Source organism: Saccoglossus kowalevskii, chromosome 8 (assembly GCF_978046115.1).
Source record: "Saccoglossus kowalevskii chromosome 8, keSacKowa6.1, whole genome shotgun sequence".
In the NCBI taxonomy this organism is placed as follows: Eukaryota; Metazoa; Hemichordata; class Enteropneusta; family Harrimaniidae; genus Saccoglossus; species Saccoglossus kowalevskii.
The window spans coordinates 9,046,859-9,191,037 of NC_140648.1; the positions used below are offsets into that span (position 1 = coordinate 9,046,859).

The following is a 144,179-nucleotide window of genomic DNA, read 5'->3' on the forward strand; positions in this document are numbered from 1 at the left end:
AATCCTAATTGCTGACCATAATTCAATTTGTGATCAGATAAAAAACATTAGACTTGAAGCCATCTTGCTTTTTTTTGGCCACTTTGGCATGAATATCATTTCCCCTAATTGCAACTGGGACTGTGTCATTAATAATATAACAATACCCTCCAAGCACATCAGACTAAACCCAATGGTGTGGAGTATGTATTGATAAAATACACAACAGCCACTGGTATATTAAATTCATATTTCTATTTATTTCCCTTTATGTACACATACATAAAATCCCCCTCAACAATAACATTACCACAAAAACTACACCATACCCAGCTATATGTATGACAGTACATAGCGACCACACCATGTTACCGGTAATATGTAGCCCACATATACATTATTTCTTTGTATTAAATTATTTATAATTTAGTTGACTTTCCTTTGTTTAAGTCTTTGTTTTATTGCAACCATATATCTTGATAAGATCAAAGATTTGTGAAATTTGAAGATAGTCACCATGACAAGTAGTTAAGAGATACCACTCTTGATCTAACACAAATATTCTTGAAAAAGTCAGATAAATAGTCTTGCAATGCACAAAAATATATAAACACAAGGCCCCGGAGATTGCTATTTTACTTATTTCATAACAGCACCATGAAATTAATCAAAATTAAGTAGTGGATACTAAAATATGTACAGGTGGCAGAGGAATGCTTAAAGTGAAAATGGCTAAAGATGACATGTGCATCAATTGTGACGAGTTAGACTAGATAAAACATTAAATGTTATCCAACTTGATTCACAGCAGATATGCAATAAATGGTGCTCAACATATTAAACAAATAATATTCAATTCTCTGCATTCCCCATATCATTGCTGTGATTGACTATTTGACATGTACATCCCACTGCTCAACTGATTGATAAAGGATTGTATCCAGAATGCCTTGCTATTTTTCACTATTACTGGTGTTTTTTTACATCCCAGCTGGTAAGTTTTATATATTTAACACCTCCATATAACTGTACTAAAACATCTTGTTATAACTTGTGATACATTATCACTAAAACTCAGTAGACAGAGTGTTATTATTGCAAACTTGAACAGAATGCTTTTGTTCAGTGGAAGTGTGGATAGTTTATAAATGTTCACTTGACCAAATACCCATGAGAATAATCTATCAAAATGGTAAATCCCTCAATATGTTGTAGTTCTTCAATAAAAAAAACAAAAAACTGTATAGTTGTCCAATGAATTATTGAATAAAGCAAGCTACTGTACACTGATCTACCATCAATATCTTTGATTAGAAAACTGTTACAAAACATTGACAAGATGATGAACAACTTGTAACTGTGGTTTCACCATTTCTAAAGTGAAAATGAGCACATCCACAATGTTCTTGTATCAAGTTCTTGTACTGCAACCACCAAAATACGCCATCTTTTACTGTGCCTTCAGTAGTTCTTGTATCTATCAATAGAAACATAAAACATCCTCAACACAAGAGAACTGAGAAACATCGGAACAATCATAATTGAACACATGGGCTGCTGAAGGCCTCAATGCACAGCCAAAAAGAATGGTGAAATAAATAGTACCAGCAGGCAATGTGTTTGGAAAATCTGTTTTGACTACTGGAGTTATCTGAAGATGTAGTAGACTTTCATTGGGCGAAACGAAAAAAGCTTGTTAAAAAAAGGTACTGATTAAAGCATGACAATGTTATTGTAGCCCTTGTAACATTCTATCCATTAACAAACTGATGTCAAGGTGAATTACATCACATGACTGCTAAATAAACAAAGTCTTTAGTCTTGGCATATTTCATCTATACTAGAAAAATGTGTAGACAAATTTGATACCAAATCAGGGTACTCAGTTCGCACAGCCCCAATAAATCCCAATGATATCTAAACAAATATTTAATTAATAACTGCACCAAAAGCAACAACTTTTTTTTTTTTTGGGGGGGGGGGGCTAGATATACTAGTGTTGTTATGTTTTTACCTGTTGTCTGTACATCTCTTTGACATCTTGTAAATCAAGCCTCAATTCTTGCGACTCCTCCAGTTTCTCACCATACATCTGTAACACAGCATTGTGTTTACGATCCAAGACCTAACAACAAAAATTGAAATTAAATATAGTATTTTTTACAAGACATACATTGTATAAAACAAGTCAGTCCCCCTGCTTATATCGGTAAGAGTGATTATACAGTGTGTATCAACAAAAAGGGTATTCTGCGAAGAAACAATATTAGATAAATTCCTGCATTGATAAAACAAAAAAATTCCAGGCAAACAAACCTCTATCTGCTCTTTTAGATAAGGTATTTGCCCAACATCATCTTCTAGTATTTCATTTCTATTTGATAAGTTCACTAATTCTTCTGCCATTGATGCTCTTGTTCTTTCAAGCTGTGAAATCTCAACCTAAATATATATATAAAACAAAAAAAGACTGTTTAGAAACATGTACCTTTTTATACGAGTTGCCTATTTTATCCCTTCATCATGAACAATTCTAAATTTTGTTTTCATCTTCAGGAAACAAGACAATCTCAGGTAAGAAATATGAATATTAATGGAAGCAGATCTCCAATAGAAGCACACACAAAACAAAAATTACATTAATTGTTTGCAAAATCATTGAAATATAATTTATTTTCAAAAAAATGTTCAAATGTTTTTTTTCTTTCTTAAAAATGCATAAATTAACCAAAAAACATGGGTAATTATAATATAATTAAAAATATAACTAATTTCATAGTCATACAGGAGGTATTGAATTCCTTTGAATTTTTGTGTATAAGCATAAAAACAAAGTAATTCTGAAGTCTCACCTGCAGCTGTGATATTACACCATCTTTTCTATTCAACTGTGACTGTAGACTTTCTATAATTGTAGTGGCTGATCCTGAAGCCACACTTTCATACATACTGCCAGTCATACTACTTGACATCATGCTGTATTCCAATAATTCACCCTACAACAACAACAACAACCACATATATGTGATTTAGTGTAATTTTGACCATGTTTAAATTGCAATTGTTTCACTTTTGGGAAAGCCATTGAGGATTACTATCCGATGAGAGGATTCTGATGAGATTAACGTTAAGTGGTACAAAATTTTGTGAAAGTACCGGTAAATCAATTTACAAGAAATCTGCACTGTACTGCACTATACAATGGATGCCTCAATAATACCAAGAAGTGAAGCCAAACTGGGTGACTTGACAACACTTTGCTAACACAAATTATAGAATCTAGTAACAAGTGAAATAATTCTGTGTAATTATTACAAGTTTTACACAGCGTACAGTTGAATGACATTACCTGTGTGGTTGGCGTAGAAGGAACTATTGGAGTAGATGCTGCTGACAATGTTAATGTCTCATTTGTAAAACTATTATTGCGAGATATTTCAGGAGTTGTAGATCGACTTTTTAGATTATGAAGAGTAATTTCTTCCAGCTTTTTCTCCTGCAATATAGAACATACAAGAGATAGGGTTGATCAATTATACCAAGATTCTGCTTAGGATTCAATCTGTTGTATACCTCACATGAAATATAAAGAAATACCATGACAAATCTAATTGACAGGATGTTGAACACAATATCGATAGCTGACGTGAGCAATGATGGTTAGTGTGTTCACCTTGCATCAGGGATGTTGTGGGTTTGTATCCTAGAGATGACTGTTTATTCAGCAGTTTAAATCAGAGTACAGTCAGCGTTGCCTTCCAAACACACAGTATTCATTTGTGACACTGATGCACTTGGAATGCGTAAAAACAAATATTAAAATCACAAAACAACATCTATACCTCATACAATATATCACAGTGATGATCTCACCCTTGGTAAAATACACATGTTGTGATATTCCACAGATAAAAACATAAACTTTACCTTTTCTTTCAAAGCATCGTGTGCTAAAATTAATTTCTTCTTTTCTGTTTCAACTCTTAGTCTTTCCATATCTAACTGTTTTTCTAAAAGTTCTTTATCTCGCTGTAAATCTTCGATAGCTTTCGAATAAGTATGCCTCACGCTGTCCAACTGTGCCGTTTCTCTGTTTAACATCAATAAAATAGCAATATTTTAACAATAATCTCACAAACCCTGTTTAATGTGCCCCAGTTTTGTGAAGAAAACAATGCTTTTCCGTTGAGGGCACTATATAACCATGAAATAACTCACTTGTTTTTATGATCTTCTAACCCTTCCACTTTGGCTCTTTCCATTTCTAACAGTGCTGTAAATCGTGATTTTTCCTGTCTTAGCATAGTGGTTTGCGATTCCAAAGACGCCAGTCGGGAATTCATTTCCATAGAATTCTCCATTACCATACGTTCTTTTTCTTGTGCTAACACTAGTTGAGTCTGTGCTTCATTCAGTCTCTCAGTTAAACTTCGTTCAACTCGTTCCCAAGAGTTGGATTGAGTTGAAAATGTTGACTGTAAGTTTTCTATCTGTCTTAGTAATGGTTTAGTAGCTGAGAATGAAACAAATGAATAAAGCATGACTGAGTTCTATTTCAAGTTTGAGGCACTGAGATCTAACTCACCTGTACTGACACTGAGATCTAACTCACCTGTACTGACACTGAGATCTAACTCACCTGTACTGACACTGAGATCTAACTTACCTGTACTGACACTGAGATTTAACTCACCTGTACTGACACTGAGATCTAACTCGCCTGTACTGACACTGAGATCTAACTCACCTGTACTGACACTGAGATCTAACTCACCTGTACTGACACTGAGATCTAACTCACCTGTACTGACACTGAGATCTAACTCACCTGTACTGACACTGAGATCTAACTCACCTGTACTGACACTGAGATCTAACTCACCTGTACTGACACTGAGATCTAACTCACCTGCACTGACACTGAGATCTAACTCACCTGTACTGACACTGATCTAACTCACCTGTACTGACACTGTGATCTAACTCACCTGTACTGACACTGAGATCTAACTCACCAGTACTGACACTGAGATCTAACTCACCTGTACTGACACTGTGGTCTAACTCACCTATACTGACACTGTGGTCTAACTCACCTATACTGACACTGAGACCTAACTCACCTGTACTGACACTGAGACCTAACTCACCTGTACTGACACTGAGATCTAACTCACCTGTACTGACACTGAGACCTAACTCACCTGTACTGACACCGAGACCTAACTCACCTGTACTGACACTGATATCTACTTGCTTGTCCTGACAGAGATCTAACTCATCTGTACTGACACTGTGGTCTAACTCACCTGTACTGACATTGAGACCTAACTCACCTGTACTGACACTGAGGTCTAACTCACCTGCACCCACAAAGATCTAACTCACCTGCACCCACAAAGATCTAACACACCTGCACCCACAAAGATCTAACACACCTGCACCCACAAAGATCTAACACACCTGTACCCACAAAGATCTAACTCACCTGCACCCACAAAGATTAACTCATCTGCACCCACAAAGATCTAACACACCTGCACCCACAAAGATCTAACACACCTGTACCCACAAAGATCTAACACACCTGTACCCACAAAGATCTAACACACCTGTACCCACAAAGATCTAACTTACCTGCACCCACAAAGATCTAACCTGCACCCACAAAGATCTAACACACCTGTACCCACAAAGATCTAACTCACCTGCACCAACAAAGATCTAACTCACCTGCACCCACAAAGATCTAATACACCTGCACCCACAAAGATCTAACACACCTGTACCCACAAAGATCTAACACACCTGTACCCACAAAGATCTACCTCACCTGCACCCACAAAGATCTAACTCACCTGCACCCACAAAGATCTAACTCACCTGCACCCACAAAGATCTAACACACCTGTACCCACAAAGATCTAACTCACCTGCACCCACAAAAATCTAACTCACCTGCACTCACAAAGATCTAACTCACCTGCAACCAAAATTATCTAACTCACCTGCACCCACAAAGATCTAACACACCTGCACCCACAAAGATCTAACTCACCTGCAACCAAAATTATCTAACTCACCTGCACCCACAAAGATCTAACTCACCGACACTGACAGATCTAACTCACCTGCACCCACAAATATCAAACTAACCTGCACCCACAAATATCAAACTCACCTGCACCCACAAAGATGTAACTCACCTGCACTGACACTTTGACTGAGTTCTTGATTTCTATACTCAGCTTCTTGTAATCTTTCTTGTAAATCTAATATTTCTTGCCGTAGATTATCTTCCTTCCTTGCATATTGTTGTTCAGCTCTTGTTAAACTCATTCTTAGGTCATTTACCTGTAAGAAGATGGATATAGTCAGAACACAGTCACTGGCATAACTATGCACTGTGGTTTCTGGTTGATCTAACACAGAAAAAAAATCCACATTTCAGCCCATATAAGTGAACATTCAATATCTGAAATACAACCTACTTCCCTACAAGAGCCATAGTCAGTGAATTAGTCATTCTAGTCATTCAAAGTTACAAGGCGATGACAGCTTACCAGCACTGATAATGTTCCTTGTCATATCAAGTTGAGAGGTTGAGAACACTTTTTGGGGTTAAGAAGACCTAGCTTACATGTATTAAGTGGCACGTTTAATACTTTTAAGTTAAGACTATTTAGCTCACCTGCTTTGCCAATGCTTTTTGTTCATATCAAGAGGCTAAGTGGTTTCTAATTGCTAAACTCAAGATCACTTAGCTTACCTGCATTGCTAGTGATTCTTGCTCATATCTTGATTCTTGTTGAGCTCGCTCTAAAGCAAGTCTTATCTCTTCTTTGGCACCCATCTGAGCACTAAGCTGAGCTTCTTGTAAATTACTCTCTTTTGCTGCTATTGTCTTATGTAACTCAGCAATCTCTCTGCATGGTAGAAGACACAATTATTACAACACCCTCAAACCTACTTTCCATTCGATTAATTTTCAAGTATGTTTTTATCTGAATCCTAGGAGCTCAACTCCTAGCAGCTAAGCTGAGCTGAAATTGATAGAAAATTTTATACATTTGGTAATTGATCATATATACACAGACTAATTATAATGAACCAATAAGAGAGTTAAAAATAATCAAATGATCAGATTATCAGATTATAAAGATTTATCTTCAAAAACTACTGTTTCCAATTTTTTTCCACTTTACATATCCATGGAAAATATTTTCCTGCAATGTATGGTGAAGTTAATCCCCCCAAGTCTGAGCCTTGGAGATGAGTTTCATATACACTGGCTTGTCAGGATGAAAAAATACTGCTTTTATTTTCAGTGATTAAGAGAGAATAAGAAGTAAGACTGACTTGTAAGAAGCATCCAACGCAGATTGTGTACTTCTGATTTTTTCTCTTGTATCTTCCATTTCACTATTGAAAGAATTGATTTGCTTTTCTTGTTTTTCAACTGCTGCATTTAACTTTGCAATTGAATCTATTATAAGTATCGAAAACAATTTGTCATTCATTTATTTAATTGCAACTGAATAAAACCTGTGAAGTTCAAACTAGCAGGTAATGTAACAGACTGACACTGTCACTAGCCAGATAAACATCTACCGCTACATACTAATGTTCCTATTGTAACACAGCATGTCAATAATCAACAAACAAACAGGCTCTTGGCTGAGATAGCTCCATTGTTAGCAATGCACATTTCAATTTGACAATTGAAGATATCATTACAAAATGAACAAGTCTGAGAGCGGCCGACCTGAGGTACCTAAATATATATAATATCAAAGCAATCAAACTTGAGGTTTTTAACAAGAACTCGAAAATATAATTTTTTTACCAAAAATGACAAAAATATTCACCAAAATTAGAGAATCAAAGATATCATGAAATGAACAAATCTAATTGAGGTCTACCCAAGGTACATATATACCAACTATCAAAGTAATCAGTTTTCAAGAAGAAGTCAAAGACAATCACTCCTATGATAAGAGGTGCTCGACAAAGTCGACAGTGGAGCTAAAAACTGTGAATAAACTGCTAAGCTTTATGAATGTTGTACCTCATACTCTAGATGGGAGTGCAACTACATTGTCAAATATACATTTATTAACATATGAGACATTGGGGAGACTTGGCTGAGGTCTAGAGTTGTGTACGAACAAGTACTAGTTGACACCAGGATACAGCATTCAAATGTTAATATGATAGAATTGTCACGGAGTTCCAAAAATCGAATACTATATATATAAATAGCTCTATTAATAACCCATGTCCTGCCAGTTCCATATACTTTTACATTGACTTGATCTGATTAGGGTTAAATGTGACAGGCAGGTCTGTGGCTAAAGTGACAGATATATTTCCATGATGTAACATACGGTATATGCAATTTTTGGTTTATGTGCACTTCTAGTGGAGATGGGCAAATACAGTATGGTTTTTGTTACAAAATGTACTGCTTTTACTGTCAGCACTAGCAAAATGAAAATACATAGAAGATTACCTTTTTGTTGTTTGTCAATATCTTCTTTACCATCAAGAACTTCTCTCAAATGATCTAATTCTGTTTCTGCTGTATCAAGCTGTTTTCTAAAACACACAATTCAGTTTGTTGAGTTTCTAATAAAAAATACTGTTCAACCCTTTCACCACCAGTCAACTTTCAGCAAAAAATAAACATGAAAACATTTTTTCCAGATTTACTCAAACATTTCAATCAAGACCAATAGCCATTTGTCCATTTAGTTCAAAATTACCAATAACAAAAATATTTATTGAACATACATGTTACAAGTGTTTCAACTTACTTGAGTGATTTTATGAGGTTGTCACTTTCTTTTTCCTTAACTCTAAGTTTTTTGATAATATTAGAATTTTGTAACTGTAATTTTGATAGTTTTTCTCCTTCTTCCATCAAACCCTGTATCTGCTCGTCTTTTTCTGCCAACAGTAAAGTTAACTCATCATCTTGTGATCTGAAATAAAAAATAAAGATTTAGACAATATGTAGGATGTTGTGTCATCCCCTACCTGAAGGTTTCCAGACATGATCATAGCACCAATGTTGTGTCATCACCAACCTGAAGGTTTCCAGAAATGAACACAGCACCAATGTTGTGTCATCACCAACCTGAAGGTTTCCAGAAATGAACACAGCACCAATGTTGTGTCATCACCAACCTGAAGGTTTCCAGACATGATCATAGCACCAATGTTGTGTCATCACCAACCTGAAGGTTTCCAGACATGATCACAGCACCAATGTTGTGTCATCACCAACCTGAAGGTTTCAAGGCATGAACACAGCAGCAATGTTGTGCCATCACCAATCTGAAGGTTTCCAGTCATGTAGACACCAGCAAGGTTGTGTCATAACCTACCTGAAGGTTTCCAGACATAAACACAGCAGCAATGTTGTGCCATCACCAATCTGAAGGTTTCCAGTCATGTACACACCAGCAAGGTTATGTCATAACCTACCTGAAAGCTTCCAGAAATGAACGCAACACCAATGATGTGTCATCACCGACCTGAAGGTTTCCAGACATGAACACAGCAGCAATGATGTGTCTTCACCAACCTGAAAGCTTCCAGAAATGAACGCAGCGCCAATGATGTGTCATCAACAACCTGAAGGCTTCCAGAAATGAACACAGCAGCAATGTTGTGTCATCACCAACCTGAAGGCTTCAAGAAATGAACACAGCACCAATGTTGTGTCATCACCGACCTGAAGGCTTCAAGAAATGAACACAGCACCAATGTTGTGTCATCACCGACCTGAAGGCTTCAAGAAATGAACACAGCACCAATGATGTGTCATCACCAGCCTGAAGGTTTCCAGACATAAACACAGCAGCAATGTTGTGTCATCACCGACCTGAAGGTTTCCAGACATGAACACAGCAGCAATGATATGTTAACACCAACCTGAAGGCTTCCAGAAATGAACACAGCAGCAATGATGTGTCATCACCAACCTGAAAGCTTCCAGAAATGAACACAGCACCAATGATGTGTCATCACCAGCCTGAAGGTTTCCAGACATAAAGACAGCAGCAATGTTGTGTCATCACCGACCTGAAGGTTTCCAGACATGAACACAGCAGCAATGATATGTCCTCACCAACCTGAAGGCTTCCAGACATAAACACAGCAGCAATGTTGTGTCAACACCAGCCTGAAGGCTTCCAGACATAAACACAGCACCAATGTTGTGTCATCACCAGCCTGAAGGCTTCCAGACATAAACACAGCACCAATGTTGTGTCATCACCAGCCTGAAGGCTTCCAGAAATGAACACAGCAGCAATGTTGTGTCATCACCGACCTGAAGGCTTCAAGAAATGAACACAGCACCAATGTTGTGTCATCACCGACCTGAAGGCTTCAAGAAATGAACACAGCAGCAATGATATGTCCTCACCAACCTGAAGGCTTCCAGACATAAACACAGCAGCAATGTTGTGTCATCACCAACCTGAAAGCTTCCAGAAATGAACATAGCGCCAATGATGTGTCATCACCAGCCTGAAGGTTTCCAGACATAAACACAGCAGCAATGTTGTGTCATCACAGACCTGAAGGTTTCCAGACATGAACACAGCAGCAATGATATGTCCTCACCAACCTGAAGGCTTCCAGACATAAACACAGCAGCAATGTTGTGTCATCACCAACCTGAAGGTTTCCAGTCATGAACACAGCAGCAATGTTGTGTCATCACCAGCCTGAAGGCTTCCAGTCATGAATACAGCAGCAATGATGTGTTAACACCAACCTGAAGGCTTCCAGAAATGAACACAGCAGCAATGATGTGTCATCACCAACCTGAAAGCTTCCAGAAATGAACATAGCGCCAATGATGTGTCATCACCAGCCTGAAGGTTTCCAGACATAAACACAGCAGCAATGTTGTGTCATCACTGACCTGAAGGTTTCCAGACATGAACACAGCAGCAATGATATGTCCTCACCAACCTGAAGGCTTCCAGACATAAACACAGCAGCAATGTTGTGTCAACACCAGCCTGAAGGCTTCCAGACATAAACACAGCACCAATGTTGTGTCATCACCAGCCTGAAGGCTTCCAGACATAAACACAGCACCAATGTTGTGTCATCACTAGCCTGAAGGCTTCCAGAAATGAACACAGCAGCAATGTTGTGTCATCACCGACCTGAAGGCTTCAAGAAATGAACACAGCACCAATGTTGTGTCATCACCAACCTGAAGGCTTCCAGACATAAACACAGCACCAATGTTGTGTCATCACCAGCCTGAAGGCTTCCAGACATAAACACAGCACCAATGTTGTGTCATCACCAGCCTGAAGGCTTCCAGAAATGAACACAGCACCAATGTTGTGTCAACACCAGCCTGAAGGCTTCCAGACATAAACACAGCACCAATGTTGTGTCATCACCAGCCTGAAGGCTTCCAGACATAAACACAGCACCAATGTTGTGTCATCACCAGCCTGAAGGCTTCCAGAAATGAACACAGCAGCAATGTTGTGTCATCACCGACCTGAAGGCTTCCAGAAATGAACACAGCAGCAATGTTGTGTCATCACCGACCTGAAGGCTTCAAGAAATGAACACAGCACCAATGTTGTGTCATCACCAACCTGAAGGTTTCCAGTCATGAACACAGCACCAATGTTGTGTCATCACCAACCTGAAGGTTTCCAGTCATGAACACAGCAGCAATGTTGTGTCATCACCAGCCTGAAGGCTTCCAGTCATTAATACAGCAGCAATGATGTGTTAACACCAACCTGAAGGCTTCCAGAAATGAACACAGCAGCAATGATGTGTCATCACCAACCTGAAAGCTTCCAGAAATGAACATAGCGCCAATGATGTGTCATCACCAGCCTGAAGGTTTCCAGACATAAACACAGCAGCAATGTTGTGTCATCACCGACCTGAAGGTTTCCAGACATGAACACAGCAGCAATGATATGTCCTCACCAACCTGAAGGCTTCCAGACATAAACACAGCAGCAATGTTGTGTTATCACCGACCTGAAGGCTTCCAGACATGAACACAGCAGCAATGATATGTCCTCACCAACCTGAAGGCTTCCAGACATGAACACAGCAGCAATGATGTGTCCTCACCAACCTGAAGGCTTCCAGACATGAACACAGCAGCAATGATATGTCATCACCAACCTAAAGGCTTCCAGACATGAACACAGCAGCAATGTTGTGTCATGAACACAGTTATCAATAATGAGGATTTTTAGATTATGAAATGGAATAACATTCACCTTCATTGTATTGTACATGTATACACAGTACATTTATTTATGGCATGGGAGAGTGTTTCCTTCAAGATGAGAAGTGACAGCACCAAAATGAATAAAACTGAATTTTGGCACAATAACCCAAGATATAGGGTCCTTGCATATTAGAAGTTGTGTTACAAAGTGATTGTCAGTATAATTATTATGCTTTAATGAGAAGATTTTTGATTAATTGACATATCTAAGAATTCCATATACTGTGTCGTTTCACGTTATAGGTAACAACTGCACATAACTTACTTGGCTACAAGTTGCTGTTGTGCAATCTGAATTTCTCGTTTTAAGGTGTCCCTTTCCTATAAATAAACAAAAATACACTATTTGTTCAATATGCAATAAATGAATTATATAATACTGTAAAATACTTTATTTTAGCTGGAATAAAAAAGAAAAGACTTTTTGGGTGTTTTGTATGGAATTTATTTTCACTGATTTTTGACAAGTTAAATGTAAAATATAGGACAAAAATGCATATTCCCTGGATTCTATTTTCACTGAATCTTTCCTTCAGCGAAAATAGCGAAAATTAATTCTAAGCGAAAATAAAGTATTTTACAGTAAAAGAACGAGCAAAGTGGCTACCTAAAACTATAGAAGTCATACTTGTATTTCAATACGTACTGAATTAATCAACTAACTTGTATTTATCTACTATAGTCTATAAAGGCAAGTGAAGTAATATTCAGTTGTCCTAGTGCCAAGACCAGATGAGTTATGGTTTTCTACATTAGGCCCAAAATAATGAATAACTAATACTGATACTAAATCAGTATGTTTAAAAAAATCAGCTTTAATTTTAAACTGGGATATTAAACTGAAATGATGCACATTATGATAAAACGGAAAGTCACTTTACTGAAAGAGAGCAGATGACAGGATAATACACTGCTGTCTGCACTGGTTCACTCAAATGTTTTACTCATTGATAACACATGTACCTTTTGTGTCAACTGTAACTTTCTTTCCATGTTTGACAATCTATCTGTAAATTCTTCTGACACAGTGTTTAAGTCTTCCAGTTCAGCTTCTCTAGCTGCTTCAGACTGCTGTAGTTGGCTGCAAAATACAACAAGGTAGAAATACATGAATGCATATTGGGGTGATAGTCCTAGTGACTGACTGCTCACTAAGCATAATGAGAACATTATACTCTTTGAGATAACATTCAACGATTAATGAGATTCATGATTTAATGACAATTACTATTTGATGACAATCATGATTTGATGATATTAATGTTTTGATAATCATGCTTTTATAATCATGACTTGATGAGATTCATGATTTGATGAAAGTCATTTGATGACAATCATGATTTGATGACATTAATGATTTGATAATCATGATTTTACAATCAAAATTTGATCAGATTAATGATTTGATAAAACTGATTTCACAACATTGATGATTTGATGACATACATGGTTTGAAAACAATCATGATTTGATGAGATTCATGATTTGATGATATACATGGATTGATAACAATCATGATTTGGAGTACGAGATTCATGATTTGATGAATTTCAAATCATAGAATATTATAACACGAATTGTTTAAAACTACCCAAATAATAGTGCAGTATTATATATCATCAAAATAAAATACTAAATTTGAAAAGTGCACATGTTACTCTTTTTTATTTATCCTCAAAACAACATATTTGTTTATCTAATTGACAGACCTTGGTGAGCATACAGTACTACTAACATCACGCTTTTATTATCAGCAGTATAAATGTCTTCATTCTGTTCACTTATTTCTATACCTAATAAATGTTTTATTTCACCAAACTTTACCCCCAATATTGAAAATTTCATTCGCTAGTTTGAAGATGATCAGTAAAAAAAATTATTATTATTGTTGACCACAAGAAGAAAAGGATTTAAGGGAAATTTTACCAGTATCTTGCATAGAACACACATTCAACTTGGCCATGAACCCAGACTGGTTAATATAATATCCAAATTGTTTAATTTATTGCAAACACAAGAAATTTGCTACGTCAAAGTCACAAGATCAGACAATTTTTCTATTATACACCTTGACAAGGTAAAAAGCTAAGAGATATTCAAACAATGTAAACAATAACTTTGTGATTTCCCCCATAGCATTAAACCCAACTCTGGGGGCCATTTTTAAGGAAAATTGGTCAAAATACATAAAAACTGAGGTCCATAATTCAATCAAAGAAAGCTTAGAAAGAACTCCCATGTGCTGAGAGTATTGGAGACACATTAAATATAATTCGAAATTACTTAGCTGAAAACTAATTATGCAAATCAGAAAATTAATATGACCAGATTTGAGTGTAAAACAAATGAGGTCTGCGCAATGTAACAGAAAATCTATGTCTCCAAGTTTAATTGAAATGTGATTAGAACCAAAAAATTATGAATTATTATGCTTATTAGGGAATTAATATGAACAGATTTTTACCCCAAACTAATTAGGTTTGTACATTGTCCTAGAGCATCTTTGTACTAAGTTTCATTGAAATGGAATAATTAGTACCGTGAAAACTCCAAAATTTCGACCCCTCTAAAAATTCGATTGGCTATTTATTTGCCGGGTTTCGGTGTTTTATTTACCTCCAAATTTTCGACTCCACTAAAAAATTGCCGACTCATTCTTATTCGAAAATTGCGACCAGTTTTAGTTTTCCCCCAAACGAAAAAAAAAAACCGATGTGAGCGTTCAAACGGGACCTTCCTCAAAGGCATGAATCCGGGTTTCTGATTGACTGAGAGATTTTTATTTTATTGGTAACGAAAATATATTCTAAATAAACGAAGTTTCAAATAAAAACGAACACAAAAATCTCGGCATGCTGCGTTTCTGAATTGTTGATTATTACTGTACTCAGTAGTGATTATAATAATGTACACAAAATAAATTTGTTGAATGGTTATGAAATACAAATAAAAGTCAACTAAGTTTCATCGTAAGCGAATGATTCCGGTCTCGTATAAACGTTTGATGCTGTAGGATATCCGCCATGTTCTCTTAGGTCAAATAGGTCAAATCGCTAATTAACCAATCAAAAAGCTGGATGATGCCAACGTGTTCAAATTACCATAGCTTATTTAAATATGTTAATGTTATTGAACGCAATGCGAAGAGATTGATGTTGTAGTACGATATTTTGGCTTGGATTTTGATGCGAAAACGGCATGATTTTTTTTTAAATAAAAAAATTAGTTGTTTTTAAAAAATAAACTGGTCATCTGAAGAATAATTTAACATTGTTCACAGTGATAACAGCTCATTCTCGAAAGGAAGCTTACCCGCTCACGCTAGTCACGATAAAAATCATACACGTGTACTCTTGAATAGACAGACGTCAATGACTACGGTAAAACTTAGACTCTATTTTAGCCGGCAGGATTGATTGAAATGTCCGAAAAATGACGCCAAAATACACCTTAAAAGTCCCATTTTATTTTCTTAAATCCCATTTTATTTTTTAATCCAAGGGCGAATTTACGGCAGAATTTGGTCGCTCAAATAAGGGACACGTGAGCTTTGATTCTAACCGGATACATTGCACTGGGTCGGGGAGATAGTTTGCTAAACTTCCATGTATCTTTTGTCCAATGGGTACCTGTACTTCGAACATTCGCAAGTTTTCCTAGGTAGTGCGAGACAGCTTTGTCTTTTGACCTATTAGTTTTGTGCTGACCTCTTCTGCGCGTCTTGATGTTTTGTTTTGCTTGTCATAATACTCACTGATTGATGACTTTGTTTAGATTTTGAGTTACAACTCGGCCACGACTCTAAAAACATGTCACATTTCTAACGCAAATTATTTAAAACCGGTCGAAATTTTGGAGTTTTTACGGTACTTTAGATATCAGTGTGAAAGCTTAAAATTGGTTAATTATGCAAATTAGGTAATTAATATGTACAGATTGTAACCCACAATTATTCAGGTCTGTCTATTGTCCTACAGCATCCATGTACATTCATTGATATGTGATGTATAGTACCTGAGATATCAGTGTGAAAGTTGGTTAATTATGCAAATTAGGTGATTAATATGCACAAATATTTACCGGAAACTAATTGGGTCTGCATAATTCTAGATTCATTGAAATGTAAATGATTAGTACTTTAGATATCAGTAGAAAAGCTGAAATTAATTATGCAAATTAGGTAATTAATATGCACAATTATTTACCCTAAAACTAATCAGGTCTCTGCATAGTACTAAAGGATCTATGTACCAAGTTTCATTGAAATGCGATGATTAGTACTTGAGATACCCATGGAAAAGCTGAAAATTAACTAATTATGCAAATTAGGTGATTAATATGCACAAATATTTATCGAAAACAATCAATCTCTGCATAGTCCTTGAGTATGTAAGTACCAAGTTTCATTGAAATGTAATGCTAACTACTTATATCAAATGCTGAAAATTAATTAATTATGCAAATTAGGTAATTAATATGTACTGATATTACCATAAAAACTATCAGGTCTGTGCAGTGTCGTATGACATCTATGTACCAAGTTTCATTTGAAATGTGATGATTAGTACTTGAGATATCAGTGGAAAAACCGAAAATTGACTAATCATTATGCAAATTAGGTAATTAGTATCCACAGATTATTACCAAAAACTAATCAAAACCTAGCATTAGTTCAGAGCATCTATGTACCAAGTTTCATCAAAATCCAATGAGTGGTTGTTTAGATATCAGTGGAACAGTCATGGAACCACTAAAAAATAGCTAATTATCATGTAAATTAGGTAATTAATATGCACGGATTTTTACCAAAAATTAATCAAATCTGCGCATATGTTCAGAGCATCTATGTACCAAGTTTCATCAAAATCCAATGAGTGGTTCTTTAGATATCAGTGGAACAGTCATAGAACAGCTAAAAATTAGCTAATTATCATGCAAATTAGGTAATTAACGAGCATGGATTTTTACCAAAACCTAATCAAATCTGCGCATTGGCCCAGAGCATCTATGCACCAAGTTTCATCAAAAACCGATGTATGGTTCTTGAGATAGCAGTGGAACAGTCGGACACACATACACACATACACACATACACACATACACACATACAGACACACTAACTGCAAAGACTCCCATTTTGTGCTTCGCACATGGGAGTCAAAAACTAATTTTGGGTATTCTCAAAATAAATGTCTAAAATTAATGTTATTCAAATATATGAAAAGTGAAGTTTAAATATACTGTATTTGCGCCATTAGATTTGCATCTCTAATAGACAGCGTCATATTTCAAAATTACATTTATTGCACGCTAGATCATAAATATGACTCATTTTGACCTTAGAAACACACACCTCTGTTATCTACATAAGCACATGTCCTACTAATAAATCAAATACAGTAGTTGTAAACTACAAGGTGATGAATATTTTAGACAACTTACTTTCTCACAATAGTATTGTCTTCTTCTAAAGCCATCTTTTGTTTGCTCAGATTCAAAATCTGATTTTCTCTCGCTAATAGAACTTCAGCCATTTCTGCCAGTTTCTGAGAAGAAAGAAAAATCAGTGTTAGACCAAAGCACGACTGGGAAGTTGACGTAATGCCTGCAATTAATCAAAGAACTCATAGTGCAAAATACTGCCATACCCTGTTGTCAATGAGTAGAATATGTTAATCCAATCTGTTAGATAAAGTGAAACTTGCACAGGCATCACAAAATGTTACCACATTTAGCTCTATAAACATGAATTAAATATGTAAATTATACCATTCAATAGCCACTGAGAGCGTCACACACCCTTCTTTTCTTGTACAGTCAGCATTTATATGCTCCTTTTTGAACAAATAAACTGTGAACTAAATGTCTTGGACTGAAAGACAAGCTATCATGTACTAGACTGTAGTGTAGAATGTCTTAAAAATATAAAACAAAATGGCTGCCAGTCAGCCATCTTGAATAGAATTCAACAGAGATCAACTATCACAACTGTCTGTATACTATATTTGGATCTAATTGGACAGTTTGAAATTAAGACATAAGCAGAATCGTTACCCAATATGTGTTACCCATATTCCAATATTGAACTGAATCAGTCGTCAAATGAAATTACACATATAAAATGTTGGTTGACCATTTTAAATTGGGAAATATACGTCCATGAACCTCAGACAAAATGCAACAAATGAACAGATGATCAGACAAACAAGCAGAACCCACTCCATAAAGTCACCGACCCAGACTAAAAACTCAATACTATTGTCCACCCCTTACAAAAAATGTGTTTTATGTTCTGAGCTATCATACACATCCTATGTTCTTAGTCAACATACAAACATTCTAGTACATGGCTTTCTACAACATTCACACATGGTTTACAAAAACAACCTCTGCAATCATGTGAAGCATGTACAGGCTATTACTACACATGCATGGCAAACAGTGGATTATCAAAGTTGGGCTGGATTTTATTAAACATTGATGTCTTGATGCAAGTAAAGCATCTGACTGTTTTAATGTCGGCAAAATGATGACACAAAAGCAAACATGTAATATAATCATAAATATATTGATTAGGATATGTCAAAATAAAAATTCTACGATAATGATTCATTGATAATCTAAGGTAACAGATGTGAACAACATACTAAAACTGACCTCATGTGTCTACAACATTGCCATCATGAAAAGTGCAATTTTATACATTGGCATTCAACACAAACAAAATTTTATAAATTATCAAAAAAATACAATTACCCAATTGGGTATTACTGTACATTATTTGTGTAAACAAGATGCAGATTATAACTAAATGTTTAGGTAGGATTCAGTATGTTAAAAATATAATGTTATTTCAAATGTCACTATATTCAGGTTATGTCCAGTCAAAGTGGCATTTCCTAAAAATAAAGTCATTCAAATATTGCATATTTCACACATAAATGAGTTGGACATTTAGAATCAAATAATGAAACAAAAAACCAAGTTTGAATAAACTGCTTCAAGCATGTCTGAAAACTGTTGATAACATGGGATTTTATTTTTTTAAACATTTGTCTATTTAATTTCATTAAATTCTAAAAATAACTGAAGAGAACGAGCAACCCAATATGCATTTTTGTACCTATAAAAGTAGCTAAGAAACCTGTGATGACATGTTATAATGTTTTATTAAACAAAAATGGTCATATGTATCCCATAGGACTTTGAATAAAATCAGCGCAGGCATGTCTAAAAAATGAAAACAGAACCCAAAACACAAGTCCCTGTTTTATCCAGTGGGGGCTAAAAACATGTGGTATTAACAGACTAGTACAGGGTATTTGTTTTAAAATTGATTAAAAAAATGTTATTGTTTTCTTTATTATTGATCATGTCAACTGTATAAGCTGTTTTGTAATCAGTTTTCAAAATATATCAAATTTGTTCAAAATCTACTACATGTAGTTTATATCTGTTGTTCATAATGTGGTGCATAGGCAAGTGTTAGTTTTGAAATTTATGTATAACTAATTAAATTATCGCCATTACAAAACTCAATCATTTTGTTTCTCATATTGAAGCAATTATAGATTTGCTCATTATGTGTAGTATCTCCAATAAAAAATAAATGAATTTGTTTTATATTGAATTATTAAAATAAAAATACTAATTTTGACTACAGATACCCTCCTGTACCTACATGTATGTGTTACTATGGTAATAGAGAAAATATGGTGATGCTATTCTCTCAACTCTGATTTAACCAAAACAAAATAATTTCAGATATAGACTAGATTAAAATGAAGACGAATTGATATATAACAGCTATTGAAATTTGGTGAAACAAATTTTAGAAAGATCTCATTTATTGATGAGTACCAAGTAGTTTGCCAGAATAGATGTGGTCACTTGTCAGCATGCTACACTGGGACGGTAACAGCTGTGTCATGAATCATAGAAATGGGATTTAAATATATATATATATATCATAATACATTAATATTACTATTACTGCGCCATAGCATAGCATGTATTGAACTGAAATGGTTGCATTCCCTAAATAAAATAAGGAGAGAGTATTAATTGTTTTTACGCATTATATATACAATAACAAAATAAATTATTAATGCAGAATTATGTACTGTGTGGTATTAAATCTACAGAAGCCATTATTTTCATCAAACACTATTGCACAATAGGTGAGATATATTAAATCTACAGAAGCCATTATTTTCATCAGACATTATTGTACAATAGGTAAGATATATTAAATGTACAGAAGCCATTATTTTCATCAAACACTATTGCACAATAGGTGAGATATATTAAATCTACAGAGGACATTATTTTCATCAAACATTATTGCACAATAGGTGAGATATATTAAATCTACAGAAGCCATTATTTTCATCAAACACTATTGCACAATAGGTGAGATATATTAAATCTACAGAAGCCATTATTTTCATCAAACATTATTGCACAATAGGTGAGATATATTAAATCTACAGAAGCCATTATTTTCATCAAACACTATTGCACAATAGGTGAGATATATTAAATCTACAGAAGCCATTATTTTCATCAAACATTATTGCACAATAGGTGAGATATATTAAATCTACAGAAGCCATTATTTTCATCAAACTCTATTGCACAATAGGTGAGATATATTAAATCTACAGAAGCCATTATTTTCATCAAACATTATTGCACAATAGGTGAGATATATTAAATCTACAGAAGCCATTATTTTCATCAAACACTATTGCACAATAGGTGAGATATATTAAATCTACAGAAGCCATTATTTTAATCAAACATTATTGCACAATAGGTGAGATATATTAAATCTACAGAAGCCATTATTTTCATCAAACATTATTGCACAATAGGTGAGATATATTAAATCTACAGAAGCCATTATTTTCATCAGACGATATTGGACACGTTAATTAGGTAAGATATATTAAATCTACAGAAGCCATTATTTTCATCAGACGATATTGGACACGATAATTAGACAAGGTACATTAAATCTACACATCATGTGATCTTAGCTGTTAGTGTATATAATGGTAATTCGGTGAGATATAAAATTTTCAGTCAAATCAAAATGAAACTGGCTGACAATTCATAACAGTAACTAATATAGACACCAAGGAACCCAAAAAATAAATATCATACCTCATGTAGTCTATTACATTCTTGTGATTTGTCAGATAGTAGTTTGTCATCATCATCATTGGTAGTTTTATTTGCCTCCTTCAACCAAAAATAAATATAATTTGGCCCTCAGTACTAATTAACCAACACACTTAATTATCATTAATGTACCAATGACAGAATGCAAATGTCATGCTATAGCACCATTATAACACCATTAGCCCACCTATGCACAACCTTTCCACAAGTCCCAAACTCATATAATTGGGTGTGTTTCAAAGAAGTAGGGGCTTCACTGTGATTTGAGAACATGAGAATTTGGAATACCACATCTACATGTATGTAGCAACCCAAATTAGGATAAAGTGGGATACAATGAATCCACAAAGAAATAAAAATCAATTTTACAATGAACATAAAAGTTGAGCTAATAAATCAAAATGCAATCCAGGAGAAAATATTTATATATTCACCCAGCATTTGATACCACAACTAAACGCACATGTATCCGTAATTATCCCACTGTGCCCACCACGGGATACCGTATCTATATATTCACCCAGCATTTGATACCACAACTAAACGCACATGTATCCGTAATTATCCCACTGTGCCCACCACGGGATACCGTTTCTACATATTCACCCAGCATTTGATACCACAACTAAACGCACATGTATCCGTAATTATCCTACTGTGCCCACCACGGGATACCGTATTTATATATTCACCCAGCATTTGATACCACAACTAAACGCACATGTATCCGTAATTATCCTACTGTGCCCACCACGGGATACCGTATCTATATATTCACCCAGCATTTGATACCACAACTAAATGCACATGTATCCGTAATTATCCCACTGTGCCCACCACGGGATACCGTATCTATATATTCACCCAGCATTTGATACCACAACTAAACGCACATGTATCCGTAATTATCCCACTGTGCCCACCGCGGGATCCCGTTTCTACATATTCACCCAGCATTTGATACCACAACTAAACGCACATGTATCCGTAATTATCCTACTGTGCCCACCACGGGATACCGTATTTATATATTCACCCAGCATTTGATACCACAACTAACCGCACATGTATCCGTAATTATCCTACTGTGCCCACCACGGGATACCGTATCTATACATTCACTCAACATTGGAGTGAGTTTTAAGATTGGAAGGTTGTAATTCCAAAATGACAGGGCTACTATACAATACACAACATCAGAAGACACATACAGGATTGTGCCAGTGAGAGAAAGTGTTGTTGTAATTCCAAGATGACAGAGCTACTATACAGTACACAGCATCAGCAGACATATACAGGATTGTGTCAGTGAGAGAAAGTGTTGTTGTAATTCCAAGATGACAGAGCTACTATACAGTACACAACATCAGGAGACATATACAGGATTGTGCCAGTGAGAGAAAGTGTTGTTGTAATTCCAAGATGACAGAGCCACTATACAGTACACAACATCAGGAGACATATACAGGATTGTGTCAGTGAGAGAAAGTGTTGTTGTAATTCCAAGATGACAGAGCTACTATACAGTACACAGCATCAGGAGACATATACAGGATTGTGTCAGTGAGAGAAAATGTTGTTGTAATTCCAAGATGACAGGGCTACTATACAATACACAGCATCAGGAGACATATACAGGATTGTGTCAGTGAGAGAAAGTGTTGTTGCAATTCCAAGATGACAAAGCTACTATACAGTACACAGCATCAGGAGACATATACAGGATTGTGTCAGTGAGAGAAAATGTTGTTGTAATTCCAAGATGACAGGGCTACTATACAATACACAGCATCAGGAGACATATACAGGATTGTGTCAGTGAGAGAAAGTGTTGTTGTAATTCCAAGATGACAGAGCTACTATACAGTACACAGCATCAGGAGACATATACAGGATTGTGTCAGTGAGAGAAAATGTTGTTGTAATTCCAAGATGACAGGGCTACTATACAATACACAGCATCAGGAGACATATACAGGATTGTGTCAGTGAGAGAAAGTGTTGTTGTAATTCCAAGATGACAAGGCTACTATACAGTACACAGCATCAGGAGACATATACAGGATTGTGTCAGTGAGAGAAAGTGTTGTTGTAATTCCAAGATGACAGAGCTACTATACAATACACAATATCAGGAGACATATACAGGATTGTGCCAGTGAGAGAAAGTGTTGTTGTAATTCCAAGATGACAAGGCTACTATACAATACACAGCATCAGGAGACATATACAGGATTGTGTCAGTGAGAGAAAGTGTTGTTGTAATTCCAAGATGACAGAGCTACTATACAGTACACAGCATCAGGACACATATACAGGATTGTGTCAGTGAGAGAAAGTGTTGTTGTAATTCCAAGATGACAGAGCTACTATACAGTACACCGCATCAGGAGACATATACAGGATTGTGTCAGTGAGAGAAAGTGTTGTTGTAATTCCAAGATGACAGAGCTACTATACAATACACAGCATCAGGAGACATATACAGGATTGTGTCAGTGAGAGAAAGTGTTGTTGTAATTCCAAGATGACAGGGCTACTATACAGTACACCGCATCAGGAGACATATACAGGATTGTGTCAGTGAGAGAAAGTGTTGTTGTAATTCCAAGATGACAGAGCTACTATACAATACACAGCATCAGGAGACATATACAGGATTGTGTCAGTGAGAGAAAGTGTTGTTGTAATTCCAAGATGACAAGGCTACTATACAGTACACAGCATCAGGAGACATATACAGGATTGTGTCAGTGAGAGAAAATGTTGTTGTAATTCCAAGATGACAGGGCTACTATACAATACACAGCATCAGGAGACATATACAGGATTGTGTCAGTGAGAGAAAGTGTTGTTGTAATTCCAAGATGACAGAGCTACTATACAGTACACAGCATCAGGAGACATATACAGGATAGTGTCAGTGAGAGAAAATGTTGTTGTAATTCCAAGATGACAGGGCTACTATACAATACACAGCATCAGGAGACATATACAGGATTGTGTCAGTGAGAGAAAGTGTTGTTGTAATTCCAAGATGACAAGGCTACTATACAATACACAGCATCAGGAGACATATACAGGATTGTGTCAGTGAGAGAAAATGTTGTTGTAATTCCAAGATGACAGGGCTACTATACAATACACAGCATCAGGAGACATATACAGGATTGTGTCAGTGAGAGAAAGTGTTGTTGTAATTCCAAGATGACAAGGCTACTATACAGTACACAGCATCAGGAGACATATACAGGATTGTGTCAGTGAGAGAAAGTGTTGTTGTAATTCCAAGATGACAGAGCTACTATACAATACACAATATCAGGAGACATATACAGGATTGTGCCAGTGAGAGAAAGTGTTGTTGTAATTCCAAGATGACAAGGCTACTATACAATACACAGCATCAGGAGACATATACAGGATTGTGTCAGTGAGAGAAAGTGTTGTTGTAATTCCAAGATGACAGAGCTACTATACAGTACACAGCATCAGGACACATATACAGGATTGTGTCAGTGAGAGAAAGTGTTGTTGTAATTCCAAGATGACAGAGCTACTATACAGTACACCGCATCAGGAGACATATACAGGATTGTGTCAGTGAGAGAAAGTGTTGTTGTAATTCCAAGATGACAGAGCTACTATACAATACACAGCATCAGGAGACATATACAGGATTGTGTCAGTGAGAGAAAGTGTTGTTGTAATTCCAAGATGACAGGGCTACTATACAGTACACCGCATCAGGAGACATATACAGGATTGTGTCAGTGAGAGAAAGTGTTGTTGTAATTCCAAGATGACAGAGCTACTATACAATACACAGCATCAGGAGACATATACAGGATTGTGTCAGTGAGAGAAAGTGTTGTTGTAATTCCAAGATGACAAGGCTACTATACAGTACACAGCATCAGGAGACATATACAGGATTGTGTCAGTGAGAGAAAATGTTGTTGTAATTCCAAGATGACAGGGCTACTATACAATACACAGCATCAGGAGACATATACAGGATTGTGTCAGTGAGAGAAAGTGTTGTTGTAATTCCAAGATGACAGAGCTACTATACAGTACACAGCATCAGGAGACATATACAGGATAGTGTCAGTGAGAGAAAATGTTGTTGTAATTCCAAGATGACAGGGCTACTATACAATACACAGCATCAGGAGACATATACAGGATTGTGTCAGTGAGAGAAAGTGTTGTTGTAATTCCAAGATGACAAGGCTACTATACAATACACAGCATCAGGAGACATATACAGGATTGTGTCAGTGAGAGAAAGTGTTGTTGTAATTCCAAGATGACAGAGCTACTATACAATACACAATATCAGGAGACATATACAGGATTGTGCCAGTGAGAGAAAGTGTTGTTGTAATTCCAAGATGACAAGGCTACTATACAATACACAGCATCAGGAGACATATACAGGATTGTGTCAGTGAGAGAAAGTGTTGTTGTAATTCCAAAATGACAGAGCTACTATACAGTACACAGCATCAGGAGACATATACAGGATTGTGCCAGTGAGAGAAAGTGTTGTTGTAATTCCAAGATGACAAGGCTACTATACAATACACAGCATCAGGAGACATATACAGGATTGTGTCAGTGAGAGAAAGTGTTGTTGTAATTCCAAGATGACAGAGCTACTATACAGTACACAGCATCAGGAGACATATACAGGATTGTGCCAGTGAGAGAAAGTGTTGTTGTAATTCCAAGATGACAGAGCTACTATACAGTACACAGCATCAGGAGACATATACAGGATTGTGTCAGTGAGAGAAAGTGTTGTTGTAATTCCAAGATGACAGAACTACTATACAGTACACAACATCAGGAGATATATACAGGATTGTGCCAGTGAGAGAAAGTGTTGTTGTAATTCCAAGATGACAGAGCTACTATACAGTACACAACATCAGGAGATATATACAGGATTGTGTCAGTGAGAGAAAGTGTTGTTGTAATTCCAAGATGACAGAGCTACTATACAGTACACAGCATCAGGACACATATACAGGATTGTGTCAGTGAGAGAAAGTGTTGTTGTAATTCCAAGATGACAGAGCTACTATACAGTACACAACATCAGGAGATATATACAGGATTGTGTCAGTGAGAGAAAGTGTTGTTGTAATTCCAAGATGACAGGGCTACTATACAGTACACAGCATCAGGACACATATACAGGATTGTGTCAGTGAGAGAAAGTGTTGTTGTAATTCCAAGATGACAGAGCTACTATACAGTACACCGCATCAGGAGACATATACAGGATTGTGTCAGTGAGAGAAAGTGTTGTTGTAATTCCAAGATGACAGAGCTACTATACAATACACAGCATCAGGAGACATATACAGGATTGTGTCAGTGAGAGAAAGTGTTGTTGTAATTCCAAGATGACAAGGCTACTATACAATACACAGCATCAGGAGACATATACAGGATTGTGTCAGTGAGAGAAAGTGTTGTTGTAATTCCAAGATGACAGAGCTACTATACAGTACACCGCATCAGGAGACATATACAGGATTGTGTCAGTGAGAGAAAATGTTGTTGTAATTCCAAGATGACAGGGCTACTATACAGTACACAGCATCAGCAGACATATACAGGATTGTGTCAGTGAGAGAAAGTGTTGTTGTAATTCCAAGATGACAAGGCTACTATACAATACACAGCATCAGGAGACATATACAGGATTGTGTCAGTGAGAGAAAGTGTTGTTGTAATTCCAAGATGACAGAGCTACTATACAATACACAACATCAGGAGATATATACAGGATTGTGTCAGTGAGAGAAAGTGTTGTTGTAATTCCAAGATGACAGAGCTACTATACAGTACACAGCATCAGCAGACATATACAGGATTGTGTCAGTGAGAGAAAGTGTTGTTGTAATTCCAAGATGACAGAGCTACTATACAGTACACAGCATCAGGAGACATATACAGGATTGTGCCAGTGAGAGAAAGTGTTGTTGTAATTCCAAGATGACAGAGCCACTATACAGTACACAACATCAGGAGACATATACAGGATTGTGCCAGTGAGAGAAAGTGTTGTTGTAATTCCAAGATGACAGACAGGGCTACTATACAATACACAGCATCAGGAGACATATACAGGATTGTGCCAGTGAGAGAAAGTGTTGTTGTAATTCCAAGATGACAAGGCTACTATACAATACACAGCATCAGGAGACATATACAGGATTGTGCCAGTGAGAGAAAGTGTTGTTGTAATTCCAAGATGACAGGGCTACTATACAGTACACAGCATCAGGAGACATATACAAGATTGTGTCAGTGAGAGAAAGTGTTGTTGTAATTCCAAGATGACAGGGCTACTATACAATACACAGCATCAGGAGACATATACAGGATTGTGTCAGTGAGAGAAAGTGTTGTAATTCTAAGATGACAGAGCTACTATACAATACACAGCATCAGGAGACATATACAGGATTGTGTCAGTGAGAGAAAGTGTTGTAATTCTAAGATGACAGGGCTACTATACAGTACACAGCATCAGGAGACATATACAGGATTGTGTCAGTGAGAGAAAGTGTTGTAATTCTAAGATGACAAGGCTACTATACAATACACAGCATCAGGAGACATATACAGGATTGTGTCAGTGAGCGAAAGTGTTGTAATTCTAAGATGACAGGGCTACTATACAGTACACAGCATCAGGAGACATATACAGGATTGTGTCAGTGAGAGAAAGTGTTGTAATTCTAAGATGACAGGGCTACTATACAGTACACAGCATCAGGAGACATATACAGGATTGTGTCAGTGAGAGAAAGTGTTGTAATTCTAAGATGACAGAGCTACTATACAATACACAGCATCAGGAGACATATACAGGATTGTGTCAGTGAGAGAAAGTGTTGTAATTCTAAGATGACAGGGCTACTATACAGTACACAGCATCAGGAGACATATACAGGATTGTGTCAGTGAGAGAAAGTGTTGTAATTCTAAGATGACAAGGCTACTATACAATACACAGCATCAGGAGACATATACAGGATTGTGTCAGTGAGCGAAAGTGTTGTAATTCTAAGATGACAGGGCTACTATACAGTACACAGCATCAGGAGACATATACAGGATTGTGTCAGTGAGAGAAAGTGTTGTAATTCTAAGATGACAGGGCTACTATACAGTACACAGCATCAGGAGACATATACAGGATTGTGTCAGTGAGAGAAAGTGTTGTAATTCTAAGATGACAGGGCTACTATACAGTACACAGCATCAGGAGACATATACAGGATTGTGTCAGTGAGAGAAAGTGTTGTAATTCTAAGATGACAGGGCTACTATACAGTACACAGCATCAGGAGACATATACAGGATTGTGTCAGTGAGAGAAAGTGTTGTAATTCTAAGATGACAGAGCTACTATACAATACACAGCATCAGGAGACATATACAGGATTGTGTCAGTGAGAGAAACTGTTGTAATTCTAAGATGACAGGGCTACTATACAGTACACAGCATCAGGAGACATATACAGGATTGTGTCAGTGAGAGAAAGTGTTGTTGTAATTCCAAGATGACAGAGCCACTATACAGTACACAACATCAGGAGACATATACAGGATTGTGTCAGTGAGAGAAAGTGTTGTAATTCTAAGATGACAAGGCTACTATACAATACACAGCATCAGGAGACATATACAGGATTGTGTCAGTGAGAGAAAGTGTTGTAATTCTAAGATGACAGGGCTACTATACAGTACACAGCATCAGGAGACATATACAGGATTGTGTCAGTGAGAGAAAGTGTTGTAATTCTAAGATGACAGAGCTACTATACAGTACACAGCATCAGGAGACATATACAGGATTGTGTCAGTGAGAGAAAGTGTTGTAATTCTAAGATGACAGGGCTACTATACAGTACACAGCATCAGGAGACATATACAGGATTGTGTCAGTGAGAGAAAGTGTTGTTGTAATTCTAAGATGACAGAGCCACTATACAGTACACAACATCAGGAGACATACAGGATTGTGTCAGTGAGAGAAAGTGTTGTAATTCTAAGATGACAAGGCTACTATACAATACACAGCATCAGGAGACATATACAGGATTGTGTCAGTGAGAGAAAGTGTTGTAATTCTAAGATGACAGAGCTACTATACAGTACACAGCATCAGGAGACATATACAGGATTGTGTCAGTGAGAGAAAGTGTTGTAATTCTAAGATGACAGAGCTACTATACAGTACACAGCATCAGGAGACATATACAGGATTGTGTCAGTGAGAGAAAGTGTTGTAATTCCAAGTTGACAGAGCTACTATACAATACACAGCATCAGAAGACATATACAGGATTGTGTCAGTGAGAGAAAGTGTTGTAATTCTAAGATGACAGGGCTACTATACAGTACACAGCATCAGGAGACATATACAGGATTGTGTCAGTGAGAGAAAGTGTTGTAATTCTAAGATGACAGGGCTACTATACAGTACACAGCATCAGGAGACATATTCAGGATTGTGTCAGTGAGAGAAAGTGTTGTAATTCTAAGATGACAGAGCTACTATACAGTACACAGCATCAGGAGACATATACAGGATTGTGTCAGTGAGAGAAAGTGTTGTAATTCTAAGATGACAGAGCTACTATACAATACACAGCATCAGGAGACATATACAGGATTGTGTCAGTGAGAGAAAGTGTTGTAATTCCAAGATGACAGAGCTACTATACAATACACAGCATCAGGAGACATATACAGGATTGTGTCAGTGAGAGAAAGTGTTGTAATTCTAAGATGACAGAGCTACTATACAATACACAGCATCAGGAGACATATACAGGATTGTGTCAGTGAGAGAAAGTGTTGTAATTCCAAGATGACAAGGCTACTATACAGTACACAGCATCAGGAGACATATACAGGATTGTGTCAGTGAGAGAAAGTGTTGTTGTAATTCCAAGATGACAAGGCTACTATACAATACACAGCATCAGAAGACATATACAGGATTGTGTCAGTGAGAGAAAGTGTTGTTGTAATTCCAAGATGACAAGGCTACTATACAATACACAGCATCAGAAGACATATACAGGATTGTGTCAGTGAGAGAAAGTGTTGTAATTCCAAGATGACAAGGCTACTATACAATACACAGCATCAGAAGACATATACAGGATTGTGTCAGTGAGAGAAAGTGTTGTAATTCCAAGATGACAGGGCTACTATACAATACACAGCATCAGGAGACATATACAGGATTGTGTCAGTGAGAGAAAGTGTTGTTGTAATTCTAAGATGACAGGGCTACTATACAGTATTAGGCTCTAGTAAGAGATTCATACCTTTAAAAGTTTTTCCGCTTGGACAGCATCTTCAGGATTAAATGTCCTTTCCTCTGTGTTTTTTGTATTATTGTCCACTTTTGCATCAGTGACTTGTTCAACTGCAACAGCAAGTATTGAATTGCATATTTATCATAAAAAGGCAATTTTTTTTGAATTACTTAAAAAATCACAAATACAGTGTGAGCTGTAAGAGTGGAAATGAGTCATCATATTTTACATCCGTACAAATAAGTTAATTTAATCATAACACAGAAAAGCTATATGGACATCTGGTGAACAATATAGTGTAGAGAACAATGAAATATACACCTAAAGAACAATAAAAAAATACATAATAATAGGAGAACAATGATATACACCTTATGAACAGTAATATACACCCGATGAATAAAAACAATAGGAGAACAATGATATACACAATAAAAACAATAGAACAATGATATACACCTGATGAACAATAAAAAACAATAGAAGAACAATGTACCTTTAATGTCAGTGACAGATTCTGGAAGATTGTCATCTTCCACATGCACATTTTCATTTGTCGCTGATTCAACTTCTTTAACTGATTCTACACTGGCACTGCTGTCTTCCAGCGATGCAGTCATTGTGTCTTCATGACACATCTCGCTTTTCATGGCAGTCTCTGTTAAAGTTTTATCTAGTTCATCCACTTGGACTTCAACGTCCCCATCTCCATCCTCATACTCATCATCTGCAGACTCTTTCAGACTACCTTCCTCACCACTGCTACTGTATTTATGCACCTCACTACCCGTGGTGTCAGTAGGGGAGGTTCTCTGTGATAAATTCAAGGAAGCATCAGCTAACATTGCAGGGATATCCGTATTGCTGCTAGCATCAAACTGAACATTCTCCTGTGCTTTTTCTTCTGATATAATACTAAAATCACTATCAGAAGGACTTTGTTTCCCATTACCCTGGCACAAAGGATAGTGCCTTGGAGAAGAACTTTCTGGTGAGCTTCTACTTACATTTGTTGAGGATGGTGCACTGCCATTCAGGTCACTGATCACAACAAAGTCGCTATCACTTCTGAAAGATGATTGATCATCCGTTACATGGCCTTCTGAGGAATACTCAGACTTGGAATCTCCTTCATGCACTTGCTCTTTGATATCCACCTTGTCATGCTTTTCCATCTCAACTTCCTTTTTAGTCCTTTCCTCTCCTCTCATGCCCCCTTCTGTCTTACTGGGTTTCATTGAATCATCAGTCCCAACAACATTCCGCGCCACCACAACTACCTCATCATCAGACAAATCTGTTTTTTGTACAGATTCTTCCGTACTTATTTCATCAGCACGAGTCTTAATTGCAGCTTCATCAAAACTTTCTTTATCATCAACTTTCACAAAACCATCTGTTGAGTCTTTTGAACTGTCTGTTGATTCTTTAGACTGGCACATATCTTCAGCGATCTTCTCATCATCCTCCAGTTCAGTAGATTTCCGCAAGATTTCATCCTCTTTCGGAGAACCTTCATATTCATTTTCCGACTTTATTACACTTTTTTTGTTCAAGGATTGTTCAATGTTTTTATCAACATTTGTGTCAACATTTTGCACATTACTATCCCGCCCCTTCACTGGGACATCAGAAACATGTTCAGAACTGTTATCAATTTGAAGTTCTGTTTTTTTAGTTTTGTTCATGGAAGTAACCCCACTCAACCGCTTTGTAGACAGTTCAACTTTACGGGGAACACTTGATGCAGAAAGTTGAGGCTTTCCATATTTCTTTTCTAATCTTTTATCTTCCTCAGATCCAGTGAGAAAAGCTCCCCAGAAACTTTCCCCATCACCAGATAAAGCTTGGGATTTGGATGTCCTGGTACTTCTACTAAGGGAAGATGACTCTATAGTTTCTGGTACATTGGATCTTCTACCAGATTTGTTATCTGTAACATTAAAAAAACAAACATGATGGTAAAAAAATGTGTATTTTCAGACAACAGATAAGACGTACATGAAAAAACTCTAGAAATGTTTTTTGCATTATTGGCATATAGGTTAATTCTACCCAATTTTTTTCTTATGGCAGTCATCTTTAAAACTCAGTATTTTGGCCGGTTTGGAAATGATAGAATAGTTCTTTTTCACTCATATTCTTTTCCATTGTACTAGAGGTCTAACATTGATTGAACCATGTTTTACCCGTGCATTGCATCACTATATGTGTATCAGTCCTTTTATAGTGTATTATCGATTGAACCTTTTTTTACCCACACATTGTATGTTTATGCAAGTCCTTCTATGGTATAACATTGATTGAACCTTGTTTTACCCACACATTGTACATCTGTTTCAGTCATTCTATGATATAACATTGATTGAACCTTGTTTTACCCATACATTGTATGTCTGTGTCAGCCCTTCTAGGGTATAACATTGATTGAACCTTGTTTTACCCACACAATGTATGCCTGTGTCAGTCATTCTATGGTATAACATTGATTGAACCTTGTTTTACTCATACATTGTACGTCTGTATCAGCCCTTCTATGGTATAACATTAATTGAACCTTGTTTTACCCAAAGATTGTATGTCTGTATCAGCCCTTCTAGGGTATAACATTGATTGAACCTTGTTTTACCCACACAATGTATGCCTGTGTCAGTCATTCTATGGTATAACATTGATTGAACCTTGTTTTACCCAAACATTGTACGTCTGTATCAGCCCTTCTATGGTATAACATTAATTGAACCTTGTTTTACCCAAAGATTGTATGTCTGTATCAGCCCTTCTAGGGTATAACATTGATTGAACCTTGTTTTACCCGCACAATGTATGCCTGTGTCAGTCATTCTATGGTATAACATTGATTGAACCTTGTTTTACCCAAACATTGTACGTCTGTAACAGCCCTTCTGTGGTATAACATTAATTGAACCTTGTTTTACCCAAAGATTGTATGTCTGTATCAGTCTTTCTATGGTATAACATTGATTGAGCCTTGTTTTACCCCCACACATAGCACATTATATTTGTTTTTTAATGGTAAATGAATGTTTACTCAGAAATTGAAAGTTGAAACATGCTCTGGTCAACCCAAGGGGAGATATCATGGGTTATAAATTTACCACATGCATATTTCTACAGTGTGAAAAAGTGAAATGACAGAGTGTTGAAAGCAGGATTGTTGCTTAAAGAACGCCAAACACCAATATATCATTACATGTACCTTGTATGCTAATTTTCTTGATGCCATGAGGTTCTATTTTACGCAAACACCTTGTGTATACTTGTGTGCAGTATACACACACGAGCTTGCCAAAATGAACCATTTTCACCACAATTCGTAGTTATCGAATAGAACCTGGGAGCTTTAGGCGCGTAAAATAAAAAATTGGCAGTATATGACATCAAACTACGCAATAAGCATTTTTGATCCGTCCGGTATTTTGTCACACTGTGGAGATACACATATTATGCTAATACGGCACATAATGACACATTACAGGAGGCTGGAAAACACAGATACCAAGACACTGTTTCAAAGTCATATTTTCAATAGCTTGGAATTGTTATGGGTTTTATGAATTGTAATACAAAAGTATCATGAAATAATAGACACAACATGGAAAAATATTATGCAGTGTATGAAAAAGAAAGATTTGGATTGAATAGGATCTTGGTATTAGTACAAAGTGCAAAACGTTTCATGTACTGTATCATTGTACATGTACATGTAAGAAAAAAAGATTTACTTCTGGTCAAGGGAAGTTAAAAAAAAAATGGTGCAGTGCACATGCGTTTTATTTATTATTTTATTCACAATATTTTGTGGAAAAAACCCACACTGATATTTACATAGTGCAGCAGCATAACTGTACCTTTGCTGGCACTCCAGCACACATAAAAGTACACCAGTTAACCAGCACCATTAATTCTGAGTTTCTCAAGTCAACAACCTACCTTGCTCATCTTCATCACAACCATCAATATTTTTATGATCATCTTCGTTTTTATTATCATTTTTAGGATCATCTAACTTTTCAACCGGAGCAGCAACTACCTGATCTGAATTTTGTACAAGTTGGATATCAAATACAATACTATGTTCAGAGACAATATTATTACTACATTGTCAATGAGACAATTTGTCAACCCATGTCAATGAGTCAGCCTGTGTCAATGAGCCAGCTTGTCAGCTCATGCCATTGAGTCAATTTGTCAGCCCATGTCAATGAGTCAATTTGTCAGCCCATGTCAATGAGTCAATTTGTCAGCCCATGTCAATGAGATAATTTGTCAGCCTGTGTCAATGAGTCAGTTTGTCAGCCTATGTCAATGAGTTGATTTGTCAGCCCATGTCAATGAGTCAATTTGTCAGCCTGTGCCAATGAATCAGCCTGTGTCAATGAGTAAGTTTGTCAGCCTGTGTCAATGAGTCAATTTGTCAGCCCATGTCAATGAGTCAATTTGTCAGCCAATGTCAATGAGTCAATTTGTCAATGAGTCAGTCTGTGTCAATGAGTCAGTCTGTGTCAATGAGTCAGTCTGTGTCAATGAGTAAGTTTGTCAGCCTGTGTCAATGAGTTAATTTGTCAGCCTGTGACATTGAGTCAATTTGTCAGTCCATGTCAATGAGTCAATTTGTCAGCCTGTGTTAATTAGTCAATTTGTCAGCCTGTTTCAATGAGTCAATTCGCCAGCCTGTGTCAATGAGTCAGTTTGTCAGCCTGTGTCAATAAGTAAATTTGTTAGCCTGTGTCAATGAGACAATTTGTCAGCCTGTGTCAATGAAACAATTTGTCAGCCCATTTCAATGAGTCAATTTGTCAGCCAATGTCAATGAGTCAATTTGTCAATGAGTCAGTCTGTGTCAATGAGTAAGTTTGTCAGCCTGTGTCAATGAGTTAATTTGTCGGCCTGTGTCAATGAGTTAATTTGTCAGCCTGTGACATTGAGTCAATTTGTCAGTCCATGTCAATGAGTCAATTTGTCAGCCTGTGTTAATTAGTCAATTTGTCAGCCTGTTTCAATGAGTCAATTCGCCAGCCTGTGTCAATGAGTCAGTTTGTCAGCCTGTGTCAATAAGTAAATTTGTTAGCCTGTGTCAATGAGACAATTTGTCAGCCTGTGTCAATGAAACAATTTGTCAGCCCATTTCAATGAGTCAATTTGTCAGCCAATGTCAATGAGTCAATTTGTCAATGAGTCAGTCTGTGTCAATGAGTAAGTTTGTCAGCCTGTGTCAATGAGTTAATTTGTCAGCCTGTGTCAATGAGTTAATTTGTCAGCCTGTGACATTGAGTCAATTTGTCAGTCCATGTCAATGAGTCAATTTGTCAGCCTGTGACATTGAGTCAATTTGTCAGTCCATGTCAATGAGTCAATTTGTCAGCCTGTGTTAATTAGTCAATTTGTCAGCCTGTGTCAATGAGTCAGCCTGTTTCAATGAGTCAATTCGCCAGCCTGTGTCAATGAGTCAGTTTGTCAGCCTGTGTCAATAAGTAAATTTGTTAGCCTGTGTCAATGAGACAATTTGTTAGCCTGTGTCAATGAAACAATTTGTCAGCCCATTTCAATGAGACAATTTGTCAGCCAGTGTCAATAAGTAAATTTGTTAGCCTGTGTCAATGAGACAATTTGTCAGCCTGTGTCAACGAGTCAATTTATCAGCCAATGTTAACGAGTCAATTTGTCAGCCTGTGTCAATGAGACAATTTGCCAGCCTGTGTCAATGAGTCGGTTTGTACGCCTGTGTCAATGAGTACACTTGTCTGTGTCAATGACTCAATTTGACAACCCATGCCAATGAGTCAATTCTTCAGCCCACGTCTTTGATTAAATTTTCTATACATGATGAAATACATTTACCATCATAACCAACCAAAACCATTTTTTTTTTGGTTGTTTTTTGGCATTTTGTTGACAGTCTCCCCAAGTTTAACAGGGTGTTTTCCTGCACGTTTCCTGCAATTCATGCCATTGAATAATTGTCCACCAAGAAATCCAAATCTCAGATACATGTACATTTCTGACTACGAGTAAGTTATAAACTTTCAAACCATTCAGTACATGTATTCTTCACAACCCATTTACAATGTAGGTCTTAAAATCATTAATTAAATATACTTAAGGAGTGATGGTTAAACTTGGAAAACACTTGACTGTTGAATAAAAGACACTGATGATCATAGATGACAAAAATACAAACCTTTATCGGGTGATTCAACAGTGGAATTAATACTGACAGTAACAGCTGGTTCGGTGGCGTGAACTCCTATGCATATAACATTTTTAAATCAATAGAAAAATATTATATGTAAAATGGCAACAGGTGCTAAGAAAAATAAACATTTTCCCCTAAAAAAAAAACTTAATGAAGATCACCAAATTGTAACTGTAAAAATACTGATTATTATTCTCTGTATTTGAGATAAGTGTATTTCTGGTGTTTGGAATGAGAGTTGATTGAAAGCGGATTATAATGTTAAAATCAGTGATTTTTAAAAGTGTAGCTTTTCGGTATTATATTTTACTTTATGCACAGAAAAATAGAAAACCAAAAATGAAGTTTTCAAATTTTAATAGGGAATACATAAATTACAAAAGTTTTCGACCAAATCCATTTCCTGTTTTTTCTATCTGTTTATTGAAATGTGATTACTATCCATCCTGATATCAACATTAGTTTTATAGTTACAAAATTATACTCAAAATAGGACAGACACATGCATGTAACTGTGTAACATTGATTTTAGATAGATCAGATTCAAACAATATGTCAACTCCAAAGAAATCACCTCCTAAACAGAGCCACAAATACATCTTTTGTTATTCTAGTTTAATTTGTTTACTTGTTTATGTGCCCAAATCAAATGCTTTCTTAGCTCCATACTTAGCTACATGGTTATGAGATCAATACATTTTTAACTACTGGTATGTTAACATTTTAATAAATGAAAAATAAATTGGAAAGTGAAATTGTAATGCAATACTGTATACTACTTTATTATTTAGAGAGACAATCGTACAAGTTTATGAAAATCATGAAACATTGTACCGATAGTAGTGGACATTTTACTGGGGTCCTATCGACACGAAGTCTGAGTAATTCTTCACATTGTGACATTCCTAACAGTTGATTGGTTTACAGTATGTATGCATAAAACAATAAAGAGTTTGGTTTAAATCATGCAAAGTTAGCATCAAAATGAAAGCATGCAACACAAAATATTACAAGTTGACTTGTCTTGTGAAGAATCCATACATCATAACATGTATATACAAATGTACAAACAATAAAACCCTTATAAGCAAGTGTCATGCCTCACAAAATAAATCTAATGATTTACAATGACACAATGCTTGCATGCTTACAAATTGTTTTTATACTTCCCACAACCACCAACTCCTACGGCTATCACAACATAATAAAATCCAGAACCACCAACTACATTGTACCATCGTTATTACAGTAATATTCTTCCCACAACCACCAAATATCACCATCACAAAATACTTAGACCCAGAACTACCACCACAATCATGATGCTTTGTTTTTAATTTACTAGTACTTAGATTTCTTTTTTTTATAAACTAAGAACATAGTCAATAATTCTACATTGCCTGATTCCCAAAAATTGTTAGTTTTTGTTTTCATTTTCAACAAGCTGAAACTTGTCAGAGTAACACAATAATAACCATATCCCCAACATTCCTACATATACATGTTTTAGGCATTATGACCAATATTGTTTTAAATTCACATTCAAAATAAATCTCTCCACACCAGGATAAACTATTGTGAACACCTGGGAAAGGTTCAATCATGTTTTACTCATCACCATTAAGACTACTGGGACACCAGGTGTTTTATATCAGCAGATAATGATACAAACCTGTTTTATTTTGAGATGCCAAAGCTGCAAGAAGCTTTTGTTGTTTAGCTATATAAATCAAGGAATATGAACAAAAATACAATATATTCATTATATACAACAAATCTGACATTCATAGATATATACACACCTATAGCATGAATGCACTGTACAGAAAAACAATTATTCGTATTGTGCATGGAAGCCCACAATACCTAGACAAGAAAAATCCAGGCAGACCTGGTAGTGTGAATAATTTTAAATAACTGCCATTTGTTTTCTTTCAATCAAAAATAACTTTTTTCAAGTGCATAAATTAAAAGGACACATTTTTATTTATTCAATAAATTCATTATTCCAGTTAAAAAATGTCTATGGCCACATATTAATATAGTTTTTATGGGAGTTTGTCTGTCAATCTACACTAGCCCACACATTTGAAAATCTGCTTGTACACTGTAACAGCATGAAACTGTACAGACTGGAATAAGGTCAAGTCAGTTCATCAACAAACCACTATTGCAACCACGTTTTACATTGTATAAAACTGGGATGGTTGTTACTAGCACCTGCCACATTGACTGATCAAGGTTTGAATGGAAGCGTCATCAAATAGTGGTTGGATGTGAATTTTGTAACTACCGGTGGTATATTGGTGAATAATCTTTATGTACAACTAATTAGCGGAATAATTCGCAAATTGTATATAAATGGTACAAAATTATCATGTGCATCAGAGTTCCTTTGTTGTACATGTATCACTTGAGTATTAATGTGTTCAATTTGCATTTAATTTCATTGATTAGGCTAGATATAAATATCTCACAGGTAATTGTCAGAATTTAATGTTTACAATTACTTAAATGTATAAGAAGATGGCACTTTGTTTTATTAGCTGATGAATGTGAATCAGACCATGGACCTTAGAATGATCTAAGGTCTATGATCAGACACAACTAGATTCAGTGTTAATATCTGAGACTGAATCCAAATAGCCAAATGTTCTATTATTTGGTTTCAAGCATTATTCATCATGCTTTTGAAGTACTTCCACCACGGGTCTGTACTCTCTTTTTAAAAAATGGTGACCCACAAATTTAGAATGTATAATTTTATTGGTACCTCCAAAATACCAAAATCAACCTTCACAACATAGAATGTGTTCATAAACTCATGCATGTATCACAATGTCATTTTTGTCTGAAATATCACTATTTTACAACATTTTAAATAAATTTGCTCAGTGATATACATTTTCTCAACTTGATAAGTTTCTAAATTTAACTGCTTTACTTCTGGCAGGCGTCCGGAATTCAAACTGTAAATTGACAGCCAAAATAAAGATTTCAATATTTTTGTACACATGACTGGATGGAAATCAACATTTTCATAATCGGACAGGAAGGCAAAATATAACAAAAGAGGCACTGCATTTTTGCAGAATTCAGAATTTACAAGTATATGTAAACAAGCAGCCTATCGGCTGAGATAGCTCCGCTGTTAGCAATGCACATTTCAATTAAAGAACAGAAGATATCATTAGAAAATGAACAATATGTATAGTATCAAGCAATGGGACTTGCTGTTTTCAACAAGAATTCAAAAATATCACTTTTTACCAAAAATTACAAAAATATTCATCAAAATTAGAGAATTAAAGATATCATTACAAAATGAACAAATCTGAGAGAGGTCCACATGTAGTACCTATAAATGTAATATAAAAGCAATCGGACTTGTGGTTTTTAACAAGAAGTCGAAAATATCACTTTTTACCAAAAATGACAAAAATATTCACCAAAATTAGAGAATTAAAGATATCATTACAAAATGAACAAATCTGAGAGAGGTCCACATGTAGTACCTATATATGTAATATCAAAGCAATTGGACTTGCGGTTTTTAACAAGAAGTCGAAAATATCACTTTTTACCAAAAATGACAAAAATATTCACCAAAATTAGAGAATTGAAGATATCAACATGAAATGAACAAACCTAAGAGAGGTCTACCCAAGGTACATATACACCAAGTATCAAAGCATTCAGGCTTGTAGTTTTCAAGAAGAAGTCGAAAAAGTAAAACATTGACACGGACGACAGACGACGACGATGGACAATCACTCATATGATAAGCTCCGCTCGACAAAGTCGACAGCGGAGCTAAAAAAGTAAAAAACAAAATATTAATGATATTTATTCCTGCTTTTCAAAAGCTTTTTAACCAATAATATTGGTATGGCAATATAAATTGACTGTCTAGAAAACATGTTCACATGATGTCACATATCATACTAAAATAATCTATGTTGACAAGTAAGTCTGAGCATGGAGCTCCATGGTCTGAGTATAAACAGTGTGTCTGAATCCTAGTTCCACTTCCAAGAATTCTTCTAGCTACTGTATACATGGCATCAGTGAACACACTCGATCAATGGAGGTATTCGCATATCTATGCCTCCATGCTCACCCAACATGGTGATAAGTCAATTGGAAGCAGAATAATTAACAAATTATTGTTTATCTACGTTTCTGTGATCATGAAGAATTACACTTGTCCTCAAGTGGTTCACAAAAATAAAAAATAAATATTTATTTATTTATTAATTTTTTCAGCCAGCAAGTGTTTGTGATTACATATACTCGTATAATAAATCGCTTGCTGCTCAGACACATGAACCAATTTACATATCAATGCAAATGATTGAACAACATGGCAGAACCGAATAAAGTGATATCTTACTCGTCTGCAGTGCCAGTTGTTTTCATCAAATCACTGAAAAACATACCGATGAAGCAGGCGTGTACCCATCTATAATGCACTTACAAATATATCACTAACGCGCAAAAGGGGCAAATATGAGTCACTTTACATGTACTTTAGGTGACGCAGTCAGAAAAGATGACAAGTGTAACATGTCTGATAGAAACCCATGGCCCGGGAAAAAAAAACTTTTGAATGACCTACCTCTTTCCTCTTCCTGGATGTCAAGAACCCGATCGATGGATTTCTGGGCATTGCTGAGCGCAGACTTTGCAAAACTGGTCACTTTAGAGCTGTCAAACCAGCTCATTTTGTTATTTTTGTATGTCCAATTTCGCTGACACGTAGGAGCTTTTGGAAGAATTATGCGCAACGGTTAATTCTACTATAATATTGGCCCAGCTGATGTTGCTTTCGTGTACACCTGCGCCATCTTGAATGTAATTAACTTCTATGCCCTCGTCCAAGCACAGAGTTCAAAGAAAGATACACGCTGAGCGTGGATACATAGCTCATATACTACATTTATATCGCGTATAATATATATGACTTTCTTTTATAATTAATTTTGAAATAAATGTTTTGAATCAAATATGTCACTTGCTGCAAAGATGCACGGGAAAGAGGTAACAGCAAATGCCCCACCTATGAATTCGAAACCCCGAGTAACAAGACCATTCGCATCGCATAACACCGCATATTACAGTCGAATCTGTTCGTGTGTCAGTAAATATAAATCTTGTGTCAAACCCGGAGAAGAATAACAAAATAATATTGCACGTATAATTTTGTCTGCTTCACAGGATATATACTAAATTTCACGGCAACGTTGTGAGCTCCCCAGTGGCACAATCGGTTAGCGCGCCGTACTTATATGACAGTACCTGGCTGTGCATTGAGCACTGTTGTTGAGTAATGCGGAGGTTGTGAGTTCGAGCCTCACCTGGGGAACCAATTTTTTTTTTCCTCAATTTTGAAAAAAGTATTTTCAATTACAAATCTCGATTTTTATTTTTACCCTATTCAACAAATAAATGTGTTTTTTTTTATTCAGGAGAATTGCAGATTAAAAGTTCAACTACAACTTATTGGGAACAAATTATCTTTATTAAGAGTGAGCACCACTTTGATTTCAAAATATAATGGATGGAAGTGTATGTTTTTTTTTTACAGATTCAGATGCAATAATAACAAATACCACCTTTTAACAATTTCTCTACCAACCTATCTAGATACTACTGATAAACATTGTCTGACACGCAATTTTTGAAGATCTCAGGACTAGAATAATTTTTGTTGTGCAGCCAAACAAATTGCCAAAAGTCTTGTCTTGCACTCATTAATTTGCATAACCAATTGCTGAACGGTTTGTCTGGTAACATTTTAGGTGATGGTGAAAGGGGGGCCAGACCCTGCTCCTGACTGTGGTGATCATGGCCTGACTCCTGAGATTGAATGAGGGCATGACAATGATCTACATACATGCCACAATTTGCTCATAGTCATACCAATTCCCTTCTCCAAGGCTTTACCACAGGTAATACACAAATCATTGAGATTGCATTCATACATGTACACTGCAGCTGCATAGTTCCAATTGGGAATAGTTGGTCTGGTCGTTCTCTCTCCAATGTCGTTCTCTCTCGAATTGCCTCCTCCATTTCATTGTTTCCATAAAACAAAGCTGATCAAAACTTTCAAGAAACCCATATTTCACATTCGGACACTCTTATTATTAACAGCAAATTAACCACGATAAATTTTGTTATTAAGCAGAGTACTTCTAGTCAAGCCATTTATAAGTGGCTACTTTTATTAGATCTATGCATTTCTGGCAGAATGTCCATTGTCTAAATTAAGATCACCAGTACCTCAAACGGATTGCATGACTTGAGTTTAGATATGCTTCTTTAGGAAGAAAAACACAATAACCACTTATTTGTATAAATATTCAGAAAAAGTGAATGATTCAATGGAAAACATTTCTGGTTTAATGACATGATTAACCACTTAAACTAATGGCATATTTGGATTTTATTTCAACTTCTTTTGAAACAAAAATTTGTATGAGGGAAATAATATGATAATAATCTTACAAAGTTTAAGCTTCTAAAAGATATATAACATTGCATTAACGAAATGTCATCTTGATGGCCTGACAGCCCATTAAAATGTGAGCTAATAACAAACAGTCCAAATACCTAGTTTTGTCCAACAATCACAAAATAATCCCCTAGGTAATGGGAAATCCATTACGTACAAAATTATCAACAGAAAAATTATAGAATTTCACATACCGGTAAAAGTAAAATGTTACACTGAATGTTGGCGATTTATGGTGCTCAAAAGTTAAAAGAAACAATTAATCTCAAAGTGCTTTTTAAATGTAATAATAAAACCATCAAGTTTAGACATTTTTTAATAGTGCAAAATAAAACAAATAAATCTATCAGTAAATATTATGAGTAATCATTCAATAGTAGCACCAATAAAAACTAATTTAAGAAAAATATATTTTCTGGCACAACAATTTGTTGACAATCAGCAAATTTAGAATTAATATTTGGGTGTGCTCAGTCTCTCTGTAATGGATTGATAATTGATAATCTTATCTACTGCATAATATTGTGAGTATATTACAATATATTATTACAACTACCGGGTTATAACAATTGTACATCAGAAAGTGTCTGGTTTTCTACTACTAGTATAAATGTTTTCCTATTACAATAATATATATTGTACATCAGCAAGTGAGTTCAAATTGGCAGTGTTTATTTGTATCTGGTTTTCTACTACTGGTATAAATGTTTTCTTACTACTAGTATAACAATATATATTGTACATCAACAAGTGAGTTCAAATTGGCAGTGTTTATTTGTCGTTATTCTTTACTTCTGTCACCTCTGTGGACATGTTCTTCTGGTATGACCTAAAAATAAAAATGATAATAATCTATCAAATGTCGCTAAGAGTAATGTTATTATCTTCAACTGAAGATACTAGTCTCCCAAACACTCAGTTCAGTAGAGTGGACAGAATGCATCTATTATTATCTGCTGACTCAAGTCATACATAAGTTTGGACAGGAAGTATTGTACATGCTGAGTTAGACCATTAGAGCAAGTTCACATTAATGTACCTTCATAACCCAGATTATCTGTAGATTATACTGAATTAAGCTGAAACTGTGCCATATGAATCAACTTGATTAAATATGTTCTCTATATTTCACTCACCTTCTTCATGACACAAACCACATGTTATTTTCTTTCTCTTCTTTGGATTCGCACCTTCACCATTTCCTCCTCTTGTCCCTCCACCAAAACTAGAATTAAAACTATTGTTGAAAGTTCTGGAGCCACCACCTGCTGTTTAAATTATAGTATACAAGTTAATTGCAATAATTCTATTACATTTGCAGACAAAAAAAATTATTAATCAACACACAAGTACAAAATAAACAGACCTTTATTTTTTTCCAAAGCTTCAATGCTTTTGTGGGAATTACACTAGGAGAATTTAATTTTAGAATTTACATGCAAGAAATTGAAATTTATCATCTTAGATAATTTAATCTCCTGCATACAGTGATATTCACTGCATGATAGTAGGCCAACATGCCCAAAGCCTTAAATACTAGTCAGATAATTTTTTAACAAATTCAATTAGTTTCAAAAAAGTAGAAAGTGGACCAACACCACCCCCTCCCATCTACTATTGCTTGAGAGATTGATCAACAATGTTGAAGACATAGTAGTCAAGCCATCAGAAAATATAAAACTTAGCTAATAATATGAAAGTATGGTGAATTAATTATCAACCACCGAACCACTTTTTCATTGTTTGACAGACTGACAATGTTAAGGACATGATAGTCGAATAACTCATCTTTGTAGAATAGGAACAAAATGAAAAACTTACCTGCAAATCCATCCCCTCCACCCCAACCACTACCCCCTCCTCCTCCACCACTATTTGTAGCACCTTGTTCACTATCAACCCATTCAAAGAAACCACACTGACTTTCACGAGGTTTGGGACATGTCCAGAATTCACGCCCTTTGTTAGCACCCTCTTTTTGAACTGTTCTCCTACAAGGTAAAATAATTGCATATGTTATCACAAGATGATTGAAATAATAAGTTTTATTTCATACCATACATTATATAGTAAATCACTTTAAATACATAAGAACAATTTCCAACATTTTACTGATATCCTTGAGATAGGAAGTCATAGTGGCCACTTAACTGTGTTCGCAAGATAGAGAGTCATAGTGGTAATTTTACTGCTATCCTCGAGTTAGGGAATCATAGTGGTCATTTCACTGAGTTCTTCAAGATAGGGAGTCATAGTTGCCATTTCACTGAGTTCTTCAAGATAGGGAGTCATAGTGGTCATTTCACTGAGTTCTTCAAGATAGGGAGTCATATTGGCCATTTCACTGCATTCCTTGAGATAAGGACTCCTTGAGATAGTCATAGTGGCCACTTAACTGCGCTAACTGCGTTAACTGTGTTCGCAAGATAGAGAGTCATAGTGGTAATTTTACTGCTATCCTCGAGTTAGGGAATCATAGTGATCATTTCACTGAGTTCTTCAAGATAGGGAGTCATAGTGGTCATTTCACTGAGTTCCTCAAGATAGGGAGTCATAGTGGCCATTTCACTGCTATCTTCAAAATAGATAGTCATGGTGGTCATTTTATTGCTATCCTTGAGATAAGAAGTCATAGTGGCCCTTTCACTGTGTTCCTTGAGATAGATAGTCATAGTGGTCATTTTATTGCTATCCTTGAGATAGATAGTCATAGTGGTCATTTTATTGCTATCCTTGAGATAGATAGTCATAGTGGCCATTTCACTGTGTTCCTTGAGATAAGAAGTCATAGTGGCCATTTCACTTCGTTCCTTGAGATAAGAAGTCATAGTGGCCCTTTCACTGCTATCCTTGAGATAGATAGTCATAGTGGTCATTTTATTGCTATCCTTGAGATAGATAGTCATAGTGGCCATTTCACTTCGTTCCTTGAGATAAGAAGTCATAGTGGCCATTTCACTGCTATCCTTGAGATAGATAGTCATAGTGTCCATTTCACTGCGTTCCTTGAGATAGGGAGTCATAGTGGCCATTTCACTGCTATCCTTGAGATAGGGAGTCATAGTGGCCATTTCACTGCTATCCTTGAGATAGGGAGTCATAGTAGCCATTTCACTGCTATCCTTGAGATAGATAGTCATAGTGGCCATTTCACTGCTATCCTTGAGATAGGGAGTCATAGTGGCCATTTCACTGCAGTCCTTGAGGTAGGGACTCTTTGAGTTAGTCATAGTGGCCACTTAACTGCGTTCCTCAAGATAGGAAGTCATAGAGGCCATTTCACTGCTATCTTCAAAATAAATAGTCATGATGCTCATTTTATTGCTATCCTTGAGATAAGAAGTCATAGAGGCCATTTTACTGCTATCTTCAAAATAGATAGTCATGGTGGTCATTTTATTGCTATCCTTGAGATAAGAAGTCATAGTGGCCATTTCACTGCGTTCCTCAAGATAGGAAGTCATAGAGGCCATTTTACTGCTATCTTCAAAATAGATAGTCATAGTGGCCATTTCACTGTTATCCTTGAGGATAGGGAGTCATAGTGGCCATTTCACTGTGTTCCTGAAGATAGAGAGTCATAGTGGCCATTTAACTACGTTCATGGGATAGGGAGTCATAGTGGCCATTTCACTGCGTTCCTTGAGATATGGAGTCATAGAGACCATTTCACTGCTATCTTCAAGATAGAGAGACATAGTGGCCATTTCACTGCGTTCTTCGAAATAGGGAGTCATGGAGGCCATTTTACTGTTATCCTCAAGATAGGGAGTCATTGAGGCCATTTTACTGTTATCCTCAAGATAGGGAGTCATAGTGGCCATTTCATTTTCATTTAAAAATAGGGAGTCATATCGACTATTTCACTGTGTTGCTGTGTTTAATGTCTAGATGTCTTAGCAGAATTATGTGAAGCATAACAAAAATAAGCAGATAGATGAGGCAGATGTTCTAGGAATGCAAGATGTTCCAGGTTTACATGACTTACTTGATAGCAGATTCATTACATCTACACACAACATCCCCCCATACATTGGGACCACCTCGTGCACTGGTACTAGCTCTATTACTGTTGTTATTACTAATACCATGGCTTGGTTGATTGCCATCAGCTGTCGGTTCTGCCCACAGAAAAAAATTACAACCACCACCATCACATTTATAGAATTGGCGACCTAAAAGTCAAATAAAAAAAATTTAATTTGATCATTTGTATTCCAGTATCAGGTTGCCAAGTTACCTGCTTATGCAAATAACAATTTTGTGTATTAATCTTAACCCAATACCATGCAATAACGACAAGGGCCATACTTCAATTTTCAGTACCATGCATAATTACTGATCAGAGATTTTAAAAACATATCAGTTTCATTGCTTGCCTTTTGATATTTGGGTCACATTTTTTCTGAGAGCCAAAAAGTACTTTATAGGGCCTAATTTCTGATGCTAAATAAATGTAAGCTGAAATAAAACTCAGCTAATACAATACAATACAATACAATACAAGACAGGTCACCCTTGGGCAAGGTGTAGTATCTGTTAGCCTTGGGTGCCAACTTCCCACATAATAAGTTTGGTTGACGTCAGTAAGGGCATACGGTCATAAAAGCCTTGCACCAACTCAGCCTCACGTGTGAGGTATTACCTATTAAAGGCAACGTTTAGGTTTATTTAAATATGTATATATGTGTCCTGGGCAAGATTTTAAACTACATCCGGTTGTGGAGTCTATGGACTTGGGAGAATGAGGTTACCCTTTGCCACAACTACCTCCAGGTCACCCTTGGGCAAGGTGCAGCACCTGTGAGCCTTGGGTGCCAACTTCCCATATAACAAGTTTGGTTGACATCAGTAAAGGCACACGGTCGTAAAACTCCTGCACAACCAGATCCGCATAGGTGGAAAATTTTCATGTAAATATGTATATATTAGTTTCAGTTGTTCTTAGCATTTGGCAGGGGGGATCGTAACCTCTTGTGGTGAGAACCAGTGTGACTGGCCTGCCAACGGGGTGCTAAGGATTTCATTAAAAAAGTTATCAGTTACATCCGTTAATGTAATTTCGTCTTACATACCCGTAAATCAAAAATCACAATACAATACAATACAATACAATACAATACAATACAATACAATACAATACAATACAATACAATACAATACAATACAATACATGTACTTTTTCCTTCACAAATTTCAAACTTCATGTATGTAGAAAGTTTGAATGTGATTGGTCAAAGCATGTCTAAGATATGGCTTCAAAACAGCATTGATTAAAAAAAACAGCTACTAGATGGTCAACCTGAATTGGACTATAAAACAAATGAACATGCAAACAACTTTGAACAAGTTCAGAGTATAACTTGATGTACTATTACAAAATATGTTGTTCTATCTCTGTTATGTCAAACACTATGTAAAATATCTGATTTAGTTATCATTAACAACTGAAACATGTACTTAGATTTTGATACTAGACAGGTATATAACTATAAAAAACTCACCACAGTTAGGACCTTCTTTCCTTACAGTTAATATAATTGCATCATTACCACAATTACATACTATGGCATTACCATCAGAGGAGTTAGCATTCCCTGTAAATCTATAGAAACATGGCTTGTATAAGTAGTATACATTGTATTATAACAAGGTTTGTTATTTTGATGAATATTTAGCACTAAAATGGCTACAATCTTCAACAGGATCAAAAAATGTATATACATTCAGATGTATCTCAAGATGTATATGTGAAATTTGAAAGTTCAAGAATATTTGAGCTATGGCGCCATCATTTATATGAATATATGATTTATATGATTTCTAAAACAAAGGCCACAATTAAGGTACATAATATCCAATATATGTTTAATGCATGAGCAAGATTTGATGAATTGTTAGCAGTAATATTACTGCTATTCGTGGGATAATAAACACAGGCATAATAAAACATTAACTCACTGCACAAGTAAGCCTGAAAAATAATGGCAGGGCTTTATAATCCAACATCTACATGCCTTCAAAAATCAAAATACCAAATTATTACTATCATCTAAGGCATTTTTATCTTCGATGCCTATAATTTGGGACATTGTGTGTCTGGGAATGACAAGTCATTTTAGTTGAACCAACGAGGGCAGAGAAAGCAAAATCACAAGTTTCATCTTTAATGGGCAGTGAGCTGCAATTATTGCTGTATTTTTAGTATAAGATCAGATTTATCTGGATAATGATAATTTATTAATTGGCAATATTTTTAATACAGTGTGTCATTCATTCTATGTTTTAAGGAGTGGTAGTTGTTGTTTTTGCTACGTTAATGTACGTTCATCAGCAGATAGTTTGCAAATTTTTCCATTTTTGGGAGCCTGCTGAGAATCATGTTTTAAGCAACCCCCTAGTATCAATGAATAGTCTCAGCAGCAGTTACTCAGTTTTGACAAATAAAGTACCATTATCAAATGTTTATGTTGAGTTACAAACAACATGAAATGCACTTTGTTTCACTGGAAGGGTATTGTGAAATTGCAAGAAATATAAAAATAGGTGCAAGTAGAGATATGTTTGCCATTCTGCCAATGAAATATGTTTTCAAAGGTTGTTGTTTGCTTGGTCCATCAATTCAAATATGCTTTCTCTGATTCACTGCTTCAAGCAGAGAGAAAACATTCCAAAGTTGCATGTGTTTATATACAAGAAACATAGAATTAATAATTAATCTTTTCACCTGGAATTGACAGAAACCAGTGGTTGTCTATTTAGATCACCACCACTGCCACCATCTCTAGGTCCTTTATTTCCTCTTCCTCTTCCTCCTCTTGAGGCACCTTCTCTTCCTCCTCTTTCTCGCCTTAAAGCATCCATCAATCCCGATGTTCTCAATGAGGTATTACTGGATGTAGAGCCACTGTTATAACCAGAATCATGAGGAGCAGGATTTGGTCTTGTAGATGGTCGGTTTCTGCTAGATGAATTGGATCGTGAAGATTGTCCTAATGATGGGTAAATGTTTTTATGTGTTACATTGCTGAAACATTTGGCAATAATTTCCGGAATAACGAGTCATTGTAAATGACATAGTCCAGCCAATAATTTAAGTGCCCTGACATTTTGCCAATTTTAATTTCTTACTATGTCTATATCTTTTTTTTCTCTGCATGCAATGCCCAATTAGGTTCAAACTTGGTACACTGACCTTTTTTCATAAGATACATAAAGGCATCTACCCGGTAATTCTGTTTTGTAATCTGATCAAATAAAGCTTACTGGAGCCACTTAAATTCCCTAACCCATTATACAATGGTTAAATATTAAAATATGACCAGTAAGCAACCAAATCCCAAAAGATGACTGGACAAATTTCAGTCAAACTTATATCATGACAAAACTTAAAGTGATTGCAGGTGCACATTTGTTCTGAGATCAGATTTGTGTTGGTCGCCATTTTGTTTTTTTATTAACTGTTTCACTGGATCAACGTTACTGAGACAAAAGATTACCTTAAGTTCAATTTCTCGAATCAGTAACATCAGGCAAATTTTTGGTTATGCAACAGATTTGAACCAAATTCATCAAAGATTCAAGATGTTCAATGTTTGAACCACATTTGAAAATGCATGACTGAGATCTGATTTTGAAATACCAGAAATGCTTGTCTTTGATGTTTTTTCTTAATATATGTTGAACTAAAATGGCCATCTTGAATCAGATCATCAAATGAGTACATGTGCATATGTATAACATGATGTATGTTGTATGTGTGTATGATGTTTTAACATAATTTGTCCAAGCATGTCAAACATATGGCTCCAGAACTGCATTTATTAACAAAATGGCCACCAGTCAGCCATTTTGAATATAATCTGTAAATCAATTGATTAAATCAAGATTGTTCAATGTAAAATACAATGCAATAAGAATGAATAAAATCTAAACATGCATGACCAAAATCTAGTTTCGGAATGACAGAAATGTTTGATTTGGATGCATTTTTAGCACTAAAATGGCCACCATTCAGCTTACTTAAAATTAGGTTGTAAAACAAATGCATGTGCATAAGTGTGACATGATATACGATACAAGTATGAAAACTAAACATGATTGGTCTGGGCATGTATGAGATCAATCTATAATTTACCGTTTTCGACTTCTTATGAATAGAGACTAAAAAAAGCAATATTAAATTTCCCAAAATATCTTGAAACATACCAGTTTGGTGATCTATTCTGAGATATGAAAGATTAAAATCCAGTTCTTCTGTTAAAGTACGGTCACAACCACCAATACAACCGACGTATCTAATAATAAATTAAGTCATACATGGAATGTGTGAAAACATATTGTCCCCATATTGTATATTGGCTAACCCATTGTATGAAAACATATTGTCCCCATATTGTACAATGGGTTAGGGAATGTATGAAAACATATTGTCCCCATATTGTATAATGGGTTAGGGAATGTATGAAAACATATTGTCCCCATATTGTATAATGGGTTAGGGAATGTATGAAAACATTGTCCCCATATTGTATAATGGGTCAGGGAATGTGTGAAAACATATTGTCCCCATATTGTATAATGGGTTAGGGAATGTATGAAAACATATTGTCCCCATATTGTATAATGAGTTAGGGAATGTATGAAAACATATTGTCCCCATATTGTATAATGGGTTAGGGAATGTATGAAAACATATTGTCCCCATATTGTATAATGGATCAGGGAATGTGTGAAAACATATTGTCCCCATATTGTATAATGGGTCAGGGAATGTGTGAAAACATATTGCCCCCATATTGTATAATGAGTTAGGGAATGTGTGAAAACATATTGTCCCCATATTGTATAATGGGTTAGGGAATGTGTGAAAACATATTGTCCCCATATTGTATAATGGGTTAGGGAATGTATGAAAACATATTGTCCCCGTATTGTATAATGAGTCAGGGAATGTGTGAAAACATATTGTCCCCATATTGTATAATGGGTCAGGGAATGTGTGAAAACACATTGCCCCCATATTGTATAATGAGTTAGGGAATGTGTGAAAACATATTGCCCCCATATTGTATAATGAGTCAGGGAATGTGTGAAAACATATTGTCCCCATATTGTATAATGGGTCAGGGAATGTGTGAAAACATATTGCCCCCATATTGTATAATGAGTTAGGGAATGTGTGAAAACATATTGTCCCCATATTGTATAATGGGTTAGGGAATGTGTGAAAACATATTGTCCCCATATTGTATAATGTGTTAGGGAATGTGTGAAAATATATTGTCCCCATATTGTATAATGTGTTAGGGAATGTGTGAAAACATATCTCCCCCCCCCCCTTATTGTATAATGCACTGAGGAAAGTGTGAAAACATATTGCCCCCATATTGTATAATGCATTGGGGAATGTGTGAAAACATATTGCCCCCATATTGTATAATGAGTCAGGGAATGTGTGAAAACATATTGTCCCCATATTGTATAATGGGTCAGGGAATGTGTGAAAACATATTGCCCCCATATTGTATAATGAGTCAGGGAATGTGTGAAAACATATTGTCCCCATATTGTATAATGGGTCAGGGAATGTGTGAAAACATATTGCCCCCATATTGTATAATGAGTTACGGAATGTGTGAAAACATATTGCCCCCATATTGTATAATGAGTCAGGGAATGTGTGAAAACATATTGTCCCCATATTGTATAATGGGTCAGGGAATGTGTGAAAACATATTGCCCCCATATTGTATAATGAGTTAGGGAATGTGTGAAAACATATTGTCCCCATATTGTATAATGGGTTAGGGAATGTGTGAAAACATATTGCCCCCATATTGTATAATGAGTCAGGGAATGTGTGAAAACATATTGTCCCCATATTGTATAATGGGTCAGGGAATGTGTGAAAACATATTGCCCCCATATTGTATAATGAGTTAGGGAATGTGTGAAAACATATTGTCCCCACATTGTATAATGGGTTAGGGAATGTGTGAAAACATATTGTCCCCATATTGTATAATGTGTTAGGGAATGTGTGAAAACATATTGTCCCCATATTGTATAATGTGTTAGGGAATGTGTGAAAACATATCCCCCCCCCCTTATTGTATAATGCACTGAGGAAAGTGTGAAAACATATTGCCCCCTTATTGTATAATGCACTGAGGAAAGTGTGAAAACATATTGCCCCCATATTGTATAATGCATTGGGGAATGTGTGAAAACATATTGCCCCCATATTGTATAATGCATTGGGGAATGTGTGAAAACATATTGCCCCATAATTGTATAATGGGTTAGGGAATGTATAAAAACATATTGCAATGACATAGTACTCGTCATGTTTTTAGTGACTTTGTCAAACAATAAGAAGCATAGTCAAGTTATGTTTAAATATTGGAATAGTATTTAGCATATCAACTACAAATGTTTGAATGAAATTGGTCAAGTCAATGCTAAGTTTGAATGACATTGGGGAAGGCATGTCCGAAAAACAGTTGATGACATTTCCAAATGTTAGGCGGGGGCAAAAATGCCACAAGTCGGTCAAAGGTAACCAAATAAAAAATAAATCAATGAGCACATGTCTCCCATTATTACTTGTCTTTGTACCAGATTTGAAGAAAACCTGTTAGGCATCTCTGAGAAATAATAACAGATTCATGGACAGACAGATGGACGGAAACCTAAATGAGCGTGAACTTCCCCGATCATAAGCCCCTCCTGGAGTATAAGCCCACCCCTCTACTTTAGACATTCAACGAGTTGAGAGTAACCTCCGAGCGTTGACGACATTTATTAAAATCTGTGTGTGAAAAATGTGTTTTATTGCATAAAATTTGTGATTGGTACGGGAGTTGGGTTTGTGCTTTTATGAGAAAACTTGCATGGCGACTGTACACAACATGGTTCACAACCTTTCTCATCTGTTATTTCTACAGGATGAACCCTGATGTTGCAATACTGGAGTAATACATATCGCTCTAAGTAGTAGCTTTCAAACCACCAAAAATGTCATGAAACCTGGTCGTTGGACATCATTTTACTGTTCCTAATAATTGTGTCCATGGAGACTATTATGAATGGGGTGTGAACAAGTAAACTATTTGTGAAAGGTGTTTCAAATATTTTCTCCACACAGCAGATTGCATTTTAACATCACAGTAATTCACTGTAGCATTGAGTTAAAAAAAATTACATCATCAATATTTAGAAAATTTTGTCAGTACAACACAGCGTTTTGTTTGGTTTATAATGAAAGACTTGACCTGTTAGGTCGAAGGATGTTGTTTCAGGTCTAATCATGCTGAAACTTCATAGTGGAAATTGCTTTGCATCGAAAGTTTGCATATGAATGAAAAATATCCCACAATGAAGAAAATTTGACTGTTTTCCCACAGACCTCACCCATTTTTACACCTAAATTCAGATGGTATGTAAATCAGATTGTAATAAAATGTGTATATTTTTATGAACATGTTTGTTTCTACATTGTAAAAGTGTAGAGGAAATCAACAATGACTTGTTTTGCATTATTTGTGAGTGGTAAACTGGTTACAATGTTAAACCAAAAAAATATCTACTTTAGTACATTGGTTCATAGTCAGTTTATGTACAACTGGTACTTTGGTGCAAAATGAGCATACATGTATGCGCAACTGGAACATTGGTGACATGGGAAGTATGTGTTAAGATAATTAAAAGCAAGACACTTACTCCAAAGGAAAGCCTGGTGGAACACTTCCTCGCTTGAATTTAAATTTAATTTTCTGTATAGGACCCGGACAACACTGTAACAGGTTAAAAGCAAAGAAATTGTATTTTTATATATATAATAATTTAGAAGTTTTATTGCATCTTTAGAAATAACATTTCTATCAGTGAACAAGTCATTGTCAATGACACGTCCCCGTTCCGTTCATATTTGAGTGACATATACATTCAAAGCAGATCATGACCGAAATCTCAGACCACTTTCAGTGGTCTGATCCGAAATGCACCTGCATATGTACAACACATTGTACTAAATCTGAACAAAATGCATCCATGCATGACTGAGATCCGGTTCCAGAATTGTGAAAATACGTGATTTTGATGCATTTTCGGCATTAAAATGACCATCATTCAGCTATTGTTAAGCGGATCATGAAACAAATGCACATATCTATTTGTGACATGATGTACCATGTGTGTGTGAAGTTTGAACTCAAACAATCCAGACATGTCTCAGATACGGAACAAGAACTGATTTTTTTAAAACAAAATGGCCACCAGTCGGCCATTTCGAACTTGATCCGGGAAAAAAAAAATTACGTGCATCAAGGTCCTATTATGTTTAATGTATGTACCAAATTTGAACAAAATCCGTCCATGCATAACTGAGATCCGGGTCCGGAATGATGAAAATGTGCAATTTCAATGCATTTTCGGCCTTAAAGCGGCTGCCATTTGGCTATCGTTAATGAGATCATGAAATAAATGCACATACATATTTGTGACATGATGTACCTTGTGTGTGTGTGAAGTTTGAACTCGATCAATCCAGACATGTCTCAGATACGGATCCAGAACTGAATTCTTTAAAACAAAATGGCCGCCAGTCGACCATTTCAAACCCGATCCACACAAAAAATGACGTGCATCAAGGTCCTTTTATGTTTAATGTATGTACCAAATTTAAACAAAATCCGTCCATGCATAACTGAGATCCGGGTCCGGAATGGTGAAAATGTGCGATTTCAATGCATTTTCAGCCTTAAAGCGGCCGGCCTTAAATGCATGTGCATATGTCCCATATAATGTGTGATGTATTAGTGAAGTTTGAACTTAATCGGTCCATGCATTGTCGAGATACAGGTGATCACGGACACACAGTCGCACGGACACACAGACGCACGGACGCACACAGGGCAAAACATAAGTCCCCGTTTTCGGACTACGTCCGAATGGGGACTAACAACAATAAAGTGGAATATAAGAAAAATATATAAAATATTTTAAAATGATAAGCATTCAGCACACTCTCCTAATGGAAAACAATTTATATAAATATTCTTCAATCTGTCTTACTACGTTGTCTTCAGTTGTACTCATTAGGTAAATAAAAGTTTTGCTTCTCTGTTTGTTTACATTTTGGAAGTTCAACACTTGAAAGAAATTTTTGTTTGTTTTCTATATTTTGTAAATTCCAATCAATCTTTCTTAATTTCCAGAATTCAATATATTTCTTTTTAATATTGTGAGTGATAAATTTTAAATCTGTATCTAAAGAATTCATTGAAAAATATTTTTCAGCTAGATTTGGTGAAAATTTGCTTCCCTAATAATTTTTACAGAATTTAATATGCAATTGTTTGACTGGCGATTTATCCCCTTCCACGTTGTCCAGATTATCAACACCTCATATTGATGATCCAGATAGTAATATGGGTTTTGCACAAGCCTTGAATAGAACCAGTTCTAGCTTCATTGAATTTCCCATTTGTAAAGCTACACCAAGAAAACAATACGTTTCGAGACATATTAAATGTTGATAAATACAACAAGTGACTTGCTTGATTTACGTTACAGATAAGATAGTACAACTCATCATAAAAACGGACTAACCTGGGTACAAGTAGAATTGTCCAACGTAGCTTTCTCAACACATGCTGGGAACCACACAGCAGCTTTACAGTTAGGATAGCCAGTACAACTCATCATATAACCACCATCTTTTTTAGTTTTAATCACCATTGGATTATTACAGCGTGGACATTTACGTACAGGGTTTGACATGAAGTTATGGGTTATCTCTACAACAATAAGATATATTCAAATCATTTTCTCAACAACTTTATTGATAAATAAAACAACAATACTGTAACTATTCAATATTTATGGTTAAAAATGTTGAAAATTTAATAAGATAGTGTTCAGAGATTAAATATAAGGAATGTCACCAATTACCAGTGGCATAGTGATTGTTACCAAAAATGTATTGATCCAAACACTTTGTGTTGATGAAGTCTGCTTGTGTTTGGCAGGGCCTGGTAGACGCTGAGATAGCAAATTAAGTTTTTACATGAATATAGTCCTGTCATGTAGTCTCAGACATGAAATGTGAGAAAAACCTACCAGTTGTTGTGTAATGTTGGGCTTCTCCAAAATATTCTGAGAGAGCTTCATCAAGTTTACTGGCCTAATAAGAAAATAAAAACCAATTTACCACTCCCATGGTTGTGCAAGCAGATTTGGGAAGGAGGGTTGCATGAGCAGAGTTTGTTCAATATGAAGGTGATAAAACATGTTTCACGACAATAAACATACAGTTACGGCTTCCATTAATGCAGATAGAGAATCATACATGTATGATATTATGGCATAGACCCTTCAAGTGGTAACAAAGGTTGGAATAGCCATGATAGGATGATATATTCTCAAAATTGGCTCAATATACCAGTAGCTAGCCCTTGATCCAAGATATTGCAAAAGTATACAATACTAACAAATGGCTTACCATCAGTATTACAAGCAAAAAACAAAATATAATTCATAAAATGTACAGTGTGTCAAACAAGATTTGCCATTTTCATGATCAGAAATAAATTCCTTCCAAGCCTTAGTTTATTATGAAAAAAAAACGATGCATCAATGGTCACTTTTGCTTGCCAGAGAAAACAGTGACTGAGTTGAACACAATATTTACCTTCTCTACAGCTTCTATAAACACTTGCTTGTATTTCTCTACCTGTATTCTCAACACATCATCTCTATCTTTCCTACCTTCACATATTCTACAAATTAAAATAGAATATTAATACTTGATTTTCAGGTGACAATCAATGTACCGTAAGTATTTTAATTTCCAGACCATTACCAGCATCGATTAACGCTTATTGATCTGCAGCAGCTGATGAAGAATTACATCGTAGGAGGTCAAAACATCTACATCCACCCATAAATTTACTTTCAACTTGGTAGCAGTATTCTTGATGGCCATAACCAGAGGTACATTACTTGGGGTTTGTAACTACGGTGACATGATAGCAAGAGGTAACTAGGATACTGGGAATCAAAATAGCTGCTCACAATATGACGGATTACGATAACTATATTTTCTGTACATTATCGGTGTATTACATTTTTTCACTATGAATGTGGTAATACATGTTTTATTGTTTTATTACAAACCGCCTATGTCATGTCAGAAGGTCTTAGCACCAGTCTCGCTATCTACAAGATGAGACTTGAACGGGATCTTGACATGATGTCACCATACAGTACTTTGCGCGTTGCAAACCCCAAGTAATGTACCTCTGCCATAACACAGAATATACACATAATGGTACCCGGTAGTAGCTGCATACTAGTACACAGACATACAGTGTGTGTAGCACTAGAATAATATTACTGAGAAAACCACCAAGATTTTATCATTGAGATTAATTACCTACTTTGTTTCAAAATATTATCGATAGATTTTGTCTACAGTGTAGACATATTTACATTATTTCTATGTGTAAATTTGTTGGGAATGTAGATAAAGGTTGCTGGTAATGGACAATAACAAAATATGGCACATTTCATTGAAAACAATTTTACTTGCATTTCATAAACCAACGTATTGATATTTTGTACATTATTAAAATTAAGAAGTAAATTATTCACCTGTGAAACGGTGTGACCAGGCTGTACAACTGTTGATTGTTTGCTACTAAACAATGTGTTCAATTTTGATTTCATTTGAAACCTTTTCACCACCAGTTCCCTCTTTTCATTACAAATTAATAAAATAGTCTTGTTTATAGTCTGCACTTTCCTTCAAGTTTGACTATCAAGTTTTTTTCTACTATAAAAGTCAACTGTTTAGGATGCCTATTTCAGAACAAATGAAGGGGTTTCACTCTCACCTATCACCCATATTTAGATGGATGCATGAATTCAAATAAATACCGGATATTATTTTGATCATATTCTTCCACTGAAAGAATGCTCAAACAAAGTTAGCAATCAATATTTACTAATCTATTTGATCTACTTACGCTACAAGATCAGCTTCTAATTCAGCCCTCAGATTAGGTTTAGATAATTCATATCCCATGTTGTTATATCCATCAACTAATCCAATCCCTAATTCACCAGGTACAAATCTGCCCTCGTCTGTTAACCCAACATAATTTCTAGATTTGACAGTATCTATATGGTCTGCATGGGTGGCATCAGTACCTGCAAATAAAACACAGGTAACATGTGCCTATGAGAAGCCCAACATTACACAGACAATTTCCAAGTTGTCCAAGCACTTCATCAATTCTGCCATTTTAGTTCATAGTCCTTCAAAAATCAGTTACACCATGATTATGCCATCAACTAACTTCAAACAAACCTACAAGTTGCTGACATAATCAACCCCACCAGAAACCCATTAAACTTACCTATTCCATGTTTTTCCATTAATGATATCAAATCAGCTTCAGTTAACAGAGGAGGTGCAGTAGTCTCACCATCAACCATCTGTGTGTAATACCGGTAATATAATATATAATAATTTATTTATTTCCATTACAATAGGCCACTGGCTTTTAGGTGAAGCAGTCAATACAAAAAAAAAATTATATTCAACTAATGTCACATGCAAAGACTATTATATTAAAGGGAAACCGCTCAATCCCATGGATTGCACCAAAGAATCATGGGACACTATTGTTTATGTTGCTTACAAAGTTAATCTATCTTTTGTTATCCACTGTAATTTTAATCCAGAAAGTAAATTTGTTGTGAGATTAGGCTTAACTAGAAGTGCCCCTTTAAGTGTAAGTATAATCTACAATAGTAGTGCGCATAAGCCATTGCTTTTATTGTACGCTAGGTCATTGAAGTAAGACTTAATATGACCATAGACACACCTTGTACGTTAGAGGTATATAGTTGTCTGAGTTTGAATCCCCACAAAAAACGGAAAATTATAAATAAATAGAAGTCAAAACATCCCTGAAGTGATAATTTATGCTAATTTATTTATTAAAACAAATTGCACAGTGAACTAAAATTTATTCATAAACTAATCATAGCCTGAAAACAGTGGCCAACAACATATATCAAGATCCCAATATGGCCTCTAGTATCAACATCGCAAACAAATCTGTGCTGACCACAGTCAAAATTATTAAAATGCCTCATACTTTGTACAAAGAAATTGTGTTGCTGGAATGAGACAATTTAAGCAATTTTGCATGTTTTGGAATAAGAAAATAACATTAACAGTGCCTCTGCAGGTCAAATATGACACCAGATTGACCCCTGGAAGTTACCTTATTGCAATACGGGTCATGAAATTTTTAAAGCCACCCTATGAAAATACATTCTGCTTGAATATGGGGAAGTACGGGGTATCATTCATTTCAATTGTGTATGTTAGATAAATGGATTTTTGTAGAATGTAAATTTAGAGGAGGGGCTATACTTGAGCAGGGTTTATACAATATTTAAATATGTCCATAATAAACCAATATTTCCACTATATTGTTATCATGTAGCTGAACATCATTCCTATACCTCTATAGCTGTTGGTTGGAATTCCTCTCCTTGTTGAAACCTGGGTATGATTTTAGCATTCCATTTATCATATGGATACACATCTAGATAATTCCTGGCAATTATCATCAGACCTTGGGCGGTGAATATCTCAGCTGCTATATCAATCTCTACTGTAGTTTCATGCCCTTGTGCATCCTAAAGGTAATAATACAACATGGAACATCACTTTAATACAACATCCCTCCCCAATAAAAAGTTTACTTATCCAAAAAAGTTTACTTATCCATGGTACCGGTATTAGCATACTGTAATGGAGATATAATTGATAATTTACCTGAGATAAGCAGGCTAAGAAGTGCCTGACAATTAGTTCATAAACACGCTTTTCATTTCCATCAAAATTATTTCCATATTTAGTAGGATGTATTGGAGGATGAGCATTGTCTGTTTTTTTGCCTTGACGTGGATTTGGACCATGTTGTAAAACACCCGCTGCAAAGGCTGAAAGAAATCAAAACCAAATACTAAATTGAAATATCCATTCAATTCAGGGATATCGTCTTTTGTTTAACAGCCTCTCAGCTGAGATAGCTCCGCTGTTAGCAATGTACAATTCAATTAAAGAACTGAAGATATCGTTAGAAAATGAACAAATCTGAAAGAGGTCTACCTGTAGTACCCATATGTATATTATCAAAGCAATCAAACTTTTTACCAAAAATGTTCATCAAAATTAGAGAATAGAAGATATCATCATGAAATGAACAAATCTGAGTGAGATCCACCTGAGGTACCTATATGTGTAATATCAAAGCAATCAGATTCGTGTTTGAAGTAGAAAATATAACGTTATACCAAAAATGACAAAAATATTCTTCAAAATTAGGGAATTGAAGATATCAGCCTGAAATGAACAAATCTGTGAGAGGTCCACCTGTGGTCCCTATATGTATATTATCGAAGCAATCAGACAAGTAGTCGAAAAAGTAAAAAGCTGACGTGGACAATGGACAATGTTATACAGATACTTACCACCCCAGTTAGGATCTTGAACTTGGTTTTCAACAAGCGGCCTTAAATCAAGCTCTTTGGGAAATATATTTGTCTCTGTACGAGGGTAACTAATAAATCTATAAAATACAAGCCATGCATGGCACAGTCCCCGTTAGTTATCAAATTTAAGATATATAGTTTTGTTTATAGTAATATAGCTGGAATATAACCATTTCAGGAATATGATTTTTTAACATTAAAATGATTGACATTTGTATCTGATCGTCAAACAAGTACTTGTCCATATTGAGAGATATTGCTCTGGAACAGCATTCAAAATCAGCCATTTTGAATACATGTATATATATATATAACATGATGTATAACAAATATATAAAATTTAAATTCTTATAAGTTCTTATTTAGGGGCCAAACTTTGGAACAGCATATCAATTTCTTTAAGGTCTAAACAAAAACTTACATTCAAAAATACTATATGGGAAAATTTAATGTCAGAGTATTTAGAATAGAACTAATATTTATTATAAATGTATGTATATACATGATATATATATATTATTATATTATCATATTTGTTTATTTGAAATATACTGAGATGTAACCTACTGTCAGTCATAACTTAAGTCATTAAATTCAAGTTGTGTCAGGGATCTGACTCGACTAGCTTTTAAGCTATTTCAGATTTCATTTTACCGAGACTGCATGTACAATTTTGAGTATTGTATGAAATATTTTCTAGGTAAATAAATTATTATTATTATTATAATAAAATACATTCAACATGATGCTCAAATATAATAAGTCAAAGCATTTATTATAAGAGATATGGCTCTAGAAGCCCAATAATTAAAACAAAATGGTCGCCAGTCAGCCTTTTTGAATCCAATCTGAAAAATAAAATGACGAGCATCAGGAACCCGTAATGTCTAATGTATGTACCAAGTTTGAACGAAATCCACCCATAAATGCTTGATATTTGATGATTGTTCAGCACAAAAAAGGCCACCATTTGCAATTTTGAATAGGATCGTCAAACCAATATATCTGTCTATCTATGACATGATGTATAATGAATATTTAAAATTTGAACATAATCAGTGAAAGCAAGTCAGAGATATGGCACGAGAACCATATTCATTAATACAAAATGGCCGCCATTCGGCCATCTTGAATCACATCGTAAAACAAAATGATGTGCATCAAGGTCCTATAATGTCTAATGTATATACCAAGTTTGAACAAAATCCATCTGTAAACAGCCGAGAAATGCTTGATTTTGATGATTTTTAGCACAAAAAAGGCCGCCATTCGGCCATCTTGAATCAGATCGTGAAACAAATTGACGTGCATATGTATAATATCATGTATGATGTATGTGTGAAGTTTGATTGTGATTGGTCCAGGCATTTTTAAGATACAGGTCTGGACAGACGTACAGATGCACGCACACACGCACGCACACACGCATTCACGCACGCACGCACACACAGAGGTCAAATCATAAGTCCCCGTTTTCAGACTCCGTCCGAACGGAGACTAAAATTATTGATATCATTTAACAATGGTGAAACTGTTGGTGTTGATGACAGCTCTGGAAATTGACTGTCTCTCTTGTTACCGTTAAAATCCTATTATAAACCGCATACTTAATAGTAACCGCACCCCCGATTTTGGCTTCAGTGTTAAAGAGTTCTCAACAAAAATTGAAAACATGAAAAGCACCTATTACTAACCGCACCCCCAATTCAACAAGACCGTGACTGACTTTGTTTCAACCAGCTGGTATATTGTTCCTAATCCTATTCATTTGTTTCGACAACGTGCCTAAAAATATTCACACCTCTTTATTGTTCAGTAGTGTTAGGATGTCAAACACGCAGTGAAACTGCTTTTGTCTTGTGACAACTTTTGTCAATACTCCGTGTGTCGCAAGTTTTCGACAATGAGCTGTTCTCACCAAAAAACTGTTAAATTCTTTTTCAATGCTCAGTTTATCTTTCGAAAACAACTAATTTCTTGATTTAAAAAAAAAGTCATGTCGTTTTCCCATGGAAATCAAAGGCAAAAAATCGCAATACATTATCGGTAACTTGCTTCCGGGTTTCGTTCACCATGAAGTCGGTGACCTGTCATTAACATATTTAAATAAACTAAGGTAATTTGAACACGTGGGCACCATCCAGCATTTTGATTGGTTAATTAGCGACTTCACCTAATTGAAGTTAGCTTATATTCAAAAGATTGTACGGTGTATTGTTTGTTTTGTGCAAGTGATGTGGGGAAAAAATGACCACACCCATTTAGTGATTGCAATATGTACCTAATATAAACCGCACCCCAAACTTGAGCGGTTGATCCCAATTTTTTATTTGATACATTGTAATATAAACCGCGGTTTATAATAGGATTTTAACGGTATTTGTGCTAAGTAAAAGGTCAAACCATGCATTTTGTCATGACAATGAGGTCGACCCATTCAGTCTCCTATTTACAGTGGGGCCACATTCTCAACCAGGATATGGCGTTGATCTTTTTATGTTTTCAAGTTCTTGCATCGGAACAAACAAACATGAGCCTGGAGCAACAATTCTAATGATCAGTACTCCTTACCCCTTAGTGTATAATTTCTCTGCAATTTTCATAGTTTCTTTGGCTGTAATCTTGAGTTTCCTTGATGCAAGTTTCTCCATTTCCTAAAAAATTAAAAATACGAGTTAACTTTTGTGTTCGCTAGTTGCTAGGAAACCATGAATGCGGAATAAAGGGGCAGGGCTATACATTAAAGCATTGTCAGGGATTTTTTGAAACAAAGAAACAGGGGCGCAGCGCCCTCATGCCATGGCCATGCGCCCCCTTACACTGGAGAGCAAATCCTCTGGCAACCATAAAATTCTGATTAGCCAGGGATCACATGTGGCCACAGTGTTCAACTTTGACCTGTCAGATAGTAATTTTGGCCCCAAAGAAGCCATAGAATGCTCCATTTTAACTTTGAATTATCAAAAACTCCACACCTAGGTAGGGAGAACCCTATCTCCCCCACTTGGTGGCACCCATGGATTGCAGTGCTCCCTCTTGCAGTTTTTTTCTAGAAAAAACCCTGATTGTTGTTATGCAGTTTCACATTACATTGTCAATTTTGTAACACAATATTAGTTTGATTTTAGTGCAGGCATTAAGGTGGAATTAAAAAGATACAAAATATTGTGAAATATGAGAAACAAATTATTTATTTAAGAAGAGGAAGCCTACTCATAAATAATGTATATATCAATTATGAATCTGATCAGCCCAGGCACGTCAGAGATAAAGATAGGGATGCACAGATGTATGGAAGTCAATCTATAAGTCCCTGTTTTCTAAATAACATAACAAAGCTTGAATTAAGTAGCCTGTACATAAAGTGAAGATTTAACTTACCACAGTATCCATAGGTGTAGGTCTCCATTTACTTTTATTACGACTCTGTACATTAATAACTTTAGCTAATGGATTCTAAATATTATAAAAAACAGTAGATATCAATTGTAATCAATAGTTAATACAAAAAATATTGAATAATGTGACAAGTGCGATCCTTAACTATTTGAAATATTTACTACTAAGGTACTTAAGAGACAATAGATAACTTTGATACATGTGGTAGTAAAAATAATAGAATTCAGCAATCCATTAATACATCCCATAGTGACACCTATGAAGTTATCGAGGTTCCAGTGATCCTGATGCTAATGGGACATCAGCAATTTGTTATGGAGCAAACTGGCAAATGACTCCACCCTCTCGCATACACCCGTTTTCCTGGCCTTTGTATTACCCCTCGCATAGTCCTTTTTTGCTACTCACAAATGATACATTTTACCACTAGCAAATGATATATTTTACCACTCGCATATGGCATATTTTGCTACTTGCGACTCGCAACTTGGTACTCACATATGACACTTTTTCTAGGTTGTACATATATACTATATATATAGTGTACCTCCATTTGGACAAAATGTTTAGTTTAGTTTAGTATTAACTTAATTCAGATGTGATGTAAATCACAGTTTTGACAGCTGTACTTTAAATCTAGGTGCTGCAAGACAACTATTACTAAGCATATACTGAAAGACGTAAAAATAACATACCTCCATACAAAGTTGGTAGAAGACAAGACATGCTGTGTGGTCAAATAATCTATGTCTTTTCCAATGAAAATCAACATTGCCATCATCTGTAGCATGTGTTACTGTAGGTGAATTAATTAGCATTAATTAGCATAAATATCCCATAATGCAGTATAGACTGGATCATAGAATTTAAATTTTGATAAAGAATAGTGATATATATATACTTTATACCTTTTATTCTGTAGAATGTTTCAGGAATGAAACTTTTCACTTGTTTGTATCTTTCAACAACAAATCCTAATGTAGGGAACTGGCATGAACCAAAGCTAATAAGACTATCTGCTAATACTTGTGGGAATACTTTCTTCAGTCGTAGTGTTTGAAATCTTGTGAATGCAGCACCTGAGTTGATGAGAAGAGATAACCACGTAGAAGAGAATGTTTTAAAATCAGACAACTTACATTTTATAAGGTATAAAATAGAATAAATTTGTATCCGATTAGATAACACTTTGTAATGTGTACACCCGTTTTGGTCTTTGCCATAACATTTTGAAAATAAAAGAAAAAAGAAATCATAAGGGAGAAAAACAATGTGTATGACTATACAAAAAGTTTTATTAATTTCAGCAACAACAAAATTTTCTTATCATCACATGCATTTCAGAAGGAATTTGCAAATTGCAACTGAACAGTGCCTTTTAACGAGTGTTCTCATTGGATAAATGCAACCAAACAGTGCCTTTTAACGAGTGTTCTCATTGGATAAATGCAACTGAACAGTGCCTTTTAACCAGTGTTCTCATTGGATAAATGCAACTGGACAGTGCCTTTTAACCAGTGTTCTCATTGGATAAATGCAACTGAACAGTGCCTTTTAACCAGTGTTCTCATTGGATAAATGCAACTGAACAGTGCCTTTTAACCAGTGTTCTCATTGGATAAATGCAACTGAACAGTGCCTTTTAACCAGTGTTCTCATTGGATAAATGCAACTAAACAGTGCCTTTTAACCAGTGTTCTCATTGGATAAATGCAACTGAACGGTGCCTTTTAATGAGTGTTCTCATTGGATAAATGCAACCAAACAGTGCCTTTTAACGAGTGTTCTCATTGGATAAATGCAACTGAACAGTGCCTTTTAACGAGTGTTCTCATTGGATAAATGCAACTGAACAGTGCCTTTTAACGAGTGTTCTCATTGGATAAATGCAACCAAACAGTGCCTTTTAACGAGTGTTCTCACTGAGTAAATGCAACCAAACAGTGCCTTTTTACCAGTGTTCTCATTGGATAAATGCAACTAAACAGTGCCTTTTCACCAGTGTTGTCATTGGATAAATGCAACAGAACAGTGCCTTTTAACCAGTGTTGTCATTGGATAAATGCAACAGAACAGTGCCTTTTAACCAATGTTGTCATTGGATAAATGCAACAGAACAGTGCCTTTTAACCAGTGTTCTCACCGAGTAAATGCAACCAACAGTGCCTTTTTACCAGTGTTCTCATTGGATAAATTCAACCAAACAGTGCCTTTTAACCAGTGTTCTCATTGGATAAATGCAACTAAACAGTGCCTTTTAACCAGTGTTCTCACTGAGTAAATGCAACCAAACAGTGCCTTTTGAACAGTGTTCTCATTGGATAAATGCAAGTAAACAGTGCCTTTTCACCAGTGTTGTCATTGGATAAATGCAACAGAACGGTGCCTTTTAACCAGTGTTGTCATTGGATAAATGCAACAGAACAGTGTCTTTTAACCAGTGTTGTCATTGGATAAATGCAACTGAACAGTGCCTTTTAACCAGTGTTCTCATTTGATAAATGCACCTGAACAGTGCCTTTTAATCAGTGTTCTCATTGGATAAATGCAACTGAACAGTGCCTTTCAACCAGTGTTCTCATTGGATAAATGCAACTGAACAGTGCCTTTTAACCAGTGTTCTCACTGAGTAAATGCAACTGAACAGTGCCTTTTAACCAGTGTTCTCATTGGATGAATGCAACTGAACAGTGCCTTTTAATCAGTGTTCTCATTGGATAAATGCAACTGAACAGTGCCTTTTAACGAGTGTTCTCATTGGATAAATGCAACTGAACAGTGCCTTTTACCCAGTGTTCTCATTGGATAAATGCAACAAAACAGTGCCTTTTTACCAGTGTTCTCATTGGATAAATGCAACTAAACAGTGCCTTTTCACCAGTGTTGTCATTGGATAAATGCAACAGAATGGTGTATTTTAACCAGTGTTGTCATTGGATAAATGCAACAGAACAGTGCCTTTTAATCAATGTTGTCATTGGATAAATGCAACAGAACAGTGCCTTTTAACCAGTGTTCTCACCGAGTAAATGCAACCAAACAGTGCCTTTTCACCAGTGTTCTCATTGGATAAATGCAACTAAACAGTGCCTTTTAACCAGTGTTCTCACTGAGTAAATGCAACCAAACAGTGCCTTTTTACCAGTGTTCTCATTGGATAAATGCAACAGAACGGTGCTTTTTAACCAGTGTTGTCATTGGATAAATGCAACAGAACAGTGTCTTTTAACCAGTGTTGTCATTGGATAAATGCAACTGAACAGTGCCTTTTAACCAGTGTTCTCATTTGATAAATGCAACTAAACAGTGCCTTTTAACCAGTGTTCTCACTGAGTAAATGCAACCAAACAGTGCCTTTTCACCAGTGTTCTCATTGGATAAATGCAACTGAACAGTGCCTATTAACCAGTGTTCTCATTGGATGAATGCAACTGAACAGTGCCTTTTAATCAGTGTTCTCATTGGATAAATGCAACTGAACAGTGCCTTTTAATGAGTGTTCTCATTGGATGAATGCAACTGAACAGTGCCTTTTAACCAGTGTTCTCATTGGATAAATGCAACTGAACAGTGCCTTTTAACCAGTGTTCTCATTGGATAAATGCAACTGAACAGTGCCTTTTAACCAGTGTTCTCATTGGATAAATGCAACTGAACAGTGCCTTTTAACCAGTGTTCTCATTGGATAAATGCAACAAAACAGTGCCTTTTAACCAGTGTTCTCATTGGATAAATGCAACTGAACAGTGCCTTTTAACCAGTGTTCTCATTGGATAAATGCAACAAAACAGTGCCTTTTAACCAGTGTTCTCATTGGATAAATGCAACTAAACATACCTTTTAACCAGTGTTCTCACCGAGTAAATGCAACCAAACAGTGCCTTTTTACCAGTGTTCTCATTGGATAAATGCAACCAAACAGTGCCTTTTAACCAGTGTTCTCATTGGATAAATGCAACTAAACAGTGCCTTTTAACCAGTGTTCTCACTGAGTAAATGCAACCAAACAGTGCCTTTTTACCAGTGTTCTCATTGGATAAATGCAACTAAACAGTGCCTTTTCACCAGTGTTGTCATTGGATAAATGCAACAGAACGGTGCCTTTTAACTAGTGTTGTCATTGGATAAATGCAACAGAACAGTGCCTTTTAACCAGTGTTGTCATTGGATAAATGCAACAGAACGGTGCCTTTTAACCAGTGTTTTTACTGAGTAAATGCAACCAAACAGTGCCTTTTACCAGTGTTCTCATTGGATAAATGCAACTGAACAGTGCCTTTTAACCAGTGTTCTCATTGGATAAATGCAACTGAACAGTGCCTTTTAACCAGTGTTCTCATTGGATAAATGCAACTAAACAGTGCCTTTTAACCAGTGTTCTCATTGGATAAATGCAACTGAACGGTGCCTTTTAATGAGTGTTCTCATTGGATAAATGCAACCAAACAGTGCCTTTTAACGAGTGTTCTCATTGGATAAATGCAACTGAACAGTGCCTTTTAACGAGTGTTCTCATTGGATAAATGCAACTGAACAGTGCCTTTTAACGAGTGTTCTCATTGGATAAATGCAACCAAACAGTGCCTTTTAACGAGTGTTCTCACTGAGTAAATGCAACCAAACAGTGCCTTTTTACCAGTGTTCTCATTGGATAAATGCAACTAAACAGTGCCTTTTCACCAGTGTTGTCATTGGATAAATGCAACAGAACAGTGCCTTTTAACCAGTGTTGTCATTGGATAAATGCAACAGAACAGTGCCTTTTAACCAATGTTGTCATTGGATAAATGCAACAGAACAGTGCCTTTTAACCAGTGTTCTCACCGAGTAAATGCAACCAACAGTGCCTTTTTACCAGTGTTCTCATTGGATAAATTCAACCAAACAGTGCCTTTTAACCAGTGTTCTCATTGGATAAATGCAACTAAACAGTGCCTTTTAACCAGTGTTCTCACTGAGTAAATGCAACCAAACAGTGCCTTTTGAACAGTGTTCTCATTGGATAAATGCAAGTAAACAGTGCCTTTTCACCAGTGTTGTCATTGGATAAATGCAACAGAACGGTGCCTTTTAACCAGTGTTGTCATTGGATAAATGCAACAGAACAGTGTCTTTTAACCAGTGTTGTCATTGGATAAATGCAACTGAACAGTGCCTTTTAACCAGTGTTCTCATTTGATAAATGCACCTGGACAGTGCCTTTTAATCAGTGTTCTCATTGGATAAATGCAACTGAACAGTGCCTTTCAACCAGTGTTCTCATTGGATAAATGCAACTGAACAGTGCCTTTTAACCAGTGTTCTCACTGAGTAAATGCAACTGAACAGTGCCTTTTAACCAGTGTTCTCATTGGATGAATGCAACTGAACAGTGCCTTTTAATCAGTGTTCTCATTGGATAAATGCAACTGAACAGTGCCTTTTAACGAGTGTTCTCATTGGATAAATGCAACTGAACAGTGCCTTTTACCCAGTGTTCTCATTGGATAAATGCAACAAAACAGTGCCTTTTTACCAGTGTTCTCATTGGATAAATGCAACTAAACAGTGCCTTTTCACCAGTGTTGTCATTGGATAAATGCAACAGAATGGTGTATTTTAACCAGTGTTGTCATTGGATAAATGCAACAGAACAGTGCCTTTTAATCAATGTTGTCATTGGATAAATGCAACAGAACAGTGCCTTTTAACCAGTGTTCTCACCGAGTAAATGCAACCAAACAGTGCCTTTTCACCAGTGTTCTCATTGGATAAATGCAACTAAACAGTGCCTTTTAACCAGTGTTCTCACTGAGTAAATGCAACCAAACAGTGCCTTTTTACCAGTGTTCTCATTGGATAAATGCAACAGAACGGTGCTTTTTAACCAGTGTTGTCATTGGATAAATGCAACAGAACAGTGTCTTTTAACCAGTGTTGTCATTGGATAAATGCAACTGAACAGTGCCTTTTAACCAGTGTTCTCATTTGATAAATGCAACTGAACAGTGCCTTTTAATCAGTGTTCTCATTGGATAAATGCAACTGAACAGTGCCTTTTAACCAGTGTTCTCATTGGATAAATGCAACTGAACAGTGCCTATTAACCAGTGTTCTCATTGGATGAATGCAACTGAACAGTGCCTTTTAATCAGTGTTCTCATTGGATAAATGCAACTGAACAGTGCCTTTTAACGAGTGTTCTCATTGGATGAATGCAACTGAACAGTGCCTTTTAACCAGTGTTCTCATTGGATAAATGCAACTGAACAGTGCCTTTTAACCAGTGTTCTCATTGGATAAATGCAACTGAACAGTGCCTTTTAACCAGTGTTCTCATTGGATAAATGCAACTGAACAGTGCCTTTTAACCAGTGTTCTCATTGGATAAATGCAACAAAACAGTGCCTTTTAACCAGTGTTCTCATTGGATAAATGCAACTGAACAGTGCCTTTTAACCAGTGTTCTCATTGGATAAATGCAACAAAACAGTGCCTTTTAACCAGTGTTCTCATTGGATAAATGCAACTAAACATACCTTTTAACCAGTGTTCTCACCGAGTAAATGCAACCAAACAGTGCCTTTTTACCAGTGTTCTCATTGGATAAATGCAACCAAACAGTGCCTTTTAACCAGTGTTCTCACTGAGTAAATGCAACCAAACAGTGCCTTTTTACCAGTGTTCTCATTGGATAAATGCAACCAAACAGTGCCTTTTACCAGTGTTCTCATTTGATAAATGCAACTGAACAGTGCCTTTTAACCAGTGTTCTCATTTGATAAATGCACCTGAACAGTGCCTTTTAACCAGTGTTCTCATTGGATAAATGCAACTAAACAGTGCCTTTTAACCAGTGTTCTCACTGAGTAAATGCAACCAAACAGTGCCTTTTTACCAGTGTTCTCATTGGATAAATGCAACTAAACAGTGCCTTTTCACCAGTGTTGTCATTGGATAAATGCAACAGAACGGTGCCTTTTAACTAGTGTTGTCATTGGATAAATGCAACAGAACAGTGCCTTTTAACCAGTGTTGTCATTGGATAAATGCAACAGAACGGTGCCTTTTAACCAGTGTTTTCACTGAGTAAATGCAACCAAACAGTGCCTTTTACCAGTGTTCTCATTGGATAAATGCAACCAAACAGTGCCTTTTCACCAGTGTTCTCATTGGATAAATGCAACAGAATGGTGCCTTTTAACCAGTGTTTTCACCGGGTAAATGCAACCAAACAGTGCCTTTTCACCAGTGTTCTCACCGGGTAAATGCAACCAAACAGTGCCTTTTCACCAGTGTTCTCATCGGGTAAATGCAACCAAACAGTGCTATTTCACCAGTGTAAATTGACTTGATTTGATTTTTATTGAAAATCTTGATCCAGAAAGATACAATTTTTGCTAACCTGTGTTATGAATGGGAGTAATAGGGAAATTACCATAGTTCCATGTAATCACAGCCATAATCACATGATAGACTTGTTCTCACTGTTGAAGGTAGGTAAAATACTGGTACCTGAACATAAGCTTTGCACCCATGATTCTAATTTATGCAAACTTGTCAAATCAGTGATGGACTTTCAAAGGTAGTCACTATATGTTGAATTAATCATTATGACTGTCAATGACTCAAAATAGACATATAGTCTACACCATATGGAATTGTTACAGTAAAACTTAAAACAAACTGCCTGACCAATTACTTATCAACATCTGGCACTACTTCAGTGTCAAATCAAAGCCTTAAATCTTTGTAAAGGGCTGGCTTTCAACAATGTAGTTTACACAAACTTACCAATTCGAAGATCCAATTCTTGCCTTACATCAACAGCATCTGATGTTCTTTTATCAGGTCTTATAAGATTATCACATGTTCTAGTGATAGACCTGTATAGAAAACAATAAATGTTTTTGAAACATGGAAGAACTTTCTAATTAAATACACAAACCCAAAAATTTATACAAAGTGTTATTTTACACACCACATGGCACCAGTAAGGGACGACGTCAAAAGATCGATGTCTGATAAAAAAATTATTTTCTTTAGTTTGGGGGTGGGGGGTTTTGACCTCAAAAAGTTTCCATCCTACAAAAACGATTTTATTCTTTAATGAAGTCAAAAAAATCTTGGAGTATTTGTAGTTCGTTTTTTTTCTACCCAATCATGGACAGAAATAACCGAAAAGGAAAAAAAACAAACATCCAAGACAAAAAAATTTGAGTGTAAATTTGTGCGTCAAATGAGGTGCATTTGTAAAATCTTTTTACACCCACCCGACAACCAACTGCTATGCAATACTACTGTCCGATTATCAATTTGTATTTAATGGTGAATGTAGTCTGACGCCATGACCAATATTTATCAACTAAGTTTCAATGGGGGGTAGGGGGTTTGGAAAAAAACTGAAGGAATTAAGTTTTTTATCAGACATCGATCTTTTGACGTCGTCCCTAACATCACTCTATAATCATGTTGTATGAATGAACACAGTCCTGTCTCCACTCAGCAGAGTTGGACAGGTGTTTCTATAGGTTGTTATAATGACATAACCAAGCTAGTAGATTTTTCCGTTCAATTTCAGTTATCATGCTAAAAACACATGATGGAAACCAATCTTTTGTTTTATGAATCAACTGCTTCAATGAGCAAATTCTTCATTTTCAAAAGTCAATTCCAAAAATACAGTTATTTGAGGCATGGTGCAAAACTTTGATTGACTACATATTTTCCTTTTTTAACGTGACCAAACTGCCACTCCAGGTGGTGCAGACTGTAGACATTTCATTATACCAAGCTCTTTTTCAGCTCGATGATCAATCATTTGATGTTCTATAAAAGTCAAACATCCTCCCATACATCTACCCTCACGGTATGATCATTATTCCTAATACAGGAATTGAATGAGTAACAAATATTTTCATTACAAGTGTATTTATAGAGGATAATCAGTTAGGCCATATAGAACTATATTCCATAGATCCTTTCCTTAAAGTTGCAGTTATTATAAGTGAAACCAAGACATGATGTCACAAGGATACTGTAAGCACACAGCCCAACAGTTTTACATCTTCTCCCACTGGACACCATTTTCCAAGCCTGAATGTTGTTGATCTGACAAGTGTACTCTCTGCTTGACTGCTGAGCGCACAGCCAACCATGGAAGGCAAACCCATAATGTGTAATGTACATCAAGTAATTACACCAAAGGTTTAGTAATAATAAATCATCCAAAAACCTGCTTTTTTCAATGCAATACAACTCACTTTCGTTCAGCATACATGAATTATCTGGCTGCGGAAAACACAAAACACATACAAACTGTGAATATCTCCTTTTCATCATACGGAGCAGCAGAATTTGTATATCAATATATTATATAATGTATGTATTAATTACTTCTAATTTACTGTACCTTGGTGTTATTTCTGAAAATCTGGCTCTATATACATCCAATCTTGCATTAACTATGTGAACAAAACATTGACACCATTAGATATATTATAGAAATGGTATATGAACCACATGTATTAGGAGAAGAAGTTTATATGTGTATAACCATCAATTTTGCACCATGGTAGACTATTGGTGAGATATTTTTGCATATACCCACATGTGGGTGATGTTTTAGAGTTCGGGTCATATTTTTTGTCAAATGCAAAAACATCACCCAGTGCGAGCATAATCGATTAATCGCTATTTCAATTCAACATAGACTAAATGAAGTAGTCGTGACAGGGTTGCAAGATATTAAGAATATTGCAGTCGTTTTTTTTAATTTCAGCGTTAGGCGAGAATGAAAAGGTACTAAAACATGATGAACAAAAAGTTTTTACAGGAAAAAATAGTTGTCATTTTCCTGTGATAACAAAAACATTAATAGTATGCATTGGTTTTAATTTTGTTGAGTATAGAACAAGTTTCAATAAAAACAAAACACAAACGTTTTGACTTGGTTGTGATGTAACAAGGTACAAAATAGCAGTTTGCCGGTTTGCAAGTAAAATTCAACTTATTTTCATCTTAAGCATTGGTCACATGCAAATGATACAAAATTATATTCAGCATGTTTGTTTTATGTACGAGCTGACCTGAAACTGTTTCATTTGACCTCATAAGTTCTGCTAGTTGTTAACCAATCAGAATGCTGGTTGGTACTAGCCAAATGTATTCAGGAATTTCCGAATAGCATTGAATGGTGAACACAACACAAGCAGAAGTGATTTATATAAGTGTAGCAGTACAATCTTTTGGCATTGACTTTGGTGAAAATCTGCACTTTTTTTAAAGAAACAGAAAACTGTGATTTTTGGGAGACAAACTGATAATTGAAGTACTGGTTGTATTTAACTCTTTTTACAAGGATAACAGCTCACTGTCAAAATAGAGTACACCCATTCACGATTGACACAATCTTGAATTAGAAAACTCACTTCTGAAATTCAGATCTGTACCAGACAATGAAACAATGTGGCAGTAACTATATTTTTAAAGGAATGAAAAAGAAGGTATAAACTTATTTGTAAGAATACATCAGTTTCAGTATTTTGTCCTATACTAACAAGTGATAGAACTTGTTCTCAAAAAAAAATCTCTTGCCTTTTCTAACACTTCCATTTTTGTGAAACTGTATTGATCAACATCAAACATACTCTAGAATAATTACATTACCATTGGTACATATATCGATTATTTCATATCCAATATTTTCACCTTCTCTGTCACCATCTGTCCATATAATCAATATCTTGCATTGTCTGGCCTCACGTTCTAATGTTCTCTAAACAAAGACAATACAGCAATCAAGATAAATGATCATTTTTATCACCCAAACACGTAATTTTTTGGTGATAATATTACATTAAAGTGAGAGGGTCGTCACCTGCGCACATGCGGGAATTGAGTCCCAAGTGATGATAACACACGCTAAAAACGCAAAAGCTCATGCTTGTTTGTAAACAATGACACGCTATGGCCATCTGACGCATGCGCAGGTGACGACACCCTCGGTTTAAGTGAGAACATGTGATAAGAACTGAACATTCTGAATACATGAACCATAGGATGTTATTTGTACTAACTTTTATGTCTTGAAAATCTTTGCATAGTTTTTCTACTGGAGCATCAAATAACATTGCAGGATCACAACCAAGCCTACCGAGAATGAAAATGTTAAGATGATAAATGACTAGTGAGATCCTGATTTGCATTTTGTTGTTACATGTACAGTCAAACTTGTGTTATGGTAGTAATTATCTCTATATAATGACCACTTGCCAATAGTGACCACTTTTTGGCAATACCAAAGCATAAGCTATGACAACCAAAATAATAATTATCATTCAGTTAATAAAAAAATTTCCTCAAGTTAAACTTGTTTGATTTTCAAATAAACGTGTTTTTGTTGCAGGAGTAGCATCTTATTGTTTTCTGGACAAAAATTATATCAAATGTATGAGTTTGTGATCCATAAAAAATAATACAACCTCCATATAAAGACCATTTTAATGAAGTCTCTTGGGTAGTCGTTCTACACAGGTTCAACTTTACCTTGGTATTTTATAGACGCAATTTTTATTGAAAACGTAATGGTTCAATCTAAGCTTGATTAGTATATCTATCAAAGGATAGCCTGGCCTTCATCAGTGTTTTCGTGTATATGATTTTTTTTTCTTGCTCTGATGTAAAATTGCCCAAGGTGGTTCCTTCTGGGGCATATTCATTGCTATTAATTAGGCAGTGAAGTTATCAAATGAAATCTTGGAACACTTCCAATTAAAGAAAAATCAGGTCAGATTACAAGCTGCCTTAGAAGTATTGGTTGGCATCTTAGAATTCACACTACATTTAGCATAAAAGCTGCACGAAAACATGGTGATACAAAATATCACAATCAGTGCACTCAGTTTTTCAAACATAACCCTTTTTTTTTGCCACTTACAAATAACACTGGTTTCTATGAAATGACATACATTTATTTCACTTAGTAAAACCGCTAGACCTATTTCATACAGCAGAAAATACAGACTTACCACTTTTGATAAACTCCTATGAACTCATAATTTGATAAATGTCCAGATACTGAAGTCATTGTCATTTTACAATTTCTATTCAGGATATTAAAATCCCATTCATATATCTTATTATATACGGAGAACCCTTCTCTCTGAACATGAGGAAAACAAAAAAATTAGGTCACAATATTGAAGAACACTTTCTACATGTAAATTAACATCATAAATTGTAATCATGCATCATAGAAAGTGAGTACAGTAGGTAATCATACACAGTACGATAGTTCTTATTTATAATACAACATGCTGACCATGTGGGCTCTTATTGGTGCAGCCCAGTTATCAGGTAATAACTACCATAGGCAGTGCTTAGTGTCAATGTATGAAACGACGAACCAAATTGTGTGTGAGTGAACAATATTCACTGTTTTTACACATTTGTATGAATCATTATCAATTCTTTCTAATTGAGGAATCCTGGTCATTTTCATCTGGAAAATAGACCTATGAGTCTGTGTTTTCACATGTAGTTTGCTTGTTGTACGAGTACACAGAAATATGATGTGCAAAAAACAAACTTCTCTTTTTCAACCACAACACAGCGTACATGTACATGTTCAAGTCTTTTGATATTTAGTTGCATTACAATTGAAATAAAATATTCTTCACTTCTCATTATAGTTTGATAGAAGGGATCGAGCAAGATGTTTGCTTAAATAATAGAACTTGACTGCATCCCACCTATATTTTACACATCCCATCTTTGTCCAATTATTTATACAATAATGAATCCCCAACAGTGCCATATTGGATGAGGAGACAGGTCTATGGCAAAAACTTTATCATGTCTAGACACTTCTCAAAATCAAATATGATATGTAGAAATTCATTATTGTTGTTGTAATACAGCATCATCAGTATTAAACAAATCTAGTTATAATGCGATAATGTGAAGCCATGACGTCATACAAAGCTCTAATTCTGATAATGGTGATTCATAACGATATGGGCAGTGCGCTAAGTAATAATTCAAAATGTTATTCTGGGAAATGTTTCTTTTCTCATTACTATGATTACCAACTACTTCTTATATCAGTTTGAGTCGCTAGCTGTTTTCAATTTTACTGTGAACAAAAAATCTACCCAACCAGCAGCATTGCAATATAACTCACTGTTTTTCTAACAAAAAAGTAATATTGATAGTTAAAATGTAACAGTTTGTAATAGTAATCTGCTACCAATATTGTTACTTTGTTAGCAGTGAGCAATTTTGGAGTATTGCTGGTTGGGTTGACTTTTCCTCACAGTAAGGGGGGGGGGGGGGGGCAGACAATTTTATTATTTGAGAAAAACATAGAGTACCAAAACTCTATTGGATGCATTTGTTCTTGTTTTCACCTAATTTTTCCAATATTTTGGGAGATATAAAAAAAAATGTCCTTTTTGAACCGACACATTCACTCACTGACCTTAGCAGTCAGTGTCTATCAATAAATTGTTAATACTCCATTGATTATGCAGATACAGAGAAGGCATTCACATGAATCAATACAATATCCAACATATGAACATTTCAAAATGTTCAACATTTTGGCAATGTGATAATTATTGTTATTAATTTCTTCAAACTATGCATTTTGGTTAACGTCATCACTGGCAGTAAATCTTGTGTATTAATTTGCGGACTGTATTTTTTCATACAACGATATGTTGTGTGTAACTTAGAGCGGTCAAATGGTCATTAATAATAAGATGGTTTATCTTGTCAGAAATTTAAATATGTGATTAACATTGAAAACATCAAATGTGTTGTGTAATTACCCTGTTATAATGTCCCCTGGACATGACATCTGCTAGAGACTTTGCAGCGTCATTTTTTTCCGCAACATTTAACACTCTGGTGACTCTTCCTGCCATTTTCGCGGTCAGCACAATATTCCATGTAAACTTACTTAACTCAAGGTACCGTGTTTTAGCTAAAATCCAAATCATTTGAAGTCGAAAAAGTTTGTTTATGGTTGGCAGTGTTCATTCTACAATTCAGAAGTATTCAGATTTGAAATTCCGATGTGACATGCGAACTACTGTAAAGACGCATTTCGTAAACATTTCCGATTTCGAGAAGGGCGCCATACGTTGTTTTTCTTTTGCGACTTATCGCAAAATGCACAAGCAATCACATGACATTGCTACATATCTTACACAGTACTTGACCTGACATCTTTCTCATGGAATTATACACTATATACTATACTGTTTATTTCCAAATTATGTCAAATTGCATTATCCCTACTCATTTAATGAAAATGACGATATTTGAATTTGCGACATGCTGCAAACTGTAGATCACCGAAACCAATATGGCGTCGTCCATGTCTACAACAGTTTTGTCACGTTTTGTCAGAAAAATCCTTCCCGGCGAATGTTTAATTCAAAACAGGTAAATGCACCGACTTGTGTTTGGTCATAGATCCATTATGTGACGGTACATATTCATTGACATTGCATTTTAGTGATCTATGTCGAAATTTGTATAGAAGAAGTGCTTGTGATATATCGCCCTCAGCGAAGCGCATCTTCAATGTTACGAGGGTGTATGTGTTATTCGTGTTGTTTGACGCCTCAACAATGATTACTTTTTCCACAGTCCCTCTATCTCGTGATAGAAAGACTGTGCTTTTCGGACCGAACAAAAGTTGGGTCTGCTTTTTTAAGTTGTTTCTTCAGTCAAGGTCCATGATTAAGGATTACCCATTTAAAAATGGTTAGCTGATAATTTGGGAGAAAAAATTGTACATACATAATTTGAAGAAATATGGCAAAAACATGAATTAATGCAAAGTTAGTATGTTAACGAGTTTTAAATACAGGAGAGCTTGTGGGCCCCGATTGAGAGGTCAGTGATTTAAAGGTGAAATCTGCATATTTCAACTGTGACCAATCATATTGACTATGCTGTTGTACTATTAGCATAAATAAATAACTATGTGTTTGTGGGCCTAGCATGACATGTAGGTGTGAGTAGGCCCTTGTCGGCCGAACGGTTTCAGACCTCACTAACGCCTGACAGAATAGTGTATGTCTCGTCGGCAAGATCAATAGAACGAATTAGCAAAGTTCACGCCTTCTTGCAATGAGTTTCAATGAATATTAATTTTGGTGGTCAAAGCAACACCATCAATCAAAGTCGCATTTGCATTGACAGCAAAAATAAAAAAATGCTAAACATTGGGCGAAAATTTGCCAGCACCTTATCACACATTATGTCAACAAACAAATAAACTCTGCCATATATTGTTACTCTTTGATGGCTGTCTTACGTTCCTGCAATTTGATTGGTATCGACAAAAAATAGGAGGAAGTGAAAAACTACATCGTTCTGTCCCACTGGAACTTTATTCAATTAGTCACCAATTCAGTTGTAAAGATTCAACACTAAGTGCTGACAACATGGCATCATATTGTTTACAGTAGTCTACTGTTAATTACTTTGCTATGTTAAATGTAAATAATCTTGAAATTGAATTGTTGGAGGACAAATTATTTCTGATATTGTAAGAGCTTTAGGCCTTGAATGCAGATTGGATGAACATGCCTGATATTTATTAGACAATATTAATTTAAAATTACAACTTCCATGTCACTTTAATTTTTGTTGTCCATTTTGAGTTCATTATTGCTATAATTGATTGCTCTCTCTCTCGCTCTTTGTTTTGTAAACACTATATGGCACATAGATACAATCAAATTGATTTTAATCTATTTTAAGAATAAGTGTCAAAAATAATTTATCTTGCATATTACCTATCAATTAATCTTTGACAAACATTTGTACGGTGTATGCCTTACATATTCGTCTATATCAGATGATGTATAGGTTGTTAAATTACCTGTAAATTACAAAATAAGTATAAATACATGTACCTGGTAATCAACAACAAATTGATTGTAAGTCTGGCATACAAACTAGGGACTGCTATCTTTCATTTCAATAAAGTTTTTAGACAGACATTTTTTTATTTTCTGGCTATAAATTCTTGTCTATCCTTAGAGTTTTTGGTTTGTCAACAATTACTGCAAGATACAGCTCCGGCAAGACTCAGCATGACAATCAAATAGAAGACGATGACAAGCCTATCCCTTATACAAGTAGTGGAGCTTTGAAATGGACAGTTGATGAAAGCCTTGGTAGTCGACATCAACAACCCAAATGGAGGGTGGCATTGATAAGTGTAACTCTTAGTGCAATACTAATTTGGGCTGCCTTTCGTGAAGAAACTGAAATTGACAAAGAACTTGAGAAACCATTAGAACAAAGAATGGCTGAATTACAAGCTGGCTTTAATGCTGCGAAACGTATACAAGAGAAGAGTGACAACACATAAATAATTTGATGTGCTACCAACTTGAACATTTTTAACTTCCATGTGAAATGAAACCTTTCACAGTTTAACACATTCACAGATGACCAAAATTGATTGTGTGTGGTAAATGTGACATGCAACATAGCTATCAAGTACTCAGCAGTTCCAGACAATATTGCTGCTGGATATTCTGCAGTTCTAGGCAGTCGAAATATGAAGTTTGCTGCTGGGTACTATGTAGTATTATGTATTTCTCTTTTTGAGTGCCTTTTCCATATATAGAAAACTGTCAGAATCCAAATTACACCTCTGTAAACTAAACAAATTTTTGGTCTCATAGACTGGTTTCCCTGTGAGACCACTACAAACTGAATACTTCTGTAAACTGAACTCTACTAGTATGATATGCTCATGTTTAAGTATTGTTGTAAATGTATAAATTACTTATTACATACTGATTTACTGTATCATGTCAATAATAATCGAGTCTGTGTCTTTGTCTTCAATACAATTATATTCAACTGTAGTGTTACATTATCACAATAAGGTCAACAAACCCATGTTTAATTATAAAAACTTTAAAACCACCTAGTGCTTCTCAGCCAATCAGAATGCTCTATTGTAGAACTTTATATACAGTACACTAAATGTCCTGTTTCCCAAGTCTGACTCATTTACGCGGGTTAAATCTCATAAATTGTCTTAGGGCTTTCATTACTAGTAAGGATGACACACTGACCAGCTGTGCTTAGAAGAAACCACAAGGGTTGGGTATGAACTTAGAACTCACCAAACATGCTGATTTGACAGACATGCTGCCCATTGAACTACCTGTAATGCATTGTTGGTCATTGGTTTCCAAGGTATATAATATTCATAAATTTATCGTTATGCAAATCTGGCATATAGGGTCCACTTGCCACAATTTCGGTATGCAAATTTTGTGAGAATAATGACTTCAAATCCCGAAAGGTAAATATTCACACGTGTACTGCTATCACATGGTGCGTAGGACTCCTAGAAACGTTCTAGGACTTTTATAGCATATTCCATTTGAAAATAGGGGCACCCCATATCCCTATTAATCTATTCACTAAAGGTACAAGAATTTCTCAAAATATATATTTATAGATGGTTTGGGGGCAGATAAAAGATCTCCTATTCCTCTGGATATAAAGTCTTTTCATACAATAAATACAATCTCCAAAACAAATATTTAGCGTTCAATTTTGATGGCTCTTTCCAAACTCATAAATTTTAACTACTTGCATCGTTTCAAATTTGAAATATTTACCAAAATGTGACTTTTTTTTTTAATAAAAATTTGGCTATTTTTGTACTAGTCTTCTGAAGGGAAGTGTAGACTATAAACAAGACTATGTTGTAAAATTGTAATGAAAAGAGGGAACTGGTGGTGAAAAGGTTAAATCTGTAACTTTACTGCTCATTACAAGCTTATACTGTTGCAACTCTATAATCAAAATTTTTTTTAAATAAGCAAATCAAATAATTTACTATAAACATGATTAAATCAGAATGTCGCCATCCAGAACAACTCTCAATGTTATCAATTTGTATGAAATACACATAAAATTACAAATATTGTGGATAAAATGATTTGAAAAGGCTCCCCAAAAATAAAAATTTCAGATTTTTGCAAAATAATACTGTATCCCATTTTGAGTAAAATTAGTAAAGTATAGTCGTCACAACAATTTTTTATTGCAATAATAATGATTATACAGTGAGGGTGGTAAGTATAGTGCATGGGTTTTGGAATTATTTGTGATTTGAAATATTATTTTGCATCATACCCAAAATATTATTAAACAATGCACTATATACTTAAATTCACAAAATCTGGACATTGGAAACGAGTATCGTTATCAGTGTATCTTAATAGACAGTAAAAAGTGGTTGATCAAATTTAGATAATGTAAAACCATTTATTTTTACTGACATTTAATTTTACTATTTTGATGTTTTTAGGTTTACGAACTTGGCAGGAAAACAATGAGTTTGATTGTTCTACATCTTGCATGAATTTAGTGAATTTTTCTAAATAAAATTGAAAACCAGAGATTATGTATATTTATTGACACCTGGGAAATTTCTACTGGGTGTTATAGCGCCACCAAGTGGCAGGTTGGAGAGACATGGCATACATATTTCTGTCAAGGTCAGCTATATTCAAACCAGACATGACGAAACCATTATTCCAGGCCATTGTTATATTTATACTGGTGGGTATGAGCAATTTATTATAGAATGAATTAATATATTTAAAGATTTAGAAAAAGAACAATACAATATTTTAATACAATACAAAATATGAAATGATAGTGCTAGTAAATTATTCCATTCAGCGGGTAGCATTAATTTGCAGTGGATTTAAAATAGCACGGAGGAAACACTGAGGATTTGCGGACAAAATATCTGTTAAAATATGCATAGAGCTGCTTATGCAAATTCTGAAATAAAACTCACATGAAAAATGTCTCAAATTATGACAAGGGAGCTCAAGTAGTGTCTCATTACTATTATATTATGTATATATATTATGTAATATTTAGGCAATATTCTCCGGCTTTTGCAAATACTGATAGATTATCAAATATTAAAATCAACTAGGATTTTATCTCATTTTACCCTTGGTAGATATTCCACAACTTATTTGAAGGGCTCCAATTGATGCACTTTGGAAACAAACAATTGCAACTTTCCTACAGGCACATCCGTGATCTTCTAGTATTAGCGAATTTCTCTCAAAGCAACAGTACCAGGCCTGTAACGATTCGGTTTCTTAGGCGCTTACGAGTGGCCTTAGTAATAGAGATGAATAGTAGAAAATATTTCATAATCGTAGTTCTAAGTAACTATTAAAGATAGCTAGATGTTTCGTGCAATGGCTTTTTATCTTTTTAATAATCAGAGGCTTACAGTACCTTTGAAGTATTTATGAGAAGCATTCTTTATACAAGCCATGGTCAAAAGTTTTCCAGTAAAGAAACCAGGTAGAATATGGTGTACTCTGGAACTGTACCAGTATATACTATAAAATTGCTAAGACCTGCATTGCCAGCAGTTGCTCATGAAGACACCATAGATCACAAAAACTCATCTATTATGATTAGGAGTTTGTTGATGTTATGATCAATTTATGTCGCCATAGTAACAGTTCAATTAGTAAATTACAAAAAGTTGAATTGCATTTATAGTGCCCAGGTGACATATTCTGGCATCAATCAGACCTTATCATTATATCAAGCAGTTTAGTATGCACTTTCTTTCAGAAAACCATACATGTTGGCTCTAAAATGAGGGTTTATGTCCAGAAATATTGGGAATACAAGAAAAAAAAATTTGGACGAGAAAGCTTAATGGAGAAAAGTTTAAACCAGATTCTCCTGAAGGTTCAGACAGTGGTGCAGCATTCCAGTAAAACTTTCGACATTTCTATAACTTGTATTAGTACATTTCAAGTTTGTAAAACATCCATTCTAGGGCATTAGAAAGAAACAAATGTAGGTGGGAATTTCACAGGCAGTTTAAATCAAGTCATTCTCCATTATAATAATAGTTGGCAAAATGCAATAAATGAGGCCAATGCATTGCAATATTAAATTAGACATTTTTTTAGTTGAAACTGGCACAAAAGACTCCACATTTTCTATGTACGGTTTTGTTTTTTGTTCGGTACCATCTTTATTGCTCAAAACTGCAGATTACAGTAAATCTCACTCATACACCACCCCTCAGACATTTCTCCATAATTTTAGAATTAATGCAAAGATTCTATTTCATTGACTACCCAGGCTGCACACTTCAAAAAAAAGACAAGCAATTCCTGAAGTGGTGTTTTTTATTGTTTCTTTAAAATAGTGTTATGTATGAAGTTACAGTGTGGAGATATTTTTCACTGTTCTGGTTAAAATCATGTAAGAATATTGTAATACAGTTGCTGTACTGCACACAACTGTCATATACAGCATACACGCAAAGAGGACAAGTAGACAAAGAAAACACAAAGTAAGATAAAGACAATAGTAAAAGCAAAAACAATAGTCATAAGTTAAGACGTACAAATTCTCTCTTAATATAAAATCAATTGACTCACTATGTACTATCTAAATACGGATGAATAGTCCTCACTCAATATAAAATATTTCATCCTGTACCTGTGAGTGAACTTGTTTTCCTTCAATACGATAGGTTTTTATAGAAAGACATCTGGAACTAGCATTTAAATTTCAATATATACGTGATTCATAGTTTGGATGAAATAAAAACATGTCAACAGGAAGGGAAAAGTGTTTAAGCACGCTCGCCACGAATACGTCTTGCCAGCTGAATGTCTTTGGGCATGATTGTTACACGTTTAGCATGGATAGCACATAAATTTGTATCTTCAAAAAGTCCAACGAGGTAGGCTTCACTGGCTTCCTGCAATAGAAGAAAAATGTTTATAAATTGCTGCACTAATATTAGACAGGTAGTGAATTGATTTACTAGTAACAAGAGGAAGCCATTTCAAAATGGCTTTCCATATCTAGACAATTTCAATTAGGTATGAACAATTCAATCTGCAACTTACTTGAAGGGCTCCAATTGCTGCACTCTGGAAACGAAGATCTGTTTTGAAATCCTGAGCTATTTCACGAACCAAACGCTGGAATGGCAATTTCCTTATCAACAATTCTGTGCTTTTCTGGTAACGACGGATTTCTCTCAATGCCACAGTTCCCGGCCTGTAACGATGGGGTTTCTTTACACCTCCAGTAGATGGAGCACTCTTACGAGCCGCTTTTGTAGCGAGCTGTTTACGTGGAGCTTTGCCACCAGTCGACTTACGAGCAGTCTGTTTGGTACGTGCCATTATTAAAATTAACTGCAAAATAAAAACATTGAAAATGTTAAAAAAAAAAATAGTACTGAAGAATAAACATTACAACCGTGGAAATGCAAGCCTAACATGGCAGGATGCTTTGTTGAAATCGTACCAATATGAACCTTGACCTCTACAACGGCGTACGTTTTCCCGGCATTTCTGAAAACTACGGTAAACAATACAATGAATGTTTTGAATTTTAAATCAAAGAGTTGCAGTCTCAACGAGTTTAATAAAGCGCCAAAATTGGGAACCACTGACAGTCCGGGATAAAACGAATTTACACAATATAACAGGGCAGACACTTGAACAGTGTTAAATCAATTTTCGTAGTAAACTGGGCTCAGCTTCAGTTCTCCCCAAACAGCGATAAAGGGGAAAATTACACAAACTACAAAACTACCACATAGCGAAGAGATCCTTTCCTTTCAAAACGTCTGGTAGTGACGAAACCAACGGCAGTGATTCAAATACGATAGGTCAAGTACCGTCCAAAGCTACTATAACACGAAGACAAGTAAAACAGACTGACACAGAAAGCAAGACCAACCATTTACACAAAATATCCGCTTTTAAGGACAGAAGAGGGCAAATTTGTTAGCTACAAATATGTATTCGCAATGAAAATTACCTAACACTGCACCAAATTCAACATAAACATACGTTTCAAGTTATATTTGGACAATTCTTACCTTCTTCCGCGATAAAGAAACACAACACAACCACTAAAATCGTCACAAAAATGTCGGTTAGGAGCAGCAATTTCCCGGTTTATTTATAGCTTTACTTACGTCACGAATCAGGCACAGCTATAACAGATCACTGGATTGGTGGAAATTCACTCAGTCTTGAGAAACACGCGCAGGGATAGGTCCATTAACTAAGCAGTTCATTGGATAAAATTGACAAATTTTCTGAGCTATGATTGGCCAAAATTAACTAATTCTGATTGGTTCACGGACTGATCGCTGAATCCTGTTTTTGCACCAAGCTCAGGACATTAGCTTCCATAGAGTTACACGCAAAAAACAGAGTTTACAAAACGGCGATAAAATCAGTATAAAGTTATTCTCTGTCAGCTAATTTTATAGTAACTAGTAAGAACAACAATCAGTTAACCTTTCCCTGTTTTTATTTGCACAACTCCTAATTTAGAAAGGATGTTTTGTCTCTTGAAATGGTAGTGGCATCACGAGGCCGTATATACGTCCATGCATGGAGATTACGCTCTACGGTCATGGCATGGTAATAGGGTTTGCCCATTTAAAAATTTGGGGGTCTGAAACATTTTGTGAAAAAAAAATGTGCAGACACGGGAAGAACAAATTATTATCAACTCCCTTAGAATAAAAAACAAACATGTTTTTGAACATTTATGCGTTAAAATTCACGCGAACAGTCTAAATAAAGAATGATCAAACCACAGGCCCTCTATCCCCCGGCTATCCCCACCAAGAGAATTTCCCGGGCTAAATGATATCATAATTGGTTTGAAGCTTACATTTCAAATATTAAAATTATTGATAAAAAATAAACAAACTACAAATACTTAAAGGCAAATACCAAAAAAAAAAAGTATAGGTAAATATCAAATAGTAATAGTAAAATTTCAAACAAGTACATAGCAATACCCATATTTATGTGCAATTTTTTAAATCCATGTTTATACCAAATGATACAACTGCTGCCATTGTGTTTGTCAACTCAATACGCTCGCACAAAATCAGCATATATATGTTGCCTGGGCGACATGAAAGGCGTCGCTGGGGTAATCGGAACAGTTTAACGATATTTAAACGGAATTCGGGCGGAAATTTAGGTCTTGCATGTAGATCCAAGTTTATTGTAAAAAAAAGTATCATGTGCAGCTCAAATATTGTAGATATTTATTTATACGCTGAATTTATACATATAGTATTTGGACAGAAAATATGACCTATATTTTTACCTACAATCTTAAAAAATAGCCCATTTCCAAGGTACGTCACCAATATGAAATTTCTACATAGTGCCCCCCTCCCGTTGAACATATCGATGATGGTCCCATAAAAGACGACGAGTTAGTCACTTAGCCAACAACAACAACAACAACAACAACAAACTATACGCCTGGAACAGCTAACATGAAACGCCTGAAATAAACTCCATTGTTTATTTCTGTAAATTATATAAACTTCTGTTTGTTAACTTTCACGTGATAATCATTGGTGAATAGTGCATACGTACGTACATACGTCTAAACATAATGTGAACAGGAATTGTCTTATAACAGCGTTGATTGTATTAAACAATTTTTACCATTACCTGCTTCAGCCTCGCATTTGTGTGATCGGAAAATCAAAATATAAACTTATCGTTGTTCAAAATTGAGTAAAAATAACACACGTACATTTATCTCAATGTCTACATTTTTTCTCGGTGACTACATTATGACGAACAAAAGTTGTCTTTTGTGTTAACCTCATATTAAAGAAAGAAATATTGAAAAATTTACATAGTGACGTTTCGTTGACTGTGTTTATTATTATCTATACAAACGCTGATAATATATTTGACAGTTTTTTATTCAAACAAAACAGACTGAAAGTGATAAACTGCAGGGTGTTTTCAAACTCATGAATAATATTCCACCTCAAGAATCTGTCACAGTATTATAACAATGTAAATTGCACAACATTAAGATCTTTGTTGTCTTGACTGTGTTTGAGAAAGGTAAAAATACTGGAGATTTCGAAAAAAGCACATTATGCACTAATTTATTATAAGTTGGCACCATGTGGAGGTCATTGCCACCATTCTGGGGAACAAAGCTAGACATCTCTTGATTACATAATCAGGTGACAGAGGCTCCATTGTATAGTTTATGTGTGTTTATGAAGTGTGGGTGCTGTTTTTTGTTATGCATCGACAACGGATTGAAAACAAAGGCAGGTGAAAAGAACCGAGGTGCGATCTTTTCGTATACAGCGATACGAACGTTCTGCGCAATTCACAGGTCTTCGCATGATCGAAAGTGTTAAAAAATTGCAGAATAGTCAAGAAATTGATCTTCTTGTAGTTTCTTTGACAAACTTTGGTACGGCATATGCACTACAGTATCCGCCTATAAGTATCTATAAGTTTTAGATGATGTATAGTCTGTTATCGTAGTGTGCTTAGTAACTGTTAGAGAGCTTCTTTGTCGGAAATATATCTTTTTTAACAATGTTGTTCCATACCCCATAATGTAGACCAAATCAAATTATATTTATCATGAACTAAAATTGTTGCGAAAACACTAATACGCATGTGCAGTGATCGTTATTGTACGTACCAAGAACAACCAGCGTGCATGCGTATTAGAAATTGCACTATACAATTGCGTTCGTCATCAGACGATCGTATATTAACGAAACCACGCACCAAGACTAAATCATCCAGTGAACGAATACTCGGTTGGGTGCTACAAAAACAGCTTTTTCATGTTATGTTAAATCATAATCAATGTATTCATCGAAATATAGTGTCAAATAACAATATTAAAAAATACATGTTCACGTTTATATTGCTATGGAACTACATAGTCCCGTTTGTAATTCGGTATCTAAATTGTTATTTGTTAATGGTTGTCGACGATTTTGTTTTAAACACGTTTTATTTACATTATGCAAACGGATTAACAGGAGATTATCTCCAATGCATTCGCACGGTCGGGAGCCGAACAAGAGCCGAGATCTGCCAGAGTTCGATTCAGTTCGATCAGAGCCGAACGGAACAGTGCCCTCAAATAATTAATAGTATGAAAAAACTGGACTGAAAACAGATTTTGGTGTCGTGCTTGTGTTGTTTCTTTATATGGTACGATGCTGTTGAGCTAGGGAAAAAAAAAGTCGCATGTCTGAGCATGGAGGTAGAAAAGACAATGCACTGGTGTTATGATTTAGGTACTAGTATATCGAATCCATGCTCGAATAAACAGGAAACACGGCAGCTAAAATGTGTTACAGCCTTACATTGTCATGCAAAATTACCATTTTGTAATTATTCAACTGTAGTGATATCTAAACTACTAAGAAGAATCACAGTCCCTATATCCTCTCTATCTATCATAGAGGGACTGTAGAAGAATCTAAACCTACTAGGACCACGTCCGTACCGTGATTGCTTCTACGATTTTTATCTTTAGTGTCTTTAAAAAGTTTCCGTTCAGTCGTTCTTCCAAGTGTTTGTCTCATAATTTCGTACGTCATTTTTTTCTGTTTCCAATTGAGCTATCAATCTATCGCAGTAATTCTTTACTCTGCCAGATATATATTTAGGGCGTGATTTGGGCTCCGATAATAGGCCCCTGATCGTTGAGTTTAACACCGAGGGTTGGGGCTGAACTTGGCCTGAGCCAGCTCAATCAGAACGCGTATACACGGCCATTTTTGCTGGCTCGAGCCATAGAGCTCCGATAAAATGCTGTCGTGTGAACATAGCAATAGGCGTGAGTGGCGCCCTCGCCGACCGAACGGTATCAGACCCCACTAAGTTTAGTTTGAAGCACCGCGGAGGGTGCAATGCACGCGACCTTGTCAGGTTATATTATTTGAACTTGCACGTAATGTTTTATTCACATAGGTATAAATATCCGAGATAATATATTTGCCGCCATTGATATGCTTTGATTAGATTGAATTGGACGCTGATCATTTTTATATTACCTTTTCAGAATATTATACACCGGGAACTGTTTATCCGGATTGTATATGTTTACCAATTTTGTCAACATTTATACGTCACTGAAGCGTTTCACCCCCAGCGGCACAGAATACGAGGCATTGTTCAAGCACCGGACAACGATAAACGTTTAAAAATAAATGATAGTACTAATGCAACCAATAATTGAATTATGAGATCTCAGAAACACTATCAAAAAAAGGTATCTGCGAAAAACTCAAAATTACATTAGTATTGCAGTGTGGGTGGGTGGGGGTTGTAACGAACCGGTTGTCCATGCGAGATGCAAACTTGTAGGACCAGATAAGGGAATTGTTTTAGTCGATTCCCAACCTATATACTAGTATAGCTAATGTACAGACTTCTGCTGTCTCAACGAGTAAAATTACAATCGTGTACCCTACGTTTTTAAAACAACAATGACATAACTGGTGTCTCACCCGAGAAATTAACTATGTTGTTCATTTGTTAGTGTGAAGTTGTGATGCGCATGCTCCTACAGTTGGTCCGCTGAATGGTCAACTGTGGTACATGAGTGGTCAGCAAACTTGTGATGCGAGGTGCACAATAAATCGTATTTGGATTCTTGTGATGTCGACGAGTTAGAAAATAGCCGTGTATACCACGTTTTCAGCATGAATGGTGCAACTACAAAATGTATAGGTACCACAGACTGTTCTATCGTCCACAAATCGTAGAATCAGCTTTGATCCATGCCATAATTTTATATTTTCTTGTCTTTTACGGTTCTTGTATGTGAACCAACGTGTATCGTGGCGTGTGTATCTCAGAAAAAAACACGCTCGATCTCAACCATAGACTTTGTCGATTAATGAAATCATCGTCCATCGGGTATTGAATGTCGTACTACATTCATCGTAACACAATACACCTTGGCAACTTATCGTATTGATTTCTTAAAATTATGGACAGCACTAGCGATTGAACTTCAACTTTTTTAAAATCAAACACGAAACGTTCTGATCAGCGGACTGAACTTGTGATTATTACTCTAGGAGCATGGACTGTTTTTATTAGTTTGTGTAGTTGTTTCTGGCAGTGTGGATTACTTTTGGGGAATTTTTAAATAATTGGGTTGGTTACTGTTTCTCGATGCAACATTAGTGTATAGAATAATGTTTTAGTTTCCAGTTTGTTCGTTGAAAAAAAAATGAGTTTACTTTTTAGCTCCGCTGCCATCTCTGTTCACATCAAGAATATACAAGTGCAGAGGCGGCGGCACGAAATTAGGCACGAGGGTCGAGATTTGAAATCTAGACCCTCTGAAACGCTACTTCCTGCATTTTGAGGGGCACATTTTCCTGACGCAAAGGGTTTCAGCTTGATTGGGGGGGGGGGGTCGGCCCTAACTTTTTTCGGATGGGCGACATATACACAAGATGTATTGCATTTGTCATTTGCTCACGAATGATTAAACGACTATCACTCAACATTGAAATAACCCTTCTAATGTTTGCATTTCCCCGAACCTCCATAGACACAGCAGAAGTGAAATTGAACACAATACAATTCTTATAGCCATTTTTTTTATTACACCTATAAAATAGATTTTATAGAAAACGTAAATAATTTTGGTAATTTCAACCCATACTACACTCTGGATACAGAAACATTCTTTTAAACTAGTTACTTCCATAAGGGCGTGTACACGCAAATGAATTCATAAAAGCTAACAGTTTATCATCTATGCTATGTACTGAATAAACGCAAGGTTAGTATAACACTAGTTACATGAACTAAGTCACGTTATCCAGTATCCCAGGAGACTTCAATTGAGGGATTTGGTTACAAAAGCTTGATGGTAGATGGAACATTCGTTACATGTACAGAGTCACGTAAGCTAGTACTAGCATTTCATTGGATGCTGTCATGGGAACGATCACCAACATGCTCGTATTACAATGGTTACACGTACAGAGTCACGTCAGCTAGTATACTGTCATGATCCAAGGATTGTGTTGCATTAGTAGTATAGTTCCAGGCACTCTCATGGCAGATCATTTTGAACATTGCTTCAGTAGTTAATTACTTGCGCATCTTTATCCATTTTTTTGAAATGCTAACGTTAACACTAGGACAAATTGTGGCATTCATTTGGGCATTGGGGGGGGCGCTGTGCAATATTTCACGGCTATCCAAAACTCAGTCCGTCATTAGTCAATGGGTGTTGGTCATTGTGCAGATCTTTCGTATACGGCTCACCTGTTGGAGATTGTAACTAAAGCAATGAGTAAAAGGCTCGTGCATTGTTCTCCCTGGACTTTTATAGAAAATTTCAAATGAGAAATGTCCCTTTCCAGTACGATTTTCGTGCAAAATAATTTGCAGGACTGAAGGCCTTCGGGATGTAGATGGGTTTTAATTAGGCATTTACAATTTATCTCGGCCGTCACAGAAGAGTCCGAGTAAAAGGGGCCTTAAAATAAAAAGAATCTTCACGGAAAAAATTGAAATTAATTATAATAAAGAGAAAGTATCTAAAAAAATTAATTTTATTAAAATATTAGTTAATAATATGCACATTACAAGGTTAATGATGAAAGATATAAATACGACAATGAATAAACAAACATTTCGTAAATATTTCTTTACAGTTTGGAAAGACTCGAGCAGTAATATAATATTAGTTTTCAAAGATGACATAATATAACATGTGCTCTGAAATTACGACCAGTTGAATATGGCAACGTACAATATGAAATAAATATTTCTCAAACGATTAATTAAAAATAAAGCTTAAAAATATTAACATATTACATAAAAATATTTCGACTCATCAGTTACCGCAAAGGGGTTAATTATTCACTGGGTTTTAATTTTGCTTATTTCGCCGACTGGAAAATGCGCTAAATTAAAACCCAGTGAATATGTAAAATTTAGCATAGAACACATTACCTAAATGATAAAACAGTGAATTTAAAACTCGCTGAATATGCCTGAAATGGTAAATCCGTGAAATTTAAACCCAGTGAAAATTAGTCATTTTACAGTATTCATAATCTAGTTATAGTACGAGAAGCCGGAAGGACTTCTATATTCATATATACATTTCCATCACGTGCATACTGGCCACTGGTCAGTTTACTGGTCATCATGAACATTAATCTTCCTCTTTTTTGGTTTTCATTACACCCATTATCAGGTGCCATGGCAACCTCACTACAGAGGATATCGGTTGTGAAATCTTTCTTTGATGTATTTTGGCAGCCATCTTGGTCGTACACTGTAACCCTACATGTTGCGCTGAATGGAAACTGCACTTTTTCATCGTATCGTCCTTTCTCAAGAACTACAAATAACGACGAATAAGTTTCATTTCGTCCCACGTAAGCACTTAGTTCAACCTGTATACTAAGTTTGTATCCCGGACAACCAGTATAGAAAGATGGGCTGATTAAATGGCCGCCGCCATCTTTTTCAGCTAATTCCATCTTCCAAAGCAACCTTCCATTCAAGTTCGTGTTTTCGAGGAAGTCCAATTTTTCAGTTTGCGCATTCATAATACAGTCTTTGTCCAACAGCTCTCTGGGAAAGAAAAGATGATATCAGTACAATATAATTGTATTCGCAAATCCAAGTGACGATTCATGGTTTTATAACGAATTTGAATTCGTACCGGTGAACCCATTTGTCAACATTCACTTCCAACAGATCAAGAATCAAGATTCCATTTAACACTGCCTCAAACGTAGACTATAATACATGGAACACTTTCCACTTATTAACTCGCATACTTGCATTACCTACTTTTTAATTGCTTTGTATTTATTTGATAAATCATTATATTTCATCTTAGTTTCATTGAGTTCTCTTTTGGCGTTATCTAGTTGTGATTTCTGGCTCAGTACTGTATTTGATAATAACATTAAGTGATGACTTGAAGCTTCTTGACAATGGATGTTCATCTCGCACCTTCTCACCTACAGATGTATACCACACATATTCGTTACAATAAAAATCAAGATGTAATACACCGCAGTGTGATTTACAGCATACGTTTTTAACGCGTATGAATACACGGGGACATCGACATTCTATGAAAATTTCATACCGTTTCCGACATTCCGATATGCAACACTAATCGCGGTACACACACGTGTGCCACTAATCTCAAGTCTTGATGTTAGCAAGTTAGTTCTTAGTAAGGAGCAACTTTAATGTGCTAAATGGACGATAATGTGCCATTTTATATGTTTGATACTGTATACACTGTAGAACACGTTGAAATAGCATGCAATTTTAGCGGATTTGACTCTTGGCATGAATTAACCGAATCTTAATTTAGCTAAGTGTCGACTATCTTCCTAGCTAAAATAACATGCTAGCTAAAAAGACACATTTTACAGATATTGATGACTACACAAAGCACACATCAGAGTATTCGATGAAACAATTATTTCTATAATATGCATGTGCACTGGTTATGTTGGAATGTATATTCATCACTGCACATCAGTGGTTTTGATTTGTCATCCAACGAATTTTGTTGGTGTACCGTGAATGCAACATGATAATCCTAAATAGCCTGAAAAGATCGCGCGTGTTGCGCCCTCCGCGGTGCTCCAAACCCAACATTAGTGAGGTCTGATGCCGTTCGGCTGTCGAGGGCGCTACTCGCGTCTACATGTCAGGCTAAATCCTAATCTGGTCTACAATATGGAATATCTAACAATATTAAAAAAAAACAAAAACGTTTTTATCCTCAACTCACAGTAATTTGGCATCCTAAATGTTGAAATGTACAGGGAATCATCGTGTTTGGACAATCACCTCCAGTAATGTCGACGTGTTGAGGAATCTACAAACAAAAGTAGATTGTGTTTCCACTATAGAATTGGACGGCACACAGATAATCAGACAAGTAGAAATACAATATAATCAAATGTATAGTATAATCTGAAAACTTACGGACGTCGAGCATGCAACTAAAAAGCGATTCACCACTGCATATCAATTTATACCCATTTCACGCTGCATTTAAAATTGTATTTGACATCACCGATGTAACCGTAACATCGTAATGGGCAACAAAAGTAGAAATGTCAAATACCTCTTCTCTTATTATTCCATGCTGACCACATAGTGCACAGCTGACTGGGAACTTTGAGCACAGTAATAACTCGTGTCTCTAAAAATACAAGTATACATACAAAGTCGAAATAATTTACATTCATTCATTCATTCATTCACAAACAATGCACACGAATCTGTAAGAGTAAACCAAAATAACGTGATTGACACACGACGCCCCTGATCTTCCTGGAATTATGTCTGCAAGATTGTAGGTGACAGAGCTACGGACACAGAGCTACGGACAGTTAAAAAACTACCACGCCCATATTTTATAAACTACACCCACTTTTGCAATGAAAACCACATCGAAATTACAAATCTGCGTTCAATTAACAATTAACCAAACTTAATCTTCGGGCAACAGATTTGTGTTGCTGTAAAGCGCTCCACTAACTCCCAGCAACTAAAGCTAGAAGGTTACCATATGGTCAAAATTTAATTACAGTATGTGGACGTTTAAATTATCTAGGTGCTTGTAATCAAATTCGGTTAACTAAACATCGCGTTGCATTTTGGGCTTACGTGGTTTCTAAAATATGGGCGTGGTCATTTATGTCACCATGTTCGCAACGAACATATCAGCATCTTTTGCGTATAATCGCCCATCACAATTTCAATATGCACCCCAAGAAATTATTGCAATTTGCATTCAGTCGTGATTGGCTTATTATATGCTCTTGAACTTCTATAGCGTATACCGTTTTAAAATGGGGACATGTGCGTTGTTGACAAAATTCGTGACCTAGGGCGAGAAATTTGTGTCCCTGAACAGCCACACAACTGGCAACTAATTATACTATACGACTATTTTATGTAACAATTAAAATATTTGCACATTATCGCGTTAGAATTTTGTATTACCAACATAAAGACCAAGTCTGAAAGAACAAGATATAATCCTATTGTATCTGGGCGACCCACGAGATATTCCGATATGTACAGAATAGTTCACTTACCATCAAATCATTGAATATCATTTTGTCTCCACAGTGTTTACAATCTACCTGTCGTCTCGGGCATTCTTCTAAATGGTTCTCTCTACACTTTCTAAAGAATTGTTCACTGCAACTGTTTGGGCAGGTCAACTTCTCAAACGGACAAATTGAATTGTGTTCCTGTAATAGATGGCATGCGTACATTTTAGTACCTCGTACCCACGGCATTTTACGCTTAGAATCTCTCATGGGCGGAAAGTTCGGCTCATTCGATGTGCCCTGTCGTCCAATCGCCATATATTAAATCGTTAACCAAATTGTTTTCGGTCAGTATTTACCAAGCGTTGTCCGATAACATCCCATTTATCGCGCAATAGTGGATTTCTAATATCCCAACAAATATATACACATGCTGAACTGAATCAATATTTCCAAGTCAATTGACGAATTGTTCAACTATTTCTTTGACGTGTATTTTCTCGAGTCGAGATATATTCATGACATTGAAAATTTGATATACTAGTACCTCTAAGTGGTAACTAGTGTGCTTTATTGTAAACAAGAATAGCATTTCATTAAAATCGTTGGCGCATGATGATTCTACAAAAATATACATTAAATAAAATACCTAAATAAAAAAAAATAGTACAAGGTACGTGTGCTCCCGAGTAGAAATATTCGCTTTATAGTAATTTACCTGCAATTCTCTTAGTTCACCTTTCCATTCACATCCATTTGGTTGATAATTGCACAACACTAATAGTGACAATACTTCTCTTCTTGTAGCAATATCATCAAACACCTGGAATGCCAAGGTTAAACATTTTCTGCATACATTACCAAAATATACATAGCGCTCCAAGCGACAAGTTATTTCAACTGTTTTGCAGCTGTAGTTTCAAATGTAGGATATTCAGAGTTGGCACTTTCTATGCAGTACGGTCAACTCTCGCGAGACACAAAAATGATCTCAGTCTGTAGTCGGGAAATGGGTAATATTTTACTATCAGTTTGATGGCGAGGGGTTTTACCAATGTTCCTTAATCATAGAATTGTTTTCCATACAGGGAAATCTGACATAAAATAATTTCTACACATCTGTAAATTTGAATGATGAATTTATTAAAAACCACGCATACCAAACATAGAATATGTCCAAGTTACTCGCCAGGATGGCTTTGTTGGCACACCATGTAGAAACGGCAAGTAAAATCATTGGTTAATTAATATACTCACGTCACCAATACTATCGAACCACGTGTTATCAACTGGACATTTTACATATCTTTTGTTCCTAAAAAAAAACAGTCAGTAATTCAACATAATTCCTATACAGTAAAGAAATTATAGTTATATATAGTACATTTAAGGTAGACTCGTCTTACCCACAGACTCCTTTCATACAGGGCTTACAAAATCTATGCCCACATTTGGTTTGAACAGGATCCCTCATAGCCACTAGACATACTGGACAGGTATATTTCTTTTCTAGCTCGGGAATAAACTCTGCATCATAGCCTTGATTGGGCTCTTTCTTTTGTTTCCGGTTTTGTCCAACGTTGTTCCTTCTAATTTCAGATGCCATATTACTCTGAAAATGAAAAACGTACAGTGTACAAGTCTCACAAACAAGAACATTAGGGAACAACTTGAGAAACACGTCTACATGATTTAGGCGCGTCATCTAAATATTTGCCATACACATGATATCAAAGCATCTGGCGAGGGAAATTCTAATCATGAAGTCGTGCCAGATGTTGAAACAAAGACATGAACTGATACGAAGAAAGATTATACAGCTGATGTAGAGCAAAATCAGGTTGGAACACAAGCACGATACGACGGTACAAGACCTTACTAATGTACGGTAAAGCTCCCGAGCAATGATGTCATGTGACCTACTGACCTTTCAGCTAATCCCGAGTGTTCTCAGGCACGTCTTTCCTCTACAGTGATCAAGCACGTTCTGTAACTTCCACCTTTCGCAGTGTATCATGGGTGCATTTGTTACGCCTCCCCCCCCCGCATACAACACGTAAACACTGCTTCGATGACAATCACCAAATTTACAAGATATGCCGCGATATAAATGTTAAAAAGCAAAACAAATGACTACTTTCGAATAGTTTTGATTATATAGTTTGAAGTTAAACACCAACGGGGTTTGATAAAAAGGGATTCACCGCAGGTGGCGCTTTTCTACGAGATATATTTGTTGAGAGCATTTTGATGAGACGAGTGAGACGCGGGTTTTGTGTTGGTAGCCTAGTTCCGACACAAAATACAATGCTACAGAAATACAAATATTAATATTATATGTTATTTGGATTAAATGAACGGTTAATTCACCGAACCGTTGCTTTCAGTTGGGCAGTTGGCTGTGGTATAATCTCGGGAAATATTTTAAAGGGCGGCAGTCGTCGCGCCGCGCCGCGCCGCGCCGCGCATGTACGACATTGTGGAGAACCCTAGAGGAAAAGAATTCCCCCCTGATAGTAGTGTAACAACAGAAACGTTCGCATAAACTTATAATATACACCACGAGTGAGTTACTTATTGTCCAGCATGTTATTTCATAATATTACCCAGAAGCATGTTTATGAAGTACTTCTGTGAGAATTTCATCTTGTCCAATTCTGGAATATACCATAGAGCTAAAAATTTTATGGTAAGTGATTGTCAGAGTTGATGGCCATCGAGCGTTTGTTAAGATTCATTGTGGTTACTTTTCTCTGTCGTCGTATATCTTTTACACACATCATGGCAGACTCTAGTAATCGTGGGTGGTACCAGGGTGTACATTCCTTATTAATTTTCATGTTTTAATATTAATATTATCTGCGTATTTTGAAATTTTCGCTTTGCTTATCCATATGATACATCGTGTTATTCTTATGCTCGTCCTTCTGTGACCGATCACAGTGCAAATACACGTATAGTTTAAAGGAAGGGGTCGTCGCGCAGCGCGTGTTCGCATTCCATGAAAATGTATTTTACACTATTTGTGTACTTTGTGTTGCATATCGAACAGGAGCTGCAGTGCAGTCTTTCATTTATGTTTTGTGTTTCATTGATATGCCGTGGGATGTTCCGTTGATACCCAGTGTAGTGTTTTTTTGTTATGCAATTAATATATTATTTGTATGCAGTAGAGTGTGTAGTTAAAGTTTTTTTATGCAGTGTAGTGGTTTATTGTTGTAGAGTACACTGTTTTATTTTTATGTAGTGTAATGTTTTATTGTTATAGAGTACACTGTTTTATTGTTATGTAGTGTAATGTTTTATTGTTATACAGTGCAATGTTTTATTGTTATACAGTGCAATGTTTTATTGTTATACAGTGCAATGTTTTATTTTTATGTAGTGTAGTGTTTTATTGCTATGTAGTGTAATGTTTTATTGTTATGTAGTGCAATGTGTTATTGTTATACAGTACACTGTTTTATTGTTATGTAGTGTAATGTTTTATTGTTATACAGTGCAATGTTTTATTGTTATACAGTGCAATGTTTTATTGTTATACAGTGCAATGTTTTATTTTTATGTAGTGTAGTGTTTTATTGCTATGTAGTGTAATGTTTTATTGTTATGTAGTGCAATGTGTTATTGTTATACAGTACACTGTTTTATTGTTATGTAGTGTAATGTTTTATTGTTATACAGTGCAATGTTTCATTGCTATGTAGTGCAATGTTTTATTGTTATACAGTGCAATGTTTTATTTTTATGTAGTGTAGTGTTTTATTGCTATGTAGTGTAATGTTTCATTGTTATGTAGTGCAATGTGTTATTGTTATACAGTACACTGTTTTATTGTTATGTAGTGTAATGTTTTATTGTTATACAGTGCAATGTTTCATTGCTATGTAGTGCAATGTTTTATTGTTATACAGTGCAATGTTTTATTTTTATGTAGTGTAGTGTTTTATTGCTATGTAGTGTAATGTTTCATTGTTATGTAGTGCAATGTGTTATTGTTATACAGTACACTGTTTTATTGTTATGTAGTGTAATGTTTTATTGTTATACAGTGCAATATTTCATCGCTATGTAGTGCAATGTTTTATTGTTATACAGTGCAATGTTTTATTTTTATGTAGTGTAGTGTTTTATTGCTATGTAGTGTAATGTTTTATTGTTATACAGTGCAATGTTTCATTGTTATGTAGTGTAATGTTTTATTGTTATACAGTGCAATGTTTCATTGTTATACAGGGCAATGTTTCATTGTTATGTAGTGCAATGTTTCATTGTTATACAGTGCAATGTTTTATTGTTATGTAGTGCAATGTTTTATTGTTATACAGTGCAATGTTTTATTGTTATACAGTACAATGTTTCATTGTTATGTAGTGCAATGTTTCATTGTTATACAGTGTAATGTTTCATTGTTATACAGTGCAATGTTTCATTGTTATGTAGTGCAATGTTTTATTGTTATACAGTGCAATGTTTTATTGTTATACAGTGCAATGTTTCATTGTTATACAGTGCAATGTTTCATTGTTATGTAGTCTAATGTGTTATTGTTATAAATTTCAATGCTTTATTTTTATGCTTTACAATATTGTATTTTTATGTAGTGTAATGTTTTATTTTTACTTAGAGATTAGGGTTTGGTAGAAAAAAAACACAATTCCAGCAGACGTATTTCTTGTTTCTGTTCTGGAGCTGTATGGCGTGTATATGGTTATGGGGTTTAGTATACTCCAGACGTTATGTTATTAGGTTGTATGTTTGTTTATTACAACTTTTCAAAGGGCATATCATGAAAGCACCTCAAGTTTAATTCAACACAATTACACACTCTTCCGCAGATAATTTAATCTGTTTGAATCGATTTCATATTGAGCAAAATAATTATGAATTCATATTTTTTAGTTCAAGAAACGACAATTTTACATTACAATGCGTGGTGTGACCTGAAACATTGCGCGATTTAGGGAATCCCCATTGAACGTGTTGTACTGGCGAATGACGTCACACAAAAATCCCGTGATGCATTGCGATTTTAATGGGCGTGCGCGGGCTGTAGCTGCGTTAGTTATGTTGTGAAAATGCCGTCGGAGCAAGCTAAAAATGCCGCCTCGGTGTTACCAACACCAACGGAGAAGCCTTTCCATTACTCGTAAGTACCAGAAGTTCGAAATGATGACGCTGATGGACTTGTCGATCGCATGATCAGTGCATTTCTTTAGATGTATTCTCACTGAAATCGTTTGTGTCTTTGCAGGTATTTGAAAGAGTTTCGAACTCAACAGTGTCCAGATTTCCTGCAGCACAAATGTCAGCATCATCGGCCGTTTACTTGTTTTCACTGGCACTTTATGAACCAACGACGAAGAAGGCCGATCAGAAAACGAGATGGTACTTTTAACTACAACCCGGATATATATTGTACCAAATATGATGAAACCACTGGATTATGTCCAGACATTGACGAGTGAGTATTTCTGTCATCCTATCAGCTGTTGGATGTTGTTGTTGTTGTTGTGTTCGTGTACAACGTGCGAGGTGCAGAGTAACCCCGGTTCCCTTTACTCCGATTGTACTCGTAAATCGGGCATTACTACTAACGCATTTGCCTGTTACGTGAATAATAAACAGAGAGTTCATTTCTTGTCTTGTTAAGATCCAAATGGTGTGTGGTTGGTTTGTGCAGCCGCCTGTCAGTGTCACAACATCGTGACAAGTTTGCGTCTTCATGTGGCGTTGTTTAATCGCCGGTTTTACTCCAATGCCGATTTAACGATTGGTTGCCTGTTCTTGTCACATGCAACCCAATCAAATTAGTTAGTGTACAATTGCAATGTAGCGGGACTATAACAAATAGTTTACGTATTTGATTAGTGATGATTCACAAACCCTTACGCACTTGACAGCCCATTTTATTTTATTCGTAACTTTGCGCACCGTTTTATTTGTTGAAGCTGCTTATAATTTAAACTAACATGGCTGGAAACCATTGATGTTCTATCAGTAGACCCAGAATGTTATATAAGACTCAGCAAGCCCTTGGATAATGGCCGTCATTGATCAGAATTTCTTGGGAAATCCCCTCTGTTTTGATAGCGTTTGTTATGATGTTTGAATCTAAATTTAGCCAATATTTGATGCATTATAAAACATGTAAACCTTTCTTAGTATTAAATAATCAATCATCATCTCTTTATTCATCATCTCTGTACACATTCGGTGTCTTTTGAGTGGACAGTTTGACAATATAATGTTCACTTCAAAAGTACATGTCTGGCCGTGTGTTGCTGCGACTGCCCTCCTAATTATTCAAGATGGCGGACTATATTCAAATAAAATTGTAGCCAAACAAAAGGAATGTCGCAATTTTTCTGTCTAACCGCTTTAATTGGCCATTTTCATTAGTCGTAACAATTTCCGAAGGGATCAAAATATTTGTCTCGGGCGACAATGTATTCAAATGATTAGAGTATTTCTATAAAATGTGTTAATTTTTATGTAGATGGCGAATTACGGTACGTTCCGTGGTTTGTTGTTGTCGACATAGTAGCTGCCACTGCGTGTCTGAAGTTGTTTTTTATGATAACTGTTCTGCCTTGTTCATTTAACGGGGGCACGAGATTTTTTTAAATTTCTGGTTCGCAATCCCCAAATATAAAAATTAATAATAGTTTTGTTTTATAATTGTTCAAATGAATCAACGGTGTCTATTCCTGCCGTATTTTGTGTCAATTGACGTTAGTTGTATGTTGTAGAATTTCAATATGGCGTCTGAGTGGTCGCCATTGACTGGTTCTGAGAAAAAACAAAAGCATGTATCGAGTTGTTTTAAAATTAAATTCGCATTTTCTTTAAATCACAGTCACTTAAACTCAATTTAAAGTGGTATGTATGTGTTTACTGTTCCCATATATACTGAATACATCTATACCTTTATGAACTAGAAACAAAATTATATTTATAACTTTGAAAATAATGTTAATTATTGACACAGGCACAGAAACAGTAATTATATCTCTTTTAATATTTATTCTCGGCTTAGTGGGTGGGCTTAGTGAATATGAATAATGCAACTTTTTTTTTTTTGGCAAATAGTTTTTGAAACAAATCTCATAAATGCCCAAGCATGGCAAAAAATTTTCATAATATATTATGATATGTATATTAATTTTTGTTTGAAAAAATTAATTAAAATAACATATCGTGACCTCTATTGTTTCTTGAAAGTTCAAGCAGGTATTTCAGCTGTCAAGCATGGTAAAGCTGTCATGTTTAGAGAGGAAACACTGGGGAGAATAATTACATGTCTTGTTAAGTTTTAGAATAGTTATATGTTTTAACAAATTTTAGATCTAGATGCAGTGAACTAAAAATATTGTTTTCTCGTCTTTGCATTTTATTCAAAGCAATTGATCCACTCTAATTTTTAAACTTAGTACAGGTTGAATGTTCCATTCATGTGGAAAATAATTTTACTAAATTCCATAATTAATTATTTTCAGAGTGGCTTATGTAAACTGTAATATTACCATAGGTGGGGGTGCAGTGTTCTTGATGTGATATTCAGTTCATTTTACAAGGCATAAAATAAAACTCTGTTAGATTTGTTGTTTATACAATCATGTGAAAGTGACAAATCAGAAGAAACTATGTGAAGTTTGTTGTTGACAAAGTGTGATGCACAGGTCAGAGTTAAAAGTAATGTGACAAACAGAAACAGAAACTACTGTTGAGCTATTAATAGTAACTGATGAGAACTATCTGCAATTATTTTAAAATACATCATACCTGGCATGTTGCCGTGCACTACATTGTATTATAAGTTTTGTTTAGTGAATCCAAAACATGTTGAAGTAAAGAATAATATTGAGTGAGAATTTGTTTTCTGAGTTGTAATTCATATTGAAGAAGTTAGCATTTGTCTATTCTACACCAGTAGTGTTGCCATATTATACATCTTGTATTGGTCTATATATATACATGACCCAGTTGTCATTCAGTTCTCTTGTATATCATATCCCAGATCAGTGTCACATTTCAATAATTAAAACTCTGTCAAATAAAAAATCTTTGCAGTGTACTCGACCGATAGTGGCATGTTTTCATATGAGCTTGAATGAGAATCAGTGTTTGTATACAGGTTACTTTTTTTATAGCTTGTTTGTTGTGTTTAAGTTCATGACCTGGAAATGGACTGACAGAATGATTTATGACTGCCATTGTATGTAACACCCACTCATGTCCACCCAGTGCCAATACTGTTTCTAAATATGATTCATCTGTTATCAATATTTCCTATTACTATAATGCCAGCCAAGCAATTTCAATCCTACATGTGTTAACCCATTTCCATCACTATTTATCTGTACTTATTGCACTTTAAACCTTATTACACACACTAAAATGACTTGCAAATACAAATAGTGATATGGTTTGGTGATTTAGTTTTTAATTACATGTATTATTCAATACCGGTATTTTATAATCAAAGTTCTGAACCTAAATGCAGTAGTAGTTTCTTGTCAATTTTGTTATGACATACATTTATGATCCATTTCCATCTCCTCAGGGGATTTGTAAGTGTAATGAATGAATAAGACATGATGGGTATAATTCCTGCAACTAAAGATCTCTTTCATATTTTTAATTGTTCTTAACATTGAATTATTTCATGTTATTTTGCTCCACATCGATGGTTGTCTTTAAATTAATCTGGATACAGTACCTGTGCTATATTTAAATATATTTTTATTTATAGTACTTACTGCTGTAATAATTGTAATTTGGTTTATACTGGTGGTATCTTTTCTACATTCAGTGATTGTTTTTCTACTTGATAATCGTTTATTATTACGTTAGAAATATTGTAATGTTCTGTCTCATTTGAATATATGAATAATGGTGATATTTTGTTTATATTTGTGTTTTGATCAGCTGAAATTTATTTTCAAATTATAGATTGTTGTGTGTAATTTGTATATTATTACATAAATATCTGTACATAGTCATTACTGGACATATTACTACATATTTGTATTTGGCATGTTTAATCATTAATTGGACATTGTTTGAGAAACTGTGTTTACATATTTTGGCCAGACAATAATACACAAGTGCAGTTTATCATACTTTGACCTGTGTTAGTGGTATTTTAGGATTTGAACGGCTGACAGTTTTAATTTGAAATTTGTGATTGCTTGTGTAGATTTTGGTAGGTAAATTATTATTATGTGGTTATCAATATTAAAAACTTCACGAGTTCCATGGTGGGCCAGATTTTGCCTGTGGAACTAACGGTTTAACTTTACAAGTTCCATTAAGGCCTTGAACTTTACTGGGACATCAAAGGAAAATTGCCTTTTTACCAGTTTGCATTCACCAAATACAGATATTTGCCTAAAAAGTATATTATATTGCCTAAGGCACTTTCATCAGATGTGTTGGAAATTACGTGTTCAATAGATTCTTAAGTTTAAGTTCTACTTTGTGTGTGTTTTAGACTTGTGCACATTTTTCATATGTGCATGTGGCAATGACAATATTTTTTGCCAAAATCTGTGTTATATTGATTGTTTTAGTATTAGTCAAAATTAAGTGAATTTTGTGTTTATTGAGAAAAACTTGCAACTCAACTGAGTTACAGCGAGCGCAAGATATTTACACACACCTACATGTAACTCCTGTACACGGTAGGCAATTACCGAGGGACTTTGCAACATCCCCAGACACTTTCCTAGAGCCTTCAATGACCGTTGTAGATGCAATAAAGTTACATACACCGCTCACGTGACAGTTAATCAAAACACCGGAAGCAGTAAGTCTTTTTTGTGTGGCCACAAAGAACGAGGGGTAGTTGGAATATTCCATTGTTTTATAGGCACAAAAAACATTGCTGTGCAACACTTGGATGAAATATAATACGAACATAAAACGGGGAATGAATATTACCAAAAAATGATAAATGTAAATTTCTTTGATTGGTAGTTTGTTGAGATGTTGTAAATGGATGTATATTAATATTATTAGTGTCCCGTTCAATTTTTCGCATAATGGCTGGTCCCATTGCCATTTTGCCAGAATACTCATCGCCCAGTTAATCTTTCCCTGCAATCTTTTACTTAGTTTCACCTCCACAGCGTCACCATATACCAGTTTCAAATATCCTTCAGATCTCAGAAAAAAATCGATAAACTCAACAATTTCTTGTGTAACATTCAGTTGACAACGGCCGCTACTCCTCTCGGAACGTATGCCGCTCAATCCCTTGAATCGTTGCCCTCGCTAGTCCAACATCCTCTGTCGTCGATCATTCACAAGAAGCGAATAATTTCCATCTAAATGTCTTTGTCTAAACGCTTTGACATAATAACAATAATTGTTCATATGTATGCATATAATATTAATTTGAAAGTGTCTGATATCAACAATGAGTAAAACATGATTGTTTGATGAATGTTTGTAATAGTTGGACCCATCTGAAACGTTGGTCCATTGTTTTGATTAACTGTCACGCAGGCGTGTATGTAACTTTATTGCGTCTACAACTGTTACTGGAGTGTCTGAGGATGTTGCAAAGTCCCTCGGTAATTACCTACCGGGTTCGGGAGTTAGGTGAATGTAAATATCTTGTGCTCGCTGTAAATTCCACTTGATGACACTGTTCTACTATATATCATATTTTAATTATAATATAAATATTGATATGAATGATCCTTGTGGTTAATTCTCACAACAAAAAGATAGATTAAGATCTCTTCCATTTAGCAGTAAAGAAAACGTGTATAGTGATACAAAAACAACTTTTGTCACTTTGAACACAAAATACCATGGTTATGTTCATTTGGTCCAGAATTAATAGAAAAATGTGTAAAATGTTGCATCAACATTTTGACGGGATAGATGATCAGTTTATTCAAGCATGTTGTTGGCTTTGATTAAACTAAGTCATAAGCTGGTAGTATTACTGTGATCCCTTGATATACAGCTGCTATGATCATGTACAGAGTGTCATGTGGAATTCATTCATTCAGTCAGTGTACTCTATTAACATTCCCATTACATTATGAGAACTGTTGTGCATCTGGGTCTATTGGGGTCAATGTGAGTAGTTAACTAAGATTGATTTTTGAACACACATGTGAGGTAATGTCATACAGATGCCAATACAAACATTTTTTACTCTTATTCATGGCTATTCAAAAAGTGCTTCTAATAGAACAAATATAGTACTAATCCTTTAAGTCCAAATTTGTAAATTTATTTGTAACGGTTTGTGGATGTGCATTGTTGGTTAAAAATTCCAAATGAATTTTTCTCCTAGCTGGGAAATTATTGAAATACTTATTATTTATTGATGTGATTTTTCTGATCTTATAATGCTCCAGGGTATACTACCGTGGTAATTATAGAAAATGAATTTTAAAATGCATTACAAAGGAATGTGTCTTCTTTGTCCTTAATTCATGTATTCAGTACATATGTGATTAGATGGAGGAGTTTCTTGTAAAAACCTTTGTGTTAGCCCTTGAAATGCCAATGTCAACATTTTGTCACTTTTCACAAAATAAATGAATGTACATGTAGTTCTGGGTTCCATGGTTGTAGGGGTCATTACAGCTAGTAACTGGTTACCACAGGCTAGCTGGAACTTACCCTAAAAACTAATCTCATTGTTGGTCAGCCTGCCTCATGTCGTGAGGTGATAGCACCACTCTTTCTACTGTCACTCCATTATTTCCAGTACTGGGGCAGAGCTATATTTAATATTTAATACGATAGTATGAATATGCATTAATTTGTGTGAAATTTGTTAGTATTTGCAGTCAGTCCACATTGGTGCCAACTGTTTTGGAAGACAGCTCTAGATTTTCTTCATGATAGTGAGACCCTCTGATGGCTGTTCATTATTTACCCTTTAAGTGGTCATATACATCTGTGTGCTGTGTATTTTCAATGAATGCATATATCCCATAATACTCGCACATTGGTACAACAAATATGTTGCGATAAATGGATTTAAATCTTGATTATGACAAGTGAATATTACTTTTGTTTTTAAATTTGAAGATGTCAGTATCTTCATCGTCCAGCTGGTGATGTTGAAAGAAGGTACCATCTCAGATACTACAAAACTGGCATCTGTGTACATGAGACTGACTCCAGAGGGCACTGTGTCAAGAATGGTCCGCACTGTGCATTTGCGCATGGTCCTCATGATCTACGACCTCCAGTGTACGATGTGCGTGAATTAGTGGCTATGCAGGAAGCAGGGGGTAGTATGATTGCCGCTCCAATGCTCTCACCCAATCCAGATAACAACAATACAAATCCTCCCATCCAGTCAATACCAACTAGCATTGCAGAAAAAGACAAAAATGCTGTGAATGATGTGGAACATAAATGGCAAGGTGATGTAGCATTTTACCATATATGGTATCTTATTTGATATTCATGAGATGATTGATATATTATTGAAATGATTTCCTTAAAGGGGAACCGCTCAATCCCATGGATTGCACCAAAGAATCATGGGACACTATTGTTTATGTTGTTTACAATGTTAATCTATCTTTTGTTATCCATTGTTATTTTAATCCAGAAAGTAAATTTGTTGTGAAATTAATCTTAACTGGAAGGTGCCCCTTTAAAATAATTTGCAATTCATCTCATCCATTGGTGATGAAAGTTACATAATTTGTTGTCCAGAAGAATGCAAAATTGAAAAACAAAATACAATTTGCAACCCAACAAGATGTTTGAATTTCTCTTGAATATTATTTCATGCATATTAGTTGACTAACATTACTGCTGTATTTACATATTTTGTATTAACAGATTCTAGTTATGTATTAAGCAATTATAAAACTGATATATGTAAAAGACCTCCTAGATTATGTAGACAAGGATATGCCTGTCCACAATATCACAATAGTAGGGATAGACGAAGAAGTCCAAAAAAATATAAGTATAGGTAAGCCAATCTTTTGTTATTTGTGTACCATCCTCCTGCAGTATAAATAGCGCCCTCTAGTGACAACTGACATGATTTACAAAAAAAAGCAGACAACTGAACCACTTTAACCTAGATGACATCAACTCATCAAGTCATGTTAATTTCTAGCAGCTAAAATTAAATGATTTATAGTATTTTGAGCTCATTCACAGTGTTTTCATGATTCATGAATTTCACGGTGAAGCAATTTTAATGCAGCGTTCAAATGTGAATTTAATTCGGTAGATTTCACTTGCGTTCAGTATGGGTCTCATGTAACGTGTACATCAACAGTAGTAACATAAAGGAACTTTTTGAGGTTAAAATTGCATCTTGTAATTCCATCTCTAATAGTCATTACATGCCACGTATACTAACGTGGAAGAAGATTCAAAGAAGTCACCAGTACCGTATTTATCCGGGTATAAGCCCAGGGTCTTGAACATGGAAAATTGCCAAAAAGAAGGGGTGGGCGTTTGCCAGGAGATCCCCGGCAAAAAAAACGAAAATTGTCAACACGCAGATCAAACTGCGGCAAGGAATAGAACGGCAAATGAATACATGCAACGGAAATAAATGAACAATATGCAACACTAGAAGTATAACAAAAATAATGTATTCCTTATAATGTGACAAATAAACCAGAAATAATAAAAATCGACAGTGAGAAATCATTTGAAATAGGATTTTCCCGCCGACAAACACGCCCAATACGCGTGAACTCAAAATGAATTAAAATGTCAGGGGTTAAACTGCGTAAAATGATTTTCGGTCTTGTCAAATTACGAATCAACCGTCATACAAGATCAATATTAATTTACAAATTTACACAGTAAAAATTATAAAAATTCATAGCTGTTTGAAAACACTTCTCAGATCTTTATTTGTACGTTCTTTGTCAAACTCAAAACCCTCAAATGTCCAAGTCGGCGTCACTGTAGCCGTCGAACAAAATCCCTACAACTTATTCCTGACGTTCGTCGATATCGTCCTACACAATTTGGACTTAGCACTTTTAATCCACGGATATCGCAGTCTATCAGCTTGGCACTTTTCATTCATGTCTAATCATAATAAAGAGACAAGAAAAATGGGGTCGCTCTGCTGCGATGGCACACGATGCTTTTGTTTACAGTCTAGCAATCATCTTTGACCTTTATGCATCTGCTTTACTGATTGGCTAAGAATTACATCACTAAAATAAATAAATAAGTATTTCATCATAAAGGTCAAATCGTGACATTGCTTTCTTATCAGACTCGACGCTTATTAATCACGGTGAAAGTTATCATTCAGCAAGTTCCGGCGGTTGGAATGTCTCACTATATGGATATCGTGGTGGACTTGAAATAGGAAGTTTTTTTTTTTTATCCAACGACAGAAGAATAGTTTTCATGACAGAAATGCAATAGCGGTGATAAAAGATGGTAAAAAAGTTGGCAGTCTTCGGCGTGACATTGCAAAATTGCTGGCCCAGTTATGGATTCACAAGCTGCTACAAAATATTTATAATATAAAATAACGTGATTTCAACCTTTCTCCCCGGTACGGGTTGCTACAATATTGCAACATTGTTTTCATTGTCGACGATGCTAAAGCCGAACGAGTGCGACACTTGCTTAGCGGCTCTCCTTATACGATTTGCTTGAATCGTTTCTAAGGAAGCACAAACCAAACGGCCGGCCCTTTTTAGGGCCACGACATATTTCAAAAAGAGAACTACCGTTTCTGCTTTAATATTTATTTTTATAGACTTGCTGAGTGTTATGATTCAAACGCGCTGCCCTGAAGGCAGAAAGCTGTCACAGCTATTTTGCGTTCACCCCTTGTTTTACGCAATTAACAATGTTTATAAGTATCACACAGACTTCAAGAAAGTCTACTATTAATACAACCACAGTCAACGAATAGAAAATAGTTTTTTTTTGTTTTGTGTAGAAAAGGACCCCCTGGGCGTGTGCCCGGATATGACCTCAACTTCTTTATTGTGTCAAAAGTGGGGGGTGGGCGTTTGTCTAGGCATGGGCTCTTACCCGGATAAGTACGGTAACATGTAGGAATACCTGAATGTGTAAAGATTTACATAGATATTTATTTATTTAATGTTTAGGTCAACACCCTGTCCTAATGTTAAACATGGTGATGAGTGGGGTGAACCCACTAACTGTGAACAAGGTGATGGGTGTTTATACTGTCATACTAGAACTGAACAACAGTTTCATCCAGAAATCTATAAATCTACTAAATGCAATGACATGCAACAGACTGCATACTGTCCACGAGGACCTTTCTGTGCATTTGCACATATAGAACGTAAGTATGATAAACCTGGATTCATTAAAATCAAGCAGTTGTGTCATTTCAGAACCCTATCTCAGTAGTCGTTTATGTGTGGATATTGTTCAAACTTGGTACATGGATTCCTTGGTGCATTATATTGGATTCAAAATAAAGCATGTCTACCATTGTGAATCTGGATCAAATTAACTTATCACTTTAAGTTACTGTAAAATACTTTAATTTCACTTGGAATTAATTTTCGATATTTTCGCTGAAGGAATCATTCAGTGAAAATAAAATCCAGCGAATATACTTTTTTCCCCCTGTATTTTACATTCAACTTGTCAAAAATCAGTGAAAATAAATTCCATACAAAACTCCCAAAATGACTTTTCAGCGAAAATTAATTCCAGCTAAAATAAAGTATTTTACAGTATACATCAGTCAAGTTCTGATTCAAAAAGGTTGACTGTTTTCAGTTTTGTTTGCTGTTGTATGACGCGGACTGTGTCATATCAATGACTTGTTAATTTTTGTGGTTATAGAAGAGATGACATCAATAAAAGAGTTAGAGGAAGAACAAAGCATCTCATGTGTAGGCGGGACAACGATGACATCTAGTCAGTTTACAATCTCATTAAGCCAACAGGTAAGGTAGACAAATATAAACGACACCTAGATGGTTTACAATCTTATTGAATCCACAGTTATTTGAATATTTGTATTGAATCCATGTTTCATTATTATTTTTATTCCTGTTTAGCTTTCAACAACAATAACAAGTACATTATCTGGTGATAGTTCACCGCTTAGTATACCAAGTCAGAGTCAAGTCATAGGTCCTATAGCCAAGCCCAGATCTAATAGTACAAGTAGTAACTTCTCATCTGAAAGCGCTTCTTACATGAAAGCACCTGGATATGAAAGAGAAGATATACATGTATGTATTGAATAATTTTTCATCTATTAGTCCTATACTTAAATACTGTAATCTGTATCACTTTTCTGTTCTTAAAAATACTTTTGTTTCTTACAGGCAAATTTAAGGAAACATTTATTAGTTATAGAAAATGATACCAATTTAGATGAACAGGAAAAAGCTAGAAGAAAACAGGTAAGGTAGTTTTCTCCCAAAATGTATACTAGTACATGGTATACTTGACACCATATCACATGGAATAAATTTTATTAAAGGTACAGTCAAACCTGTGTTAACGACCACCTGTGCAGAGCGGCCACCTGCTCATAGCGACCACCTTTAGTACAGTCCCTTCGCAGTTTACATGTTAAAGACACTGGATATAGCGACCACCCGTCCAACGCGACCAGCGACCACCCTATTGTAGACCTATTCACACTTTAACCTTTGTATAACGACCACCAACATTTCCATCAGACGGTCTCAGCAAAAAGACAATAGCTACTTGCGAATTGCTAGCAGGAAAGTGGCCATATGTTACGTTCAGATTACCGAGAATGCAATCTTTAGGGCTAACAGACAGGGGTGACCATCGCAACTTGGTTTGTGAAGTTGCGAAAAAGTAAAAAAAAAAGTTGAATATCATCTGAATGTAACGTCTGGAGACTGGAAAGATTTTAACAACAAATTAAAAAAGTTTCATTCAAAGTTTGAAATGAAAAACTAGCTTGTTTCCGATTGGTACTATACTATCGATCCCCAGCCGGCCAGCGGCAATTCTGTGGACTGTCTCGCACATGGAGGGCAAGTTCCTCTCGTCTCGAAAACAAAGAAAAATGAACCAGTTTTATTAAATGAGAGATGTTTTATTTACCTTGTCGACATGAAATATCCAAACAAAATAATAAAACATTCGTTTATTTTGTTTTCATCGCGGGATTGCAAAATCCGACCTATTTTGGCCGCCATGTTGTTTGTTGTTGATCGTTATAAATTATGCTAATAAAGCTAGCGCATGGGCAAAACGTATTGTTACTGAGGGGTCATCTCAGGGTTATTCTCAACGAAAGGTGTTTTTTTATTTTGATCCTATTTTTTTTATAAAAGGTAATATCAATAATCGGCAATCAAGAAAATTTGTTTCGTTTGGGCAGTTTTGATACGTCGATGCTTGCAACAAATAACTGTAAAATTGCGTGTACGATCATCGTGTTTCATTTCCGGTTTGTTTGACTTTCTGATTCAACACCGAGAGTTGGAGCAATTGTTATGAGTTTGGTAAATTTTGTTTATTACCAATGCTTCTTCATTTTTAATGCTTGCTTGTTTGTTTTTTCAAACACGGCAACTTTGCCCGTGCATTTTGTCACAGTGTACAATCGACAATACTAACGATGGGACTGATTACCGCCTGTGATGGAATATGTGTAATAAGACTGCATGGCGAGAGTGTGGAAGACCGAGCTGAAACGCCAATGCAGCTGATCGTTGACAATCGTTCTTGTGCATTAAATACACCAATGAATCCATGGGCAGAATCACTTGGTTTCAGTGAATTTACATGATATAATTTGTAGTAAAAAAGTAAAGCTGTAATTATCCAGATGAAAATGAGTGACTTTTATTAAAAAAAACCTATTCATTGTAGGTTTGTTTTTATGTATTGCTTATGATCTCCCTTAAAATTCTCGCCCTAATTAATATTCATGATTGAATGAATAAATTAGGCCACCTCCATATAAAGACCACCTGTCTATAAAGGACAGTTTGGCTCAGTCCACTGACTGTCCTTTATAGACAGGTTTGACTGTAGTAATTCTTCCTAAAGAACCCAGTCTTCAAAATCTGTATTGACATTATATAAGCTGTACTTGTGCAGGGTCCATAGCATTGGGAAAATCCTTTGAAAGTCTTTGAGTAGACTGGCGCAGTCGGGCGATTAATTTGTTTTTGTAGTTTAAATAAAATAAAAAAAAAAATCGCGAAATGGAGGTGTTAGCGCGAAATCACCCCAACTGGTTTATTCTGCAGGAAATTCATTGCTAGTAAATATTCATGATGCACATATTATAATGAGGTGGGCGCGGAAATACGTGCATAATGAGGTCAACATGGTAAAGGTCACACTGCAGACCCAATATGGCGGCGCGTTGAAATTTGAGTTTGTCGTAGTCGTCGTTTCTAATTCATCACAATGTGTAAAAAAGTAACTCGACTAAAAAAATATCGACTGCTACAATCAGCCGACGTCTTCTCGGTCACAGGTCAGTTGAAGAGACGCTGTGATTAGCTCAGATGATTGTCAATTAGAACACTCATTAACATAATTACCCGTTGAAAAATCGACTGGTTCCTGCAGTGTCGATAGAGGGCCATGCAGAGTAAACCAGTCGGGGTGATTTCGCAGTTACAAGGGACTTTGCCTAACACCTCCATTTCGCAATTTATTTAATTTTATTTAAACTACAAAAACAAATTAATCGCCCTGACTGTGCCAGTCTAGTCTTTGAGTTGTCTTTAAATTACAGGAAAAATGAAAAAAAATCTTTGAAAAGTCTTTAAATTTCTTCATAGTTATTAATTCATTTTAGAAAGGCTCATTTTCTCCAGGGAATTACCATATCCTCAGAACTTTGATGAGCTTTGGTGATGATGTTGGCCTGAATTATGGGTCAAAATGTCTTGAAAAAATGCAAGAAAGTTTGGGAAAAGGTCTGGAAAAGTCTTGGGAATCATTTGGCTCTTGGTGCTATGGACCCTGTTCCAGTATAACTTTGGTTCATAGCTTTTGATTTATGGAAATGTTTTGATTTTTGTTGACAATCGACAAAATATTATTACTATTGATACATTGATGGAAAAATGGGCATGACATGCTGTAACATATGTTTATTTTCAGAATTTGTTGATGTCTCAAAATATGACACCTGGTAGTCCGTTAGCATCTACACCGCCTACACCATCATCTTTATCTCAAGTATCTCCAATGGCACAACCATTCTATCCTGCTACTGACACCGTAGAATCAGTTGTTGGTAAGTTACAATCCTTCAATTCGTTGGTTTTTTGTCACAACCACCAGAACAATACTTTGCTATGTATAGGTTGAAAAGTATAGATTTCTTAAAATTGAATAACAATTATTTGTATTTGATCTTTATCAAAGTGTTGAATTTTGTCATTTCTCACAAGTAATAATGGTATATATGCATTTCTTTACGTTGACTTTCAACCGATTGGCTGTAATTTTTGTCAAAAAAACCATAATGGTAGGCATATTAGTTATTTTTTGTTTCATAGAATTCTGATCTACTGGTTGCCATTTCATCTGAAAATGCTGAAATCACAAAATTTCTACAACTGTATTTTAAACTTTATTAGCTCCGCTGTCAACAAAGTCGACACAGCGGAGCTGTTCATATTACTGATTGTCCGTCGTCGTCAACTTTACAATTTCAACTTCTTCTTCGAAACCGCAAGTCAGAATTTTTTCAAATTTGATATGCAAGTACCTTGGATGGTTCTTTCTCAGATTTGTTCATTTCATGTCAAAATCTCAAATTCTCTAATTTCGATGAATATTTTTGTTATTTTTGGTAAAAAGAGATATTTTCAACTTACTTGTTAAAAACAGCAAGTCCAATTGCTTTGATATTACATATATAGGTACTACATGTGGACCTCTCTCAGATTTGTTCATTTCATGATAATATCTTTAATTCTTTATTTTTGGTAAAAAGTGATATTTTCGACTTCTTGTTAAAAACAGCAAGTCCAATTGCTTTGATATTACATATATAGGTACTACATGTGGACCTCTCGCAGATTTGCTCATTTCGTGATAATATCTTTAATTCTTTAATTTTGATAAATATTTTTGTCATTTTTAGTAAAAAGTGATATTTTCGACTTCTTGTTGAAAACCGCAAGTCCGATTGTTTTTATTTTACATATATAGTTAATACATGTGGACCTCTTTCAGATTTGTTAATTTCGTGGTGATATCTTCAATTATCTAATTTTGATGATTATTTTTGTCATTTTTGGTGAAAAGTGATATTTTTGAATTCTTGTTGAAAACAGCAAGTCCCATTGCTTTGATACTATACATAGTGTTCGTTTTCTAATGATATCTTCTGTTCTTTAATTGAAATGTGCATTGCTAACAGCGGAGCTATCTCAGCTGACTGGCTGCTTGTTGGTTCACTGATGCAAATTGGATGACTGGCAGCCATGTTAATTTTTGTTTATGTGTCCTTGCCTGATTTTGTTCAATGTTGTTAAAAACACTAGTGATAATGGCATACAATTGCATGTTGATTTGTTTTTTGTTTCGTTGACCAATGGTAATCATATTTGTCACGAAAAAAACGACATGCCAGTGCCAATTTTATGTCCTTATAACCATTTGACAAGTCTTGACAAGATAGTTTACAACTACTACTCTAGCAATTCTTATTGTCAAAGACTATGAATTGTTTGAATTAGCTGAGAATGGCGTTTCATGTGTTTATATACCCAAATGTTTATATTGAAGTTGTAGAAATAATTAATGCTATTTGGAGACTTGGTTCGTCTTGATTACATAATAGAAGTCTGTTCCCGTATTTAACACTATTCTGAAAAACCTGGATATGGTGTCATTTTTAATTTGAATTTTTTCTATCAGGTAATGCCCTTGATGATTTAAATATTGATGACTTTGATGTTCATACACTTGATAAAGAATTAGACAATGATACAGCATCAATAGGCAGTTCAGGAGCCGGTATGGGGAGTTCTGGAGCCGGTATGGTCAGTTCTGGAGCTGCTGTAGGTGAGTGTGCAAACGACAATGTTACATACGATAAACGTTTAACAGTAACACACGGACAATCACAGAAACTGAATGTCTTGTAAACTGCAAACAATTGTTTGTTTATGTCATTACATATATAACAAACTGCTTTGAAAAACCAAAAACCACTTGAACTGGTTTTAAATAAGTCTGAAATAATCATAAACAAGTACTGTAGAATACTTTATTTTCGCTTGGAATTTATTTTTGCTATTTTCGCTGAAGGGATGATTCCGTGAAAATAAAATCCAGCAAATATACCTTTTTTTCCTATATTTCACATCAAACTCATCAAAAATCAGTGAAAATAAATTCCATACAAAACACCCAAAAAGCCTTTTCAGCAAAAATGAATTCCAGCAATGGTAATGGTACGTGATTTCCAAATCAACTTAGCCAAATGGACACATATAAGCCATGAAATTAAGAAAGACAAAATGAATTTTTAATGTATTTGGTTCGAAGCACATTTTTTGAACAATTTCCCTGCCATGGCCGACCTGTGTGAAGTAAATACTAACAAGTGGATAAACATCACACATATGATAAAAATATTATTTTCAATTTTTAAGTGACCAAGTTCGATATTGCAAAGAATTTATTATTATTTTATTTTGAAATCTAACTTGAGTGTTGTACTTGCTCATTTCTGATAACTGAGCATATACCGGTACAAGCCAAAATGGTTTGTTACATAAGCATATGATGCTTTCTAAATAGAACAATAAATTTACATTTCTTATTTGTGATATTTTCGTTTTTTGTTTCACCAGGTGGTGTGTTAGGTTCTTCAGCTCCAGTGAATATACCAGGAAGTGGTAGTACTAATCCAAACGTCAATAGTCAGCAAATATCACAGTCAAATAGTACAGGGTCTTCTCCGCTGTCTCAGCTGCCGCCACCATTTGTACCACAGCATCTACAACAACAACAACATCAACAACAACAATTAGAACAGGTATGGTTAATAGCTCGTGTCTCGACAAAAAAATATGGAAATCTGTGTTTTTCTAGAAATGAAATTTTACTATTAGAAAAAAAGTTACTAAGTTTATAAATTTATATTTATTTATGTGGTACTACAGGCTGCTGCAGCATTTATGAGTCAACCAAATCCGACACCACCGGGTATGAGTCAGTTAGGATTACATAATATATTAGGATCACCTAGTACATCACGGTTACAACATAGTTCAAGTGGATCTGAAGCACAGCAAAGATTACACGATGATAACAAAGTACACAGATGGGGTGAAGACTCTTGGAATCATAATAAAGCTGTAAGTGTTAATTTTGAATGTTGACTTCATTTGTAATACTTTGTGTGGATGTGTGTGTCAGGAGTAATGTTGCCAACAATTTAGAATTAGAGTTGTGGCAAATGTAAGTTGTGTTACATGATTTCATTCCACTGTACCTGAATTCTAGCAATTATTCCAATAGTGTTAGAATATAGGCATCTCTCATTGGTTTAGGAATTACTTATGCTGGTAAACATCAGTCCCCTTATTTCCTTAATGTTTTCTTAATCCTAGTAAATTTTTCATGGAAGAATCATTGAGTTGGTGAATGGAATAAGTATGAGCACTCTTCTTAGGCATACTGTATAGAGTATATATACTGTTATTCACTGGGTTTTAATTTAGCGTATTTGTTTGAACAATAAGGTCAAATCAAACCAAGCAAATAATTAAGTCATATACAGTATGTAATAAATGGACTACATCTTGCATGTTGTAAATGGTGTGTAATTTCTGTTGATTCTCTCTTCTGTTTTTATTAGCCCCTCTGTCGACTTTGTCGAGCAGAGCTTATCATATGAGTGATTGTCCGTCGGCATATGTCGTCCGTTTCTACTTTTTTGACTTCTTCATGAAAACTACAAGCCTGAATGCTTTGATACTTGGTGTATATGTACCTTGAGTAGACCTCTCTTAGATTTGTTCTTTTCATGATGATATCTTATATTTTCTAATTTTGATGGATATTTTTGTCATTTTTGGTAAAAAGTGATATTTTCGATTTCTTGTTAAAAACCGCAAGTGCAAATGCTTTGATAATACATATATAGGTACTACATGTGGACCTCTCTCAGATTTGTTCATTTTGTAATGATATCTTTAATTCTCTAATTTTGGTGAATATTTTTGTCATTTTTGGTAAAAACTGATATTTTCGACTTCTTGTTAAAAACCGCAAGTGTAAATGCTTTGATATTACATATATAGGTACTACATGTGGACCTCTCTCAGATTTGTTCATTTTGTAATGATATCTTTAATTCTCTAATTTTGGTGAATATTTTTGTCATTTTTTGGTGAAAAGTGATATTTTCGACTTCTTGTTAAAAACCGCAAGTCCAATTGCTTTGATACTACATATATAGGTACTACATGTGGACCTCTCTCAGATTTGTTTATTTCGAGATGATATCTTCAATTCTCTAATTTTGGTGAATATTTTTGTCATTTTTGGTAAAAAGTGATATTTTCGACTTCTTGTTAAAAACCGCAAGTCCAATTGCTTTGATACTACATATATAGGTACTACATGTGGACCTCTCTCAGATTTGTTCATTTCGTGATGATATCTTCAATTCTCTAATTTTGGTGAATATTTTTGTCATTTTTGGTAAAAAGTGATATTTTCGACTTCTTGTTAAAAACCGCAAGTCCGATTGCTTTGATATTACATATTTAGGTACTACATGTGGACCTCTCTCAGATTTGTTTATTTTGTGATGATATCTTCAATTCTCTAATTTTGGTGAATATTTTTGTAATTTTTGGTAAAAAGTGATATTTTCGACTTCTTGTTAAAAACCAATAGTTCAATTGCTTTGATATTACATATATAGATACTACATGTAGACCTTTCTCAGATTTGTTCATTTTGTGATGATATCTTCAGTTCTCTAATTTTGGTGAATATTTTTGTCATTTTTGGTAAAAAGTGATATTTTCGACTTCTTGTTGAAAACTGTAAGTCCGATTGCTTTGATATTACATATATAGGTACTACATGTGGACCTCTCTCAGATTTGTTCGTTTTGTGATGATATCTTCAATTCTCTAATTAATTTATTTTGGTGAATATTTTTGTAATTTTTTGGTAAAAAGTGATATTTTCGACTTCTTGTTAAAAACTGTAAGTCTGATTGCTTTGATACTATTCATATTGTTCATTTTCTAATCATGTCTTCAGTTCTTTAATTGAAATGTGCATTGCTAACAGCGGAGCTATCTCAGCCGATAGGCTGCTTGTTTGACTTCTTCATGAAAACTACAAGCCTGAATGCTTTGATACTTGGTGTATATGTACCTTGAGTAGACCTCTCTTAGATTTGTTCTTTTCATGATGATATCTTATATTTTCTAATTTTGATGAATATTTTTGTCATTTTTGGTAAAAAGTGATATTTTCGACTTCTTGTTAAAAAACGCAAGTCTGATTGCTTTGATACTATAAATATAGGTACCTCAAGTAGACGTCTCTCAGATTTGTTCATATTGTTGTGATATATTCAATAATCTAATTTTGAAGAATATTTTTGTCATTTTTGATAAAAAGTGATATTTTCAAATTCTTGTTGAAAACAGAAAGTCTGATTGCTTTGATACAATGTACTATACATATTGTTCATTTTCTTATGACATCTTCTGTTCTTTAATTGAAATGTGCATTGCTAACAGCGGAGCTATCTCAGCCAACAGGCTGCTTGTTGTATACATATTGTGCGTTCAATTTGTAATACTTGTGTCAATATTTTTCATTATATAGGTAGTCAGTAAAGCTTTAAGTGGAGTTGATAATTGTACTGGTCCTCATTTACACATGTTGCAGTCTCTAGGAAACTTGGAGAATTTGCCATTACTACAATTAAAACAAATACAAAGACAACTAAGGACAGATCTTGCTAGGATAGATAAGGTGAGGTCACCTCCAAAAGAAGATTGTTTTAAGTATTGCTGATATGTAACGTGATCAATTGCTATCTGCTTATATGTTTTTTAGGCAGTTTTGATTTTTAGCTCCGCTGTCGACTTTGTCGAGCGGAGCTTATCATATGAGTGATTGTCCGTCGTCGTCGTCGTCCGTGTCAATGTTTTACTTTTTCGACTTCTTCTTGAAAACTACAAGCCTAAATGCTTTGATACTTGGTGTATATGTACCTTGGGTAGACCTCTCTTAGGTTTGTTCATTTCATGTTGATATCTTTAATTCTCTAATTTTGATGAATATTTTTGTCATTTTTGGTAAAAACTGATATTTTCGACTTCTTGTTAAAAACTGCAAGTGCAATTGCTTTGATACTACATCTATAGGTACTACATGTGGACCTCTCTCAGATTTGTTAATTTTGTAATGATATCTTTAATTTTTTAATTTTGGTGAATATTTTTGTCAGTTTTGGTAAAAACTGATATTTTCGACTTCTTGTTAAAAACCGCAAGTGCAATTGCTTTGATATTACATATATAGGTACTACATGTGGACCTCTCTCAGATTTGTTCATTTTGTAATGATATCTTTAATTCTCTAATTTTGGTGAATATTTTTGTCATTTTTGGTAAAAACTGATATTTTCGACTTCTTGTTAAAAACTGCAAGTGCAATTGCTTTGATACTACATCTATAGGTACTACATGTGGACCTCTCTCAGATTTGTTAATTTTGTAATGATATCTTTAATTTTTTAATTTTGGTGAATATTTTTGTCATTTTTGGTAAAAACTGATATTTTCGACTTCTTGTTAAAAACCGCAAGTGCAATTGCTTTGATATTACATATATAGGTACTACATGTGGACCTCTCTCAGATTTGTTCATTTTGTAATGATATCTTTAATTCTCTAATTTTGGTGAATATTTTTGTCATTTTTGGTAAAAACTGATATTTTCGACTTCTTGTTAAAAACCGCAAGTGCAATTGCTTTGATATTACATATATAGGTACTACATGTGGACCTCTCTCAGATTTGTTCATTTTGTAATGATATCTTTAATTCTCTAATTTTGGTGAATATTTTTGTCATTTTTGGTAAAAACTGATATTTTCGACTTCTTGTTAAAAACCGCAAGTGTAAATGCTTTGATATTACATATATAGGTACTACATGTGGACCTCTCTCAGATTTGTTCATTTTGTAATGATATCTTTAATTCTCTAATTTTGGTGAATATTTTTGTCATTTTTTGGTGAAAAGTGATATTTTCGACTTCTTGTTAAAAACCGCAAGTCCAATTGCTTTGATACTACATATATAGGTACTACATGTGGACCTCTCTCAGATTTGTTTATTTCGAGATGATATCTTCAATTCTCTAATTTTGGTGAATATTTTTGTCATTTTTGGTAAAAAGTGATATTTTTGACTTCTTGTTAAAAACCGCAAGTCCGATTGCTTTGATATTACATATATAGGTACTACATGTGGACCTCTCTCAGATTTGTTCATTTTGTGATGATATCTTCAATTCTCTAATTTTGGTGAATATTTTTGTCATTTTTGGTAAAAAGTGATGTTTTCGACTTCTTGTTGAAAACTGTAAGTCTGATTGCTTTGATATTACATATATAGGTACTACATGTGGACCTCTCTCAGATTTGTTCGTTTTGTGATGATATCTTCAATTCTCTAATTAATTTATTTTGGTGAATATTTTTGTAATTTTTGGTAAAAAGTGATATTTTCGACTTCTTGTTAAAAACTGTAAGTCCGATTGCTTTGATACTATTCATATTGTTCATTTTCTAATGATGTCTTCAGTTCTTTAATTGAAATGTGCATTGCTAACAGCGGAGCTATCTCAGCCGATAGGCTGCTTGTTTTAAACTTGAAATGCAACAGTCAGCAGCATGTCTGTTTCATGAAAGTCTTTTGTAAATTGATTGCTAAACAAAGTCATATGTGAAAAAAAAATTGGGTTCACAGACCTAATTTTGTTGATAAACGTGAAATTTTTGTGGACTATGTTGTTAATACATGGGACTTTACGATGAAAAGTGAAATATTTTGTTTTTTTTCCTTCTAAACTTGATATAATGTGTCTTAAACTACATTTTGAAAAAAATAAAAAAGCTTGTACTGACATATTTCTTAAAATGTGTAAGATTAGACTGTAATTGCAACCATACTATATGATAGTATTTATGCTGCATGAAGAGAGTAGGTAACCTTTGCCATGCCCCCTCTGTTTTAGTTGTATGAGGGCGCTGTGTAAATAACTTTTTGTAATTTTTTTTTTTTTTGTAGGTGGTGTACGTACAACAAGCACTGAAATGTATGTTATGTGAAGAAAGAAATCGAAGTATATCTGTGTTACCTTGTCAACACTTTGTTTTATGTGACCAGTGTACACCTAGAGATTGTCCTTTTTGTCATGCACATATAAGTCAGCGTTCTACCGTTCTTTTGCCGCTTTGATTGTTAGGTTGATGAGATAAATAAATTTTAAATAAATAGATGATATTCTATTGTAAGATGAAGGTATTTAATAGCATGTGGCCTGCAGCAGCATTTTATCTCTATAACTTTACGCTCAACTTGATAGCGTTTTATTCAAATTACCTAGCTGGTTAGGCATAATTTATACAATGACAGAATACTTATTGAGGTTTTTGTTACACTTTTTAAAAATTACAAAAAAAATTATGAATTTACATGGGGATTGAGTAGTCTGCACAGTGTGTGAAGTGGTTCTAATAACAAGAAAATATATCGTTTTCAGTATTTTGTCTTCTCACTCAAATTAGTGATCTCAGTTTAGTTTTTAGTTATGATAATCAAGGTCATGGGTCATAATGAATAATTTTCTAGTACATGATAAATGCCAAATAATTTGTTTTCAGTCAGCGATGCTTCTAACATTAGATAATATATTTACTAACAAAAAAGTTTGCATAGATGGGGTTGAGGTTCGAGTATAGTATATTTATTGTATACTGTGGAAGAGTGGTCATCTCAGCTCTTCTGTCTTTTCACCAGATGCTTCGTCAAGGTTTGTTCATGCTGTGGCTGCTCTTTTCAATATAGTTTTTATCTCATTTATGAAAAATAAGAAAACAAAAAAAAAAGAAGAAAATAAAACTTGGAAACATAAAGCAGATATTTGTGTGATATCATTATGTTATTGCATGTCAAATATAAACGATGGCATTCCATTACCATAGTAACCAGCATCAAAAATAGCTTTCTGTAATCAGTTGTAATTTTAATTCTTGATAGCAGGGTGAATACTTTTTTTTTTTTTATGAAAGTGAAATTAGTATTTTGTCGGTGTGTTTTTTCATTCAATATTGTGTTCAAGAATAATTTTTTTAAAAATTGAAATACTAGATCAAAAAACCACTAAATTTTTCAGATCAAGTAAATTGTTCAGAAATGAACAAACATTTCATTCACTATTCCTGATAACTGCTGCTGCAGTCTACTACCATACATCAATGTGTACTCTTGCTTTGTTCTTGTTTTTGCAGTAATACAGTAGTTAGTGTAAAATGTGCTATAGATCACTAATCTGTGTTGGCATGGTTACCAACACGGGAGTTATTAAACACAACAAGTTTGACCAGAGCTGTACTCTCTACCAAATTCGCTCTATTAGAAGCACATTTCCAATAGAAATATATAGAAACCGAGCACTACTGTATGATGGATCATTAAAATATGGCCTAAATTTGAATACAGAAAAATCATTTACGTAAATGCGCACGCTACTAATAATGCAAATAATGTATTTGTACGTTTTGATCACAGCAATTTCATTCGTGATGAGAGTATTTGCTGTTATCACGCTGCAGTTTTCTGACACAGATGGCAGCAAACACACAGACGATGCCAGGAAAGGACAATATTTTGTTTGTGCATTATTGTGACATTTTTTGAATGTCTATGATGTGTAGTGAAACAACATTTTGAGAAAAGCCTTGAAATTATGAAAGACTAGTGATTTCTGGGTAGTTTTGTGTCAATTGTCATTTGTTCCAACCTTGCCTAATGTATTTGTATTGTTTGATATTGATATCTACTTGAAATCCAGCATTGTGGGTTGTTAGCCAATTTTCAAAAATTCTGGATTTTTGTTTCAAAGGTTCATATGCTTTAGGGAATGGTAGAATATTGCTGATACTACTAAGTCAACTTTTGCATAGACTTTTCACAAAATAAACCTACATATTTTTTCAAAAAGTTTCATAAACCTAGAAACTAGAAATTGAAAATTCTGTTCATTTGGTCTCAAATTATACATGTACCTAGACACCAAGATTTTAACGGGATATGCAGGCAAATCTGAAGGTGATCTGCAACATTCATTTATTCCTTAATCTGTTGGTATATCGTAATTGACCAATATTACCTTTGAATTATAATTGGCTAAAATGAACGTCTAATAGATGAAATACTGTAAAATGACTAATTTTCACTGGGTTTAAATTTCGCTGATTTATCATTTCAGGCATATTCAGTGGGTTTTAAATTCACGGTTTTATCATTTAGATAATGTGTTCTATGCTAAATTTTACATATTCACTGGGTTTTAATTTAGCATGTTTTTCCAGTCAGTGAAATAAGCAAAATTAAAACCCAGTGAATAATTAACCCGTTTACAGTATAGTAACTATATGTTATTGTAAGGTACATTGACCTAATATGTCAATTTGGAGTGGAAAAAGTACACAAACATAAGTACTGTAAATCAAGTTTGGAACTTATTTCTAAATCACACACAGTTTCTTTATTTCAAAAAAAATTACTTTCAACTTTTATTCGAGCCTTATCTCCTGGGTCAACAGAGAAGGTAACTGCATACATCTTTGTATGGAATACTTGGTTTGACAATGCCTACAAACCAAAGTGCTCTATTTGAAATTCCCCCGTCATATTCGTTTATTTACAGTGTAAGCTTGAAAAAAACTATTTCCTGGTCTTGAGATGTTGAAAAAAAAAAAATGTTTTTTTATTTTGTTGTTTTAAGAAATTTAGACAAAAGTGGCTTTTGAACTGATATGTACATTGACCATAAACAAATCACTGTCTAAAATGACTGTATAATAGTTTGATACCATGCAGGTCAGTTTTGCAATCCTTTTGTAATGTGTTTTGCGTGCCATGTCTAAATATACCAAACAGTTGTTTTATTCAATATTAACTTTTGAGCAACCTTTGTTACCCATTCACAAAATGAAATCCACATTTTTACCAAAAGTTTGATGAAGACATGTAGCGAAAAGGAAATTTGCATGTGCATTTGGTCAATAAAAAAAAAAATCTGGATTGGAAAAATTATGGCGCCCTGAGGGAAGAATGGGGAACATTACATTGTAGTGGAATTGTAACATTGTGCACTCTCTTCTAGTGTGGTGTGCATATTGTGTTTGTCAAAGTTTGGTTACACTTGTGGGATTTTAAGTCATTAATTAATATAAATCGAGCTGTAAAGAAATTTGACCATATTGGCTGTTAATTCAGTTTGGCTTTCTTGATTCTGACTATCAGGGCACCCTAACTGTCCTGTCTACCTTAATATTAGAATAATTTGCATAGTTCAGTCTGAGTGCAAGAAAAAGATTGTCAATTTTATTTTAGTAAATTATAAATTGACAAACTTGTTGAGACAACATTCATACAAAACAGGTAGTGTATTTTACCAAGGACATATAATTCATTCACCTGTGAAATTGAATTCACACAAAAATAAATACATAAAGCAGCCACAATGTTCTTAGGTGACCAAAAGAAAGTCTATTAAGTGTGTATAGATATCAAAGGACATAAAACAGATCTGTATACAGTAGCAACAGTTATTGTATAGTGTATATTAATGACTAGATCGTAGATACTAATATATCCAAGTTTTATACTCTTTTTGAAAAAATGTGTACTTCAAGTATATTTACTAATCTCTCTTTGATGAGATTGTATGCTATTAAAATACCTTATAAATAGTTTTCTTACACTCTGTATCTTGTCTAAGTAGTATTTTATGAATGTATACACTACAATCATTTATAATTAAATTTAGTAAGCATAGGTCACTTGTTAAAAAATCATCAGTACTGGTGGTCAAAGTCATATTGTAGTAAAACAATGGAACACTTTCAGTGCCATTTCAATTTTATTTTGAATATTTTCAACCACAATATAAGCCTATTAATGAAAACTGACTTCAGAAACAAAAGTGGGTTTTAAAATCAATTTCAGAACCGAAGAAAAGGATTATAAAATAAAAATTGATTTAAAAAATATAAATGAATTGAAAAAATCGTTTTAAAAAATATCTTGTGAGCCAGTTGCCATACTGTTGTCATATAATTAACTAAAACCATTAAACCATTCGTTACCAATAATAGATGAATCGGACGTTGTTTTTTGTAAATTACTTAAAATTTACGTAAAATAGTGCTACCAATACTCCAACCTTTTTTTTTTCTGAATGTTTTGTTTCGTATTTGAATTCTGATATAGTTTCTGTTCTATGGGGCGGTCGCGTCGTATTCAATAATAATAATAGTTTACTGCATCTTTAGAAATGCATATTTCATTCAGTATATAGCAATAGAAATATTAATCAATACAAAAAATAAAATATAACAAGTAAGATTTTAAAAATATGACTGACATATTATCTGTAGTTCCATATTCGGCATGTGTTATTTACACAACCAGCAACATAACAAAACATGTCTAAAAAAATATAACTATTGGTATTGGTAAGCCCCCTCCCCGCCACACACGCGCATATCTTCACCGCATCACAGTCACTCATACACCGCATCCACTCAAAGTGACAACGTTTCTAAAATTATCTCAGAGGGAAAACTACGTTCGGTCAAAAAGAAATCACCTCGTCGTTGACGTCATTTTCAAGAGCTGTCCAATAAAAAGACAGGGATCACATGCTCTTCGGGTCTATAGCCAATCACAGTTTAACGATTTCACAACGCAGGTCAATATTTTCTGATGCAATCCTTTCGGGCGAAGTGCACCCAACTTATTGCCATGTAAATACTCAAATATATAATCCTTTTGAGAAAAACACAAAAACTTGATATTTTCAATAATAAATCTTACACAACCTTTCTAATTAGTTGAAATTATTTCACCGGAATATATGTGACTATAGTTCCTTCAATAAGGTTATCAAGCAAATGGTGCCGCCAGTTTAATTAGCGGATTGATTTGGATTGCGCGGAGGTGAAGCGGTTCTAAGGCACGAGAGATCAGAATGTTTTTTCTGCATTCATTTCCTGCTATTCTGACAAATGTGACACACCAGTAACTCGCGGAGACGGGATCTATTGACGAAATGGCGCTCTAAAATAAAACCAGCACCCACATAACTGCAATCTACGATTGCACAGAAGACAATAAACATGGCGTAAGTAGTTCGATGTTTTTTTTCATTTGATTTTGAGCAATATTTGCCCGTTTTACGTAGTATGAACAGTCTCGAAAATACCTTTTCATCCATGTCTTGACATAAAAAATGCCACGTCATCGCACAAACGTGCTAGGTTTTTTTTCACAACAGAACTTTATATATATTTGTTGTCAACTATCTTTCCATTTATTGTGGAATTTGTTTATATATTATTTTTAGTTAGGGGTATGTGCAATCTAATGTTATGTAAGCATGACTCATTGTTTGTTTACTATCCGTATCTAGTTGATACGCACCAGATACCTACAGACAATTTCGTGGTTAGTTCAAGGATGATTAAATTGTTCGTAAATTACATTTTACAAATGTAGAACCAAAAGAAATTACAAGTGTTCGAGCTCGCGATTTGATACCGTATGGCATAAAACAGATACCAATTTAACGTTGTGAATGGCGCCTACATGTCATGTGAGTGGTGCGTGTTCCCGTTTGTGTTAAGACGTGACTTTGAAAAATTATTATAATGAGCTAATTTGCACACAATGGTTCCTCTCACGGACGTCAACAACAATTCGATTTTTGCCAGCTGTTGAAAAATTTAGAGAGTGGGTTGCTCGATATATTTTTGACTTGGTAGTTTGTAAAATTATATGCTGATATGGATGTGTTTTTAATTACAGACCCCTTGCGACCACGAACCCAATTATTGGGAAATCAAATACCGGATTCATAAAACGAGAGAAAAATAGTGGTGAAGATGTTGAGTTTAGGATACGACGAAGATTCTCCCTTCAACTCCCTTTTTGGGGAGCTTGAAGGCGGGTTATTACAGGAGACTGGAGTCAAAGGTACTCCCTATCCCCAAGACGGGATCTGTGGCGGTGATCTATTGCAAGAATTGGATGAGCTGGCAGAAAGTAAGTACCGTAGTAGACCTGGTTATATCATTATACTGGGCTTGAAATTTTTCTGCAGTGAATTTCAAGGCCAACAAATATAACATTACCTCCGACTCTTAACGTGTGAAGATGTGGTTGAAATATGGTACTATCAATGCATTTTGGTGGCGCATATATATATATATATATATATATATATATATATATATATATATATATATATATATATATATATATATATATATATATATATATATATATATATATATATATATATATATATATATATACATACATATAGGCAATGACTTTCATGAATTTTGAATTCTGGTTTTGTTGTAACAAATATTTCAGTCAATTTGAGTTGTAGAATATTGTGACTGAAAAATTAATGCTATAAATTTTATTCCCATTTCAGGTCCACTCGCAGATTGGTTAACTGAAAAAGTTGATTTTGGTTCATTGGAATTCCAAGACGATGGCAGTCTCATACCTGACAGTGAATTTAACTCTCAACTTGCTGAAATGCCCCCAGTGTTGGTTAATTCAGAAGTTGATGAGTTACAGGAGTTGGCAGTGAGCCCAGCCGACTTGGAATTACTGAACAGTCTTGTCGTCAATTCTGAAGTACCGCCACAGCCAGTCTCCCCTGGAGAAAATACTGCACCACATTTATTAGCATTGTCCCCAATGAGCAGTCCTCCACCATCCAGAAGTGATTCACCAATGCCATTTTTATCAATCCCAGAAAACACTGATATCCCTTCTTTGATCCCAGCTGCGACTCTACTGGGCGTTCTAGTCCAGCAAAGCCAAGAACAGTTGTATTTATCAAACCAGTCAATTTCATCTGAAACTTCCTTGAGCTTGCAGAATTCCCCATCCCCATCACCATCAGTTGTGTCATATACATCCAGTGAGGTCCAAGAAGAGGTCATCAGTGATTCCCCAAAAAGATCCAAGTCTAAATTAAAAACCGCCTCTGGTACCAAATATGGAAAGTTCACTGATAGGAAATCCAGAAAACGTGACCAAAATAAAGCAGCAGCAACCAGATACAGAGAAAAGAAAAAAGCAGAGGCTGATGGTATACATACAGAGGAAGAAAGACTAGTTGCTAAAAACACATCTTTAAAAGAACAAGTAGATTCCTTAACCAGAGAAATACAATATATGAAAGAACTAATGGTTGATGTGTACAAAGCTAAAGGGATGATTTAAAAATATAATTTGTATTCTATTTTATTTTGAAAATTCATTTATTTAGATGGTATAATTAAATTTATTATTTGTGTAGGATTTTATTAGACTAGATGGTTATCGTCCATTGTATTTTTGTGTTAATAAAATAGGATGTCATATTGAATAATTGTTTGTGTGACATTTATTGAACAATTTTAAAAAAAATCAGACACTCAAAATTTCCCAGGTCAATGCAATATATTTGAAACTAAATATCAATATTTAAATATTTAAACCTGGTTTAACTGCTCTTTGTCTCTAGATGCTGGTTTTACAGTTTACTTTTGAAAATTAGAGTTAACCCTTCTTTGAAAACTACCGGTAACCATTTTGAGTACTGGAACCAATTGGAAATATTGCCTTGCCATGTTATTAAAAAACTCCTATTTTTGGCATGGTAGTGGTGGGGAAAAAAAGCCTTGTCAATTAGAGAAAACCTAACAGTGTACACATGCCAAGCTGTTGCATAGAGAAGCAAATGTTGAAATAACAGAATGGCCAAAATGAAGCCTGAATTGCTTGAATTTATTACTACAAAATTGGGCCAAACCTAAGACGTGTCTTTGACCAAACTAAAAGATGCTTGGTATTCATTCTCTAGGTACAAGTATACATACTTTACAACAAGATTTGCAAATGAAGGGGATGCCTTCATGCAAGCACAGTCCTGTGATACAAGTTATAACTTGATGTGAAACCTACCGGTAATCAAGGGATAGATTTAAGAGATAAAGTGGCTTATTTCTGCTGTTGGCCTGTAGAGGGGGTAGTTACACGGGGTCAATAATTGAGGTCACAAGTATGGATGTTCATCTAATGAAACCGTACGCGATTTAGTGTTTATAATAGATTACTGTCTTCACAATGGCTACACTACTAGCGTCATCAACGTAAGTATTATTTGTTAACCTTTTATTCACGTCTTAAGATCGACAGTTTTTACACTGGGCCGAGTAATAATAGAGATCTCTGTCGACGGGATACTGTTTTGTGGTTGTGTGTGAGGCCGGGGTGTTATGTGGGGAATAGATCTACCATGGAAGGTACTTCCATACTTCCTTGTCGTTCATGAATAATAGATAGAGGATGAACGAATTATGACAGCAGTACTTAATAAGAAAATAAATAGTGAATGGTTCAGTGTTATAAGGACACAGACAACATCAATAAAGCACTGATAATAAATACAAACGAAATACAACTGCTGAGCAAACACAAAAAATGCTCGTCAAATTAGAAGAACAATTGACTGTTGGAACAACAAATTAAATGACATTAATGAATTAATGAAAATAAAATTGCAGAAAATTCAGAAAGCTGTTTAAACTAGAAAATTTCTTAATTTCAATTAAAAAAAAACTTTGTCAATTTCGACCAAGTAACCATGATTTCAAAAACAAATAAGAACGACAGTCAAGGCAAAAAACAGCAGTAGAAAAAAAATGTGCATCCTTTGTACTGACAATGAAATCAAAGATGAATATCACTTCATCATGATATGCCACTTCTTACAATGATAAAAGAGAATAACTAAATGAATTTTCACGATAAATTTTACCAATTTCAAAACACTCTTAGCTAATGTCAAATTTATATTTAAAAAAAAAAATTAAAGAGTAATAATAAATATTAAAATGAAGCTTACACATGAATTATCAAAAGTAATACTGTTTTACTTTTGTTTTACTTTTGTTTTTCTTTTGTTTTTCATATTGTTCTGTATTGTTTTTTGTATTTTTGCTATGTACTGTACTGGTACCAGTAATTATTTGATTTCCTCCCAGAGAATTTTATGTGTTCTATTAAACTAACTAAACTATCCTCCAGACAGCCAAAATATGGATACCTGTGTAAAACATTTCAGGAAAAATTGTATAAACATTTTACACACTGTTTTTATTTTGTGACATGGGTTATATATGATATGGATATCATAAGCAGTATTTACAATTTGGTCCCTATTTGGTGGCACATATAACGACAGATTTCCAATTTATACTAGTGGTTAAGGCGAACAATCGGTTACCACAGTATCTCATACCCCGGCATGGACCACAGCTGTATTCTTTCTATCTGTGTATCTGTATTGCAGCAATTAAATACAATCACTGGAATCATAATTTGTTGTCTTACCTTTCCTTAAGTAATGCAGATAACATTGCAATTCTTGTTTGAAGGACTTCAAAATTTAGAATTGGAATTTAATTTCTTTCCACTAAATTTTCAACAAACAACTTTTTTTTATACTTGTAGGAGGAACTGGAAAAAAAGCTCAAAAACACTATTCCTTTGTTCGTTTTTCTTTTTCTTTTCTCTCTAGGAAATAAATAAGTGTTGATTATATTTTCTCAGTTTAACCACATGCTATCAATATAATTATGGTTTGGGGGATGCATTTGTAAATATGACATATTGGTCTTGACATAATTACTACGATCATGTAACAGGATCTCGCCACGTGTCGCAAATTTTTAATTCTTTGTTTTTGCAGAGGGATTACAGCAATTCTGTTAGTTGGGATCCGCTTAAGGCCCACTCGACTAGTGCCAAAATCACACTCTCATTTGTCGATTTCTTTTTTGACCCAAACATGGGAAACAATATACATATGATGATAATAATAATTGCTATGTTGAAATTATATTCATTTGCTGTGATAGTATTTATTACAAGTCATCGTGCACATGAACGGCAAAGAAGATTCAAAAAACAATTATTCCTTCACATCGGTGTGCTGTAATTTTGCGGTATTGCACTGAGTATTTTCATCCTACCATATTAGGAAATGTGAATTCCAAATATGGAATTATTATGCGCGTAAGCATCCTCTAATAATAGAAAACAAACATGGCTGGACTCCACCAAAAAAAGTTCGCTAAATCTGTTCTAAACGTTTTGGATTTCGGCATTCCCATGATGTATCCCAGGGAGGAAAAGATGTATAGTAATGGTTATGCTATGCCGACAAGAGGTGTTGCAGTCTCATGATCATGTTTTTTATAAATTTGCTAATACAATATTCATTGTAATGTTTTTATTGCCCATTATTTTTTATAAATTTGTTCTCTTCTGTCAAATTTGGGAAATCATTGATGGTTTGCTTTCCAGTTTCTTCGTATAATCTCTTTCTTTGATTGTTGTACAAAGAGCAAGTTGTGATAAAATGTTTTTATCTTCTACTTCATTCTTTGATAAAAGATTACTATGAGTGTTGATGTTGTCACAAGTTGACCACTCCCATTTTTCTACATCCCTTTTACCCCAAACTTCTATTTAATATTGAAAACAATACATTTCACTGTGGTTTTTTATTGCAGCCCTATACCTGATTTGAGGAAAGATACAATAGTATCTGCTGTTATTTTTGATCTTGAAAAAAGGAGGTACTTACATCTCGCTAATTTGACCAAATATTATGTAAGTATTATGGGATCAGATAGAATTACTAGAACACAGTGTATGCCTGGACATGTTCTGATACCAGAACACAGTGTATGCCTGGACATGTTCTGATACTAGAACACAGTGTATGCATGGACATGTTCTAATACTCGAACACAGTGTATGCATGGACATGTTCTAATACTAGAACACAGTGTATGCATGGACATGTTCTGATACTAGAACACAGTGTATGCATGAACATGTTCTAATACTAGAACACAGTGTTTGCCTGGACATAATCTGATACCAGAACACAGTGTATGCCTGGACATGTTCTAATACTAGAACACAGTGTATGTCTGGACATAATCTGATACTAGAAAACAGTGTACATGTATGTCTGGACATGTTCTGATACTAAAACACAGTGTATGTCTGGACATGTTCTAATACTAGAACACAGTGTATGCATGGACATGTTCTGATACTAGAACACAGTGTATGTCTGGACATGTTCTAATACTAGAACACAGTGTATGCCTGGACTTGTTCTAATACTAGAACTACAGTGTATGTCTGGACATGTTTTGATTCTAGAAAACAGTGTATGTCTGGACATGTTCTAATACTAGAACACAGTGTATGTCTGGACATGTTCTAATACTAGAACACAGTGTATGTCTGGACATCTTCTAATACTAGAACACAGTGTATGTCTGGACATGTTCTAATACTAGAACACAGTGTATGTCTGGACATCTTCTAATACTAGAATACAGTGTATGTCTGGACATGTTCTGATACTAGAACACAGTGTATGTCTGGACATCTTCTAATACTAGAATACAGTGTATGTCTGGACATGTTCTGATACTAGAACACAGTGTATGTCTGGACATGTTCTAATACTAGAACACAGTGTATGTCTGGACATGTTCTAATACTAGAACACAGTGTATGTCTGGACATCTTCTAATACTAGAACACAGTGTATGTCTGGACATGTTCTGATACTAGAACACAGTGTATGTCTGGACATGTTCTAATACTAGAACACAGTGTATGTCTGGACATGTTTTAATACTAGAACACAGTGTATGTCTGGACATGTTCTAATACTAGAACACAGTGTATGTCTGGACATGTTCTAATACTAGAACACAGTGTATGTCTGGACATCTTCTAATACTAGAACACAGTGTATGTCTGGACATGTTCTAATACTAGAACACAGTGTATGTCTGGACATGTTTTAATACTAGAACACAGTGTATGTCTGGACATGTTCTAATACTAGAACACAGTGTATGTCTGGACATGTTCTAATACTAGAACACAGTGTATGTCTGGACATCTTCTAATACTAGAACATAGTGTATGTCTGGACATCTAATACTAGAATACAGTGTATGTCTGGACATGTTCTGATACTAGAACACAGTGTATGTCTGGACATGTTCTAATACTAGAACACAGTGTATGTCTGGACATCTTCTAATACTAGAATACAGTGTATGTCTGGACATGTTCTGATACTAGAACACAGTGTATGTCTGGACATGTTCTAATACTAGAACACAGTGTATGTCTGGACATGTTCTAATACTAGAACACAGTGTATGTCTGGACATGTTCTAATACTAGAACACAGTGTATGTCTGGACATGTTCTACCGGTAATACTAGAACACAGTGTATGTCTGGACATGTTCTGATACTAGAACACAGTGTATGTCTGGACATGTTCTACCGGTAATACTAGAACACAGTGTATGTCTGGACATGTTCTGATACTAGAACACAGTGTATGTCTGGACATGTTCTAATACTAGAACACAGTGTATGTCTGGACATGTTCTGATACTAGAACACAATGCAAAACTCACATAATACATGCTTGGAAATTAGCAAGAACATCAGGGGAAAAAGGTAGAATGGAAAACTCACAAGTTTTTAGTATTTTTAGAAATGTGTATTTGCCTGGCAATTTGCAGGACATCATTAATTTGAGCGTGATTTTCCATTACATCACTTGCATAGCCTAGCTTTTGGTTATATACATTTTATCTACATACAGCCTGAATTTCATACCTATAATACGTATGTCCTCCTGCCTTGGAGTATGACAATTGTACCAATGGATCAACAAATTTTTTAGATTTTGTCTGAAACATCTGATTGGCCTTTTATGGTCACATGATATACATGTAACTAATTTAAGTGTGATATTTATTGAAGTGACACCAACATGTGATATGGCGTATAATTGTTGTCTCTGGTGACACAATACTGTTTTGTTATCTCTGATCACATGATACATTTGGTCATTAATTGTGATATATTCTAGGTGTATTTTATTGAAGTGACATTGAAGAGTGGTAAGACGTACCTCATTGTGAGGAGGTACAGTCAATTTGATGATTTAGAAAAAAATCTTGATGATAGATTCCCATTAGAAGCAGGAAAACTGACGTCAGGAGTGAGAAAACTACCTTCATTACCAGGTGATTATACTTATAATTAAATTAATTATCATGTAAAGTATTTTACACTTGTATATATTGTGTGGAACCAATATTGATGGCTCTGTTGCTAAGGTGATATGCAATGCATTATGGGAGAATAATTCTGATTGATTACCGGTATAGTGGTAAAATTTGAAGATTATATTGGAGCACCTTCATGTACAGATGTTTTTACCACAAAAAATATTTCATGGTTTTAAATTTTATAATGTAACCTGTGAGAAACAATGATAAGATTGTTCATGAAGACGTTAGATACATGATTCACACCTTCGGAAGCTCCTGCAGTCATGCTGGTTGGTGTAGACCAACATCTAATTAACACTGGCTTCAAATGGTGTACTGTGTAGCTACTCTGAAATCACCTTTTTGATTGCCATGCCTGTTTGATTATTTACTCTATTTTCTTTTTCATTGCCATAAAGTATTCTTCTGACTGACTGACTGCTTGATCTTATTTTCGTCTTAATTAGGTAAAATTTATCTGAAAAGAAGTGCAATAAGAGAAGTTGCTGATTTGAGAATTCCTGATCTAAATAGTTATCTCAAAGTATGTGAGTTTATCAATAATAATGTCCATTATAAGTCACATCAGTACAACTACGCTATATGGGCAAGAACACAGAACAATGTTGTTTGATACTAGTGAGATTTAAAATCGATTTTGTAAAATGCCATTGGTTTTGGGCCTAATATGGATTTTGGCCGTCTTCCTTTCAGCTTGTCACATCTCGTTTATTTTGACATATCACAGCATTGTCCCGACTTTGACCTCTGCAGTTAGTTTTTTAGTATTTTGTGACTTGCATGATTCTGTATATGATTAACGTGTAACAGCGTCTGGATTACTTTCGGACATTCTGTGTATTTTTACCATTGTTGTTTTTTTATATTAATACATTAGGCCATGACAATGCTGTTCTTGTAGCAGCTTTTGTTCAATGAAACAATGGCATATAATATTCTTGATTTAACAATTAATGTTAATAAAATAAATACTGTTGTGTGTAAATGCAGCATTTTCAGTTCATAATAAAATCTATTTCAATTAAGTTTACAGTACGAGTATTGAAGAAAAATGTTAAAAAATATTACAGGCTTTTTATTCGAACAAACTTATACTGTTTTTCCATGATATGATCCACTCATTTTGATTTTTACAGAAATTAATTAATATGAGCTCAAGGATATCTAAAAGTGATCTGGTTTTAAATTTCCTGTGCCTCTGGTCATCTGATATCGATACACCTATCATTAAAGGGGCTGACGGTAAGGTCAAATATGTTGCTGCATCTGAGAAGGCAAGATTGATGGCTCAACAGAGTAAAGGAAATAAAGCACCAGAAATCAAGTGAGTTTTATATTACAGCAGTGAATAATACTACTGAAACAGGGTGGTGGTAATATCTTACTTAAGGTCAGCTCAAATCTGATGTCAATAGAAAGTTGGCAATTCTGACTTAGTATTGGCCATTACTGACTATAAGAAAGTTGGCAATTCTGACTTAGTATTGACCATTACTGACTATAAGAAAGTTGGCAATTCTGACTTAGTATTGGCCATTACTGACTATAAGAAAGTTGGCAATTCTGACTCAGTATTGACCATTACTGACTATAAGAAAGCTGGCAATTCTGACTTAGTATTGACCATTACTGACTATAAGAAAGTTGGCAATTCTGACTTAGTATTGACCATTACTGACTATAAGAACGTTGGCAATTCTGACTTAGTATTGGCCATTACTGACTATAAGAAAGTTGGCAATTCTGACTTAGTATTGGCCATTACTGACTATAAGAAAGTTGGCAATTCTGACTTAGTATTGACCATTACTGACTATAAGAAAGTTGGCAATTCTGACTTAGTATTGGCCATTACTGACTATAAGAAAGTTGGCAATTCTGACTCAGTATTGGCCGTTACTGACTATAAGAAAGTTGGCAATTCTGACTCAGTATTGACCATTACTGACTATAAGAAAGTTGGCAATTCTGACTTAGTATTGGCCGTTACTGACTATAAGAAAGTTGGCAATTCTGACTCAGTATTGACCATTACTGAATATAGAGAAAGCTGGCAATTCTGACTCAGTATTGACCATTACTGACTATAAGAAAGTTGGCAATTCTGACTCAGTATTGGCCGTTACTGACTATAAGAAAGTTGGCAATTCTGACTCAGTATTGACCATTACTGAATATAGAGAAAGTTGGCAATTCTGACTCAGTATTGACCATTACTGACTATAAGAAAGTTGGCAATTCTGACTCAGTATTGGCCGTTACTGACTATAAGAAAGTTGGCAATTCTGACTCAGTATTGACCATTACTGAATATAGAGAAAGTTGGCAATTCTGACTCAGTATTGACCATTACTGACTATAAGAAAGTTGGCAATTCTGACTCAGTATTGGCCGTTACTGACTATAAGAAAGTTGGCAATTCTGACTCAGTATTGACCATTACTGACTATAAGAAAGTTGGCAATTCTGACATATTATTGGCCATTACTGACTATAAGAAAGTTGGCAATTCTGACTTAGTATTGGCCATTACTGACTATAAGAACGTTGGCAATTCTGACTTAGTATTGGCCATTACTGACTATAAGAAAGTTGGCAATTCTGACTTAGTATTGGCCATTACTGACTATAAGAAAGTTGGCAATTCTGACTTAGTATTGACCATTACTGACTATAAGAACGTTGGCAATTCTGACTTAGTATTGACCATTACTGACTATAAGAAAGTTGGCAATTCTGACTTAGTATTGACCATTACTGACTATAAGAACGTTGGCAATTCTGACTCAGTATTGACCATTACTGACTATAAGAAAGTTGGCAATTCTGACTTAGTATTGGCCATTACTGACTATAAGAAAGTTGGCAATTCTGACTTAGTATTGGCCATTACTGACTATAAGAACGTTGGCAATTCTGACTCAGTATTGGCCATTACTGACTATAAGAAAGTTGGCAATTCTGACTCAGTATTGACCATTACTGACTATAAGAACGTTGGCAATTCTGACTTAGTATTGGCCATTACTGACTATAAGAACGTTGGCAATTCTGGCTTAGTATTGGCCATTACTGACTATAAGAACGTTGGCAATTCTGACTTAGTATGGGCCATTACTGACTATAAGAACGTTGGCAATTCTGACTCAGTATTGACCATTACTGACTATAAGAAAGTTGGCAATTCTGACTTAGTATTGGCCATTACTGACTATAAGAACGTTGGCAATTCTGACTCAGTATTGGCCATTACTGACTATAAGAAAGTTGGCAATTCTGACTCAGTATTGACCATTACTGACTATAAGAACGTTGGCAATTCTGACTTAGTATTGGCCATTACTGACTATAAGAACGTTGGCAATTCTGGCTTAGTATTGGCCATTACTGACTATAAGAACGTTGGCAATTCTGACTTAGTATTGGCCATTACTGACTATAAGAACGTTGGCAATTCTGACTCAGTATTGACCATTACTGACTATAAGAAAGTTGGCAATTCTGACTTAGTATTGACCATTACTGACTATAAGAAAGTTGGCAATTCTGACTCAGTATTGACCATTACTGACTATAAGAAAGTTGGCAATTCTGACTTAGTATTGGCCATTACTGACTATAAGAACGTTGGCAATTCTGACTTAGTATTGACCATTACTGACTATAAGAACGTTGGCAATTCTGACTTAGTATTGGCCATTACTGACTATAAGAACGTTGGCAATTCTGACTCAGTATTGACCATTACTGACTATAAGAAAGTTGGCAATTCTGACTTAGTATTGGCCATTACTGACTATAAGAACGTTGGCAATTCTGACTCAGTATTGACCATTACTGACTATAAGAAAGTTGGCAATTCTGACTTAGTATTGGCCATTACTGACTATAAGAACGTTGGCAATTCTGACTTAGTATTGGCCATTACTGACTATAAGAAAGTTGGCAATTCTGACTTATTATTGGCCATTACTGACTATAAGAAAGTTGGCAATTCTGACTCAGTATTGACCATTACTGACTATAAGAACGTTGGCAATTCTGACTCAGTATTAATCATTACTGACTATAAGAAAGTTGGCAATTCTGACTCAGTATTGGCCATTACTGACTATAAGAAAGTTGGCAATTCTGACTTAGTATTGGCCATTACTGACTATAAGAAAGCTGGCAATTCTGACTTAGTATTGGCCATTACTGACTATAAGAAAGTTGGCAATTCTGACTTAGTATTGGCCATTACTGACTATAAAGAAAGCTGGCAATTCTGACTCAGTATTGGCCATTACTGACTATAAGAAAGTTGGCAATTCTGACTTAGTATTGACCATTACTGACTATAAGAAAGTTGGCAATTCTGACTTAGTATTGGCCATTACTGACTATAAGAAAGTTGGCAATTCTGACTTAGTATTGGCCATTACTGACTATAAGAAAGCTGGCAATTCTGACTTAGTATTGGCTATTACTAACTATAAGAAAGTTGGCAATTCTGACTTAGTATTGGCCATTACTGACTATAAGAAAGTTGGCAATTCTGACTTAGTATTGACCATTACTGACTATAAGAACGTTGGCAATTCTGACTTAGTATTGGCCATTACTGACTATAAGAAAGCTGGCAATTCTGACTTAGTATTGGCTATTACTAACTATAAGAAAGTTGGCAATTCTGACTTAGTATTGGCCATTACTGACTATAAGAAAGTTGGCAATTCTGACTTAGTATTGGCCATTACTGACTATAAGAAAGTTGGCAATTCTGACTCAGTATTGGCCATTACTGACTATAAGAAAGTTGGCAATTCTGACTCAGTATTGACCATTACTGATTATAAGAAAGTTGGCAATTCTGACTTAGTATTGGCTATTACTGACTATAAGAAAGTTGGCAATTCTGACTTAGTATTGACCATTACTGACTATAAGAAAGTTGGCAATTCTGACTCAGTATTGACCATTACTGATTATAAGAAAGTTGGCAATTCTGACTTAGTATTGGCTATTACTGACTATAAGAAAGTTGGCAATTCTGACGTAGTATTGGCTATTACTGACTATAAGAAAGCTGGCAATTCTGACTTAGTATTGGCCATTACTGACTATAAGAAAGTTGGCAATTCTGACTTAGTATTGACCATTACTAACTATAAGAAAGTTGGCAATTCTGACTTAGTATTGGCCATTACTGACTATAAGAAAGTTGGCAATTCTGACTTAGTATTGGCCATTACTGACTATAAGAAAGCTGGCAATTCTAACTCAGTATTGGCCATTACTGACTATAAGAAAGTTGGCAATTCTGACTTAGTATTGGCCATTACTGACTATAAGAAAGCTGGCAATTCTGACTTAGTATTGGCCATTACTGACTATAAGAAAGTTGGCAATTCTGACTTAGTATTGGCCATTACTGACTATAAAGAAAGCTGGCAATTCTGACTCAGTATTGGCCATTACTGACTATAAGAAAGTTGGCAATTCTGACTTAGTATTGACCATTACTGACTATAAGAAAGTTGGCAATTCTGACTTAGTATTGGCCATTACTGACTATAAGAAAGTTGGCAATTCTGACTTAGTATTGGCCATTACTGACTATAAGAAAGCTGGCAATTCTGACTTAGTATTGGCTATTACTAACTATAAGAAAGTTGGCAATTCTGACTTAGTATTGGCCATTACTGACTATAAGAAAGTTGGCAATTCTGACTTAGTATTGACCATTACTGACTATAAGAACGTTGGCAATTCTGACTTAGTATTGGCCATTACTGACTATAAGAAAGCTGGCAATTCTGACTTAGTATTGGCTATTACTAACTATAAGAAAGTTGGCAATTCTGACTTAGTATTGGCCATTACTGACTATAAGAAAGTTGGCAATTCTGACTTAGTATTGGCCATTACTGACTATAAGAAAGTTGGCAATTCTGACTCAGTATTGGCTATTACTAACTATAAGAAAGTTGGCAATTCTGACTTAGTATTGGCCATTACTGACTATAAGAAAGCTGGCAATTCTGACTTAGTATTGGCCATTACTGACTATAAGAAAGCTGGCAATTCTGACTTAGTATTGGCTATTACTAACTATAAGAAAGTTGGCAATTCTGACTTAGTATTGGCCATTACTGACTATAAGAAAGTTGGCAATTCTGACTTATTATTGGCCATTACTGACTATAAGAAAGTTGGCAATTCTGACT

The 144,179-nt window shown here is 35.1% G+C and overlaps 7 protein-coding genes and 1 non-coding gene across 12 annotated transcripts; 4 read left to right on the forward strand and 4 right to left on the reverse strand.

Moving 5' to 3' along the window:
- Window positions 1-219: 219 nt before the first annotated feature.
- On the reverse strand, window positions 220-41,892 carry LOC100374092 (TATA element modulatory factor-like). 4 transcript variants are annotated; one of them, XM_085502138.1, is made up of 23 exons: window positions 41,658-41,892; window positions 38,712-38,759; window positions 37,025-37,090; window positions 34,777-34,881; window positions 31,830-32,755; window positions 31,319-31,634; window positions 30,832-30,932; window positions 21,446-21,523; window positions 17,720-17,823; window positions 13,241-13,358; window positions 12,543-12,598; window positions 8,796-8,963; window positions 8,492-8,577; window positions 7,339-7,465; window positions 6,749-6,905; window positions 6,186-6,333; window positions 4,198-4,492; window positions 3,907-4,069; window positions 3,329-3,475; window positions 2,832-2,975; window positions 2,296-2,421; window positions 1,994-2,104; window positions 220-1,456 (listed from the first exon to the last, which is right to left on the reverse strand). In XM_085502138.1, the coding sequence occupies exons 1-23, from the start codon at window positions 41,761-41,763 to the stop codon at window positions 1,430-1,432; spliced, it is 3,723 nt and encodes a 1,240-aa protein (XP_085358264.1). In that variant the 5' UTR covers window positions 41,764-41,892; the 3' UTR covers window positions 220-1,429. The 4 variants fall into 4 exon arrangements, with proteins under 4 accessions (XP_085358264.1, XP_085358262.1, XP_085358263.1 ...); XM_085502136.1 differs by having other exon boundaries at window positions 31,319-32,755; XM_085502137.1 differs by lacking the exon at window positions 21,446-21,523 and having other exon boundaries at window positions 31,319-32,755.
- Window positions 41,893-42,290: 398 nt separating this feature from the next.
- Window positions 42,291-42,404, forward strand: TRNAI-UAU (transfer RNA isoleucine (anticodon UAU)). The gene is made up of 2 exons: window positions 42,291-42,328; window positions 42,369-42,404. It is a non-coding gene; the product is annotated as a tRNA-Ile (tRNA).
- Window positions 42,405-43,246: 842 nt separating this feature from the next.
- Window positions 43,247-79,673, reverse strand: LOC100372757 (DNA topoisomerase 3-alpha-like). Its single transcript, XM_085502887.1, has 26 exons — window positions 79,346-79,673; window positions 77,543-77,676; window positions 76,592-76,664; window positions 76,182-76,290; window positions 74,926-74,977; window positions 73,308-73,399; window positions 66,443-66,613; window positions 66,230-66,330; window positions 65,517-65,591; window positions 64,707-64,789; window positions 62,115-62,212; window positions 61,417-61,583; window positions 61,101-61,277; window positions 59,981-60,059; window positions 59,588-59,771; window positions 58,252-58,339; window positions 57,681-57,744; window positions 57,171-57,358; window positions 55,281-55,354; window positions 51,765-51,853; window positions 50,284-50,548; window positions 49,061-49,161; window positions 47,545-47,731; window positions 45,378-45,547; window positions 44,693-44,824; window positions 43,247-44,385 (listed from the first exon to the last, which is right to left on the reverse strand). Exons 1-26 carry the CDS (start codon window positions 79,514-79,516, stop codon window positions 44,354-44,356), a joined length of 3,156 nt encoding a protein of 1,051 aa, XP_085359013.1. The 5' UTR covers window positions 79,517-79,673; the 3' UTR covers window positions 43,247-44,353.
- Window positions 79,674-79,862: 189 nt separating this feature from the next.
- LOC100372606 (ubiquinol-cytochrome-c reductase complex assembly factor 4-like) lies at window positions 79,863-82,370 on the forward strand. Its single transcript, XM_002732403.4, has 2 exons — window positions 79,863-79,964; window positions 81,576-82,370. Exons 1-2 carry the CDS (start codon window positions 79,885-79,887, stop codon window positions 81,907-81,909), a joined length of 414 nt encoding a protein of 137 aa, XP_002732449.1. The 5' UTR covers window positions 79,863-79,884; the 3' UTR covers window positions 81,910-82,370.
- A 3,184-nt stretch (window positions 82,371-85,554) lies between these two features.
- LOC100372209 (histone H3.3A) lies at window positions 85,555-87,579 on the reverse strand. Its single transcript, XM_002732401.3, has 3 exons — window positions 87,469-87,579; window positions 86,483-86,776; window positions 85,555-86,331 (listed from the first exon to the last, which is right to left on the reverse strand). The coding sequence occupies exons 2-3, from the start codon at window positions 86,762-86,764 to the stop codon at window positions 86,203-86,205; spliced, it is 411 nt and encodes a 136-aa protein (XP_002732447.1). The 5' UTR covers window positions 86,765-86,776; window positions 87,469-87,579; the 3' UTR covers window positions 85,555-86,202.
- Window positions 87,580-93,976: 6,397 nt separating this feature from the next.
- LOC102804654 (TNF receptor-associated factor 6-like) lies at window positions 93,977-99,520 on the reverse strand. Its single transcript, XM_006813599.3, has 9 exons — window positions 99,413-99,520; window positions 98,892-99,097; window positions 98,743-98,800; window positions 98,204-98,308; window positions 97,528-97,686; window positions 96,549-96,626; window positions 96,210-96,296; window positions 95,246-95,418; window positions 93,977-95,023 (listed from the first exon to the last, which is right to left on the reverse strand). The coding sequence occupies exons 2-9, from the start codon at window positions 99,089-99,091 to the stop codon at window positions 94,492-94,494; spliced, it is 1,392 nt and encodes a 463-aa protein (XP_006813662.1). The 5' UTR covers window positions 99,092-99,097; window positions 99,413-99,520; the 3' UTR covers window positions 93,977-94,491.
- Window positions 99,521-102,513: 2,993 nt separating this feature from the next.
- Window positions 102,514-128,474, forward strand: LOC100372456 (RING finger protein unkempt-like). 2 transcript variants are annotated; one of them, XM_002732402.4, is made up of 14 exons: window positions 102,514-102,634; window positions 102,740-102,949; window positions 109,549-109,889; window positions 110,317-110,452; window positions 112,584-112,786; window positions 113,299-113,402; window positions 113,517-113,693; window positions 113,790-113,867; window positions 116,572-116,707; window positions 118,342-118,488; window positions 119,283-119,467; window positions 119,595-119,789; window positions 122,290-122,439; window positions 124,767-128,474. In XM_002732402.4, the coding sequence occupies exons 1-14, from the start codon at window positions 102,564-102,566 to the stop codon at window positions 124,935-124,937; spliced, it is 2,304 nt and encodes a 767-aa protein (XP_002732448.1). In that variant the 5' UTR covers window positions 102,514-102,563; the 3' UTR covers window positions 124,938-128,474. The 2 variants fall into 2 exon arrangements, with proteins under 2 accessions (XP_002732448.1, XP_085358266.1); XM_085502140.1 differs by having other exon boundaries at window positions 113,302-113,402.
- Window positions 128,475-129,731: 1,257 nt separating this feature from the next.
- LOC102805370 (cyclic AMP-dependent transcription factor ATF-4-like) lies at window positions 129,732-132,162 on the forward strand. The gene is made up of 3 exons (XM_085502141.1): window positions 129,732-129,891; window positions 130,575-130,811; window positions 131,212-132,162. The coding sequence occupies exons 2-3, from the start codon at window positions 130,652-130,654 to the stop codon at window positions 132,012-132,014; spliced, it is 963 nt and encodes a 320-aa protein (XP_085358267.1). The 5' UTR covers window positions 129,732-129,891; window positions 130,575-130,651; the 3' UTR covers window positions 132,015-132,162.
- The last annotated feature ends 12,017 nt before the right edge of the window (window positions 132,163-144,179 follow it).

What these genes read in the sequence shown, in the direction of transcription:
- LOC100372606 (XM_002732403.4), top strand. Translation starts at nt 79,885, where the DNA reads ATGGCGTCGTCCATGTCTACAACAGTTTTGTCACGTTTTGTCAGAAAA. An exon ending in GAATGTTTAATTCAAAACAG is followed by an intron (nt 79,965 to 81,575) that starts GTAAATGCACCG and finishes GTCTATCCTTAG; the next exon opens with AGTTTTTGGTTTGTCAACAA.
- LOC100374092 (XM_085502136.1), bottom strand. Translation starts at nt 41,763, where the DNA reads ATGAGCTGGTTTGACAGCTCTAAAGTGACCAGTTTTGCAAAGTCTGCG. An exon ending in AAGCGGAAAAACTTTTAAAG is followed by an intron (nt 21,524 to 30,831) that starts GTATGAATCTCT and finishes TTTTGGTTGAAG; the next exon opens with GAGGCAAATAAAACTACCAA. An exon ending in CAACAGCAACTTGTAGCCAA is followed by an intron (nt 8,964 to 12,542) that starts GTAAGTTATGTG and finishes TTTTTATTTCAG; the next exon opens with ATCACAAGATGATGAGTTAA.
- LOC100372209 (XM_002732401.3), bottom strand. Translation starts at nt 86,764, where the DNA reads ATGGCACGTACCAAACAGACTGCTCGTAAGTCGACTGGTGGCAAAGCT. An exon ending in CAGCAATTGGAGCCCTTCAA is followed by an intron (nt 86,332 to 86,482) that starts GTAAGTTGCAGA and finishes CTTCTATTGCAG; the next exon opens with GAAGCCAGTGAAGCCTACCT.
- LOC100372456 (XM_002732402.4), top strand. Translation starts at nt 102,564, where the DNA reads ATGCCGTCGGAGCAAGCTAAAAATGCCGCCTCGGTGTTACCAACACCA. An exon ending in TGCATTTGCACATATAGAAC is followed by an intron (nt 112,787 to 113,298) that starts GTAAGTATGATA and finishes TTGTGGTTATAG; the next exon opens with AAGAGATGACATCAATAAAA. An exon ending in CTTGGAATCATAATAAAGCT is followed by an intron (nt 119,790 to 122,289) that starts GTAAGTGTTAAT and finishes TTCATTATATAG; the next exon opens with GTAGTCAGTAAAGCTTTAAG.
- LOC102804654 (XM_006813599.3), bottom strand. Translation starts at nt 99,091, where the DNA reads ATGGCATCTGAAATTAGAAGGAACAACGTTGGACAAAACCGGAAACAA. An exon ending in TGTATGAAAGGAGTCTGTGG is followed by an intron (nt 98,801 to 98,891) that starts GTAAGACGAGTC and finishes GTTTTTTTTTAG; the next exon opens with GAACAAAAGATATGTAAAAT. An exon ending in AAATACAAAGCAATTAAAAA is followed by an intron (nt 95,024 to 95,245) that starts GTAGGTAATGCA and finishes TTTCTTTCCCAG; the next exon opens with AGAGCTGTTGGACAAAGACT.
- LOC100372757 (XM_085502887.1), bottom strand. Translation starts at nt 79,516, where the DNA reads ATGATTTGGATTTTAGCTAAAACACGGTACCTTGAGTTAAGTAAGTTT. An exon ending in AATGGAAAAACATGGAATAG is followed by an intron (nt 59,772 to 59,980) that starts GTAAGTTTAATG and finishes TTTTATTTGCAG; the next exon opens with GTACTGATGCCACCCATGCA. An exon ending in CTGGTTTCTGTCAATTCCAG is followed by an intron (nt 49,162 to 50,283) that starts GTGAAAAGATTA and finishes ATGTTTCTATAG; the next exon opens with ATTTACAGGGAATGCTAACT.
- LOC102805370 (XM_085502141.1), top strand. Translation starts at nt 130,652, where the DNA reads ATGTTGAGTTTAGGATACGACGAAGATTCTCCCTTCAACTCCCTTTTT. An exon ending in ATTGGATGAGCTGGCAGAAA is followed by an intron (nt 130,812 to 131,211) that starts GTAAGTACCGTA and finishes TTCCCATTTCAG; the next exon opens with GTCCACTCGCAGATTGGTTA.